Source organism: Palaemon carinicauda, chromosome 42 (genome assembly GCF_036898095.1).
Source record: "Palaemon carinicauda isolate YSFRI2023 chromosome 42, ASM3689809v2, whole genome shotgun sequence".
NCBI classification, from domain to species: domain Eukaryota; kingdom Metazoa; phylum Arthropoda; class Malacostraca; order Decapoda; family Palaemonidae; genus Palaemon; species Palaemon carinicauda.
The window spans coordinates 13085076-13229254 of NC_090766.1; the positions used below are offsets into that span (position 1 = coordinate 13085076).

The 144179-nt window shown below is 44.4% G+C and overlaps 1 protein-coding gene across 1 annotated transcript; it reads right to left on the bottom strand.

Annotated features, from left to right (window-relative positions):
* Window positions 1-20630: 20630 nt before the first annotated feature.
* On the bottom strand, window positions 20631-108736 carry LOC137633188 (uncharacterized). The gene is made up of 9 exons (XM_068365344.1): window positions 108374-108736; window positions 49604-50240; window positions 45682-45811; window positions 37859-38015; window positions 33869-34004; window positions 33155-33330; window positions 28536-28701; window positions 25243-26009; window positions 20631-24776 (listed from the first exon to the last, which is right to left on the bottom strand). The coding sequence occupies exons 2-9, from the start codon at window positions 49767-49769 to the stop codon at window positions 22629-22631; spliced, it is 3846 nt and encodes a 1281-aa protein (XP_068221445.1). The 5' UTR covers window positions 49770-50240; window positions 108374-108736; the 3' UTR covers window positions 20631-22628.
* Between the last annotated feature and the right edge of the window lie 35443 nt (window positions 108737-144179).

The window sequence follows — 144179 nt, forward strand, 5'->3', positions numbered from 1 at the left end:
ATAATTCGATACACTTCTCTTTTAGAGAAAAGAGGATACAGTAAACCCTTTTTCCCCCCTGAGCGCTGCCATCCCAGGCAGCAACCCCACCTTCCGTTATCGCCAACGAGTAGTTAACTCCGGCTTGACTTGGATAGTGTATTACCGTCGATCTTCTTTGCCGCCGAGTATCCCGGCTTTGAAGTATGACTGTAACTCGTTGTGTATAGTCTTGCAGCCGATAATGTCATCGACAGGGGAATCGTGATTCCTCTGCCGGCTATGACGTTGTTGGCAAAGGAAGCTAGGCTTCCCTAGTTTACAACCAAAAGTAGGCGGCATAATTGCCGCCACCTTTCTCCCTTATAGACTATAAGACATGTCTTATAACCGACAACGTCGCTGACAGGGGAATTCTTATTCTCCTGCCGCCCACGACGGCGTCGACACAGGAAGCCATGCTTCCTTGATTTACAGCCGAAAGCAGACAGCATACTTGCCGTCGCCTTTCTCCCCTGTAAACTATAAGACCCTTTCTCCCCCTTCTGTTCTTTAGTGTCAGCCTAGCCGTCACAAATTTCCTTTGGCCAGTATTCTACAATCATCCCCGCTTGCTGGGCTGACTGAGTTACCGACCGGGTTCCTACAAGCGCCGGATAGGTTACCGCCTCGACCAGCTCCCTAACGGAAGCGAATGCTCCGGGGAAAGGCTGAGCCGGCCCTGATGGCTGCCGGTGGGAAACCCATTATACTGTTGAGAATTCTTCAGTCCTCTCATGGACTGCCATCCACAAACCTTGCAACTTGCAGTACAGCTGGCAGCAGAATTTGTGGCTGGATGGAATCTAGAATCAAATGCATTCCTCCCCTTCCATTAGAACTCTCATTCTGGGAAGGAGGCTGTAGAAGGCAGTAGCCCCCTACACTTCCAATTATTGTACTAAACTATAATAAAACGGAATTCTCCTTTCCATTCTTTCTCTCTCCCTAGCCTAACCCCTGTAGTATACCGGTAAAACTACAGTATATGACAATACAGTAACCAGTATTCCTGCAGTATAACAATACAGCAGTTAGAAAACTACAGTATACAATGTTACAGTAGTACAAGTATTTCTAACATACTCTATGTATCCTTTCACAGTCTATTGTTGAGACCGAATAAAATGTTGAGGTGAAGTATTCCTTCAACATCCTGATGAATCCTGGATCATTGGGGGACTTATAAATCACCGATTCTGTATTAATATTCTACAAGTGGAGGAGTTAGTGTAGATATTCACTGACTCCAGCTCTAAGTAAGGGAGTTATTCCACTCTGTATTTTCCCTCATAGGGAAATTAAAATATTAATATTGACGGAGGTCACAGCAATTGCCTGGAGAGGAAACACAGATATGTGTCTTTTCTGCTTCCTTTCTAGCTTACTATCCTAAGCTATTAAATATAATAGTAAGCAATACTATTGTTAAATATATGCATTTATATCAATGATATAAATAACCCTATACTCATTTCACCTTTTCTTTCCTTACAGGAGGAGCCAACGGTGAAGTGTGCAGTCGTGTTCTGCAGCCACAAGAGTAAGGACTTTTGTGGGTATACAATGTGCAGGTCTCATGCCCCCCTGCTCCATCGTAACTGAAACCCTGAAGTATTGGGACCTGAAGGGTTGCGCCATCTGCTTGGCTCTGATGACCGAGGGATTTGGAGAAGATATCCCTGACACTACAGAGTCAAGGGATACAGCAAGAGAAACTCTTCGGGGGTGGGTAAGAGGGTTCCAGAAGAACTCTCCAGGACCTTACCTACCTAATGAAGCTATGAGGTGCCTTCTGTTCCCTAAGGCCCAATCCAACGCGGTTGTGCCCCAGGTACAGGTCAAGCCTCCCTTCATCCAACTGACGGTGAATGCAGATATTAACAAGGCACTTGAAGGCATGGACATCCATCAGGAACGGATGTCGGAGGTGTCTACCGACACCGAAAAGGACCTTCTACAAGATGACCCTGAAGATGATGTGGTTCAACCACCAGCGGAGGAAGAAGGATCCGTGTCGACGGTAACTGAGGACCCTCAGTTTTCCGTGACGGCATATCAACCTGTGCCGTCAACCTCTTCAGCCCCAACTCCCCATCCGGATCCGCTAATGGCCAGGAGCGAAGCGCTCCTAGAGTCAATTCAGCAGATGATGGCAGTGTTCCGCAAGGAACAGCAGGAGATTAAGCAAGATCTCAAAGAGACGAAGAAAGAAGTAAGAGAAGTGAAACACCCGGGCGTTCTCAGAGGCTTTCCTAAGCCTCTTAAGGTTTCTGATTTACCTCAATGCTCCGAAACCAACCCCTGGAGGTACACGGAGGCATCCTACCTTCATTGCTCCTTCCTCCAGTGCCTTCCCCTTCTTGGTGAAAGCTCTTGACTGTGTCATAAAAGCAGTCAATGCGGGCAAAACATGCCCAGTGCTAGAAGAACGCAGACCATTCTCTCTAGCCTTGCCTACCTGCGAGGAGAAGTGGAACGAGGTTCATCTAACCTTCTCCGTCTCTAAACTGGATCCGGAGATAGTAGGTCAGCAGTTCAATGAGAGCCTTCCAAAACTGCCAGAGCATCTTTTGAGAAGGGAACAGGAGACAAAAGAGAGACTAGCCACTTCTTTGTCTCTTCAGAACTGCATGGAAATGTGTGCAGGCCTTTCCAATGCCACAGACATGTACATGGTCTTAGCCAAGGCTCACATGGGTACCCTTATGAAGGACTTGTATGCCTTCGTTAGGTCCAGGAGGGCCTGTAGAGAGCATGTGTTTGCCGCAGCAATGGTCAAACATGAACCCAGGAAGCTGATCACTGAATGCATCTGGGGCAAGGACCTCTTTCCACAAGATGTAGTTCAGGAGGTCATTGCCAAAGCTGCCACGGAGAATAGGAACCTTCTCCAGAAGTGGGGCATGTCTTCCAAGAGGAAATCATCCTCAGACGGTGGTCCCCAACCTAAAAACAGGAAGACAAAGAAACCACGCAGACCTGCACAACTTCCAACCGTGACCATGGCCACAGTGCCTCAAATGGTAGCTCAGCTGCAAACCACCTTTCAGATGGTACCCCAACAGCTAGTAGCTCAATCGCCTGCATTTAATACAGGCTTTGAGAGGCACACAACTACCTTTCACCCCAAAGGTAGAGGCTCAAAAAGAGGTTCTTCAAGAAACCCCTCAAGGGGTAGAGGAGGACGCGGTCACGGAAATAGATCCTCGGGAACATCTCAGCAATGAGATGCTCCAGGTAGGAGAGAGACTCTTCGACTTTCGGGATCATTGGACCTTCAATCCCTGGGCCCACAGCCTAATCAAGAATGGACTCGGTTGGAAATGGAACAAAATTCCACCCCTTTTCCTCAATTCTTCCAACACTCCACCCCCTTATTGGAAGAATATACCTCAGAACTCTTGAACAAAAAGGTAATAAGGAAAATGAAGTCCATCAAATTCTAGGGAAGGCTGTTTTGTGTTCCCAAGAAGGACTCTGACAAACTCAGAGTCATTCTAGACTTGTCTCCACTCAACAAGTTCATCGAGAACAACAAGTTCCGAATGCTTACGTTACAACACATAAGGACCCTTCTACCAAAAGGGGCGTACACAGTCTCAATAGACCTGGCAGATGCTTAATGGCACCTACCAGTCAGCCGACCCCTCTCCTCCTACCTAGGATTCAAGCTACAGAAGACGAAATATGCCTTCACAGCCATGCCCTTTGGGCTAAACATAGCCCCAAGGATATTCACGAAACTTGCGGATACAATCATCAAACAACTACGCTTAGAAGGAATTCAGGTCGTGGCATACCTGGACAATTGGCTGGTGTGGGCAGCATCCCAGACAGCCTGTCTACAAGCAGCCACAAAGGTGATCCAGTTCCTAGAATACCCAGGCTTCAAGATCAACTGCAAGAAGTCTCGCCTTTCTCCAGCTCAGGAGTTTCAATGGTTAGGAATCCATTGGAACTTGCAGTCACACCTTTCAAATGAAATCTTCAATAAGATACCGAAAGCATGCGCTAGACTCAAACCAGCAACCCCTCCAAAGCCCATATCATGGTCATTGGACAAAGTCTTGCACTATGCTTAGAACATGAACAACGAGGATTGCACCCTAAAGGATCTAACACAGAAACTGATATTTCTGTTTGCTATAGCCTCAGGGGCTAGAGTTAGTGAAATAGTGGCCTTATCCAGAAATGAAGGCCATATTCAGTTCACAGAAGAGGGAGAACTGAACCTTTTCCCTGATCCTACTTTTCTCACCAAAAACGAGCTGCCCACCAAAAGATGGGGTCCTTGGAGAATCTGCCTTTTGAAGGAAGATCCCTCTCTATGTCCAGTATAGTGTCTTAAGGTCTATCTTCGAAAAACTTCAGACTTCAAGGAGGGACAGCTCTTCCGGGGCGAAACCTCAGGATCAAACCTATCCCTAAAACAACTGAGGGCGAAACTCGCCTACTTTATTCGCAGAGCGGATCCTGACAGTACACCCGCAGGTCACGATCCAAGAAAAGTTGCTTTTTCGTTTAACTTCTTTCAACATATGGACTTTGATAGGCTCCGCTCATATACGAGTTGGAAATCATCCAGTCTTCTATAAACATTATGCGAAGCAAGTGTACGAGATAAAACACTTTGTGGTGGCGGCAGGTATTGTCATAAAACCTGTCGTCTAGTGCTGCGATGAACAGTGGACTGTTTTGGGACTCAACAGTGTATCGGGTGAACAGGTGTTAGCACCTTCGGGTGTAATACTTTTTAGTAAAAATCACTATGGTGATTTATGGACTGTTCTATATAGGTGCAGAATCTAACCAATAACACCAGTGCCGTGTGAACATTTGTACAGTGTTGAAGCATATCCAACTCCAACCTCTAAGTGAAACCAAACAAATTAATTTCACATTATTGAGTGGCATTTAACAAATGAATTAATATATGTACTGTATATTCTTCCCTTACAGGTTAAAAAAAATATATATATATACCATGATGTTCATATATGCAGGCTAGATTCCTTCTCTTGATACATTTAATATATTTTGTTTTTGGCTATGAAAATAAAAAACAAAAGAATGTATCTGCATCTTCTTTATCCTCAGAATTAGGAATAAAGATGTCCAGAGAAAATAAAAATCTTGTCAGTAGAATTTCCAAAGAACAACCAGGTAATCTCGAAGAAGTTTCCCTCTTGTTCCTACGGAAATGCAAACTTTGAATCCTTATAGTCGAAGTCGACAATTTCCCTGCAGGGGGCAGGAAGCCCTAAGTTAGTTCCAAACTTAATGGATATGACAAATAACGGTAAGGTCATATATATATAAAGGTCTAGGAGACCATATAAGGAACTCATTCAAAGTAAAGGCACTTATACAAACCCACAGATATAGTACTTTCAAGTTAATTCTCTGGTAAGCTTCCATCAGGACGACAGGGCTGAGCCCAAAAAACCGATTTTGAGCAAAGCGAAAAATCTATTTTTGGGTGAGATAGCCATGTCGTCCTGATGGACCAACCCTTCTTTCAAAAAGAAAAACAAATAACTATGTAATGGAAAGACCCCACCCGAAACTACTCTATCTGCAGCTATTCCTGCTTAAATGCAACAAGGAATAATGCGCCGTAGTAGTACAGGGAGGGGGTCCACCGGGTACCTTAATAACGGCTCCCCTTTGTTCGCCACTCTTCCCCCTCAAAGAATAAAATCTATTCTGGGTAAGATTGCTATGTGTCGTATAAAAAAATACGTCCCCTGATATTATGCAATATCCTTAAAGATATATTAAGGATACTCGCGCCAGGAGTTAGAATTCTGGAGACCTATGGTTAATTCTCTGGGAGTATCACTTTAGCAAACTATCCCTCAGAAAGCTACCTTAAGGAACCTTCCATCAGGACGACATGGCTATCTCACCCAAAAATAGATTTTTCGCTTTGCTCAAAATCCGTTTTATCGCATTTGGGAGATGCTTCGTCCCGATCCGTGGGTGCTAACTGAAGTCGAAGTTTATCGAATTCCTCTAGCCTCTTGTCCCATGTCATAGGAATCAATTCCATGTCAAATTTATCTATCAAATACTGTAAAGGCACAATTTAGAAACAAAAAATTTAAAAGTTTCTGAAATAAAATGTGATAGATGAGGTCTTAAACTTTTCTCTGGGGTTTTACAACAGGTCATTCCAAGTCTCCAAGTATTAGGCAAGGGTTGGATGACAGTTCTAGATGTTTAAAACCTCAACAGGTTTACAGTTCTCGCAAAGTTTTACATGGAAACACGCTTGACAGTTCTGAGGCCCATAAAGAAACCAGATTGAATTTTTCAATAAACCTCTTGAGATGTATATTTTCTCATTCCCATTCTTTTCAATTCAAGGAAATACCTTCCTTTCATTATATAAAAGGTATACCAATTCATGTATTTGCGTTTCAGTCTCAGTTTGGCTCCTCAAATGTTCCCCAATATGATTGCCCCTTATTTCAAAATGGTTAAGGATTCTGGGGCTACAAGTTCTTTAATATTCGATTATTTTTGAGATTCACTAGGAGTGATTTGGGTTAAACTAGTATGGTTGCTCAGGTTACTGGAACAGTTGGGGATCCTGGTCAATTTGAAAAAAAAAGTCTCTTCAGGATCCAACCCAAGATTTTGTTTGAGTGATAATAGCGACAGTTCCTTATTGAGTTTTTCTTCTAGTGTTGAAAATCTTCAAAGAAGTTGGTTGAAGTCTGACGTTTCAAATGTGGATGAGACATCCAGGGATCGTGACTTCCTTGTTTCAAGACTGGTTGAATCTGGATCTTCATGCATTTCCACCACTTGCTATTATTCATCAGGTGATAAACAAGATTAGAATTTTTACAAAATAAAGGATGATGCTGGTACCCCTGTTTTGGCCACATGAAACAGTTCCCAGATCTGTGGCCTTTGTTGTCAGTGTGTCCGTACAGAACCAGTTTCTAAGATTCATCCAAACCTGTACGTGCTACATCTAACATCATGGAAACTATTTACCATATTCTAAAAAACAAAAGGTTTCCGTGGTCTTGTAGGTTGTCTGTCATGTTCCAAAAGACGATGAACTAATAATCTGTATCAAAGGCAGTGGAAAGTTTATTTTGATTGGCGTAAATCTAGAAATGTATCATGGCTAGAGCTAGTTTGGATAACATTGTAAAATTTTTAAGTTTTATTTTTTATGAAAAGAAACTTAACATTTCAGCTAGAAAGGGATATAGAGTCATACTTGATTCTCTAATCAAACATCTAGGATTAGGTGTATTAGTTCCAAGTATTATAGCAGATGTGTAGCTTATAATATTGAAAGATCTTTTGTAGTCGGGGCTATTTTTTTAGAGAACTTAGACATAGTTTTACTACATTTAAATAATCTTTGTAAAATATTTCAAGTGAAGATCTCACAACAAAAACTTTTACTGTTGGCTTCAGCCAATTTGTAAGTGAAGAATCTTCTAAAGTAGGCTTTGGGGAACAATTTTTATTTTTTTGCCTACATTCAGAACTAAAAATTGTTTAAAGACTAAGGTTTTCCCACAATTCTTTCAAATTCCCTCTCAGGAAAAGGTTAGTATGGCATCAGAAAATCCATTTCTTTGTCCGGTAAAAGTCGTTCAGTATTATTTCGACAAAACTACAGGTATTCCTGACCTGTTTAGTGGGATTACAGTTTCAAATCACTCTTATTTCTTGTTAAATGTTTGATAATGGAGGCTCACACAGAGTTTGATCCTGGGCTATTAAAAGATTTGAAGGTCAAGGTTCTTGATATTTGTAGTGCAGCTATAAATTTATTATTTTTGAATTAATCTTTCTTTGGAAAGGGTTTTGGCAGCAGCACAATAGCATAACAAGTTGTAGTTTTAGAATCCTGCTTTGCTTATCAAGATTGCTAGGCTCTAGGTCTTATAGTGGCTGCTGGTTATGTGGTCTAGTAATATTTTTGGGTTTTATTTTTTTCTGGTTGAACAAATTCTAGTTTGAGTTACACGGTGTTTGGGTTTATATAAATAGGTATGTAAGGGATAAGGTAATATATTTAGGAAACAATCTGGAGATCTGCATTTCAAAACTTGATTTGAGACGGTTTGTTACCCGAAAAACTAGACTACTGTACAGTCGAGTCTAAAATGTCTAAAGTAATTTTATTTGAAAACTATAAATGACCTATCTCTCTCCGTCCTTGGCAAATCACCTCCATCAGTGTGTGGTAGTCAGCGATATGAAGATCAGAGGTGGTTTAATAGAAATAATTGAAATTTTAATAAAATTCACTTCTATACTCATCTGATGTTCATATATATGCCTACTCGCCTCTCCACTCACTTGCTGTCAAGAGGATAGGGAATAGTTTTAATTTTGAGAGTATGGTTTGTCCCAGCTTGGTTGTCTCATTACTTTACTGTGCCCAAATCAGTTGGAAGGACAAGAAATGGGAAATATTAGTTTTAGGAGTAAATGTAAATAAAATCGAGTTTCCACAGGGAAGCAATATGAACATTAGGCAAGTATTAAAATAATGTTTACTAGGTCATTTTTTTTTTCAATTCTAAAGAAATAAAAATTTGGAAAAAATTTAATGTTTTTCTAGTTGCAGAGCAGCTTGAAGAGGCAAAATGCAGTTAGGATAAGTAACTTATTATTTTTTAGCACATAGCATTAAGGTATTATAACTTTCAGAGCTCACATTATAAATTTAATGTTAACTTCAAACAAATCAGTCCTTAAATATATTATAACAAAATGTTTCATCTGGTGAAAAGACATTTCGTTCTACTGGCCCTGCCCCTGCATTCACTGTGTTGCTCTCAACATTTGCAACTGCATTTCCATACATTTGTTATTTTTAAAAATCTGTTAATATTTCAACATTTAAAAGTTTACTCATGCTATAGATATGTATGCATCATAAAATTTTCTTTAGTAGTTATCATCAAAATATGAGAATGTAACTTCAGTTATCGTCCAAATATGAAAACTTAACTTAAGTGAGCTGTCTATTATCTACTAGGGAACAGATCATCCTAACCCCATCTGGTATCTAGTTACCCACAAACAATAATACCAACCCAATTTTTAAACATCAATTATTTCAATACTTACATTGAATTCTTGGGCTTTTCATTCTTTATGAAAAGCTTTGACTAAAATACAGAAAATATAAATTTAAAACAAAGATTCCCTTGTAGTAAAACCCTGGTGGAAAGAGGTACTAGTAAATAAAGCAATATTGTAAACAACATTCTCTTGCATCTGCCTCCATCTTTTGTATAAGTACCTGTGTACAATATAATAATGATAGTCATTGTAAGTGTGGAGACAGGCAAGTAATGAAATAATCAATTTGAATTATTTTTTTTTTTTCAATGAAACTTCCTGGAATTCTTATTCTGAATACCACATTGCCCTGGTAGGAGGGACAGTGATACTCATTCCAACTAAACATGTGTCAATTATTAAATTTAAACTACTCTAAATAATTTTTAATATCTAAATGAGGATAAACACTGCTGCCTAAGTATATCAAAATTAGAATAGTCGTACTGGTATCTCAAATAATGATTATCAAATAATATTGAAGTACATTGCTATTCTGCATTTAAAAATTTTCAATTACTTTAGTAGCTACTACTATAATGTTTAGATCTTTTAACTTTTCAAGTCTAGTAAAAATGTTTCAACCAACTGTTTGCAATCATTCACAGTAACATTTCTCATTCAAGTGGGCCCAAATAGAGATAGGCGTAAACACTTGCGGAGCAGTAGACTGTGAAGCACAGGGTTTTAACTTGTACACTATTTCTGAGGACAAAATGGAGGCACTTACTGAATGACGAAGAGATGGATATATTCAGTAGCAGTACAAATCCTTCAGATCCAGGGAATGAATGGGCTTTCTTTTACTGATGGTGGACAGTACTGTGTTTGCTGTCACGAAAATAAACTTGTTCTACGGAGAGGTTTGTGACCATCTCCAGCCACCAGTTGACTTCTTCACTGGGAAGAGTCAAATTTAGAAACCCAGAAAACCATCTCGGATGACTTTGAGTATGTTTTCCTCCATCACTTTCACCTCTGCTGCTATAGCCAGAGCCTTCTGCAATTTTGGAAGAAAGGTCTGGAAAGTCAACATTGTGCAAATGAAGTGGAAGTCGAGAGTTAGTGAAAGGTAGGAGGTATCTGCCTCTAAGGACTTCCCCAATCCACCTCTCTCCTTCATGTTGTCACTTAGTTGCCCATTGGCTTGACAAGTATCTGCCCCACTTGTGGCAGCTAGAGGAGAGGCATGCCAGCTTCAGGATCCCCTTCCTCCTAGTACTACACTTCCTGGACTGGCCAGGCTGGAAGAGGAAAAGGCTGAAATTACACATCAGGCTCATAAGGTCTTGGAAGGCTTCTTTATCACCGACATCAAAGGCATTATGGGGTTTGAAGTTCTCATTGCTGTTGCCTGTGAAGGGCCTCTATCCTTAAAGATAGTTGCATGTGGATAGGGCAGTCAACTCCATTGTCCTCCACACAAAAAAGGGATACTGCGCTGTGTCCTACACTACTCAAGAGATTGCACCTCTTTGTGCCCCACCTGCTTGTTAAAGTGGGAGGTGACAGCATGCCTTCTATTGAGGACACAGTTGGCCCACTGATTTGCTGACTGGTGCCCCCCGGAAGTAACAGCATCTAAAAAGACCAATTATTCTGCGTCTCGGTATTTGACAAATCCTGGATCGTGGCAAAGTAGGCCCTAACTTCATTGATCAGTTATCGACCCAGGAGGATGCTGGATATGGAAGCTGCTTCCGTATTGTAGTGCTGAGAACGAAGTGCTCTTGTGCTGAGTATCTCCACTGGGGTCCCTCAATCACTGCAGACACTGTTGGGTCCATGGAGAGAGGATTACGGGTCTGCGTTCTAGGGCATGAAGAATCAGTGTCGAGAGCGTGCAGGAAGCTGGATCCCCATAATCTGCTGGAGTAATTCTTTGGACTGGTCATCAATTTGCTGAAGCGTAGGTTATTCTTTGGACAGGAAATCTGAGAATTAACTCTATCCAGAGTCTCCCGAGCAAGATTCAACCATAGAAACTCTGGGGGTGAGCTTAGATCCTTGAGAGGAAATAGACATCATCCTTCCCTCAGCAAGAGCCATGGTTGCCTCCCCAAGGTCATTGTATTCACGGAATTAGTACAAGGACTACAATAACCAGTGACTTGAGATCTGACCATAGCAACTCTGGGGTGGGCATATATCCTCAAGAGGTGCTGAAGCACTGATAAATGGATGTCATTCCTCCCTCAGTAAGAGCCACGGCGACCTCACCAAGGTCACTGTACTCGCGAATAAGTACAAGGACTGTGGTAGGCTTAGATCCTCGAGAGGTGCATAAGCGCCAATAAATGATCATCATCCCTCAATGACCAGTCGATTGGTCTTCCTGGACTTCTTCGATGATAACTTCTATTTGTTCTTCCACTAGAAGCAGTAGCTTCTGAAGAATAACAAGGATGAAGCAGAGAAGAAGGAACTTGACATTGGCCTTCTACGGGCTGTGCAAGTCAATGAAGGAAGAATAGCTTAAAGGGGAGTTTTTAAAGCAGCATTACAAGGTCATAAGCCCTTTAGCTCCTCCCTGATTAGTCGGAAAGACATTGTAGAGGTAGAATGGCAACATCTCTCTCGTGAAATACTTCCTCTGACAGAGCACCAATTATGATTATGCCTGGCTAAATTCCTTATGGTCCTGTTGTTGCCGTCTAAGGAATGCTAAATTTCTTAGATTCACATTGTTGTATTAAGGCAAGGGATGACAATAACAGACATGCTGTCCCACAGGAGCAAGTATGATGTTACTGTCATGTTTGCACAGAAAACTGTCATTAATTTACAATTTATCTGGGAAAACCATCGCATATCCTATCTTCCTTTGATATATCCCTAAACTAGAAAACTTGCAAACTGCCAGTGAGGCAGCAGGAAGTGCGTCTGTATAATTGCAGCCAAAATATAAAGTAGGAGCTTTGCCGACGGTCGGATGGGCGGGGCTTTCCCTCCACCTACCAATAACTACAACCACCTCGTTAAAAGTTTAAACGGCGTTCCAGCTTTACTGATATTCTTTATAAAGGACGATGGTTTTATTCATGTAGGAACAAATTATATATTTACAATTTAAGTGTTGACTAATTGCCATCAATATTAGTTATAACCAAGCAGAATTGGTTTAAAGGGTCACCTTTCTACATTTAAATAACTAAAGTCTGCAGTGTGAAAAAGAGCCAAGTTAAAGGCATTCTTAGATTTTTGTTGTTTTTAATTTAAAAGGAGTTTAGTTTTTAACTTGAGAGATTACCTATCAGATTGTGTGGTATAAAGTTGAAGAAAATTATTATTATTGTTCAAAGACAAAAAAATTATCCTAAGAGTTTTATTTTACACCAAGCTTTATAAGAAGAAAATAAAAAAAAAAAAACTACACTAAGAGGGGTGAATGAACTAACCACTAACTGAATGATTGAACTAGCACAGATACACAAGCGTCTCATTTTGGAAAACAATATCTCATAATTTCAGATAAATGTACAAATGGAAACAGCTAGATGGAAGACAAATTACAAAGTCTACCAAAAATTACACTCTTATTTAAATTAGGGCATCTTAGCTTCCAAGTCAGTCTGTGTAAAGAAGTATTTTTGGCACTGGAGGTGGAAGCAATCCGAGATTGGCCATTTCATTTATCTTGCAATATTATGGTTGTTATTCCAACAATACAGTGATACAAGTTTATAGTTCAATCTGTGGCATTTGTACTTTACTTGACAAAAAATTTACGAGCAATGCCGTGTCATAGCAGAAATTTCTTGTATCACCGGAAATAGACAACTAACATCCTTGGTAAAACCTTAACTATGGCCCAAAAAGAAAACTTGATATTAGATTACACTTCTTTTACAAGTGAATCTGATATATTTTAACAATAGGTTTATAGTTGCTTACGAATGGTAAAGGCAAGGGACAGGACAATGTCCTAGAGACTGACTATAACACATGATAGTCAGGACCCCTCTCTATCAAGCTGGTCCAAGGGAGAGCTAGGCAATGCTTGCCAATTCCTCAGCAGGTAGACCTTAGACTCTCCAAAACCTCCCATCTCTTGTTCACAAAGATGGTGAGGTTGCAGATGCTTCTAAAACAGATTTCCTTGTAGGGACGTTTCCAATAGGGTACCACAAGGCAGATTATCTAAAACAAGTACATATAAGGTGGGATCCTGCTACCTTCATAAAGTGTACATTCCAAAGCGCTGACAAGCTTAACTGAAGGCAAGCAGGAATACCTGCTTGTTTCTTGAGAGACATGATGCTCACCAACAATAGAATCCGGTGAGAAGTGTGCTTCTCAAGATCGCAGAGCTCTCCGGTACCTAAAGTTTATTCTCATTTCAAGGGGGGAAAAAAAAAAAAAAAAAAAAGTGTCCATACCGGGAACAAGAGTCGTAGAGTTAAAGCCAATTTTGTCTTTTACCAAGTTGATACACACTTCAGGCCAGTTGGAGAGCATCGAGAACACGTCCGTGCAGCTCGATGGCCAAAATCAGAATGAAGGCTCTGAGCGTTGTCAGATCCAGGCCACCACTGAGTACTTGGTGGTGGTTGCAAGAAACTCTATAATTCTTCGTTAGCAATACCAGCTTTCACCAGAATCTTAGCCCTACTAAAAGACAAAGGTTTGTTTTTGCGTAGGAACAAATGTACAAACTATCCCGTGTCTACTACATGTTTTTAATATTTTTACAGGCACTCTATTGATGGCTTGGTTAAGTATAGAATAGCAAATTCTGGAGACCAAACCTATTCACCATTATGTATTTGCAGACCAAGCAGGGGACCTTCAAGATTTTATTGACAGCTGGCCACTTAAGGGTAAGAAGCCATTAGTCATGGATGATGTTTCATTCTTTCAGGGAAAAAAGGTGTGCTTCACCTAAACTATTGGGTTTCTTCTATTTTTTTTTAAATGCTTCCTAATGATTCCCTTTTTAAAATAATATTTACATAAACTTTCACTGCATTAAAAAAACCAAGATAGGTAAAATAACACTCAAAATGCATAACCACAATACTGCATAGACATTATATAAAAATTTAACTTTTGAATGTACAACCAACACGAGCAAGGGAAAAAAAAAAGTATTTTAGTGCAAGATTAAGTGCTTAATGGATGTTAGAAGAAGCACAGTAAATTCAGGTATTCCTTTCAGATGGTAATTTACTGTAAAACCAATCCTACTGCAATGAAAAAGAAATACACTTTAAATGACTTGATCACATACATAAAATGAGAAAATATTAAGCGCACTTACACATCAGTGCTCCACACGCACGGAACTAAGATATGAAGGATTAAGCAGGGAATTCCCCACTGTCATGTGAGGTCCTTGCTTAACGTTAAGAATTAGTGAGTCAGTTATTTAGATATGAGAGAGATGGTTAATTTGCTTTTAGTATATGTTCAACTAAAAGGTAAATGAAGTTTGTAATTCATATAAACACATTGGCCAGACTTATGACTAACGCAGAACTATATTAAACCTAAACTATTGATATGATTGACCTTAATATTTTCAAGTGTGGTACTTCTTATTTTACTGAAATATTGTTCAGTACACTTAATCTTTGAATGACAGGTGACTGGCATGTAAAAAATATAAAATCATTAGTAAAGACATAACATAATGGTTTTTCCTTTACCTAATCTTTCATGACAGCCATCAAGAAAAGTTTTTGGTTTCATTTACCTGGACTAGTTTTATTGATATTTTCATAATTATAAAATTTTCTTGTTGGGACATATGTAAATGAAAATTAAAGTCAAAATGAAAGCCGACTAACGTAAATTGAAATTAAAGCCAACTTATCAAAGGTTCAAGCCAACATACAGGCCTTAAATGACAAGTTGTTTGAGTACTTATAACACCGTTCAGTGTTATTTCACTAAGTGTTTTGTACTACTGCATGAGTTGGAACACACTAACTCACCACTCCAAATCACTAAACTGAATCCCCTGACATTTCTTATCTCTATAATCAGAGTAAAAAGAAAAAAAAGAAGGTTGTAGCATGTAGTTAACTCATACATACATACATATACCAAGGCACTTCCCCCAATTTTGGGGGGTAGCCGACATCAACAAATGAAACAAAACAAAAAGGGGACCTCTACTCTCTACGTTCCTCCAGCCTAACAAGGGACTCAACCGAGTTCAGCTGGTACTGCTAGGGTGCCACAGCCCACCCTCCCACATTATCCACCACAGATGAAGCTTCATAATGCTGAATCCCCTACTGCTGCTACCTCCGTGGTCATCTAAGGCATCGGAGGCAGCAGCAGGGCCTACCGGAATTGCGTCACAGTTAACTCATAACTTCATTAAACCCAGAGAAATTAATTGTAACATCAACTTGTTATTCTAGAAAGAAATCAACTGGGCATGAGCACAAATTTATTACAGAACACTGTACTGGCTATAACTTTTGCAAACCTTTCTTGAGATTCATTCAATTAATACTAAAACTATTTGCTGAAAACTATACAAACTGATTTCAGAATTAATAATAATTTCAAGCTAAGACAGCCGTACGAGTAACATGGTCTATGGATGGACAAGAATTCCTTACTCGAGTATATTATTTGTTTAGCCCACTTTGTTTCCAAATACTTAACTACAGATTGCGATACTTGTACGTCTAGTATTATTTTTATAATCTACCCTCTTTTACAATCCCTGAAAAAACTTTATCTCATAATCGTATTTTTCCACTAACAGTTATTATTTCACCTAAACCCCAATAACGAGGTCATTTGGACATCGATAATTTACATCGAGAAATAAAGTTAAGGCTTTAAAATATCAAAACCAAAAAACAACACACATGGAAAGAAAATGAGAAGTGCTTTTATGAGGATGCTGATAGAATAAAATCATGAGCAAAGTAAAATACTAAATCTAAGACTGTGAAGATGGTTTCACTGAATCATTGAATTTCCCAAAAATATGCACACAGTACTAGGATCCTTTGTAAACGGTAATGGAATTTTTCTCTTTAAATTTATTTTTCAATCATTTATATCTAAGAATCTACTATGGACTTGAATGTGTTTATGCTATACAAAGGGCTATACGGTTAATTCAAATAACAAAAAAATGGTACTGAAGTTTGTCTAATATAAAGCCTGTATGTGTTAACAACCTCCGAATAAAACTGCAGATTTGACAAATAAACATTAAAGTCATAAATTTAATGGTAGCTGTCCTATTAACTTTTTATCAAATAAAGTAATGAAAAAATCTTGTTTGGCTATTTATTCAGAAAACTATTCTTGAGACATTATTAAAATATGGCTTTACTGTCGGCAGTGTTTCCATGTAGCCTCCTGTAAGGATTCATCTGTATTACTTACAAGATTTCCTTTGTAACAATGTCGTCTGATTTTAACTTTACATATTCATCTTTCCATTTAGTGCCAAATTAAAAAACTACTTGATCCTGTTCCAGTTTATGAATATCATATGAAATCCTTTAAGGCCAAGCCTATATATATATATATATATATATATATATATATATATATATATATATATATATATATATATATATATATATATATATATATATATATATATATATATATATATATATTAATGAAACAGGCTAGTCAGCATATTTAACCTTCTTATTTACTTAACTAAAGGAGAGATAATTATAAAGTGAATCAATCTATTTTTTACGACAGCATCCATTACAAATGAAATAATTTCTGAAAATTTAAACCATCTTTTTAAGTTATTATAAAAAGGTCCTCTCTATGAATACATTCACATGTCAATAATGAGATAAGTAATGAAAGGAACAAAAGTTTCTGCAAAACCACTAAATAAGGGAAATACTAACAAATATAAAGTTTTGATCATTAATGCACAAGATAAACATAGTAAAACAGAGCAAGTAAAAACATGAAGTTGTTATAAAATTTCAAACAGACTAATATAAATCTTTGCAATACAATTTCAAAGGAATCCTTCAGTAGAAGTCTTGCCAATATCACCAATAATTACCACAAAATACATATTTTAGTAGATACAGTAATTACCGTATCTGGTTCAAGCTTGCAAGGACAGGAGAAACTAAAAGGACAGACAAAACTAATTCAAAAGATCTTTGACATCCATTCACTTGGTATAAAAAAACCATACCTCTATCAGCGTAGATGGGATGCTCATGTACAACGAGCAACGTTTCTTTGTTTAAATTGGAAAAAAGCATATTCATAGTGAAATTCTAATTGGGACCAATTTTGCAAGTGGAAAAAATAGATAATTCCATTAGAGTGCAACATAAATACAACGGTGGGTGTTTTATGCACTAAAGTTCTTTACATGCCAGAACCTTCAGACACATCGCAACATTAATCATCTTAGAAGCACAAATCAGACATCTGAAAATAGATCCATGCCAGTTAATGGTATTCTGATCTCAACTAGTGTTCTGTTCAAGAGACTTCATGCGCAATACATGGCCAACGGACAAAATATGCAGGGCAAAGACCAACCTTCAGCAGGTTGAACCACTGAATATTTGATGGACAGGGAAAAATTTCCAATCAAACCAATGATTAAGAAAGCATACTACCTACACCATATATTAAAATTAATTTATATGGTTTAGGATGAACAGCAAAGCAGGCAGACAGTAATTGCATAGAAATGGGGTACCAGTAAAATTTATTTGAAACCCTGTTCGGTATGAAGAGCAGAAAAAAGCAATTCAACAAATCTCAAAATATTGTAATGCATCTTTTGAGAGACTTCATTACCATTGATACCTCACTTTGAGTCATACCAAGAACACAACTTGACAAAGGCTTACAAGTTTTGAATTGTCTAAAAATTGAACTCTAATATTCTCTCCCTTAAAATAGTGGGAATTCCTTTTGTAATGGTACCTTGCATAAAATTTTACGGCTAACTTTTTATCATTACCTGTCAAAAGAACCAAGTCTCTTCGTTAAGTCTGAAGAACAATATTTATCTTTCACAACTGCCTAAAATGTTTACACTAAACCCATAATACGAATTATTCCTGCTCGCTTTTGCATTTAATGTCATAAATTTTCACTGATTAATCTTAAAAAATAACTTTTTCCGATGTTTTAAGTACGATTATCCTTTCCAGCCTGTAAACATCACATCTTTGTATCTGCTATCCGATCATAAATATCATTTATCCTGAGTCATACCTTTTCAGAATCTATATCTTTAGAGCCCATATCTGAAAAATATGTATCACAAGCCTATAATTATGACAACTTATCTACAAGGTACTTTTGTTCTAGAATTCCAGCAATGATCTTTACCTTTAACATGGTAAAAGAAAACTATGTTATGCTGCTTTCAAGATCTACCACTCTACCATAAAAGTGTTCCTCCATCTTTTCACTAACTGTATGTATACCAACTGGACATCAAAATTCCATAACTCCATTAGAACTTTATAAGCATGAGCATCTCGGAGATATCCTACACTTGATATGCAGCATTGCATTCAACCCCACATACATCCACATAACCACAGTCCTTCTCTCTACAATAGACATAGTGACAACTATATACTAAATATTTCAAATACTAGTTAGTTTCCATGAAATCCTTCTCTTGAGAGAAGGATTTGTTCCTAAATTAAGAGAACATTAGAGGAAGGAGCTTGAAAAAGCTGAACAACCAGGTGTGGAACCAAAGGGAAAGTGTGTAAAGTAGCATGCCGAACACACAGCAGCTGGGGATGGAAGGTTACATTTGTATTGTTTACAGTGTCCCATGCAAAGCACAATGCAAGCAATAGACCCCACTGCATGGCATATACAGTAATCTATACTATACAGTATTTCCATGTTTTTGAGAAGTTTCGTCTTAGCGAACCTGTAATTGAGATCCAGTTCTCAAAGAGTATTTACTACATTAAAAAAAAATTCATAGAAATAACAAAACTAATTCTAAAGGAAAAACAGTCATTATAAAATTTGTGTGCAATCCTGGAATCAAACCTCTTATATAGTTCAGACTATAACAAAATTAATATTATTAGATTATCTATCTAATAATAAATAATTGATGTATGCAAGACTAAAATGAAGGAAGCCATGTCCTACGTAATTGGCAAAATCATAGGACGCATGTCACAAACCGCATTAAACGATGGGCAAGACTTACGCCTAAAACTCCCATAACAGCAAGATGATAACATTTGGGACACACTAAAGTATCCTTGGCAAAAAAGATTATTTTCACAATTAAATAGTTTAACAAGACTGTCGAGTTAAACAAATAAACTTTAATGGAAAACAAATTATAGTTTATAGTTATACCTTAAAAAAAACTTGGAAATTAATCAGCTGAAAAGGAAGGAGATTCAGATAAAAAATTTTACAATTATTTTTGTTTCTGGGGAGTACTAGTGATGAGATAAAGCTGAAAAAGTCAATCATATTTTGCTCTCATTATATTGCAGGCTGTGCAATCAAGAATATTACTGTACAGTCATTTCACTAAATATAAAAATGTAGTACAACTAATACCTTATACAGGAGAAGAGGAAAATAGCTTCTTTCCAATATGCTTGGAAATGAATATAATCATCCTTGTATGGGTTTGAAATACTTCAATTTATTATCAACACACTCATAATAGGCATAGGGGAAAAAGAAAAAAATTTACATGGTACTTTGCCCCCCTATTATTCACTTCTGACCTGTGATATCATTTTATCAATGAAAGAGCTGCTTCATTTCCCACTAGAGCTACGAAACACAAAAACAGAGATGGCCTTGTGCTCGCAAAACTTTCCTGCTATAGAGGAAGAAAAATTATCCAAAATATAAAACTTAAAAGTTTTTAAAACTTTCGATGTCAAATATACATTGAAAAGTATTTATACAAAGAAGAAGAGTGAAAATCACTCAACTGCAGTCATAAATAATCAGCTTCAACCATGATGGAATTTTACAAATTATGCAATCACTCCCTCTAGAGAAGAGAAAAATATATTAGCCAAGTTCCACAAGATAACAATCCCCAAAGTGAGCATATTTCCTGAATAATAACTGTAAATTTCCAGCTGATACTGTAGCAATTTAAAGAAATATTTGTCGTTTAATAGGTAATAATAGTGACTCATACCTACTTTCAAATTTCTAAGCAGCAAACTAAAAAAATATGCTATGTAAGTTGATGATAGAAAATTTATTATAATTTTCAACTATGCATTTCTACTACAGCATTTCAAATAAACTCAAAAATATATGAAATCCTTAGCAAATTATATACTATTGCACTGACTTCCAAACCAACTATTGCTACAGATTTCTTTATAATCGTTCAAATAAGATAAATGGCTTCATGAAAAAAGAAATCCTAAACATAAGGAGCTGATTCACTCGTCAATTACTACTCCAAGCCATCTCTTCAACTGTTTTACTGCATTTTCATACACAGCACTGTACATTACAAATTATGTAAGGAATATCAGAACTCTCAAGAATCACCATAATTCATGTGCTTAACAAAATCTTTATATGTCTATGAGCTATTCACAAAATCTTTCATGATACACAGCGTGAAGCTTCAAGGGAGAAATGCTAAATACTGCTGCACAGTAATTCTATATTAACAAATTCTACTGGATTACACCATTAATGTTCTGCAAACAATGTCAGAATGCTCAACATAATTGTGAAGTGAAACAATGCTATTTCAACATTGATATAAATTTTTAAAATTTAATCAAAACTGACTCCAAATTCGGGCATTGTAATCTTATCAATAGAACCTCCAAATACACTATGACGTTTAATTCAAATTCATAATTTGAAATCACATTTTTCCCTTTCTGGTTTCAAAAAATTTTGAGTTAAGAACCAGCATTTCCTCCAAATACAAATCTGTCTTAACTTTCTCTGATTAAAAGATAAATTCAAGAAAAATTTCCTTAAACCTTTTACCCCAAAAGGACGTACTGGTACGTTTCACAAAACTCATCCCTTTACCCCCATGGATGTACCGGTACATCCTTGCAAAAAACTGCTATTTAAATTTTTTTTTGCAAATTTTTTATAATCTTTTGAGAAACCAGGCATTTTCCAAGAGAATGAGACCAACCTGACCTCTCTATGATGAAAATTAAGGCTGTTAGAGCAATTTAAAAAATATATACTGCAAAATGTGCTTGAAAAAAATAACCCATGGGGGTTAAGGGTTGGAAATTTCCAAATAGCCTGGGGGTAAAAGAGTTAACATAGTGTGAACAAGATCCCCTCCATCTCCAAAAAGGATTAGAAGCTTTTTTCAAAAGGAACATAAATTATTCTAGCTTTCAATAAGTTACTTGTTTGTACGTTAATGCAATCCTCGGAGGAAGAAAGTTTTTAGATATTTATAGAAGTAAACAATTTAGCCAAAATAAACTGCTTGTTAGCAGACATGTAAACATAAAACAAAATGGTATTCACAAAGAAATGAGGCAGTAAAACTACCATTACTCAAACATATGACATAACAAGCTTCCAATACTTCTTTTCACATGTAACAACAGTAATCATTGTTTTTGATTACTTATATAGTTTTCATAATTCCCAAATGAATCAATTTATTTAAGCAAAAATTAATAAATTAAATTGAGAATTACATCTTGAGATTTAATCTCATTTTGCCAGTTTAAATGACAGGACAGACATTGGGAATTTGTTACACATCCACTATTATCAATGAATAGTAACTTCTTTAAAGAAGTTATTTTATATTTAAATCCTTTTTAAAATTAATTATTAAGAACATCTTGAAAGAATTTATTTAATTTTATCCTTCATTATTAATAGTAACTGCTTAATTATTTCATATCCTCTGTACTACCAATATGCCCAGAATGGAGACATTCTAAAAAGCAAAAAAATTTACCAAATCTGTTCACATCTTTATACAGCAATAGATTTCAACACAAGTAATAAAAGCAAACTTTTAAAAAACACTGCTCTTATTGTACTTTAAACATCAAGACCATTAAACTACTTATCAGATGCAATTTACATTAGTCCCCTCCAAAGTAATAAGGCATTCAAAAATCAAAAACAATGCAAAACATTTCCAAAAAATATCCAAAAATGGATGCCTTACTGATACAAATCTATTTGTACAACTGAAAACCTCATTTAGCTAAAAGTCATGCTATTAACACATACTAAGGTTATTATTGAATCAAAAAATATATCCATCTCTAATAGCATAATGCCATGTCCACAGGACACAATTTTCGTAAATCTTGTATGGAAGCATTTCGGGGATAAACCTTCCAATTAATTAAATTGTTATATCCATAACTATGAATATTTGTACGTCCTATTTCAAACAAATTCAACTATAATTCATGAGCTTCGGGAAATGTTTTCTATGATTCTAATTGTTAGACAGTAACAAATTTCAAAATACTGTTTTACCAATTTCTTTGAGAACTACAGTGCAGCACTATGTCTTTTATTGTACAACGAATAAACTCTTAGAACCAATTTTCGGCTCCATACCAGTTTCTACCTCCTCTATTGGGGTTTGGGCCACGGAATCCTCTGCCTGAAGGGCTGTAAGGAGGAGCTCCACGATGTCCCCTACCCCTTCCTCGAGGAGAGTTAAACACAGGACCACCGAATCCCCAACCACCCCTAGGATTGTGTGGAGAATTGAATCTCTCCCCCCTACCCATTCCTCCAAATGGAGGCATTCCTCGACCACGATTCATAAAACGTGGGTTAGGTCCCCCTCTTGGGCCTCTGGTTTTTTGCTGATTAAATTCCCTATCTAAATTTTTCATAACATCTATCACATCAATCATATTACCCTCTGTAACGTTACGGGGAGCATTAAAATCTTTTTCTATATTTCCTCTGGAACCATTTTTGGCTATTAGAGTGGGGATATGCTCCTCATTTTTGTTACTACTACCACCACCACCACTTTGACTTTTCTCCTCTAACGACATAGAAGTGTCATTATTTGCACTATTTGTTGGTCCATTATTTGTTTCATCACTATTTTGATTCAACATTTCTGAAGATTTATCAGGATCTTCATTTTCATCTGATTCACTCCTTTCATCACAATCATCTTTAAACTGTGAATTATCATTTTCAGGATTAGTAAGAACCTTAACATTACTGCTAACCCCTAAACAACTATTAGAACCAACGACATTCTGATTTGCACTATTCAGAGACGAAGCTCTACGCATTTGTGATAATATGCTTTCCACCTCTTTTGCATTTATGGACATAACTCTTTCAGCAACATCCACATCTTCACTTGGACTTATATTTCCAGAGTTTCCAACAATAGATGTAATAGGTTTTACATCCTTTTCGTCAGTTTTTGATGGAATTGAGTTTACTCTCTCAACTTGAAGTCTATCACTTACCTTCATCTTTGGGCCACCTCCGGGTAAATCTTCATCACTATGTACATTCCTTCGTTCATCTTCTAGGTTCTTTTTTGTGTCAGCCTTGTTCCTATCCCCATCCAACTTCCTTTTTCGACTTTCCCCACCCCTGTTATTTCCATCTTCCTTCCCTGATCCATCACTGATGTCCATATTATCTTCTGACTCTGAATTACTTATATCCATATCTGAACCAGATTCTGTCCTACCCTGCTTTAAGCCTGGCTTTTTAATTCTGAGATCTTGATCCATTTCTGAAGAGAACAGTGATTTAATAGAAGGTACTGGGGCTTGTGCAGGCTTGGGCTCCTCTGAAAGACTTCGGTAATTATAGCAACGATAGTCACTGTCAACGGTATTTGGCTGAATACTGACCAAGTTGGTTCTATGATCCTCAGATGCAATCTCCCTCAAGTTACTTCTGGGGCCACAAAAACTGGGAGGTAATGGAGGAGGGGCTAGTGATCCAACAAACCCTTTCTCATAAGGTGGTGGTGACGATGGAGTGTCTGAATTTAAGGCTTCCAATTCTTCATTTCCAGGAGGTTCACCCCAGTTACGATCATCAGACTCATCATCATAATCAGACCAACTCGGACCAAAACTTCTACCACCTGTATCATAATCTGCTCCAGTTGAGGAAATTTCATTTTCTGCTAGCTCAGGAGGTGGTGGAGGTGGGGGTGGGGGTGGGATCCAAGTTGGAGCTGTCCCTGTATCAAAAGGTGGAAATGGAAGGGATTCAGTAACAGTGCCACCACTAGAAGTGGTAACAGGGGGTGGTGGTGGTGGTGGGGGAGGTGGAAGAGGTGGACAGTAAGAAGGTTTATTGGTGCTCTCTGGAGTATAAGGGGGAGGTTGATAAAGTGGTTTAGTAGGAGTATAAGGAGTTTGAGAGCCAGACCCTGAGGGAGTATAAGGAGTTTGAGAGCCTGACCCTGAGGGAGTATAAGGAGTTTGAGAGCCTGACCCTGAGGGAGTCGAAGAAAAGGGTGTTGGGGACTCTGTAGCTGGAGGATTTGAAGGTGGCAAGGGTATTGAGAGACTTGGAGGTGGACGGCTCAGATCAGGCATAGGAGGCTGCACAACTGGTGTCGTTGGAGCTTTCACAGGCTCAAATGGACTTGGAGATGTAACACTACTACCACTGTTCAGAGATTTACTGAATACTTTACCAAATGTATCTAACAGTTCTGCTGCACTCATTGGCTTCAAATCCTGAAAATGAAGGAAAGAGAGGATGAATTAAAAATCAAAATAATTCCTGAAGTTAATTAATTTCTGAATAAAAAGTAAACTCAGAAAATAAAATCTTCCCGAGTAGGCTATAATCTAATAAGACAAATACAAAGCAAACCCTAATTACCTTATGAAAATTGACTACATTCACTTATACCTTTTCACATCATCAGTCAAACCAAGTTTTGAAAATCTATAATGTAAAGACCAGAACATATTTTAAATAAAAAATATTTGATAATGATTTAAATACTCTTGCAATTTAAATATTCTTGAGCTCTTTTTTTAATTCTACTTAATATATGTATTTTATCCCAAAATAAAATATATCAAATATGATAAATTTCAAATATTACCAATAAATTGTTCATTCCAATTTCTGCCAATGAAGATTGCAGGTGACTAACAACAGCAAATACAAAATGAAAGAAAATAAATATCTAACCTTTGGTATTTGTAAAGACGTGTCATAGGAACTGTTGAGTGTGTGGGAGAAATCTCGCTCTCTGCTTTTATGAGGATAATCTCGATCTGATCCCACATGATCCCAACTGCTACTGCGGTAATTATCTCTCGACTCTCCTGCCCCTGTATCATGAGAATCCCGCGAGTCTCTGGAGCTCCTAGAGCTCCTACGTTCTCTCGAACTGTATTCCCTGTGATCGATGTCCCTCTCCCATTCCCAGTCATCCCTGATGTCTTTGCGCTCTTGACTATCCCTTCTGCTGCTGCTACTCATATCATGATTGTCTCTTCTGATATCTAAATCTTTTAGCCCTCTGTTGTCTTTTACATCCCATCTGCTAGATGATTTATGGTCACGTGACTCTCGACCTTCACTCCTCTCTCGAGACTCGTCGAAATCTTTCATTCTACCGAACTCACGAGATTCGCTGGATCTCCTTCTTTCGGAGGATTCTCTCAGCGCAGAAGCAGACTTGCGAGCAACTTCCCTTTCCATAGAGTCTCGAGCCGGAAATTCTCTCTGTGGGATTTCTACAATATCATCGTCTGACATATTCTCTTTTGAAGAGTCCACGTCTTTTATCTCCATTTCTAAGACGGCAGACATGGACATCTCTGGCATCCTCTTTAAAGGAGATTCGTCATTTCTATGAAGGGCCGAGAGGCGACTATCAAGATTTCCTGAAGAGTTAAGAGCGTCTTTGGCAAATTCAGCAAAAGCTGAGGAGTTCATGAAAGAGTTCACACCTGGAAAAGTATGATTTAACATTTAAAAAATAAAAAGATAAAGATCATCAAAATAAATAATAGTATTTCAAATACCAATTAGAAATTTCTAATATTACAATATATGCAAAAACTAAGTTAAAAAGAATACATTTATCATTTCTAGGCACTTCTACTTGCTTTCAGTCTTTAAATTTGAAAATATATTGAAATAATACTAATACAAACAGGGCAAGCATTAACAGCCGTTCTTTCTCAAATACACAGTAATAAGTTTATCCTAAATTATTACAAAATTATGTAAACACTATGACTAAACTAGTAAATTATACAATAAAAAATGGGCACACTCCATAAAAACAAAACTGCATATCCAGAATTATTCCCGATCTTTGCTGGAAGAATGTTATCCTAAAAAGTAATCAACATTCATATGACTAAGTATTGTACCAAATCTCACAAAAGCTAATTCCTTTTTCATACAAACCCATCATCTACAATTAACCCAATTTTGTTGTCAACTGAATACCAGTCACATCAATCTTTTGTTTAACTAAGGAATTGAAAGCAATAAAAAATATATAGTTCTATATAAGCATATACTGAGGCCTAAATCACCAGCAGTCATCTCAAGTGGATGAGTAGGTCTCGGCAGTCAATCCTTTCGATCTCTTACACTGCGGTATCATCACTCTTAGGAAACACTTCAGGACCACCCCGTTCCAAAGAGTGTCGCTATTCTATGAGCTCAACTGTTGGGAGAAGTGATGTACCATTGCATCCCATTTTCCTTAAGATAAACTTCGCCCATATGTTTAAAGTCTGGTGAGGGATGAAAGTGTGAGCCTTTCCTCCAGACAGCGCTAGCTTACAGAACATTACTTCATCCTAAAGATTGCTAACATCCTTAAACTCTCAAAGTTCATCACCAAAAACAATCACTGGTCAATCCACGATACCACATGGAGAGAAGACATTGAATATCCGGGAGTAAACGCATAAGGTGTAAAGACCAAGTAAATGCTAGCTCAGAGAATCAAATCCTTTACGTCTTTTTATTTGTCACTGGCCAGCAAAGTATCATATGTTTTCACAGATATTAAATTAAGGATGAAAGGCAGGAGCTCTGGTATAAGATAGACCCATGGCTATCCTTTTTTCCATTTATCCATTGCCCACTTCAGTCAAATCTAGACTCCATTTGAGAAATATAGCCCCCCTTGTCTATTACTGACATCTTTCTCAAGCATCATCTCCTCTTCAGGTCATCCTCACTCAGTTTCTCAGCTATAAAACTGGCAAGATACAAGTTTCCTCAAGAGCTCGTAGCTGTGATGAGCTTGCGGGAATGGGTTTTTGAGCCTCAGGTTAATTGCTTTCTGAGTTTTGGTGAATTTAATTATAAATTCAAAAAAGACCAGACCAGCAATGAAGGATATCTAGGACCCAAGAGTTCCTAATTTATACCCATTCTTGTCCCTAGAAGACTTGGTCCAGGCACTCTTCTCTAAACATGTGCATATGGCATGACTTGCATAGCAACCCTTTCAAGCTTACAAAAGCATCATAAGAAGTTACTAGATAAACAGAAAATGCAAGATACCAAAATCAAAAAGCAAGAAATCCGCTAGGATAAAAACACTGTCAAGGGTAGTATAGTGTGCAGCAGTGCCAATCTTAAGTAAATAAAAAGAACAGTATTTGAACATAATCCATCCATATACCAAGGCACTTCCCCCAATTTTGGGGGGTAGCCGACATCAACAAAGAAACAAAACAAAAAGGGGACTACTCTCTACGTTCCTCCAGCCTAACCAGGGACTCAGCCGAGTTCAGCTGGTACTGCTAGGGTGCCACAGCCCAACCTCCCACAATTCCACCACAGATGAAGCTTCATAATGCTGAACATAATAAAAAATTATAAAAGACCAATAGCTATACAAGAAATTATAAAGTCTGAACTTCATAACTGAAGAAAACAAATCAGACTATGAGAGAGAGAGATTCACTGAAACTTCCAAGCCTTACATCAGGCAATGGTATGTAATTCATATTAACACAGTCTTTAAACAAAATAACTATTTTGTACCAACAATTATGCCTCATTTAAATGGTAAAATTGCCTAATAGGTTTCAAAAGTTGAATAACAATTAATAAGACATCACAAAATGTTTGGTCAGTTCACCATACAATGGGTAACGATTTTATACAGTCCCTTTCCAAGTATAATAAATGACATACAAAAAATGATTGATACTATAATGACAATACTGTACAGCACAAACACAGATATAAGGCGAAATATTATAGTCAATTCTTTTTAGTGAGGCAGATTTGCACCGACTCGCAAGGGTGCCCTTTTAGCTCGGAAAAGTTTCCTGATCGCTGATTGGTTGGACAAGATAATTCTAACCAATGAGAGAGCAGGAAACTTTTCCGAGCTAAAAGGGCACCGCTCTGAGTCGGTGCAAATGCGCCTCATTAAAAAAAATTGAGTATATTTGCTCTTAGTTTACACAAAAATAAATATAAATAAGATACATTACCTGGCTGAGCAGCATCTGGTAAAGATAAGTCTTCATCATCACTATTCTCAGGCGAGGGAGCATCGGGAGTTGGCGAAGGTACGGGACTAGGATCTGGGAGCGACTTGATTTTTTCTAATAATTTTGTCTTTAATGTCTTCACACGGTTACCAAAACTTTTGTATGCCTGTGAAAAGAAACAGAATTAGTAACTTTCCTTTACAATGACCCATATACCAACAATGCTTGTCTCATTATTATCACTAAATAAATTTCTAAATTAGCACAATGTTGGAAAGAAACACCTAGAAAAGTAAACTATAAAGTCACCAGATGAAAAAAAATCAAATGACAAAACTATTTTTACAAAATAATTTTTTTTCATACAACTCTATTGATCAGACTCATCATACATTGCTTTATTTCGGAAGGCGTAGAGGAATAAAGGTCATGACTCCACCAAACTCCACACGTCTGGGCATAGGAATGCCACAGGCATTAGGTTATACCCATACCCAGAATAAATGGTAAGCAGCTCTTCTAGGAGAAGGACACTCCAAAATCAAACCATTGTTCTCAAGTCTTGGGTAGTGCCATAGCCTCTGTACCATGGTCTTTCACTGCCTTGGGTTAGAGTTTTCTTGCTTGAGGGTACACTTGGGCACACTATTCTGTCTTATTTCTCTTCTACATGTACTGTAAAAGTTTTTATAGTTTATAAAGGAAATATTTTTTTTTATGATGTTAGTTCTTAAAATATTTTATTTTTCCTTCTTTCCTTTCCATACTGGGCTATTTTCCCTGTTGGAGCACCCGGGCTTATAGCATCGTGCTTTTCCAACTAGGGTTGTAGTTTAGCAGGTAATAATAATAATAAATGGTACTAGGTCACAGGAGAGCCTATATCTTCGTACTAGATATGTCCGAATGTATCCGTAGCTAATATAAGAAATGAGTTTGAATTCATTCAATCCATCCTCCCCCTGAAAGGTTGCTCAGTTAGCTACGTTTAACATCCGGTTCGGCTCATGACGGCCAAGAGAGATTGATTGATTAGGAGTTATCTGGCATCCTGACATCTAAGGTCATTGACGCCGATATTTGTTATAAAGAAATAAATGAATGGTAATTCAATTTAAAACAATAAAAGCAAAAGTGTCCTTTTAACAGTTAAATAGCTTTCAGAAGACCTGCTTCTGAAATAAATTCAAAAATACCACTAGTATGGTACGACATATCATGTCCGAGAATCCTCACCTCGACCCTCAAATTATAGATATCTATTTCTTTTGGTACTATAATCAATAAATGTCTCACCGTCAAGGGGTACCAAACATTTATCACAATGTGGCTCGTGTCACCCGAACGTGACCAATGCGGAGATGACAGAGAGGGGTCTCTCACTTTCAGGGCATCAAGTTATACCTCCAAGGAGATATATATTTGTTATTTCTCACATCTTATTTCTATGTAGTCTACCCCAATGCCGTGGCCAATTATTATAAAACAATTTCTTAATGGTAGGTACGAAACCATTACAGAGGATGGGATACCTTCTTGGTAGCAAATTGGATGCAGCATTCTTTACCAGTAAATCTGCCTTCTCATTCCCAGACACACCTACACATGCTGGAACCCAACATAATCGAACTGTTATACCTCAGTTCAAAAATAAAACGCCATTCTAAACCTTTAAAACTAAAGGGTTACTGGAATTAAAAACTTCTAAAGCTTGAAGGACACTCCTAGAGGTTATGCTAAAAAGGCTCTTGGAGAAGATGCTTCTAGCCTCAAGAGGGAGATAAGTTGGTTACACAAACAGTTGAACAGCAACCACAAGACCAAAGGTAAAGGTATCCAAAGACTTGTGGGTATGATCCCTTAGGTAACAGAAGTTAACACTTTACCCCCAAAGGACGTACTGGTACGTTTCACAAAACTCATCCCTTTACCCCCATGGACGTACTGGTACGTCCTTGCAAAAAAAAAAAAAAATGCCATTTAAATTTTTTTTTTTTTTGCATATTTTTTATAATTTTTTGAGAAACTTCAGGCATTTTCCAAGAGAATGAGACCAACCTGACCTCTCTATGATGAAAATTAAGGCTGTTAGAGCAATTTAAAAAAAATATACTGCAAAATGTGCTTAAAAAAAATAACCCCTGGGGGTTAACGGTTGGAAATTTCAAAATAGCCTGGGGGTAAAAGGGTTAACAGTTGTCTGGTATTTTCAAACTCCTGTTTTAAATACATAGGCCACTGACAGGTTCTTCACAATTACTTGCTGGTGCTAAAGCCTTTAATGCAGAATCCTTCTAAGATAGTGCCATAGAGCCCTTAAAGAGGCAAGCCATTCTGATTCCCTCTAAATGCCTCCTGAAGAGAAGAGATGGAAAAGGCCTTGAACCTGATACTATGAACAACTGGATTTTTAGTCATGGCTACAAACTTAGGGAAAAAGTAAAAGATCTCCTACCATTCTTTGGAATGATGTGTGTCAAATCAGATGCCATGAGGTTTGCCATCTTGCTTTGCCAAAGCTAAGGCTAGCAGAAACACAGTCTTGACAGTCAGATCTCCGTTCGATTCCCATCTCAACGGTTTACATGAGGCATACATAAGACTTGAGAACACAGGTCACATCCCACTTGGAGGGCCTTAAGTCTTGGAGTGGGCAAGACTGCTTAGAGCTCTTCATGAGCACAGGCAGTTCCCGCAAAAAAAAAAATTCTAAGTCCTTCAGTCTAAAGACCAATGCTGAGTGATAGCCTTTATATTGCCAAGACTGAGAAAGGCTTCTCTTGGAGAGGAAAGACGTGAAAATCACAATTAACCCTTTTACCCCCAAAGGACGTACTGGTACGTTTCACAAAACTCATCCCTTTACCCCCATGGACGTACCGGTACGTCCTTGCAAAAAAATGCCATAAAAATTTTTGTTTTCATATTTTTGATAATTTTTTGAGAAAATTCAGGCATTTTCCAAAAGAATGAGACCAACCTGACCTCTCTATGACAAAAATTAAGGCTGTTAGAGCAATTTAAAAGAAATATACTGCAAAATGTGCTGGGGAAAAAATAACCCCTTGGGGGTTAAGGGTTGGAAATTTCCAAAGAGCCTGGGGGTAAAAGGGTTAACTGCTGGAAGGTTCAGAACGGAGAGGTATCACTTCTACAACACCAATTGCAAAAGATGTCCAGATATTCAGACATGAAGTGCAAGTGACTCTAAGGAGCCACTGGTGGTACCTCTGAAGGTAAGGCTGACAGAAAAGAGTGGGCCCTTGGGGTAGTTCTCTCATCACCTAGATAAAAAGCATCAAAAGATCTGGATACCATTTGGTGCATGGCCAGGGTCATTCTGATGCCCGATGTCACCAGCACATTGTTGATTAATTGGCAAATCAGGCAGAAAGAAGAAAGGTGTAGTGCACATCCAGATTGTCCCAAGGGTGTTGAAAAGCATCTTTGAATACAACCCTAGGATCTGGAACATGGGTGTAAAACACCAGGAAGCCACCTATCTACTTGTAGCAGCTGGAGAACAGGGACTGCTGACTTCAGTGTTCCCTTCCTCCCTTCTTATCTCTACAGGCCCTCCTGAAATAGCAAAGATGGGCATGAAAGAGTGGAGCACTGTCTGCAACTTGCCTAGAAAAAGAGGCAACTGGAAGTCGTGAACAGCCATTGGAGGCAGCGGGAAGTCTAGACTCGTTTCCCTTTAAGGGCCTGGATCTATAAAGGTAACTACATGGTGAATGAGGAGTCATGGTTAGCCTTCCTCCACTTCTCCATTGTTGCCTATGTGTCATTCTGAGGAAAGACAAACGTAGCCTCCAGGACATGGGTGTTCATTGACATCGTTGTTGTCACCTGTCCAACTTGCCTAGAGAACAAAAGGAAAAACTGCATTGCTCCTCTTCAGGACCCAGATGGTCCATTGGTTAGCTGACTGGTGTGCCATGAAGGTCACTGCTTTTGCATGGTACAGAACCAACTAGGTGGACTTCACCAATGTCTCAGGATTTGACAAAACCTGAAATAGTGGTGAAATAGGTAAAACCACAGGACATCTCATCGATCCAGGAAGCCACTTGGAGGATGACTTTGGAAACCGACTGAAAGGACTACATTACACCTTCAATTTCTCCACAGTTAATCCCACGGTTAAAGAAGAAATAGCAGGATCACTGGGGTGAGGAGACAGGCTTGTGCTATCAGGTACAAACTACATCCTTTGTCAAGTGTAGAAACCAGACTCTTACTCGACTGCCAGGATGGCAGTAAACTATCAGGCCCGGAGATCTAAGAACAGCAACTCCACTGAGGTAATTGATATTTCAGGGATGCTGAAATGGTGATCAACAACCATAGATTATTACACTGTCACAAGATTCGTTCACACCAACGGCTGAAATCAAAGTGGTTTTTCAGTCGTTTGTTGTTGACACCTCATTAATAAAGTTTCAATGGCAGTACTCCAGCTTTGCTGTTATCATTCTCCTATATAAAGAACAAAGGGTTGTACTCCTGTAGGAACAAACCAATTTACTACACTGATTCAAAATATGACGATGGAAATTAGGATCTAAAGAAATAAAAAAAGCAGAATGATCAGTAATGAAACAACAAAAACTTACATTGGCAACCATTTTTGCTTCCCCTCTTTGTGTTTCATAGAAGATTTCAGCCTGTTCAAGTAAAGTAACGACTTGCGTTCGTTCTTCTATTTCTTTCTGCACAGACGCTAAATAGCATTCAAGAGCTACAACGGCTTCTTCAAATTCTTCCATTCTTTCTCTGCTAGTCCCACGTTCTGTTAAGTGATATAAAGATTACCATGAGTAACATTTAATAAGATGATAAATGCTTATAATTAAATAAAACCCACCTACAGAGTTTTTAATCCTTTTTATCTAATAACTTTGTTGCTGTCTCAACAGGATGTAGATACAGGAGAGGGGGTTCCCAGCCCCCTCGTCCCGTCCCTTTTAGTCGCCTCTTACGACACGCAGGGATAACGTTGGCGCTATTCTAGTTTTGTTTCATTTGTTGATGTCGGCTACCCCCCAAAATTGGGGGAAGTGCCTTGGTATATGTATGTATGTATCTAATAACCTTACATAACCCTGCTTGCATTTCAGGTTAACATTATTATATGTATGTTTCTTTGCCGACATTTTCCCATTATTAAAGTTTAATCAAAACATTTTTATATTTTCCTGTATAATCTAAAAAATTAATCGAACATAGTACATATAAGCAAAGCCATGTTCATATTTTATTTTATCTCATAAACAAAAGAAAGACAAAATACATATCTAATCTATTTAATGGGTCTGCATATAGCCTACCTTTAACTGTTTGTCTAAGTTGATTGATTTCATCATCCGTAAGAGAGAAATCTTGATTTCTGAGATCATTTCGAAGTGACTCTGTAGATTTTTCTAGGGCAACAACTGTTCGTATACCCTCGACTAGCTGCACTGGCTGTGAATAGACGTTTTGATTAGAAAGATTTAGTATTGTAACATATGCTGTGAACAAAAATATTGAGACATAATGATGACTTTCCTAGTACTACAATATATTGCTAAATTAGTTTCCTACTCCTTAATCTACTAAACCTGAAAATAGAGTAAAAATAGTCCTAAAAAATAAATAGTTTTTAGTCATTTGCAATTTTCCTACATATACAAACTTCAGTACTTTAAAATAGGAAATAACTTCAGTGCAAACTGGAAGTCGTTGAAATGTTGACAAGATAGTTGATTAATGAAAAGCTGCAAAAAGAGGAATCCATACCCACAAACCTGTCACACTATAGCCTACTTCATCCTTAGGCCTAGGACTGGGAAGGATTGTTGAGATTTTAACTGTAATTTAAAGAACTCAGTTTTGTATAGCTAGGAAAAATACAAATTTCTTTAAACATGATATTTGTCCTCACACTTATATAAACCTTTTGTCCTTTGAAATAGGAAACTCACTCATTAGGGGGGGAGTCCCTAAAACTAAACTTAAAATTTCCTGTACTTGTACGGGAGTGAGAAAGGCAACTCCTCACTCCTACAACCCCCTAATAAATTATCATAGTGATGTATAAGCTTTTAGATTCTCGGCCAGTACTGGCTTAAAAGGAAGCCAGTACTAGGTCATGGAAAACCTACCTTCTAATATGGAGATAGGCAAGTTTCTTATTTTAATGAAAAAAAGGTTTAAGTGTAGGGACAAATAATATGCTTAAAGAAATTTGAATTTTTTCTAGCTATACAAAACTGAATTCTTAGATTAGACACCAACCCGTTGTCTCCCCCGCAAAGGAGAATGGAGAAATTGCCTCTTGGTAGGCACTATCTCCAAGAAAGGTGCTTTTGTGCAACTCACCAGCATCAGCCATGCGACCAGGGTGCAACAGTTACTGCCTCATTTCAGGAAGGGGGAAAAGAAAGCAGAACCAGATTTATGTCAAATCATTACCTTAGACAAGATGCATACAGTATTTTTACCCTGAGGAGCATTACACAACTACTGAGAAACCACCTCAGAGAGGCTATGGTGGTCCAAAACTTTCAGCTCCAAGTGCATAGACAGGTAAACTGGAAGGCTAAGCTTGACCCAAATTCTATCTGCAAGAAAGCAGAAGGGGCTAATAGGAAGGCTGCATCTCCCCTATTATAAATAAAGTCCTCTTCAAATAGCTCAGCAGGGCCCTCCAAAGACACCAGACAACTTGTGTCGGAGGGATTGGATCAAGAAGGTCAGAAACTTGTGTTCAAGACCAAATGGTACTGGATTTTTGCAAAAAGAAAAAAGTTTGTGTGACGATGAAGAAAACAAAATCTCCATTTCTCTTAAACATGGTGGAAGAACCTGAAAGATGCTGATGCCAAGAAGAAAGGCTTAATAGAAAGAACTCTATGATGCTTTCCTCAGGCTAGCATGAGGCATGTGTACCCATGCCCTGAGGATAAGTACTATAAACCCCCCACAGTCTATGAGCTATGTAAGGTTATAAGGACCACTCCAAACCTAGAACCTTCCCCTGGCGATTGAGCATATCCACTAGAACATTCTTCTACCACTGGATGTATTTGGCTGAAAGCTCTATAGAGTAATTCACTGCCCGATGTACATCTGCTTTGCCTTTGCAAAGAGATAGGGAAACTCTGCCTCTTTGCTTGTTGATATAAGCTATAATGGAGGTATTGTTGCTCATTAACATTACCGAGTGCTTCCTAAAACATTTTTGGAATACATGTACTTGTTTTATCTCAAAAAGGTTCACGTAATTGAATTTCTGCTAACTACAAATTTGACGCGACCAGGCGAAAGCCTCACCCCTCCTTCAATACATCTGAGAATAGCTGCACGAGGTGAGCTTTTCTTCGTACAGCCACAACATATCAAACCATATCTCCTCTCCCACAAAAGCAGGATAGAACAGGTGATCTCTGGAAGCCAACCAGTGATCCTATGACAACACTGGTGAAGATGCCCATGACTCCCCTGAGGAAAGAGCATCTCCAAGGAAAATTGGCTAAAAAGACTTGCCAACATCGAGATTGTTAGAAGTCAAACTCAATTGTTTGTCTTCATGCCATATTGGGATTGCAATAATGTGAATATTTGTTAATTAATCTTCAACAACCACAATGCTTACACCCTTTAAAAGCACTCCAAGGATAAGAAACAAAAGGTTCTTCAAACTTCTCCACTCACTGTGTTCTTCCTTGTGAAAAAATTCACCTGCAAGGAGTTTTTACTTCCTGTTGACTGTCCCTATGCCTTGGGAAGGATTTTGTCAACTTCAATTGCTTTGTCATTTATTTGTACTTTTATCCCTCATACCAGACTACCACTTTCTCCTATATCCAGAATAACTACTCCTGTGCCTTTGCCGTCTTTATATCTCCTGTAGGCTACTGATTATTCCTTTTAAGATTATTTCTATAAAAATAAACCCTTACCAGTTACAAACTTTGATACTGTGGACACTTAAGTATGATATATGAGTTAGTCATAGACTTACAAATGATACATACTTGGAATTTTGTAAAAATTCGACTTAATTTCCCATAATTTGAAATATGCACTAATTTTAGATACATTTCTGTTAAGAATTGCATCCACAGGTTTACACTCATGAGAGAATTTGTGTATTTTCATCTGCATAAGCAACCTGCCATTCCTCTATGCCAAACCACATATGCATATATTATACAGTATTTCATAAATGTACTGGGACAAGATGATAACCCCGAGAAACACAAGAGATTACTTTCCAGTCAACTACTACTTTCATCTATTAACCTACAGTCTAACATCAAGAAATGATACCCCACTCCCATCTGCCTAAGCTTGAAAAGTAGGGCTTCATGATTACTGCAATCAAAAGCAAGACTTGAGTCAAGATTATTCACAAGGGATTTATAACCAAAATTAATGTCAGTTACTGGAATATGAAATATACCAATTCAGCACATGTTTCTTACTCATTTGAACACACCATCATCATCTTCCCCTACGTCTATTGACGCACAGGGCCTCGGTTAGATTACACCAGTCGTCTCTATCTTGAGCTTTTAATTCGATACACGCCATATACTTCTATCATTAGCTTCATACATACAAATTTCTTCAAAGCCAATAATTCAATCTCTTGGGAACAAGGAATAGTTCATACTATAGAATTTCTGATCTCCAAACCACTATTTTTCATGTGTGATTACCAATTAGTAAAGTTGGATCCTTTTCTCAAGCTGTACTAAAATATACATGTTTTTCAAAGTAATGGTTTGCATTAGGAAAACAAAATATTACAAAAACTTCAAGTAAGGCTAATAATTAGTAAAAATCTCTGAGAACCAACATTTTTAATACAGAATTTAAGTAAATACGCTATGTTTATTTCCAATTACTGTACTTATTGAAAAAAACTATCATTATTGTTGTAAGAAATTATGTCCACAAAACACATGAACATTTCTGTGCAAACTAAAACTCCCCATCATCATCATCATCCTCCTGGCTTAATTTCTTATGGTCCTAATGGTTTGAGTTTTTTTATTAACTACCTATTCTATTTAACGCCTAATTTTACAAGACTGATATCTTCAATTTTTTGTCTCAATTTTTTACATAGTGCTTTTTAGGAAAGATTACTCATATACCATAGAGACTAAATGTAAAGTATCTAAACGTTTTAAAACATTTTTGTTACAACATTTTCTGGTAAAGCTGATTAGCCCCTAATAACATAATAAAAGTCTTATTATAATAAAAACATAAAAATCATAAAAATTTCTTTCAAACAAATTGAACCTGAGAGTTGTTTACTGTACCTGGAAACTTGATAGAACAATTTCATTTTCAGATGCATTAACAGTGCCAACATTCTCCACAATTTCAGTAAATTCGGCGATGAGCTTTGCATCATATATACCTCGCTCTTCCCATATGTTGAAGATACGGATAATCTTTGGACGAATCTTTTCATCTCTGCAATAAAAGGTATCCTCATTAGTAATGTGAATGCTTCTAAACCCTTTTACCCCCGGGGTATTTGGAAATTTCCAACCCTTAACCCCCAAGGGGTTATTTTTCCCCAGCATATTTTGCAGTATATTTTTTTTTTAAATTGCTCTAACAGCCTTAATTTTTGTCATAGAGAGGTCAGGTTGGTCTCATTCTCTTGGAAAATGCCTGAATTTTCTCAAAACATTATCAAAAATATGAAAAAACAATTTTTTATAGCATTTTTTTGCAAGGACGTACCGGTACGTCCATGGGGGTAAAGGGATGAGTTTTGTGAAACGTACCAGTACGTCCTTTGGGGGTAAAAGGGTTAAAATATCCCAATTCAATCAGACAGGACCTTTTAAGTTACCAGCAGTTTGATTACATGATACTAGATAGTGGTCTAGAGCAGATATAAAACAAACACCAAACCATATACAATTTATAGGTTGATATCAATAGCAATAGGAGGATAGATGTGAGCGAGGCAAGAGAGCGTGCTAGAAGTAGGAATGAATGGCGAGCGATTGTGACGCAGTTCCGGTATGCCCTGCTGCTGCCTCCGATGCCTTAGATGACCGCGGAGGTAGCAGCAGTAGGGGATTCAGCATTATGAAGCTTCATCTGTGGTGGATAATGTGGGAGGGTGGGCTGTGACACCCTAGCAGTACCAGCTGAACTCGGTTGAGTCCCTTGTTAGGCTGGGAGGAACGTAGAGAGTAGAGGTCCCCTTTTTGTTTTTGTTTCTTTGTTGATGTCGGCTACCCCCCAAAATTGGGGGAAGTGCCTTGGTATATGTATGTAACAATAGCAACATTATTCTCAATTAATTTTTCAATGCGTAATGATTTTGCTTTCATTACAATCTACTTGAATCAAGTTTAACTAAAGGATATTCAAGTGATAAAAACAAGATTGATGCACTGCATAAGATAAATTTCTTTGTCAATGATCAATCCTGATAGTTGAGATAAAAATGTTATTTTCATTAGTAAAATAAATTTTTGAATATACTTACCCGATGATCATGTAGCTGTCAACTCTGTTGCCCGACAGAAATCTACGGTCGGGATACGCCAGCGATCGCTATACAGGTGGGGGTGTACACAACAGCGCCATCTGTGAGCAGGTACTCAAGTACTTCTTGTCAACAAGAACTCAATTTTCTCCTCGGTCCACTGGTTCTCTATGGGGAGGAAGGGCGGGTCCTTAAATTCATGATCATCGGGTAAGTATATTCAAAAATTTATTTTACTAATGAAAATAACATTTTTCAATATTAATCTTACCCGATGATCATGTAGCTGATTCACACCCAGGGTGGTGGGTGGAGACCAGCATACATGTTAACAAAGAAGCTAAGTATCCCGTATCTTATTTTAGCCGTTATTCAAAATAACAAACTTAAAATAAATAAGTACCTGGTAAGGAAGTCGACTTGAACCATTACTCTGCCTTTTTAAGTACGTCTTCCTTACTGAGCCTAGCGATCCTCTTAGGATGCTGAGCGACTCCTAGGTGCTGAAGTATTAAGGGCTGCAACCCATACTAAAGGACCTCATCACAACCTCTAATCTAGGCGCTTCTCAAGAAAGAATTTGACCACCCGCCAAATCAACCAGGATGCGGAAGGCTTCTTAGCCTTCCGGACAACCCAAAAATATTTCAAGAGAAAGATTAAAAAGGTTCTGGAATTAGGGAATTGTAGTGGTGGAGCCCCCACCACTACAGTACTGCACTCGTTGCTACGAATGGTCCCAGAGTGTAGCAGTTCTCGTAAAGAGACTGGACATTCTTAAGATAAAAGACGCGAACACTGATTAGCTTTTCCAAAAGGTTGCGTCGAAAATATTTTGCAGAGATCTATTTTATTAAAAGGTCACGGAAGTTGTGATAGCTCTAACTTCGTGTGTCCTTACCTTCAGCCAAGCTTGGTCTTCCTCATTCAGAAGGGAATGAGCTTCTCGTATTAACAGTCTGAAAATAATAGGATAAAGAATTCTCTGACATAGGCAAAGATGAATTCTTAACTGAACACCATAAAGCTTCAGACGGGCCTCATAAAGGTTTTTAAAAAAGAACTTAAGAGCTCTACAGGACATAATACTCTTTCTAGTTCCTTTCCAACCATATCGATAAGTTTGGAATAACGAACGATATTGGTCAAGGCCGAGAAGGCAGCTCGTGTTTGGCTAGAAAACTAAGATGTAGAACATGTAGCCGTTTCGGATGAAAATCCGATGTTCTTGCTGAAGGCATGAATCTCACTGACTCTTTTAGCTGGTAAAACATATCAGGAAAAGAGTCTTAAAGGTGAGATCTTTCAGGGAGGCTGATTGAAGTGGTTCGAACCTGTCTAACATAAGGAATCTTAGAACCACGTCTAAATTCCAACCAGGTGTAACCAAACGACGCTCCTTCGTGGTCTCAAAAGACTTAAGGAGGTCCTGTAGATCTTTATTGTTAAAAAGATCTAAGCCTCTGTGACGGAAGACTGATGCCAACATGCTTCTGTAACCCTTGAAAGTGGGAGCTGAAAGAGATCGCTCTTTTCTCAGATATAAGAGGAAGTCAGCTATTGAGTTACAGAGGTACTGGTCGAGGATACGGATACTGACTTGCACCAGTTTAGGAAGATTCCCCACTTCGATTGGTAGACTCTAAGGGTGGATGTTCTCCTTGCTCTAACAATCGCTCTGGTTGCCTCCTTCGAAAAACCTCTAGTTCTCGAGAGTCTTTCGATACTCTGAAGGCAGTGAGACGAAGAGCGTGGAGGCCTTGGAGTACCTCCTTACGCGTGGCAGACGTAGCAGGTCCACCCTTAGGGGAAGAGTTCTGGGAACGTCTACTAGCCATCGAAGTACCTCGGTAAGTTATTCTCTCGCGGGCCAGAGGGAAGCAACTAGTGTCAACTTTGTCCCAGCGTGAGAGGCGAACTTCTGCAGTACCTTGTTGACAAACTAGAACGGAGGGAATGCATATAGATCTAGATGAGACTAATCTAGTAGAAAGGCATCTAAAAGAACCACTGCTGGGTCTGTTGAGAGCCTCTTGGACATCGAGGTTGCGAAGAGATCTATGGTTGGATGGCCCCAGGTGACCCAAAGTCTCTTGCATACATCTCTGTGGAGGGTCCAATATGTTGGAATTATTGTCCCTTCCTACTGAGACAAACTGCTAAGACATTCAAGTTGCCTTGGAAGAAATTTGTTACTAGTGAAAAGTCTAGACCTGTTGAACAGGAGAGGAGGTCACTAGCGAACTCGCACCATGTCAGAGAGTAGGTCCCTCCTTGCTAGGAGATGAACATCAAAGCAGGGAGTTGTCCGTGTTGACCTCCATTACTTTGTCTTGAAGGAGAGACCTGAAGCTTTTCCAGGTCAGACTTACTGCCAGAAGCTTCTTGCAGTTAAAATGCATTGTCCTTTGACGCGAGTTCCATAATCCCGAGCATTCCCTACCGCCTAAGGTCGCACCCCAGCCTACGTCCGATGCGTCTGAGAAGAGAACGTGGTTGGGAGTCTGAACAGTCAGGGGAAGACCCTATAAAAGGTTGATAAAGTCCTTTCCTCAGGTTAGACCAGACTTATCTTCCGGAAACCGGGATCGAGACCGCTTCTAGCGTCTTGTCCTTTTCCAGTGAAGAGCTAGATGAAACCGAAGAGGACGGAGGTGTAGTCTTCCAAGTGACACCAAATGCACCACGGATGACAGTGTCCTAACCAGACTCATCCACAGCCTGACAGGGCCGTATTCCTTCTTCAGCATCTTCTGGATGGATAGCAGGGCTGGGGATTGATCTTCTTGTTCAGCCATGTCCTCATCAGAGGGTTCCTCATCCGAAACTGATGAGGAAACGGCAACGGAGTGGGCAACGTCTGACTCGCTGAATCCGGTCGCACTGGTGGATGCGTGACGGAGCCGGACACAAGATCATGGTACTGCTGCACAGTCTGTGAACTGTCAACCATGGGGAAGCGAGGAAGTACAGCGACAACCCGAAACTGTCTAGACTGTCTGGGTAGTACAGACAACCCCTTATCGGGTTGCTGAGGTTGCCGCACTGCGTCACAACAAGTCACCTCTGCTGGTTGTTGAACGTCTTCCCAGTGACACACTGAACGTCCACAACCACCTCCGAGAGTAGCATAACATCAACGTGCGACTGGCAACCCACACTGGGTCGCACCGGAGGAGGAACCATCTCAACTGGCGGACGTGAGTAGGATACCTCAGCGTCAACAGGGCGTACAACCAACCGGTAGGAAGGTCGTTGGCAAGAAGGGTCTTCTCCGTAAAAAATCCTCTATCAAGGACTAAGCTTGGACTGCATGTCTTGCAACAAAGCCCAAGGTCTATGGGAGCAGGTGTGGCAACAGACGGGGTTAGCGACTGAAGCGGAACCATTTACCCTCCCTGGAAGCATGTTATGCTTAAATAAAAGTCCATAGGAGGCTAAGCAGCTTAAGGCTCCTCTCCAAATGACAGAGTCCTCAAGGGAATATCAGAAGGAGGGAGAACAGCACTTTCTCATCTACAGGAACCATATCCGAGAAAAGCTAGGTTCTCTCAGTGAGGGTTTCACTGGTGCAAAAGCAGCAGACCAGAAGGCAACGTTATGAAACTACTTGACAGTCTGTGAACTGTCAAAAACTGAACTGTCAACCACAACAGGAGCGTGAGGACATACAGCACTGGTGTATAAGTAGCAGACCAGAAGGCAACGTCATGTAACTGTATGACAGTTTGTGAGTTGGCAACAACCAAAGTTGTGTGGGGAAGCCTCAACTCCTGACTGACTAGTTTGCTGCTGGCGAGTGGCGGTAACCACAGTGTGTTGCGGAGGCTGACACACCGTGTCAAAACACGGCAGCTTGTGGTAGCTCACGCACGGCAACGGAGTGCTCTGTGTGTGGGAGTCATCATACATCTGGCAGGGTTGACTGTGCATGGGTGGAGGAGCTCTCACAACAAGAGTGTGAGAGCAGGAAGCCATGCCGGGCGCACAACCGTGGGAGGTGTAGGCCCACGGGTGCATCGTCAACCTTCTCCGCAGTCGGAGTGTGGGAGCTGGCAACAACAAAAGCAGAGTGCTGGTGCGTGGGAGGGGCTGCGGTGTGTTGAGGAGCATGCGGTATGGTATGCGGAGCATGCTGTAAGGTATGCGGCTCATGCTGCATGGTATGCGGAGCATGCTGTAAGGTATGCAGAGCATGCTGCATGGGCTGCGGAGAATGCCGCATAGTGCTGGAACCCGGCAGCTCTACAGAACCTTCCCACTGCTGATGCGGTAGCTCACGCATGTTAGCAGATGGTGCAGCAAGAACATGCGTCTGGCAGGGTGGACTGCGCATCGGTAGTGGAGCTCTCACAGGTGGAGGGTGGGAGCAGGCAGCCGCAGTATCTGCTGAGCGCACAACCTCGGCGGGTTGTAGGTTAACAGGTGCTTTGTCAACCTTCCAGCATGATACTCCTGCATGAAGGAGCAAGCTGAGACTGTATAGTCTGCAGCATGGACCACTAGGGTCTATGAAAGACAACAACAAACGGAGCTACTGTCCGTTGTGACTGAGGGTCTAAAACAGCTGGTGCGGCAACAGACGGAGTTACTGCCTGTTGCGGTACCACCTTGCCTCTCTTGGGAGGTGTGCAGTTGTCGTACTGCAGCGAGTCCGAACTGACCCAGTGGCTACACCTAGGCCGTTGGACTTGCGCGGAAGGGACCGACTTGCACTTAAAAGCTGCAAGATTTGGTCCATGGTTTCTGCGAGAAACCTCTTCCGCAGACGAGGAATAAATGGGCTCTCTCGTCTTTGTGTGGGTGGGGTGATCACGTCGGCAACGTGTGTAGATACACCCGAAACCACGGAGGGAAACGTCTGTTCGTCGATCAAGGCCTGTGGAACCCATAAGTCCTTCGACATTACTTCTCCCCTGGGCTTGGGAGCTTGTAAGAGGTATCGGACTAGGTGAACAACTGGCACGAACAGACGAACCCTCGAACGCAACACTGTAACACTTTGCGCATATCACTTTATCACTTTTGATTTTCTGTTTGCACTTATTTCACTGAACTCGAAACTTTAAGTGGTTTGTACCTGAAACACGCAATCCTATCCTTCATTAAAAGGTAGTAATTGCGAAAACAGTATTACAATGTAACAGAAAAACATAATGAAAGATAAAGAATTCAGTGGCTGGAAAAGAGACTAAACACTAGATCAAATAAACTACGTTTAAAATCTCCCACCGCAAAAGCCTGGGAACAAGAATAAAACTCTAGAAACGTTTTACCTTCTTCCCCTATAGCGACTAGGGAGAAGAGCAAAAAACGAGAACAACGTTACCCGCTTGAACGAAACGTTTATCCTCCTCTCTCTCCCTCCGTCTCTATCTCTCTCTCTCTCTCTCTTGACTTAGAACCTGAGAGATGAGCCCAATCATATATATCGTTAAAACATATTATTTGTTAAAGGAAAAACACTGAAAGGTTTCCCAAATAAAAAGTTCCTTTATTAGAATTAAAACCATTTAAGCTAAGAAAGAATGAACGAAACGCTAGAATCGGTTTATTCTTACTGCAACGTGAAACCGTGAAATACTCTCTCTCTATCGTAACGATAGAGAGCAAGTTGAACGTTCTGAACGTCAACAACTGCGGAGACAAAACAAAACGTTAGTTCAACTTTGAAAACAGTACGAGACTATCAAAGAAATTCTTTCAAAAACATTAAAATTAAAATAGCATAAATTCTTAACAGGAAAAACGATATGACGGGCTCAATGTTAATTAACTTCGGTTCCAAGTAAGGACCGCCTACTATTAGGAAAGGTCGCATATAAACAAACATAAAAATTAATTTTTATAAGTTTATAATAAATGGAAAGTTAATCGAAGAGGCCTATAAATGGCGGAGAGATATAAAATAAATCTATACTTTGTTATGAAAGAGAGTCTATACTCTCTTCAACACCAACACTTCCGTCTAAGGGAAGGGTCGGCCATTTAAAAGTGAAAGAGAGTCCATACTCTCTTCGTCACCATAATTAAATCAAATTAATTCCAAAAGCTTGCTAAGCTAATGATAAAGCTTCCTGAATAGCGAAGGCTAAACTCTAGAGCAAATACATCACCAAATCGTGAACAATAACTCCAGAATCAACAGCGTATCCAAGTAGGTCTAGCCGGTGGCACGACAGAGGAAAAATTGAGTTCTTGTTGACAAGAAGTACTTGAGTACCTGCTCACAGATGGCGCTGTTGTGTATACCCCCACCTGTATAGCGATCGCTGGCGTATCCCGACCGTAGATTTCTGTCGGGCAACAGAGTTGACAGCTACATGATCATCGGGTAAGATTAATATTGAAAAATTAATGCTGACTTTAACCAAATATAATTAGTTTAGGTATATTATGCCAAGAAAAATTTTCAAAGAGACCTTAAAATTAGTAAATATACTAAAAAATGGAAGATCTTTGTTGGGAAACCAGAAGATAAAATGAAAGTACTGAACATACACCATGAGACAGAGGGAAAAGTTACATAGTGGATGCAAAAACACTTAAATACGGTGAAGTTTATTTTATAACAACCACAATAGACATACTTAAACTACCTTAAACAAAAAGACTAAAACACATACTAACCTCACAAGAGGAGCAGCTTCTTTGATAGCAGTAGCAAAATGCTGAACCATGTCAGGAATTTTCTTACGTCGGGCATTTTGTACAATATCGTTGCATATGTAAAATAGTGTCAGCCGGTGAGGTACTTTAGCTGTAAATAAAAAAATCAAACACATTTGAAATACAGTATTTAGTATCAAAATAGTTACAGCTCAGATAAAACGACATCATGAATTATTCTGAAGGGAAAACAAAAATGCCTATCTATAATTTCTACTTTCCTAAATAAAAGAAGTTAAAGTAAAAATATCTGAGAACCAACATTTTTAATACATAATTTAAGTAAATACGCTATGTTTATTTCCAATTACTGTACTTATTGAAAAAAAAAAACCTATCATTATTGTTGTTAGAAATTATGTCCACAAAACACATGAACATTTCTGTGCAAACTAAAAAGGCTTTCAAAGATGTGTTCTTTTTAATGGGAATGTAACGTAGAGCAAGGTACCTTACAATGCTGGACGCTCATGTCTTTTTAATGGGAATGTAACGTAGAGCAAGGTAACTTACAATGCTGGACGCTCATGTGAGATCTCAAAGGAAATGGATGAAAAGCTAAGGACAAAACAACACGTCACTAAGCAACGCCTATGTAGATAAACCTGTTATATGCTTAGATTCATTGACATTAAAATATTAGATACTGCTAAATGTTTTTACTTTTAATATACCTTTCAGCGTGAGTTACAGTTTAGTAGCATACATTGTTCCTTACATGATAAGATCTATTAAATTTAGGAAAACAAATTCTATTCTAAATAGGCCACAATGACAAGGAATTTTACTCATACTCTAAAGAGTGAGAGGAGAGCCAGTGTGAGCTTCTCCTGGGCCTTACGAACAACAAATGTCATTCATTCACTCATGAAAGAGGGAATGTCATTCATCCATTCATGAAAGAGCAATGGATGACATTCATACATTAAAGGGTGAAAGGGTAGGCAGGGAATGTCATTCAAGCAAGAATGAGTGAGTAGTAGTGCAATAGGGTACCTCCTCTTGCCCATGAAAACTGATGTCGTTCATACCTAAAAAAGTATATCAAAGTATAACAAAGAATATCATTCATACGTGCATGAGTGAGAGGGAGTGAGTGCTTCCATTCCTACATGATAAAAAAAAAAAAGAAATTTTATATATGCAAGAATGTACCGTAAGTGAATAAATGCCTCTTCTTGGCCATGATGAAAAGTTATGCCATTCCTATGCATGAGTAAGTAAGCAAAGGGGTGCCTCCTCTTGGCTGTGATACAAAATTTCAGTCACATATGAAAGAGTAAAAGGTGGTAGAAGTGAGTGGGTGCCTCCTCTTGGCTAAAATAATAAAGAATGTCATTCATACATGAAAGAGTGACAGTATTTGGATTCCTCCTCTTGGCTTCAATGACAAAGAATGGCATCCATACATGAAAGAATGAGAGTAATCGGATTCCTCCTCTTGGCTTGACTGACAAAGAATGTCATCCATACATGAAAGATTGAGAGTAATTAGATTCCTCCTCTTGGCTTGACTGACAAAGAATGGCATCCATACATGAAAGATTGAGAGTAATTGGATTCCTCCTCTTGGCTTGACTGACAAAGAATGGCATCCATACATGAAAGATTGAGAGTAATTGGATTCCTCCTCTTGGCTTGACTGACAAAGAATATCATCCATACATGAAAGAACGAGAGTAATTGCATTCCTCCTCTTGGCTTCAATGACAAAGAATGGCATTCATACATGAAAGAACGAGAGTAATTGCATTCCTCCTCTTGGCTTCAATGACAAAGAATGGCATTCATACATGAAAGAATGAGAGTAATTGCATTCCTCCTCTTGGCTTCAATGACAAAGAATGGCATCCATACATGAAAGAACGAGAGTAATTGCATTCCTCCTCTTGGCTTCAATGACAAAGAATGGCATCCATACATGAAAGAACGAGAGTAATTGCATTCCTCCTCTTGGCTTCAATGACAAAGAATGGCATTCATACATGAAAGAATGAGAGTAATTGCATTCCTCCTCTTGGCTTCAATGACAAAGAATGGCATTCATACATGAAAGAACGAGAGTAATTGCATTCCTCCTCTTGGCTTCAATGACAAAGAATGGCATCCATACATGAAAGAATGAGAGTAATTGCATTCCTCCTCTTGGCTTCAATGACAAAGAATGGCATCCATACATGAAAGAATGAGAGTAATTGCATTCCTCCTCTTGGCTTCAATGACAAAGAATGGCATCCATACATGAAAGAATGAGAGTAATTGCATTCCTCCTCTTGGCTTCAATGACAAAGAATGGCATCCATACATGAAAGAATGAGAGTAATTGCATTCCTCCTCTTGGCTTCAATGACAAAGAATGGCATCCATACATGAAAGAATGAGAGTGGATTCCTCTTGGCTTGAATGACAAAGAATATCATCCATACATGAAAGAATGAGAGTAATTGCATTCCTCCTCTTGGCTTCAATGACAAAGAATGGCATCCATACATGAAAGAATGAGAGTAATTGCATTCCTCCTCTTGGCTTCAATGACAAAGAATGGCATCCATACATGAAAGAATGAGAGTGGATTCCTCTTGGCTTGAATGACAAAGAATATCATCCATACATGAAAGAATGAGAGTAATTGCATTCCTCCTCTTGGCTTGAATGACAAAGAATGGCATCCATACATGAAAGAATGAGAGTAATTGCATTCCTCCTCTTGGCTTCAATGACAAAGAATGGCATCCATACATGAAAGAATGAGAGTAATTGCATTCCTCCTCTTGGCTTCAATGACAAAGAATGGCATCCATACATGAAAGAATGAGAGTAATTGCATTCCTCCTCTTGGCTTCAATGACAAAGAATGGCATCCATACATGAAAGAACGAGAGTAATTGGATTCCTCCTCTTGGCTTGACTGACAAAGAATGTCATCCATACATGAAAGAATGAGAGTAATTGAATTCCTCCTCTTGGCTTGACTGACAAAGAATGTCATCCATACATGAAAGAATGAGAGTAATTGGATTCCTCCTCTTGACTTGACTGACAAAGAATGTCATCCATACATGAAAGAATGGAAGTAATTGGATTCCTCCTCTTGGCTTTAAAGACAAGGAATAGCATCCATACATGAAAAAGGAGTGAGTGGGTTCCCTCATCTAGCCATAACCAAGAATGCCATTCTTACATGAAAGACAAACTCTATTCTTACATTAAAAGTGAGTGGATGGGTGCTGCACCTTAACCATAATAACAAAGAAATCACTCTTACATGAAAGAGAGAGGCAGAGTAGGGGAGCATCAACTCCTTGCAAGACTGCAAAACAATGTTGTTCATGCAAGAAAGGGTGAGAGGGAAGAGAAGTGAGATAAGAGGGGATTGGTAATAACTTTTGACCATACAGACAACGAATCTCTATTAAATATTTTACATTAATCTTCTAACATCTATGACACATTAGAAATTTAAAAAAAAAAAAAAATCAGAATCTCAATGTTTCTCAGGAAACCTTAAGAGTTACATAAACTGAAACCAATTCCAAAGGATGTCAAAACATTATGACAATACTCTTGGCTCCTTTAAAATATGGATTATTATATCTTTTATTTAAATATTTTCCATAAATATGTTTGCATAAAAGACTCATTCCTTTCTTTTGGGATCTAAGTTTTACTTTTCTTTAAATTAAAAAAAGTATAACTACACGTTACCTGGAATTTAACGCAAGTTTATTTCTGAAGGAATGCACAAATTACAAGTAACGGGATAATGAGGAGTATTTAGCAAACTCATTATACCATTAAGTACTTTTTATGTGAGCAACTTGGTTAAATAAATAATATAGAAAATTGAAAAAGAAAATAATAAAAGAAGTGCAATATTCCTCACCTTTCCTTAATGATCGAGACCAAGCTTGGATGATTGAATGATGGTGGTTTTTGTGCTGTAAACACCATCTGGATAACGTCTGTATCTCCTCTGAAGTTTCCCGCACTGAAGAGAGCCGTTTTTCTAAGGATCTCGAATCCATCTTGCTTTCTTTCAACTTGCTCATTTTGAGAGATACAAAATAAGCTTTGCTATGCACTAAAGTTCAACATTCCTTTCTAACCACTGAGCACTTAATTCTCAGTCTTGCAATTGAGAGTGGATCCTACATTCTATCTAACATGACGAACCATGTTAACGAGGTGGCATAAACCACAGCACAGAACACATTACACTTCACAGCCCCATCTTAAAGATTACATACTATACACAGGATCATAGAGCTGCACTGTAGCTTACATAAAAATCTGTGACCAATCTAGGCCTTTTTTTCATTCTTATTCATATCAACAGGGGAAATTTACATCTTTAAAATAATTTTTTACATGTACCCTTTAACATTATCATCACTGTATACTTTACCTATATTTACTGCTTGTTGGAAAACCAAACATACCAACCAGATGTTATTAATCGAAATTTCAACTAGATTTCACTCCATAGATGGCTTCCAATGATGTCTTCAAGATGAACACTCCTGGAATAAAAGTAAAATCTTATTAGGACAGAAAAATAGATAGATAAAAAACTTCTGTAGGTATGATTCCACTGTTAAATCATTATCAGATTATACTAGTAATCTGCTTTCAGATCATTACTAAACAATATACAGTACAATAAACCCTAATGAAAATTTAAAAATTTTGAAATTTGTATTTTCCCTAATATACAAACCTTGAGCTCTTTACAGTAGATATTATTTCAGCAAATTCTGGAAACTAGCCAAAAGACTTTTTGAGGAATAACTACCCACTACTAGTTAGCACGGGGTAGACCAACCACCCCGCTCATACACGCACACCAATGAAATGCCTTCAGTTTTTAATTGCAGGCAGGACTTTCTCGGGGGTTAGGTGATGGTGAGGCGGGTATGTGTAAAGAGCTTAAGGTATGTATAGTTAAGAAAAATACAAATTTCCAAATTTTTCCTCGTTCCGAAACAAATACATACCCATTCACCCTTTACAGTGGAGACTAGTCCTAGGGTGGGTGGAAGTCCTAAACCAACTGGCTGATTTCTGACACGGGATGTGATTCTGTTCTTTGCAAAAGCTTAAGACACCCTGACACCTCACTAACTCTCAATGTGCAAGAGCTAATAGCCTGGGCAATTGGTGTAATTGTGTGAACTAAGCAATGTGACTTGACCAAGTAAGGCAATGTTTGGTATTGAACTCCACACTTAACCTGGCCAATGCCCGACTGCCCCCTCCGCAAGGAGGAAGGAGACGTAAAAAATACATACAGTACCATGTTTTAGGCTACACAAAGGATATGGGTTTTACCTGCAGATGGAGGTTAACTTGTAGAGTTCCATGGGTGCTGTGCCCCAAAGGGGAAGATGAAAGGAGAAAGTCCAGTCACTCTACCGTTCATCCCAGACTGATCCCAGGAAACGTATGCTCTCGACCAACAGCTACTTGCCCTGCAAGGGAGGTGAGGTATCTTAATCAACATGTTGTGCTGCCACCACTGGACATAGGTATCCAGGTTCCTTTGGGTTATGTCTTGCAGTTTGTGGCTGTGAAGGTATCGTAAAGCTTTCACACACCAGTTTGAAAAGCATGACACAGAGCAGTTCTTTTTAAATGCTAGAGTCATACTATGCCCCTAACATTATGAGCTCTGGGTCTAAGAACCTTTAGAGAAGAGTCTGAGTTCAGGGACCAATCTATATCCTGTCGGATCCAAGAAGACATAGTATTCTTGGTGACTCTCTTCTTGACCCAGCCCTGTTCATGGAAACTTGTTCACGTCCGGGTAAGCACCACAGATCAAATACGATGACGCATCTGCGCTCTTATAGTACATAGTAACAAATGATCCGAGTTAAGGGATAAGGTAAGGAGACATTCAATCCCAAAGGGCCTGAATCTCTGGATAGCTACTGCTGGAGTCAGAGGGTTGGAAACAGACTCAGGGATGAAGTCAAGTGTTACTAGACCTCCATCCCCTGGCTGAAATACGTCGTAGAAGAGACCATGTCCTTTGCTGGCACTCATCCCTGAGGCCAAAGCAAGAAGGATAATACCAACTTGACTCTCAAGTCATGTTCTGAGGACTGACTAGCAACATGAGGTATTCCTTTCCGAGAGCGTGGTACGGTATAAGAACTACACTCAGAGGAGGTGGTCTAACTTCTGCTTTGGGAACCAGTAAGCTTGACACTGAAAGGGAAGTGACAGTTCTGTCGAGGAAAAGCTGACTGTTCACAACGGAAGACGAGGCTCAACACCGAGTGGCATCCTGTCACGGTCGAGACCAAGCAGCTCTTCCCTCCCTGAGGTACAGCAAGCTTCGTTGTCCCAGGGAGAGAGATATCGAATAGCGCGAAGCCTCTATCCACAATCTTAGCGGATAGACCACTTCTCCTGATGGAAGCGACCGACGACCTACTGGGGTATCCAGCCATCCTTCTTGTTATTGCTTGCAAAAATCCTCTCTGAAAGAGGTGATGTTGAATACCCTCCAGGTGAGGGGGTCCTAAGGAAACAACTGACAGTGTTACAAGGAGCTCCAGAAAGGAAAGAACTGATCTCTCGATATCTCTATTTGCAGGAATAAAGAATCTGGGTGCTATTCTACTTACTGCCACTGTGGAACTATCAGGGTCGATCCCTCTGTCGATGTCCTTCTATGAAAGTCTCCTCCTCAGACAGAAAGAGTAGGAAGCACGTAAGCATTCCACAGATATCAGATGGCCTCTATTAGAGGTGCCAGATTCCCCCTTATTGGTTAACCATACATTGGAAACTTCCGGACAAGAGGCGTCCTGGTCTGACATCTCGTCCAAAATTCCTGCCAGAGACTTAGAAGACTAACCAAGGAAAAGAAAGATCCCTCAAAGCCCAACATCTGAGTCTGCCTCGTCAGAACTACTAAGAAGTTACCTTGTCTGTGGAGGTCGACTGACACTGAAATGGGTTGCCAAAGGTATCGAGTTGTCTCCCATCTGACTCAATCTTCTAACAGCTAGACGGACCGTAGTCATGCAAAAAATAACTTTGACCGAGTGTTCTATGCTGTGCCTAAAATACCTTATCTGAGTATTCTACCACCTTCGTGCCCTGATGAAGATATTATGGTGTAACATGACAAATTCATGGATAATTTGTATTTTTCCTAACTATACAAACCTTAGCTATTTAATAGGGGTATTACTTTCGGCGTAGCTGAAATGACGATCCATTAGAATTCTAACGAAGGTTTACTACCCCACCGCTAGTTAGCGGGGGGGTAGGGGAGGGTAGCTTGCTAAACCCCCCCCCCCAATCACACACCTGTGCTTGAGCTCACTTTGCTTGGAGGTAGGACTTCAAGGGGGATAGGGCTGGTGGGCAAGTTTGATTAAATAGCTAAGGTTTGTATGGTTAGGAAAAATACAAATTATCTGCGAATTTGTCATTTGTTCCATAACTGACATACAAACCACGCTATTTAATAGGGGTGACTCACCCAATAGGAAGGGTGGAACGTCCCAGCCAGTACTGGCTTTTGGCGTTGCCCGGGGGCTCATTATTTGAGTGTGTCAGCACTCAGCAATAAGGAGTCCCTGCACCTCGCTAGAACCTTGCTACGCAAGGACTGCGGCCTACGCAAGCTGTGTGTGTGAAGGTCTAATAAAGTGTGACTCGTCCTAGGAAGTTGACCTGTAGTCCTTTAGATGGAAACTTTAGGCTAGGACTCTCCCAATACCACCTCGTCAGGGTATGGGGACATAACAGTATTAGCTTTATACTAGGAACACAAGGAAACATGGTTTACCTGCAGTGGTTTGAGGTCAGCTGTGCAGAGAACCCAGGATGCTGCTTTCCCCAAGAGAGGGGAAGATGAAGAAAAGAATAAGGGCCACACAAACCTTTTCATTCATGCAGACTAAGACCGGGTAACAATGCCCTCAACCTTCTGCTACTTGTCCAATAAGGAGCCTGAGGTTTTTAAACCAGCTGTTGTGCAGCCACCACAGGGCCGATAGAGAACGTATCGAGCCTCCTATGGGTCAAGTCTTGCAGGTAGTGGACTGTGAAGGTCGTCTGACGCTTCCACACCCCAGCTTGAAGAACCTGCGTCACTGAGAAATTCTTCTTGAAGGCCAGGGACGTAGCTACTCCCCTGACATCATGTGCTCTAGGGCGACATGACGGAGAAGGGTCTGGATTCAGGGACAGATGGATCACCCTACGAATCCATGCCGAGATGGTGTTCTTGGTGACCCTCCTCTTAGTCCTCCCAGTGCTAACGAACAATGCTTGCACCTGAGGACGGACTGCAGCCGTTCTTTTGAGATACAGCCTCAAGCTCCTTACTGGGCACAGTAGATGGTCTGGGTTATCAGTTACAGAACGGAGACTCGAAATCTGGAAAGAGTCCACCCGAGGGTCCGCCACCCCCGGATTCTGAGTCTTAGCAATAAACTCAGGGACGAATTTGAACGTTACCTCCCCCCATCACCTTGAATGGGCAATATCATACGAGAGACCATGAAGTTCACTGACTCCCTTGGCCAAAGCCAAAGCTAGTAGGAACATCGTCTTCCAAGTTAGGTGGCGATCTGAAGCCTGGTGTAATGGTTCATAGGGAGGTCTCTTAAGAGACCTGAGAACTCGAACCACATTCCATGGAGGAGGTCTCACTTCCGACTGAGGGCAGGTAAGTTCATAATTTCGTATGAGCAGGGAAAGTTCCAGCGAGGAAGAAATGTCCATTCCTTTGAGCCTGAAGGCTAGGCCTAAGGCTAAGCGATAGCCTTTCACCGCCGAGACTGAAATGCGCATTTCTTCCCGCAAATACACGAGGAACTCTGCTATTGCTGGAATAGTGGCATCGAGTGGAGAGAAACCCCTTCCACGACACCAACCACAGAAGACTTTCCACTTTGCCTGGTAGACAGATGCAGATGATTTTCACAGATGTCCAGACAAAGTTGCGAAAATCCTCTCTCAGCGAGTAGATGCTGGATAGTCTCCAGGCGTGAAGTCGTAGCGAAGCTACGGCTTTGTGGAAGATGTTGGCATGTGGTTGTTTGAGTAGATCGTGTCATGGAGGGAGTTCTCTCGGAAGTTCCGTTAGGAGTTGCAGAAGGTCAGGAAACCATTCCGCGTGATGCCATAGCGGAGCTATGAGGGTCATTGAGAGATTGACCGATATTCTGGTCTTGTTGAGCACCCTCCTCATCAGACAGAACGGGGGAAAGGCGTACACATCGATGTCGTCCCACCGTTGTTGGAAGGCATCTTGCCAGAGTGCCTTGGGATCCGGGACTGGGGAGCAGTATACTGGGAGCTTGAAATTCAACGCTGTCGCGAACAGATCCACAGTCGGGGAACCCCACAAAGTCAGGACTTTGTTGGCTACTAGATGATCCAAAGACCACTCGGTACTCACTATCTGAGACGCTCTGCTCAGATTGTCGGCGAGCACATTCCTCTTGCCTGGAATGAAACGTGCCGATAGCGGAATCGAGTGGACTTCGGTCCATCTCAGTATCTCTACTGCAAGATGGGATAGCTGCTTCGAAAAGGTACCTCCTTGCTTGTTGATGTAAGCCACTTCTGTGGTGTTGTCACTCATCACCACCACAGAGTGACCCGCCAGGTATTGTTGGAACTGTTGAAGGGCCAAGAAAACGGCCTTCATCTCTAGAAGATTTATATGGAGGCACTTTTCTGATTCTGACCACAGGCCTGAGGTCCTGTGGTGTAGAACGTGGGCCCCCCACCTCTTCTTTGAGGCGTCCGAAAACAGCATCAAATCCGGAGGGAGGACGAAAAGATCCACTCCTCTTCGTGGGTTCTCGTCTGTCACCCACCACTGGAGGTCCGTCCGTTCCGCAGGTAACAAGGGGATCATGACGTCTGGGGAATCGTAACCTTGATTCCACCGGGACTTGAGTCGCCACTGGAGGGATCTCATCCTGTGGCAACCGTTGGGAACTAGACGAGCCAAAGATGAGAGATGACCGAGGAGACGTAACCACGATTGGGCTGGAAGCTCTTCTCGTCTCAGAAAAGGGCTCGCGACCTTCCTCAGCCTTGCTATCCTGTCGTCTGATGGGAAGGATTTGTGGAGATTGGTGTCTATAATCATGCCTAGGTATACCAGCCTTTGAGTGGGAAGCAGAGAGGACTTCTCGAGATTTACCATGATCCCCAGAACCTGGCAAAGTCCCAGAAGTTTGTCTCGGTGTTGAAGAAGGGATGACTCCGAGTCTGCTAGGATCAGCCAGTCGTCCAGATAACGGAGGAGACGGATGCCGATCCTGTATGCCCACGACGATATTAGGGTGAACACTCTGGTGAAATCCTGTGGTGCTGTGGAGAGACCAAAACACAACACCTTGAACTGCTACTCCTTGTTGTCTAGGCTGAATCTCAAGTACTTCCTCGAAGACGGATGGACTGGGATCTGGAAGTACGCGTCCTTCAGGTCCAGTGTACACATGAAGTCTTGCGGTCTCACTGCGAGTCTGACCACGTCTGCGGTCTCCATGCTGAACGGAGTTTGTTTGACAAACTTGTTCTGAGCCGAGAGGTCGATGACTGGTCTCCAGCCTCCAAACGCATTCTTTACAAGAAAGAGTCGACTGAAGAAGCCTGGGGACCCGTCGACGACCTCTTGGAGAGCGCCCTTCTTCAACATGGTCTGGACTTCTGCCCTAAGGGCCTGCCCCCTTGCTGATCCCATGGCAAGGGAGCTCAATGACACTGGATTCGTCGTCAGGGGAGGTAGAGATGTGAACAGGACGCGATATCCCTGACTAATTACGGAAATCGTCCAGGAATCAGCCCCGAGTTACTGCCACCTGTCTGCGCAACTTTGTAGGCATCACCCCACTGGTGGACATGCAGGGGGACTGACAATCCTAGCGTTTGTGGCCTCGGCTGCTCCCTCTAAGATTTTTCCCTCCCCTGGAGGACTTCTTGCCTTTCCTGTCCTTGACAGGAAAGGGCTTAGACACCACTGTATTTGCTGCCATTGTCGGTTTTGTGGTCTTGATAGGACAGGGCTGCTGGGGTGCTGGAGGCTTATAGGGCTTGGATGTCAAAGCCCTATGTAGGAGGGAGTCTTGGTGGAACTTCCTCCACCTTTCAGCAGCATGCTCCACATCTTTAGGCTCAAACAGATTCGTTCCCTCCACGGAAGAATGTCTGAGCCTGCTTATCTCGGTGCTAGGGACCTTCTGATGGAACCTCTCAGCCACCGCATCCCGACATTTCAGGATGGAGTTTGCCCACAAGTTCGAGACTTGGTGGGCCAGAAACTAGATCGTGCGAGTGCCTGATAGTAGGAAGGTCTCCATAGTTTTCCTGGTACATTCTTTGGAGAAATCCTCCGAACGTATGAGGATACCTAAGGTCCCTAACCAGATGTCAAGCCACGAAGTGGCCTGCATAGCACACTTAGCAACCTTCTCCTGATTAAGGATCTCAGTCGCCAAGAATGAGACCTGCAGGTTGGAGTCTCTCTCAAGAGGGACTCCCCTGGTGAGCTCTTCCAAAGAATGGTGAAGGGGAAGAGCTAAACAAGGCTCCTCTAAGATCTCGAAGTACCTCCTCTGCTGAACGCGAGGAGGTGGGAGAAGCTTGTTGCTGGCACTGGATCGGCTGGAGGAGGCTAGCTCAGAGAGCTGAACCGCGATCTTGTCCCTAGTACTCTTAACCCCCTGAGACCAGGGCAGCGCCGCACTGGCCTTAGAGGGTTTTTGAGTCCCAAATACTCGGTCCAAGACCATGTCTTTGCCCTCTCGAGGGGGAATCTCTGGGTCAGCAAACCCATTGAGAGTCCTCATAAGGGTCAGAACTTGCCAAAATGCATGTTCTGACTCCTGTAGCTCTCCTCCGGATGGACTCGCAACGAAGTCTCCTGTCCCCAAAGGCTCTTCTTGGGGAGAATTGCGAACGTTCTCAGAGTGACTGGCTGGCTCCGTTCCAAGTCTTCGCGAGGATTTCGGTACTGTTTTAGAGTCCTTTGACTCCCTCCTGGGAGGGATGCAGGACTCCAACAACGACGGAGGTAGGCTCTTCTCCGCCCCTACCCGAGAAGACTTTCCAGCGCGAGGTGGGGTTTCCCCCATTGGTGCGATGGGGGAACGTCTCACCTCACGTGACTCCCCTGAGGACGGGAAGTCCTCGTCCGACAGGGAGGGAGAAAAAGTCTGGGGGGGAGGGGGTCTGCCTCGAAGGTTTACAAGGAGACAGCTTAGTCCTCGGAGAAGTCACCACGTCCGAAACTCCTCTTTTTCTCTTCAGGGGGGTAGATGCAGCCAAGGATTTGTGGCCCAATTCAGAGAGAACAGGCTTGAAGGCCTGCGTAACCGCTCTGACTAGTGCCCCAAACCAAGGCTGCTGGCTGACAGCAGCGCTGTCAGAGACTCCCACTGGAGGGACAGGGATCAACCGATCCCTGGGAGTAGTTTCCATAGGGGGGTTCGCCTGTAAAGAAAAGGAAGAAGAAGTGTCCCTGGACCTTTCTGGCACCTTCCCCCCCACCGGCGAGCGCGCTGTTCTGCGCTTGCGAGGGGGGGGGGGCGATGGCGACCTTGCCGTGCGTTGTCCTGCAGCCTCACGCGCGGGAGGGTATTGACAGGCGGGCGGGGGAGCGCACTGGCGCTCACGCGATGGAGAATACCCGGGGTCGCGCGCGGGAGACTGATGGGGCTTGCGCGTGGGGGACTGCTGATACGCGCCAGGGCGATTGCGAGGGCGATTGCGAGCGCATAGAAGCGTGCGCAGGAGGCTGATTGTACACTCGCGTGTGCGAGGGTGAATGTTCTCACGCGCGCAGGATCAGGATGAAGGGCCCGTGGGCGTGCGGGTGAGAGATCGTGCGCCCCAGAAGATCTTGTATTGCGCGCGCGTGCAGGAGAGATATCCCTTGCGCCCAGACGCGGTCGGAACCTGTGTTCGTTGGCACGCCTCTTGTGGGCGCATGTCAGGCTGGAGGTGTGTCGCTGCTGTAGGGGATGGGCGTGGGCGTGCGCAGGTGAATGCGCGCGATTCCGCGCTGGCGAGCGTTGGCGAGCGCTGATGAGTAGGAGAAGTCTTAGACTTCCCTACCACACCCAGATCCAAAAATCATGGGCGCGCAGGAGATCGTTTCCGCGTTTGAGAGCGCTGGCAGACAGGAGAGCGCTGGCGCGCAGAAGGTCGAAGGCGCGCAGTAGCGCGCTGGCGAGCAGGTGAGCACTGGCGCGCTATCTCAGGAACAGCAGCAGGTGAGCGTCTGTGCGCTATCTCAGGAACCTCAGCAGGTGAGCGCCTGTGCGCTATCTCAGTGAGGTCAAGTGATCGTTGGCGCGCATGCTTAGCATGGCGCGTAAGGGATGTGTGCGCGTAATGGCGTGTACGCCCTTGTTGCCCCGAAGGGACCGGTGCCTGACTATGAAAGACAGGTTTAGTTGGCGCATAAAGCGCATCAGCTGCCAGGAACGGCGACGGAAGGTCAGCAGGTCTGTCGGGTGGAAGGTCGACGTGTTCTTTGAAAGGACGACCTTCCACAGAAGGGGATCACGAACAATCCGCAGAGAGGTCCAGGGTCGTAGCAAGAACAGTCAGTGATAGATGACGAGGCTCCTCTGCGGCAGACTGCAACGACGATGATGAACCGAATAGGCGCCTCCTCACCATCTTATAAGGAGAAGGAAGGCCTCTCCGGCGAAGAGGAATGCGAGCGATAGTCGTGCAATGAATACCTTTGACCAGGTATTCTATACCATGCCCAGAATACCTTTGTCTGGGTATTCTACCACCATTGTGCTTTGATAAAAACACTACAAAAAGGGAGTTAACTAGAAGAGATAAGAGCCAGCAACCTTGCACTCTAATCCAGGTCATAACAGGTGAGGCCCCCCTCCTTTTCTTTTGATGCCTCCCACAAGAGCATCTACTATGGGGAAGGAGAGAGAAGGTCTACTCCCCTGAAAGGGTTGATGATCTCTATCTCCTAACTTAGGTCTCTCTTTGATTCTGATCCTATGACTTGTAAGTCCGTAGAATCCCTGCTTACACCAAAAGGACCAGTTGCCACTGGAGGGGACTTAGCTATGACTTTTGCCGAAGCCAAAGAACTCTCGAGTTCAGATACCCCAGCAGGCACAGCCATCGGTACACCTGAAAGAAGTCTCGCTTGAGGAAGGGACATTCCACTCTCTTGATTCCTTCTCCCTGATTGGACGTTTATTTGTCTTTCTAAATATACCAGTTCTCATGGAGGTTTCCAGGATGAATTCTAACGGTTTTCGGTTTTATCTCGAGACGAGGTAAAAACCCTCAAAAGGTTGACTTGGTGTCAGAGAAATATCCACTGAATCTGCTGAAATTTAACCACTCGTCTAAAGGACAAAGAGGGCAGTCTGCATTGGTATTGTCCCTGGTTGCAAGTAGAGTTAACACTCTTGTGAACACTTGAGAAGTTGATCATAGGCCGGAGCCTCGCACCCTGTACTAGCCAATTAAATCTGAAAAGACAACTCTAGGTATGTCCTTGGAGGATAACCTTCAGTGATGACCAGTGGTCAAAGTCACTGATGCAGAGTCAACGGAAGGGGAAAAGAAGAGGGACGTGTCACCTTAACCGGAGGATCAGACGCTGGGATTTTCTATCATCCCCACTTCTGTGCCATAATCCCCGCGCAAGACAGATGAGAGAGATGCCCTGCCGTTGACTTCCCTCCCTGGAGTGCAATCCAGCATGCCCTAGCTCGTATCATGACTCGAAGAAAAAGGGAGACAGGTTATATAAACAACCCTTCCTAAAAACTTAATTCTTCCTTTCTGATTCCATTGGAAAATGGGACAGACTCTGAGTTACTTGGTTAGCTAACTACCCAGTAAGGCAGTCAGCTTAGCCCAGGGATTGTGTCTATTGATAAACCCCTAAGGGTAAAATGGTTCAATTAAGAGGAACCCAGATCATTTGACTTTCAAGAGAAAGGTCAATTCTCATCTGAGTGCCTGGGGCACCGAGAGCTTGGTTAACAAATAAACCTTTCAGGTCAATCACTGTCGTGCCATGCGATCAATTGCAAACAACTGTCTCTGCCAAGGGGTGATGAATCTTGTCTACCAACTGCCTTTGCTATAATGGGAATTGGTAGTGAATGCCCGCTTATAGACTAGTAAACTCCGGAGTAGCCCAGTTATCTATAGAAGATAACGGCATTACAGCGAACTTCCAAAGTTGATTGCTGCCAAGCAAACTCTTAGTCACTAACAATTAGTTGCAAGCAACTACTTCCAAAGGACAGAATTGAGAAGTATCTTCAGTCACAATTGTCAGCCGGGTAGTTGTATGAATGAGTCTGGTTACAGACCATTAACAGACAGGAAAAAAAAATAAATCCTATATACAGGTATACGGAAAGTTTCCTCCGATCTCATCGCAGGAGTTCCTGTGACAGGTACCCCAGGGCAGATCGAAGGTCCGCATGCGGCAAAGGTTCATTGCGCCCAATACTCGATTGGAAAACATTGATAAATGTTCGCAAATGAGACCTCTTCCTTCCTGATGACAGTTATCTCTTATGACGGGGATGGAGGAGGATCCCACTCGAGGGCAAACTGCTGTACCTATGCCAAGGTAGGAGCCCTTGCTACTCCTCACGAGCGTGCATTCGGCCGCGAAGGTAATGCATGCAACTTGTGAAGCAAACAGCCTTTGTCAGTTGTACTAGCTTGGTTGCCCACATGCGGGTGTGTCAAAACATAACTTCCCTGCTCCGGGTAAGTGCTTGTACACGAGCTTGAGCATCATGAACATGTCTTTGTGTTGTGATCATCCCTAAGGTAGCTCATGAAGTTGCTTTCAGAAACACTGTGCGACGAAGCGCAACATCATTGCTCAAAATAACAAATTTGGAAATAATTTGTATTTTTCCTAACATACAAACCTGGAGCTATTTATAGGGTATTACTTTCGGCAACGCTGAAAACCAGCCAAGACAATTTTAGTGAGGGATAATTACTCCATCCGCTAGTTAGCAGGAGAGGGTTGGGGTAGACTAGCTACCCCACTCACTCACACCTGTCGGTTGAGTAACCACTTTTGCTTTCTGGCAGGACTTCTAGGGGGGCAGGGTGACAGGCCAATTTGTATAAATAGCTCCAGGATTGTATGTTAGGAAAAATACAAATTACAGTGAACCCTCGCTACTTCGCGGTTCGACCATCGCGGATTCACCACTTCGCGGATTTTTTTCCATAACACATATATATACAGTAACATATATACATATATATGTATGCATGTATTTATGCATATATGTATGTATGTATATATGTAGGTATGTATATGTGTATACATATAAATATATATATATATATATATATATATATATACACACACACACACATATATATATATATATATATATATATATATATATATATATCTAAAGTAGGAAGATGTGATGTAGTTCTAAGGGAATAGTATGGGAAATATGTCTGGGTAATAAGCAAAGCTCTACCTCCAGTTTGTTTCTTCATTATGATCAGAGATAAATGTAAACAAAACATTGGTTGCCATTTTTTAACGTGCTTTTTAGCGTGTTTAGGAAACGCATGATATAAAATTGCCTTTAATATTTGTGCCTGTTTTAGTTTAGGGTACTGTAGTACATGCATTAAGTGTTCTGTACATTAAAGGGTAGTTTGTTAACAGTACAGTACTACGTACAAGGGAAGGTTTTAAAAGTCTGAATATACATGTTGAATAAATAGGTAAATATGGTGTCACTACTTCGCGGATTTTCACCTATCGCGGCCGCGTCTGGAACCTATCTACCGCGATAAACGAGGGTTCACTGTATTTCCAAATTTGTTATTTGTTCCGACACAGATACAAACCTTTGCTATTTATAGGGTAACTTACTCTTAAGAGGGAGGAAGTTCTACCAACTGGCCTTGGTCATGACCTGGGGTTCCTTCTAATTGATCTCTGATCTAATTAGTAGGAACCCTACCCTCACTAAAATCAAAGTAGTTACAAGGTAACTCAATGATAGCGGCCTGCAGAAGCTTGTGTGAGAGAGACTCATGGCTTGTCTTTACGTAGGGACTCGAGGATAAGCATGAGTTCTAAGACATATCCAATACCCTCCCTCATGAGGTATTGGTGACGTAACAAAGTATTCATTCATACTCAGGATGCACAAGGGAAATGAATCTTACCTGCAGAGGGGTGAGGTCAGCTATGCTTCGGTCTTGCGGAGCTGTTTCTCCAGGGGGCGAGAAGGAGAAAGAAAGAAGGAAGCCAGACATTCTTTTCATTCACCCCAGACTAACCTGGGTAACCTCAGCCCTCAACCCTCTGCTACTTGTCCATCAAGGAGCCTGAGGCATTAGATCACTTGTTGTGCGGCCACCACATGACCAATGGAGAAGGTTTTCATGCTCCTGTGGGTTAAGTCTTTCAGGTAGTGGGCTGTGAAGGTCGTCTAATGCTTCCACACGCCCGCTTGCAATACCTGTGCCACAGAAAAATTCTTCTTGAACGCCAGAGACATTGCAATACCTCTGACGTCATGAGCTCTGGGTCGGTTGGACAGAGGAGGATCTAGATATAGAGCGTATTCGATTACTTCCCTTATCCAGGAGGAAATAGTATTCCTCGTGACCCTCCTCTTGACCTTCCCCCTTGCTGACAAAAAGTGCTCGTACACGGGGGCGAGCTTTTGCTGTTCTTCTTAAGTAACACCTCAGACTCCTTACTGGACATAGTAACAGTTGGTCTGGATCTTCGGTTACAGAACGAAGACACTCTATCCGAAATGGGCCGAACCTGGAGTCCGGCACACCCGGATTTTGAGTCTTAGCTACAAGGACGTAGTTGAGGATTACTTCCCCCTATCTCCTAGAGTGGGAGACATCAGCAGATAGACCATGAAGTTCGCTGACTCTCTAGGCCGAAGCCAGAGCGAGCAGGAACACCGTCTTTCACGTGAGGTGGTTATCTGAGGCCTGGCATAGTGGTTCATAGGGGAAGCCCTTCAGAGACCTGAGGACCCAAACTACGTTCCAAGGGGGAGGTCTCAGCTCTGCCTGGGGACAAGTAAGCTCGTAACTGCGTATGAGCAAAGAAAGTTCCAACGAGGAGGAAATATCGACTTCTTTCAGTCTAAGGGCGAGACTCAAGGCTGAGCGGTAGCCTTTGACTGCCAAGATCGAGGGAAGCATTTCTTCCCGAAGGTATACAAGAAACTCCGCTATACAGTGAACCCTCGTTTATCGCGGTAGATAGGTTCCAGACGCGGCCGCGATAGGTGAAATTCCGCGAAGTAGTGACATCATATTTACCTATTTATTTAACATGTATATTCGGACTTTTAAAACCTTCCCTTGTACGTAGTACTGTTAACAAACCACCCTTTAATGTACAGAACACTTAATGCATGTACTACAGCACCCTAAACTAAAACAGGCACAAATATTAAAGGCGATTTTATATCATGCGTTTCCTAAACACCTAAAAAGCACGATAAAAAATGGCAACCAATGTTTTGTTTACGTTCATCTCTGATCATAATGAAGAAACAAACTCATTTAGTGTACACATATATGTATAGGTTAGTTTTTGCATCGATTATATTGATTATACAGTATGTTGATTTTTTTATTACCAATGTTTTACTTTATTTTTCTTAGGACTTCCAAATGAAATGTTTTTCTTTATGACGCCGCCTGAAACGACGGCGTCATAAAGTACTGTACGCTCAGTAAACAACCACGCTCAGAACAAACAAGGCATTTAACGCGCATGATGATAGTGATAAATAATGATACAGTACAGTATTTACAGTAAAAGCATTTACAAAATATGTTACCTTACAAATATAATTTACCGTATCTATATAAAATCATACAGTACTGTACAGTACATATTGTACGTAGCAAAGCAGGAAAACAATTTACGAGAGAGAGAGAGAGAGAGAGAGAGAGAGAGAGAGAGAGAGAGAGAGAGAGAGAGAGAGAGAGAGAGAGAGAGAGATTGTTTTACGTACGTACTGTAAATGTAAATTTTAAACAAAAAAAATCAATTTACGAGAGAGAGAGAGAGAGAGAGAGAGAGAGAGAGAGAGAGAGAGAGAGAGAGAGAGAGAGAGAGAGAGAGAGAGATTGTTTTACGTACGTAAATGTAAATTTTAAACAAAAAAAATATGATAGGTTACAACATGTAGACTTTTAAAACCTTCCCTTTAACTTAATGCATACAGTACGTACAGTACTAAACTATAAAACAGGCACAAATACAGTTTTAGAATGTGAGAATATTAAAGTAAAAAATAAAGATTGTTACTGAACTCACCACGAAAGAAGTTCAAGAAAAACTTGAATGATGATGGCGATGAATTTGCTGCACAGTAGAAATGATGATGATGAAGCTGATGATGTGTTCTACTGTGCAGCCAGGTAGTATTTTACGTCTCTTCAGACGGAGGTGTCTTTTCCTGGGACACCTCTTCAACTTCTTCCTGGGAAACTTCTTCAATTTCTTCCGAAGGCGTACTAGCAGGAGGAACTGGCTCTTTTTTGCGAGGCTGGAAGAACATTGTGATCGGAAGTTGTTGCCGCTGCTTCTTTTTTCGATCTAAGAGCATCTTGTAGGGAGTCATTATGTCATCAACCTTGTTGCAGAATTGCATCGACCGAACCATATCCTCGTCCCACTCTTGCAACATTTCTTTCAACTCCTTCGCATGGTTCCTTCGCTTGCCGATTTCGTCAGGTCTTCGAGGTCTGCGTCAGTTAGGGGCTGGGAATGGCAGTCCAACAACTCGTCGACGTCTTCAGTCGTCATGTCGCCAAACCCGTCACCTCCAATTATGGCAGCCAACTGCACAGATTTGCGTATTGCAGAGTGTTGGATTTCAGCAGGTGTAAATCCCTCGTCGTCGTAAACAATCTGGGGCCACAACTTCTTCCAGCTCGCATTCACAGTTGCAGGTTTCATCTCTTGAAGTGCCTTCTGAATATTCTGCAGGCACGTGGCTATGGTGTACTGCCGCCAGTACGCCTTCAAGTTAAAATCTTCATCCTCATTATCTTGGGCAGCATCCACACACGCAACGAGGTCCGCCAAGGTGTTCTTCGTGTAGAGGGCCTTGAACGCCCTGATAACCCCCTGGTCCATCGGTTGAATTAATGACATGGTGTTGGGTGGCAGGAACTCAACCTGAATGCCCTCATGCGACAGGTCAATTGCGTGTCCACCAGCGTTATCCATAAGGAGAAGGATCTTGAATGGCAAGCCCTTCTCTAAGAGATATTTGCTGACTTGCGGGATAAAACACTGATGGAACCAGTTGGAGGTCAGCATCTTCGTAATCCATGCTTTTTGATTATGCATCCAGTACACGGGAAGGAGATTCTTATTTTTATTTTTCAAAGCGCGAGGATTTTTCGACTTATAAATAAGCCCCGGCTTTAGCAAAAATCCAGCAGCATTGCCACACATCACGAGGGTAACGCGATCCTTGAATGCTTTAAAGCCAGAGGCTTTGGCTTCCTCTTTGAACAGGAAAGTTCGCGACGGCATTCTCTTCCAAAACAAGCCGGTCTCATTCATATTAAAGACTTGTTCCGGCTTGTATCCACCTTCGGCGATAATATTCTTGAATGTCTGGTTCGCGTAAGTTTCAGCAGCGGCAGTGTCAGCCGAAGCAGCCTCGCCATGCAGGGAAACGCTTTTCAGAGCGAAGCGTTTCTGAAACTTCGCGAACCATCCTTTGCTGGCGGAAAAACGTTGTTTCTGAGGCTGGGAATCAGTGGATGTCCCTCGTTGAGGATCATCTGCATCATCATCTTCTTCAGCATGGTTGCCGTCGTCGTCTTGAGGTTCCTTTGCAGCAAAATTCTCATACAAGCTCAAAGCCTTTGTTCAGATGGTGTTCGTATCCAAGGCCATGTTCTTCTTCCGGCAGTCGGCAATCCACACAGCTAAAGCACCTTCCATGCGTACGATCGTTTTATTACGCGTTGTAACGACTCGCTTCGCTGATCTGCTAAAGGTGATTGCAGCCGTCTTTCTAATGTTCGCCTCGTCCTTCTTGATATAGCGAACAGTAGATTCGTTGATCCCAAAATGGCGCGCAGCGGACGCGTAACTTCTACCATCTTTTAACATATCGAGAAGCGTAACCTTCTCAGCAATCGTCATCATCCTTCGGTGGCGTTTAGGCTCACTACCAGCCTTAGTAGAAGCAGAACGCTTGGGAGCCATTGTACAGTAGGATTTGACAAAAAGTTCAACTTAAAAAGGTCGCACACAGCACAGATTAAACTTCACAAACTTAAGAACGTCTACTCAGCGATACGCGGGAACAGAGAGTGGACGACCCGGGCCCGCGAGAACCTAGATGCTGGAAGCTGGAGATGATGGCAAAACACCAATCACAGGCTAGATAACAAAACTTGAGTTCTGATTCGTCATCTATCAGCGCTTGAACCAATCACAACCCGTCTTACAGTATATGATGCGTAGGTTACCAACTCATACAAGATACCCCGCGCATACCGTACGTACGTATTAATAATAATAATAATAAATAATGATAATAATACAGTACAGTACTGTAATAATAATAATAATAATAATGATAATAATAATAACAATCATAATTTTATTAACAACAACAACAATAATAATAACAATAATAATAATAGCTTTACGTATGCTACAGTATTTTATTCTTTTGTAGGATGTGTGTGTGTCTCTCTCTCTCTCTCTCTCTCTCTCTCTCTCTCTCTCTCTCTCTCTCTCTCTCTCTCTCTCTCTCTCGTACGCTTATTCGAAATGTGATTTTTGCAACAAAGAATATTATTGGATGCAGTACTGTACTACGTACGTATACATACAAAAGATTCATGGAAAAGAAGCACATCCATTACATTTGTAGTACGTACAGTAGTAGCCATCAGCAGCCTTACACCATTCTAATATTGTATGACTGCATCTGATTTGCGTTTCATGTTCGATTTAATTTTACTACGTACTGTATACAGTACTGAATTATCGTATGATAATAATACAGTAATAATAACAATAATAATTTTATTAACAACAACAACAATAATAATAATAATAACAATAATAATACACGTTATAGCTTTACTTATGCTATTTTATTCTTTTGTAGGATGTGTCTCTCTCTCTCTCTCTCTCTCTCTCTCTCTCTCTCTCTCTCTCTCTCTCTCTCTCTCTCTCTCTCTCGTACGCTTATTCGAAATGTGATTTTTGCAACAAAGAATATTATTGGATGCAGTACTACGTACGTATACTGTACATACAAAAGAATCATGGAAAAGATGCACATCCATTACATTTGTAGTATAGTAGCCATCAGCAGCCTTACACCATTCTAATATGGTATGACTGCATCTGATTTGCGTTTCATGTTCGATTTAATTTTACTACGTACTGTATATAGTACTGTATTATCGTATGATCACATTCTCTTTTCGAGTTTTATTTCTTTCTGTGCTGAATTATATATCATATGTAATGCAATGAACAATCAGTAAGAGCAGATATTACTAATTACAGTATTAATGGAATTACAGGTAACAAAATATCGTATTTGGGGGTCTTCAGATTTCGCGGCATTTTCGAATTTTGCGGAAAATCCGCGATATGTATATATATATGGGTTATGGAAAAAACCCGCGAAGTGGTGAATCCGCGATGGTCGAACCGCGAAGTAGCGAGGGTTCACTGTAGTTGGAACAGGCATCGAGGGGAGAGATACCCCTTCCACGACACCAACCACAGAAAACTGACCACTTCGCCTGGTAGACTGCCTCTGTGGATCTCCTGAGGTGTCCAGCCATTCTTTTCGCAACCAGTTGCGAAAAGCCTCTGTGTGAGGAGGTGCTGGATAGTCTCCAGGCGTGAAGTCAAAGCGAAGCTACAGCTTGGTGGAAGATGTTGGCATGTGGTTGTTTGAGGAGGTCGTGCTGTGGAGGAAGCTCCCTCGGGATCTCCGTGAAGAGATGCAGAAGGTCCGGGAACTATTCTGCGTGATGCCATAGCGGAGTTATGAGGGTCATTTGCAAGTTGTTGCTTGCTCGTACCTGGTTGAGGATTTTTCTCATCAGACAGAACGGGAGAAACTCATAAGCGTCCAAGTTTATCCACCGTTGTTGGAAAGCATCTTGCCAAAGAGGTTGGGGATTCGGGACTGGGGAGCAGTACAACGGGAGCCTGAAATTCAGGGCCGTTGCGAACAGATCCACAGTCGGGGAACCCCACAAAGTCAAGACTTTGTTGGCTATCAGAGGATTCAAAGACCACTCGGTGCCAACTATCTGAGTCACTCTGCTCAGCTTGTCTGCTAGCACATTCCGCTTGCCTGGAATGAAGCGAGCTGATAAGAGTCACCGAGTAGTCCTCTGCCCATCTGAGTATCTCTACTGCAACATGGCACAGCTGCTGCGAAAAGGTACCACCCTGTTTGCTTAGATAAGCTACTACCGTGGTGTTGTCGCTCATCAACACCCCGGGGTGCCCCGCCAGGACCTGGTGGAACTTTTTGAGGGCCAGAAAGGCTGCCCTCATCTCCAAGAGATTTATGTGCTGGTACCTTTCTGATTCGGACCATTGGCTGGAGATATAATGGTGCAGCACGTGAACCCCCCACCCTTCTTTTGATGCATCAGAAAAAAAGCATCAATTCTGGGGGAGACAAGAAGATCAACCCCTTTGCAGAGGTTCAGCTCCGCCAGCCACCACCTGAGGTCCGACTGTTCCTCTAGCCCTTTGCGGACTAGGTGATCCTGGGAATCGGAGTGTTGGTTCCACTGGGATTTTAGTCGCCACTGGAGGGATCTCATCCTGAGGCGACTGTTGGGGACCAGTCGGGTCAGGGAAGAGAGGTGACCGAGAAGGCGAAGCCAATACTGCGCCATGAGCTCTTCCCGACTGAGGAAGACCTGTGCTATCTCCCTGTCTCTGGATCCTTTCGTCTGATGGAAACGCTTTGTGCCTTAGGGTGTCTAATCGTATGCCTAGGTATACCAGTTCTTGAGAGGGGAGCAGTTGAGACTTCTCGAGGTTTACCACGATCCCCAGATCCTAGCAAAACCTTAGAAGCTCGTCTCGGTGGCGGAGAAGGGCCGCCTCCGAGTCTGCCAGAATCAGCCAGTCGTCCAAGTATCTTAGGAGACGGATGCCGACTCTGTGAGCCCAAGATGATACTAGGGCGAATACTCTCGTGAATACCTGGGGTGCTGTGGAAAGACCGAAACACAGTACAGTACCCTGAACTGGTAATGCTTCCAATTGAACATGAACCTCAGATACTTCCTGGAAGATGGGTGAATTGGGATCTGGAAGTATGCGTCTTCAGATCTAGAGTGCACATGAAGTCCTGCGGTCTTATCACTTGTCGGACTGTGTCGACCGTCTCCATCCTGAAAGGTGTCTGTTCGACAAACCTGTTCAGGGCCGAGAGGTGGATGACTGGTCTCCAGCCTCCAGATGCCTTTTTCACAAGAAAGAGTCAACTGTAGAAGCCTGGGGACCAGTTGAGGACCTCCTGGAGAGCGTCCTTCTCCAACATGGACTGGACTTATGCCCTGAGGGCAAACTCCTGTGCGGATCCCTTCGCACAGGAGTTCAATGGAATCGGCACAGGAGTTCAATGGAATCGGCACTCGAGTCAGTGGAGGGAGAGAGAGCGTGAACGAGATACGATACCCTGAACGAATCACCTCGACTGTCCAGGGTTCGGCCCCGTGGTGAAGCCACCTCTGTCAGCGACTTTGCAGGCATCCCCCCACAGGTGGGCAAATGGGAGGATTGCCTGTCTTATTGGGACTGGCCTCGGCCAGATCCCTTCTTACCCTTTCCTCCACGAAAGGACTTTTTGCTGTGAAAGGCCAGCTTTGCACCCTTTTTACCCTGCTGTTTTGGGTCTCTAGCCCTTTTCGGTTGCGGGTTTTGCTGTGCTTTCCGCTGTGGCTGAGAGGGGTAAGGTCTAGCCGTTGAGACCTTCTGGATGAGGGAGTCCTGACTGGACTTCCTCCACTTCTCTGTCACCCGCTCGACATCCTCGGGATAGAACAAAGAATTCCCCTCGAAAAGAGCATTTCTCAGTCTCGCTACTTCGGCCTGAGGGAGATGTCTATGGAATTTGCCTATGACGGCATCTATCCTCTTCAGGATAGTGTTGGCCCAAAGGTTCACTACCTGATGGGAGAGGAACTCGATGGCCCGAGTGCCAGACAATAGGAAAGTCTCCAAAGACTTCCTGGAGGACTGCCGAGACAGGTCTTTAAACCGCATCAGTTGTCCTAAGGATCCTAACCAGAAATCCAGCCACGAAGTAGCCTGCATAGCGTACTTCGCCACCTTCTCCTAGTTTAGGATTTCAGAGGCCAAAAAGGAGACTGGAAGTCCCGTAAGTTTCTCGAAGGGGGTGGCCTTCAAGAGTGCCTCTATAGTGGTCAAGAGGCAACGTTGGAAGAGATTCCCCGAGGATCTCGTAGTACCTCCTCTGAAACACATACGGAGGAGGTAGGAGCTTGGAGGACGAGTTGGAGCGGAGAGAAGAGGTGGACCCAGTTGCCTGGGACACTGCCTTCTGTTTGCCACTCTTCAACCCCTTTGACCAGGGCAAAGCTGCACTGGTCCTATGAGGTTTCTGAGTGCCATAGAACTGGTCAAGGACCGTTTCTTTTCCATCTAGAGGGGCTGACGATGGATCTGGAAGTCCATTGATGGAACGGATGCAGGCTAGGACCTGCCAGAAGGCGTGTTCCGACTCCTTCCTCTCATCCTCCGTAAGCTTAGGGCTAGCGGCTGCTGGCAGAGCGTCGTCCTCGAGATCGCTCTGCCCTTCTACGTCTGAGCTCTCATCCATAGGAGCCCGGAGTGGGTCAAAGTCGTCAACTGGATAGACTGGGGATAGGGAGACTGCCGAGGAGGTGCTCGCTTCCGGCTGCCTGGGAGTCATTTAGGAAGGAAGCCTGGCCGAGGATTTGGGGATGGTGAACAAATCCTTCGGTTCCCTCCCACGAGACCGGAGGTCCTCTATCCCCAAGGGCCTAGAGGACTCCGTCGGCTTACAGGTGGAATGTAAGTCCATTGCCATACGGGGTGAGTCCCGTCCGGTCGCAGGTCGTGCCTCCTTAGACACTATCTCGACCGATAAAGGACGGAAGGAGTCTCCATAAGAAGTAACCCTATCCTCCTTAGGGGGCGAAGGACGAATCCTTTTCCTTTTCCCCTTTGGCCTGGCCTGTGGCGTCTTGAACTGCAGGGGGCTATCCTGAGGTTCATGCCTAATCTCCTTCAGAGGTCTTTTGCGAGGGGATGACCCTCTCCCCTTGCCAGAAGGACCCGCCTATGCGGGATCTCCCGAACTCCTCCTAGTATCGGAGGGAGGAGAGGACCCTGGGAAGAGAGGAGGCAATAAGGGGATCCTAGGTGTGTCACCTAAGGACAGGGAGCGGGGAACGACTCCTTTCAAGGCTTGGGGCTTTACATTGAATAAGGTTCTAAGTCACGGGGGGTCACGGGCTCCTGAGGAACTAAGGGGGAGGTCCTTAGGAAAGAACTGCACCCTGGGTTTAGGAACCTGGGCAGGTTTCCTAACCCTCTTGTCTGATGGAGGCTTCCCTACAGGCAAGATCGGCACAGGCCTACCCTTAGGGATAGGGTCTGGGATCGGTCGCGCAGGCGACTGTTGTCTCTCTTGAGGCCTAAGGGGCTTGAGAGAATGATTGTGAGCGCCAAGATGGTCGTGCGCTGTTGCGCCGAACTGTTGGTAGGCGTAAGGGTACTCGTGCGCGCGCCCTTCCCAATTGTGCATACCTTTACGCACTCGTGACGCGCATGAGGTTGTTCGCGCACCAGGCGCGCATAAGGTTGCTCGCGCGCATAAGGTTGCTCGCGCGCAGTGTGTTGTTCGCGCGCATGGCGAGCAATAGGATGTTTGCGCATATGGCACGCCATAGGATGAACCCGCGCGCCATGTTCGCCATTTTGTTTGCGCGCCAAGTCGGTCGTGCGCGCCAATTTAGCCTTGCGCTCCAACTTGGTCGTGCGCGCGAGAGATCTCAGGTTGGTGAGAGAACTCATTGCTACACTCACCCGAAGGTTCACGATAGCTTGTGTTGTGTGAACGCGAACGATCAACACAACGAGAGTTTGAAAACGCTGTCATAAAAAAAAAACTCTGGTCACAAGAACCCGAAAGTTCAGCGTGAACTGTGTTGCGCGAACCCGAAGGATCAACGCAACGAGAAACCGAAGTTTCTCTGTCACGATACACCGAAGTGTTAGCGCGACTTAAGTTACGAGAGCCCAAGGGTTCAGCGTAACTCAGGTTACGAGACCCGGAAGGGTCAACGTAACGAGGAACAGAGGTTCCTCTGTCACGAGATCCCGAAGGATCAACGTGACTGACGGTACGAGAACCCGGAGGTTCAACGTTACTGTCGTTACGAGAGCCCAAGGGTTCAGCGTAACAGAAACCCAAAGGTTTCTAGTCGCGAGAGCCCAAAGGTTAAGCGCGATGGAGATCCAAAGGACTCCTGCTGTCATGAGAACCTGCAGGATCAACATGACGAGAGCCCGAAGGCTCACGATCAGGCCAGCCCAAAGGGTGATCGTCACGAGACCCTGAAGGGTCAAAGTGAGGAGAACCACCAGGTTCAAAAAGACGTCTCCTCACAGCCCGAGGAGGAAAACGTCCGGGGTGGAGAGGGGTTACCCACCCCTCCACTCTACTAACCTCCGGAGAGGAATGTTCAACAGACTCCGCCCGAGGGGGAGACTGATTAAGGTCTACAAATAATTCCTCCGCAGGGGAGGAGAGTTCACCCGAAGGAGAACTACGCTTATAACAAGGTTTTCTTTCCACCCCTGGAGGAGAACCTAACACGTAAGGAGATTGCCGATGCACAGAGGCAATCTTCTCTCGCGAACGAGAGATATGGTCCCCCGAAGGGGAAGCTTGCCTTGGAGAGAGCCCTGCCGCCACCCCTGGTGGGCTAGCTAACTCTTCGGCGTCGGAACCAGACTCTTGGCCTGACCGGCGGGCAACAGCGCCTGCGCCCAGAAGAGGAGGATCGACCTCCGCAGAGGAAGGAGATGACCGCCTTCTCTCTGCTCCCCTTTAGAGGAGTTAGAGGAGAACTTCCTTCGTAGGGGGACCATCGACGCTCAACGAGTGCCATAAAGACACAAGGTCTGGAAAAGAACAGGCGCTCCCTGAGGGAAGAGATGGAGCTGACTCACTAGGGGAGCTGCCACTTTCGTCTATCTCACAGGGTTGACCTAGAGTCACAAGCCCTGCGCTATTGCTTGACCGTGCCCCGGAAGTGCCTGGTCGAGGATTAGCTTTGGGCAGAGATTTGGGCGTAGAGGAAACAGAAGGCCGCGATTTCTTCGATTTCGAGGAAGACCCTGAAAGCGAAGGTTCGCGTTAAGACTTCTTCTTCTTACGCGCAAACCTCTCCCACTGGGAGGCAGGCCCCTCCCTACACTAGGAACAGGTGTTGTCCCCCTAACACTGAGTTCCCCAGCAAGCCGGGAATAAAGGGTGTGGGTCCGTCTCCACGGACGACATGAAGGTGCTGCAGTGGCGGCCTTCAATTTCTGGACATGTCCGCATAGCGGGACAATAACCAAACACACACTGATACACACAAAAGAAAAAGGAAAAGTAATAAAGTCGAGGCAGTTTGTTTAACAGGAGAGAGAGACGGCACGTTCGCACTCTACCGAGCCAAAAGCAAAAGTGGTTACTCAACCAACAGGTGTGAGTGAGGGGGGTAGCTAGTCTACCCCAACCCCTCCCGCTGTGTCGGAACAGAGAAATATTATCGTTCAATAGCCCAAGCATTGTGAACATGTTCATGGACATGCATACGCCTATGAGGAGCACATGCAGCTAGCAAAGTGACCAGAGTTCAAACCTTTGTAGGTAGTAGGAACTTGCCCGTCTACCTCGAGGGCGGGACAAAAGTACCTGTAAGCTAGCGAATACTGGTTTTCAATAGTTAGTGAATGTAGGCATGAACTGATTTCATACCAACGGAAAGAGATGCTTAAGGGAAAAACCTCAGAGGGTTATGTCTCACAAGACCGTTGTGCCCTGACGGGGTGAGGCAGACATCAGAGGGGGGCACCATATGAGAGTTCCGAGGAGTTCTCTATCCTGTAGGGAGGAGAGGTTAGAGATTGAGTCTAACAAGACTCGTGCCCACAATGGTGACCTGCAGCGGCCACAAGTGGTCAGCAAGCATCCGCATTTGCGGCAATAATACGAGGGTTTTGTCTCACGAGACTCGTTTACAGTCCCAGGTTCCTACCTCCCTGACGAGGTCTGGCGGTCTCAAAAGCGAAAAGGCTTGCGCAACCAAAGCAGCTCATGTTATCCTCTTACTATAGTGTGTTATCGGGCACCTTTAGTTGCGCAGAGATCATCAGAGAGTGGAACTTGCCCATGCACCGAGTTAACAATTAGTGTCATGTGGGCACTCTCTAATGTCAACAATGGAAGGCATTCCTATAATGTAATTACACATATGACCCAGAGGTAGTTGTCAAAAGAGTATCCACTTCTAAATAATATAAGGTCTGTTAGTTTAGTGAACGAACAGTATTTTATCGGGATGCTGTAAATGCATAATGCATATTCATGTTATAAATTCAAGAAGCGAAAATAGTTTCAAATACATGAAAAATAGCTTCAAATTGTGGCAGTTTCCAGGGGCTTATAGCGCCCCTCGAGCCCCAAGCTGCTTTGGTTACATTTTCTGACCCCCCCCTTTTTTAACTTGCTGGATCTGCATTTGTAATGGTAGAAGAGACTCTTTAGCTATGGTAAGCAGCTCTTCTAAGAGAAGGACAGTCAAAAATCAAACCATTGTTCTCTAGTCTTAGGTAGTGCCATAGCCTCTGTACCATGATCTTCCACTGTCTTGGTTTAGAGTTCTCTTGCTTGAGGGTACACTTAGGCACACTATCTTATTTCTCTTCCTCTTTTCTACGAAGTTTTCAGTTTAGATATGAAAGATGACAAATTCGGAGATAATTTGTATTTTTCCTAACCATACAAACCTTAGCTATTTACATGGGGTATTACTTTCGGCGTAGCTGAAATGACGAGCCATTAGATTTTTAACGAGGGTTAACTACCCTCTCGCTACTTAGCGAGGGGGTAGGGGAGGGGTAACTAGCTACCCCTCCCCACTCACACACCGGTGAACTGATTCACTTCGCTTAGAGGTAGGACTTCACGGGGGACAGGGCTGGCGGGCAAATATGTGTAAATAGCTAAGGTTTGTATGGTTAGGAAAAATGATATTTTGATTATAAAATAAATTTTTGAATATACTTACCCGGTGAATATATAATAGCTGACGTCTCCGACGGCTCGACAGAATCCAAAAACTCGCGAGCGATCGCCATGAAGGTAGCGGGTGTGCCCACCAGCGCCGACTATCGGCCAGATACCGCATATACATGTAAACAGCTCCAGTTCTTCTCATCCCGCTGGGTCTCTATCGGGGAGGAAGGGGGGGCCTTTAATTTATATATTCACCGGGTAAGTATATTCAAAAATGACAAATTCGAAGATAATTTGTATTTTTCCTAACCATACAAACCTTAGCTATTTACAAAGGGTTATTACTTTTAGCGTAGCTGAAATGGCGAGCCATTAGAATTTAACGAGGGTGTATTACCCCCGCGCTAGTTAGCGGGGGGGTAGGGGAGTGGTAGCTAGCTACCCCTCCTCCCCCTCACACACAGGTGAATACTCACTTTCACTTAGAGGTAGGACTTGTCTTGGGGGACAGGGCTGGCGGGCAAATATGTGTAAATAGCTAAGGTTTGTATGGTTAGGAAAAATACAAATTATCTTCGAATTTGTCATTTGTTCCGTAACCGAAATACAAACCACGCTATTTACAAAGGGTGACTTATCCCTTAGGAAGGGTGGAAAGTCCCCAGCCATACTGGCTTTGGCTTTACCCGGGGACTCAGAATCCGAGTGAGTCGCACTCGAGAAAAGGAGTCCCTGCACCTCACAAGTTCCTTGCACCGCAAGGAACCATGTGGCCTACGTAAGCTTGTGTGTGAAGGAAGAAGTGTGACCCGTCTTAGGCAGTTGACCTGGAGTTCCAGAAGGAACTCTGGGTTAGGACGTTCCCAATACCACCTCGTCAGGGTATGGGGGACGCGACAGTATTGACTCAATACTCGGAACACAAGGAAGCATGGTTTACCTGCAGAGGTTCGAGGTCAGCTATGCAGAGACCAGGATGCTGCTTCCCCGTAGAGGGGATGATGAAGAAAGAAGTAAGGGCCAGACATACTTCTTTCGTTCATGCAGACTAAAACCTGATAACAATGCCCTCAACCTTCTGCTACCTGTCCAAAAAGGAGCCTGAGGTTAGACCAGCTGTTGTGTAGCCACCACAGAGCGATAGAAAACGTATCGAGACTCCTGTGGGTCACGCCCTGCAGGAAGCGGGCTGCGAAGGTCATCAGACGCTTCCAGACTCCAGCTTGTAGCACCTGCGTCACAGAGTAGTATTACTCGAAGGCGAGGGACGTTGCGATGTATCCAACATCGTGCTGTAGGGCGACGTGACGGGGGAGGGTCTGAAGACAGGTCGAGATGAATGTCCTTGAGTCCGGGCTGAAGAGGTATACTGGTGACTCTCCCCCCATGTCCTCCTTGTGTTCCCAAATCGGCTGCAACTGAGGCCAAACTGCAGCTGTTCCCAGCACTAACCTCTCGATTCCTGTACTGGCAAGAAAGAGAAGGTCTTGGGACATCAGACACAGAATGGAGACTCAAAATCTTGAATGAATCGGACCGAAGGGTCGGGACCCTCAGATTCTGAGTCTAGCCAACAACTCAGGAGCGAGCCTGAATGTTGCCTTCCCCTCTTCCTTAGAAAGGGGGGGAGTAGTAAGAGACCAAGAAGATTGCTTACACACTGGCCGTGGCCAGAGTGAGCAGAAGACCCAGGGCGGAATACAATCCGAGGCCTGTCGTAAAAGGGTCTTGAGAAGATCTCTTAAAGGACTAAAAGTCCGAGCCATGCTCCAAGTTGGAGGTCTTCCTCCGACTAGGGCAGGGACGATCGTAGCTTCGCATGAGCGAGGATAGATCCAGCGGGCAGGAAAAAGTTATTCCTTTAAGCCTGAAGGTCAGGGAAAGGCTGAGCGACAGGCTTCATTGCCAAGAGCGGAAAGGAGTTTCCTCCCGCCGAAAGGCAATAAGACCGTTATTGCTGGAGAAGAGGCCTCACGGGAAGAGGTATATCTCCCACGGCACCAACCACCTTAGACTCTTCACTTTGCCTGGGAGACCCCTGTGGATGACTATCGCAGATGACGCGACCTCCGTACCGCGACTGTAGCGGGTTGTCTCTTCTAGAGGAGGAAGCGTAGTGTCTCCAGGCATGAAGCCGAAGCGACGCCCCGGTTCGGGAGAGATGTCGCAGTGTGGTTGCTTGAGTAGTCTGCGCCGTGGGAGAAGCTCTCCCGGGAGTTCCGTCAGGGGAAGCAGAGGGTCCAGAAACCGTTCTGCGCATAGTCCCAGTGGAGCTCTCCCATTGAAAGGTTGACAGACAACCTGGTTTTGTTGAGACCCATTGTCCGCAGACAAAAAGGAGGGAAGACGCAGGCGTCGAAGTTGTCCCACCATCACCGGAATGCATCTTGCCAGAGTCTCGGGGTCTGAGACTGGGGGGAAAACTAGCGGAAGCTTGAGGTTCCAAGCTGTCGCGATCAGGTCCCCCAGACCAGCACTTGCTGGTTACCCAAGGTCAAAGACCCCTAGGTACACTCTCTCTATGAGGCTCTGCTCGGATAGTCTGAGAGAAACATTCCCCTGCCTGGAATGAGAGAGCCGATGGTGGAATTGAGAGAATCTCAATCATCCCGGTATCTCTACTGCAAGATGTGAAGGTGTGAAAATGCGTCCCCTGCAGGTTAGCATGAAGTCGACACGCAACGGGGCGACTTGGCAGGAGCGGTAGGATCTGAAGAGGGGCCAGACTAAGGCCCTTAAGCCTGCCTGAATGATGGAGAGGTATCCTTCAGGTCTTGACCATAGGCCTGGACCGGAACATGCCCCCCCCCCCCCCCTTTCCTTTGACGAGTCCGAGAACCGCATCAAGAATGTGGGGAAAGGACGAGAATATCCACTACCATCAAGAGGCTCCATAGGTCAACACCCATTGCAGGTTTAATAGTTCCGCTGGTCCCATAGGGCCAGGGAGTCCGGTTAAACATTGCCTGAAGCCACCGGAACTTGGATCGCCCCACATGGAACTTATCCTGAGGCGACCGTTCGGACTATAAACGGGTCAATGAGGAAAGAAGAACTAGGAAACGTTCCAAGGTAGGGCTGAAAACTCTGCTTGACTGAGAACAGGTACTGCGACTCTCCTCAGTCTTGCCACGGTCAACCGAAAGGAAGGCTCGGAGGATGTGGTAACAGAATCTGGCGTCCCCAGGTGGTCACCCATCCAAGTACCGACGTTGCTTAACCTCGCTGGACGGACGAGAAGCGGGGTTTCCAACGTGGTAAGGCGGTTGACTCAATATCATGGCCAGATACTCCAGATGTTGAGGCAGAGGAAGAGAAGGCTCCAAGCAAAATACCATGAGCCCACACTCATGGTCAGCATTCGGAAGCTTTTCCCGGCGCTGAAGAAGGTCGAAACCCGAGCCTACCGGAGTTGACCAGCCCTCCAAACAGCAGAGGAGGCGGAAGTCTGCACCTGAGCGGCCAAGAGGAAGGCAGGGAGAGTTCTCTGGGGAAACAAACCTGCTATGCCACGGCGGGATAGCCACACTGCATCATAAGCAGGAATACTTGCAGTTTAGGCTGAATTCGACGAGCACCCTGGAAGATGGATGGAATGGAAACTGAAAGTACCCGTCCTTCCGATCCAGGGTTAAAGGAGTCCTGTCGCCTCGTTACCAGTCTGATCGATTCTGCTGGTCTACGCTGGCCGAAGTTTGTTCGACAAACTTGATCAGGGCTGAGAGGTCGACTATGGACATCCCCTCTCAGATCCTTCCTTACAAGAAAGGATCGACTGAGGGGGCCGGGGGTGAAGCCGTCGATGATCCTAAGGAAGACCTTCGCCTAAGGTATGGATCATTCTGCCCAACCGGGCAACTCTGCTGATGCTATGGCATAGAGGTTCAGAGACACTGAATTCGCTGACAGAGACGGCAGGCGCGATATCCTTGGCTACTCACAGAGATTGTGCGGGAATGGGCATCGGGAAGCTGTCATTCGGATGAGTAACCTTAAGCATCCTCCCAGCGAAAAAACCTGCAATCCTAGAGTTCGTGAACTCCTTTTAGGACTATGCCCCCCCGGGGGAGTCCCCCGTGCCATCTGTTCCTGAGAGGAGGAAACTGCAATTGGACACCTTGTCCCAGTTGTCGTAGCCGATAACTTAGGCCGACGTGGTTGAAAGAAAAGGGAGCTGGAGCCCTGCAGAGTCTGGAAGAAAGCGCCTTGGAGGAGTGAAACCGGAAGTCGATTTACTCCGCACAGCAGATGTTTAAGTCTCTGTCCTTGGGCAAAGACAAAACTCTTCTCAAGGATGGAAGGGTGTCTGAGGTCGTTGACCTCCACAGATGAGACACCCGAAGGAAGCCTTCAGTCAGTGCGTCCAGATGGTACAACATCGAGCTTGTCCGCAAGTAGATACTTAACGACGAAAGGCCAAGGTGCCTGAGCTCGAGAGGAGGAAAGTACCCTTGATCTTCCTGTAGCTTCCTTGAACCAAACCTCGGGCCGTAACCGAGGAGGGAAAGAACCTGGTAAGCTCCCAGAGGAAGAGGTAAGCAGTCACCCCTTGTCCGATGGAGAAATCTTCAACGGAAAGCCCCCCCGCCAAAAATCCTTCCAGGGTGGGAGAAGGAGAGAGTACTCGTGCAGGAGAGGGGACCCTCGAGACCGACCTCTTGGGAACCAACTTCGCCCTGGGGGAAGTCACCACGAAGTCCACTCCTCTCTTTCTCTTCAGCGTAGGAGAGACAGCCGCTGGTTTGTTACCCTGGCCGGTGAGTGCTGGTTTCATAACCCTCATTAACGCCCGTGCCAGCAGATCAAACCATGTCTGCTGCTCCAAGGACACAGAGTCCGAAATCCTCGCTAAGGTGAAAGGGATCGGGCGATCCTTTGGAGAGGACACGACGGTTCCTGCCTGAAAAGAAGGTGGGAAGAATGCTGTACTGACCTGTCTTCGTCCTGCACTACCAACCTGTGCTTGGATGGAGGTGATCCCGAGTGCCGCCTAGGAGCACGCGTCCCTGCTGCTACCACCGGCTGTGGAATTCGCCGCGAACTATGGTCGCGCGAGGGCGGACGGTCGCGCAAAGGCGAATGGTCGCGCGGGCGCGCAGGCGAGCGGTCGCGAGGGCGCGCAGGCGAGCGGTCGCGCGGGGCGCGCAGGCGAGCGATCGCGCGGGCGCGCAGGCGAGCGATCGCGCGGGCGCGCAGGCGAATGGGCGTGACGGCGAGGGATCGTGCTGCCGCGTAGGTGAAGAAGATCGCTGGCGGTAAGCGATGGCGAGCAGCATGTGTAGGTGAATGATCGCGTGATAGGGTGCGATGGTGATCAGCATCCGCAAGAGGGCGAGCGTTCAGGGTTGTGCGATGAGGAGCAGCATGCGTAAGCGGGCAATCGTGCAGGGTTGTGCGATGGCGAGCAGCATGCGCAGGTGAATGATCGCGTGAAAGGGTGCGATGGTGATCAGCATCCGCAAGAGGGCGATCGTTCAGGGTGGTGCGATGAGGAGCAGCATGCGTAAGCGGGGGCAATCGTTCAGGGTTGTGCGATGGCGAGCAGCATGCGCAGGTGAATGATCGCGTGAAAGGGTGCGATGGTGATCAGCATCCGCAAGAGGGCGATCGTTCAGGGTTGTGCGATGAGGAGCAGCATGCGTAAGCGGTCAATCGTTCAGGGTTGTGCGATGGCGAGCAGCATGCGCAGGTGAATGATCGCGTGAAAGGGTGCGATGGTGATCAGCATCTGCAGGAGGGCGATCGTCCGCAGTTGAGGGTCGCGCGATGGCGATCAGCATCTGCAGTTGAGGGTCGCGTGATGGCGATCAGCATCCGCAGTTGAGGGTCGCGCGATGGCGATCAGCATCTGCAGTTGAGGGTCGCGCGATGGCGATCAGCATCCGCAGTTGAGCTAGTAGCTGGCGAACCATGTTCCTTCAGAAGTGTTGGAGAACGTTGGCGTGCCAGCTGTAACACACGTGGGCGATCCGGAGATCGCTGGCGAGCTGATGATCGCTGACGAGCTGACGATCGCTGGCGAGCTGATGATCGCTGACGAGCTGATGATCGCTGACGAGCTGATGATCGCTGACGAGCAGAAGGCTACGCGTGGAAGCCTGCGCAAAGAAGAAGAGTCCTTGTCCCCGACCTGAACCGAAGTTCTAGATCGCGAGGGCGAACGTGGGCGCACAGGGCACGTAACAGGAACCGCAGGGAAGATCATCTTGAAAGCGCTGACGAACAGGAGAGCGCTGACGAACAGAAGGGCGCGCAGGGAAACCCTGACACGCAAGGGAAGAACCCCCGTGGGGGCAACCCTTTGCCCCGAAGGGATCGTTGTCCGCCGGGAGACTGATGTCCGTCGGAAGACCGCTGTCCGCCGGGAAGACCGTTGTCCGTCGGGAAGACCGTTGCCCGTCGGAAGACGAGATTAGACTGCTGTCCATCTGCACCAAGACGGAAGATCGAGAAAAAGAAGTTGTAGGCTGCAAACGGAGATTCAAAAAGGCGCCTCAAGCACCCTTATAGGGAGATGAGAGGCCCTTACGACGAGGCGGACGGAGGGCCTTACGGCGAGGGAGGCCAACAGCAACAGCAACAGAAGAAACCTCCGAAGAGGAGTCTCTATGAGTGTACTCTCTCGCGAACGAAAGAGAAACACTTCGTGGAAGAGACTGGTCAGCCAGTGACCTAAAAGGGGCAATCCTCCGAAGAGGAGCTCCTGCAGTTGCCCAGCCCCTTGAGCGAAACTGCAGGTGCGACCGCTCAGCACCAAGAGCATAGTCGCACGAAAAAAAGGCAAGAGAAGAACCCCCCAAAAGAGGAAAAGCTCAAGCCTGGACAGGAAAAAAACTTCCCTCGGAAGGAAAGTTATCCGCCCAAGGAGGCAAGCCTCCTGACTGTTCTAAAATGAACTGGAGAGCTGTCCGTCGACACGGGAGTACTACCAGTAGAAGGAGACACGCCCCTGACGACAATACAAGGGGGGAGGCAGCAACAGCCGAATCCCCAGGACTCAACCAGACAGCTCACACCGTTGCTATATTACAGAAACGAACTAGATCGGTAACTGTAAAAAAATAAAACAAATAATATTAGTACACATTCATTCCCCCGGGAAGGCTCCGAAGAGGAATCCCGAGGAAAAGGAACAAGAATTACACAACAGGCACGTGCCCTCACAACCACTTACACTCGCGGAAGGAGAGCTGTAACCAAAACAGAATTATAACAATTATAATTATGTAACTATGTAATTATGTAATTTAAAAATGAATGAACACTAAAGAAAAAACGAAAACCCCGAAAGGAATCGTTCTACAAGCTGAAAAATTAACAACTACAATTAGATTCATAAACTAATTGAGACAAAATGTACGGCGTAGCAACCCCACCCACACGGGAAGGAAGCTACAAGGGCGTAGTAAAACATAGTAAAAGGGTGAACGACCTCAAGAGAGAGAGAGAGAGAAAGACCGAAGTCAAACTCGATCGCAACCCATAAAATTAGGCCGTGGTGGCCTAACTGCCGAGGCCTCCACGTAGATATCGTACACTACACACACACATCTGAAAAGGAAACTTACTTATTTCTATACTCAAATATATATACAAACATGAAAACATGTTTACATATATATTGAGTAAAAGAAAAGTAAGCGATTAAGTAAAGACAAAACAGACAATGGCTGCCAAGCGAGGACCAAGACAGAGACGTCTGTCACAGTCCGAGCCAAAAGTGAAAGTGAGTATTCACCTGTGTGTGAGGGGGAGGAGGGGTAGCTAGCTACCACTCCCCTACCCCCCCGCTAACTAGCGCGGGGGTAATACACCCTCGTTAAATTCTAATGGCTCGCCATTTCAGCTACGCTAAAAGTAATAACCCTTTGTAAATAGCGTGGTTTGTATTTCGGTTACGGAACAAATTTATTTTATAATCAAAATATCATTTCTAAATATTAAACTTAGCCGGTGAATATATAATAGCTGATTCACACCCATGGTGGTGGGTAGAGACCAGTATTAATACAGTTTACGGCGTATATGCTTAGAGTTTTTGACAGTTATATCATAACAAAACCCAAATAAATATAGGTACCTGGTAAGGAAGCTGACTCTAACGATTACTCTGCCTTGTTAGTCCGCTTTCCTCACGAAGCCCAGCCATCCTCTTAGGATGCTGAAAGACTCCCAGGAGCTGAAGTATCTAGGGCGACAACCCATACAACAGGACCTCATCAAAACCCTTAATCTGGGCGCTCTCAAGAAATGACATTTGACCACCCGCCAAATCAAAAAGGATGCGAAAGGCTTCTTAGCCTTCCGTACAACCCAATTAAAAACATTTCAAGAGAAGATTAAAAGGATATTGGAATTAAGGGAATGTAGTGGTAGAACCCTTACCCACTACTGCACTCGCTGCAACGAATGGACCCAGTGTGTAGCAGTCCTCATAAAGAGTCTGGACATCTTTTAAGTAAAATGACGCGAATACCGACTTGCTTCTCCAAAAGGTCGCGTCCATAATACTTCGCAGAGATCTGTTTTGCTTAAAGGCCACGGAAGTTGCTATAGCTCTTACTTCGTGCGTCTTAACCTTAAGCAAGCAACGATCTTTTTCACTCAAGTGAAAATGAGCCTCTCGGATTAAAAATCTAATAAAATATGACAAAGCATTCTTTGACATAGGCAATGAAGGCTTCTTAACTGAGCACCACAAGGCCTCAGATCCACCTCGTAAGGATTTAGTCCGAGCTAAATAAAACTTCAGAGCTCTAACTGGACACAGCACTCTTTCAAGCTCGTTGCCTACGATCTCTGACAGGCAAGGTATATCAAATGACTTAGGCCAAGGACGAGAAGGCAGTTCATTTTTGGCCAAGAAAACCAAGCTGAAGTGAACATGTGGCTTTATCTGTAGAAAAGCCGATGTTCCTACTGAAGGCATGGATCTCACTGACCCTTTTAGCCGAAGCCAAGCACACTAAGAAAAGCGTCTTGAGGGTGAGATCCTTCAGGGAGGCTGAATGTAATGGCTCAAACCTGTCGGACATTAGGAACCTTAGGACCACGTCTAAGTTCCATCCAGGAGTTGCCATAAGACGCTCCTTAGAGGTCTCGAAGGACTTAAGGAGATCTTGGAGATCTTTATTATTGGACAGATCTAAGCCTCTATGTCTGAACACAGATGCCAACATGCTCCTGTAGCCCTTAATAGTGGGCGCTGAGAGGGAGCAAACATTTCTCAGATGTAGGAGAAAGTCTGCAATTTGGGCTACAGAGGTACTGGAAGAGGAAATGGATGATGACTTGCACCAGTCTCTAAAGACTTCCCACTTCGACTGGTAGACCTTGATGGTAGATGCTCTCCTAGCTCTCGCAATCGCTCTGGCTGCCTCCTTCGAAAATCCTCGAGCTCTTGAGAGTCTTTCGATAGTCTGAAGGCAGTCAGACGAAGCGCGGGGAGGCTTTGATGAAGACTCCTTACGTGGGGCTGCCGTAAGAGATCCATCCTTAAAGGTAGACTCCTTGGAACGTCTACCAGCCATTGAAGTACCTCTGTGAACCACTCTCTCGCGGGCCAGAGTGGAGCAACCAATGTCAACCTGGTCCCTTCGTGAGAGGTGAACTTCTGCAGCACCTTGTCTAGGATCTTGAAAGGTGGAAAGGCATAAACGTCCAGGTGAGACCAGTCCAGCAGGAAAGCGTCTATGTGGGCTGCCTCTGGATCTGGAACTGGAAAACAGTAAGTCGAGAGCCTCTTTGTCAGAGAGAGTCGCAAAAAGATCTATGGTGGGTTGACCCCATGTCATCCATAGCTTCTCGCACACAGTCTTATGCAACGTCCACTCCATGGAGATGACTTGTCCTCTTCTGCTGAGGCCGTCCGCCAAGACATTCATTTCCTTGCGCAAATCTCGCCAAAGGAGAGATGTTACTCCCTTAAATGGAGTTCCTTCTTATCCGTGGATCAAAGACCCGAGCCTTCCAGACTGTCCAGTTGAGCTCCCTAACCCAAATCCAATGCATCTGAAAACAACACATGGTTTGGGTTCTTGATCGCAAGAGAAAGACCTTCTCGAAGTCTGATGTTGCTGTCCCACCAAGTCAGACCTGTCTAGACTGAGTTGGAGATTGGGAAAGAGATACTCACTAAGCCCTTCTCCTTGTTCCAATGTTTTAGGTGAAATCGGAAAGGGCATAGGTTGAGTCTCCCCAGAGAGATAAACTACTCCAGCGATGAAAGAGTTCCCACGAGGCTAGTTCAAACTCTTACAGAGCAACTGTTTTTCTCTTGCTAGTGAAGGACTTTTAACAGAGCTTGTTCCATTCTTGCGGGAGACGAAAAGGGCCGAAAAATCAGACAATGTATCTCCATTCCCAAAAAAAGAATAGTCTGGGATGGGGTACTGTAAGTTACGACTTCTCTACGTTCACTATGAGACCTAGCTCCTTGGTTAGGTCTAATGTCCATTAGAGGCTCTCCAGACAGCGATATAATGACGACGCCCTGATTAGCCAGTCGTCAAAATAAATGGAGGCTCTGAATCCTCAAAAAATGTAGAAAGCTTGCTACATTTTGCAAGGGCCTTGTAAAAACAAGAGGAGCAGGAATGAGGTCGGAGTACAATGCTCGACAGTGGTACATTACTTTCCCGTCCACAAACCTCAGATGTAGTTGAAAGTTTGGATGAATCGGGATGTGGAAGTATGCATCCTGAAGGTCGAGAGAGACCATCCAGTCGCCTTCCCTTAATGCTGTCAAGACAGCTTTGGTAGTCTTCATCGTGAAGTTTGTCTTGACAATGAACACATTGAGCGCACTTACATCTTAAGTACTCCTGCAGTGAACGTGGCTGCCAGATCATTGGAGCCATCCCTGATAGTCTTGTTCCTGCAGAGAACGTGGCTGTCAGATGATTGGAGCCATCCCTGATAGCCTTGTTCATGCATGACATAATTGTACAGCAAAACTTCAAACGCTCGAAAAACTCCTAACAGGAGATGGTCTAGCTCTGAAGCCGACCATAAAATCTTGGAGCGTCTCATGGCCAGGCACCGGGGAGAGTCTATGAGGCTTGAGAAGTCTCTCTGGGCAGAGGCAGGAACTCCCAAGCCAAGAACTTCTCCCATGTCATACCAGACGCTCGCTCTATAAGCCAGTTTAAAAGGAGGGAAAGCAAAGGCTGCCTCCCCCAAACTCCTCCTGGTGATCAACCAGTCGCCTAGCAAACGTAAAGCTCTCTTAGAAGAGCGAGAGAGCACTAGCTTAGAAAACAACGGTTTCGAAGTAGCTAGGCCTAGTGTAAACTCTGACGTTTAGGCGAACGAAGAGCAGCAGTTACAAAATGGTCCGGACAAAGATCCTTAAAAATCAGCATGATTTATTTAAAGTGCATAGAGGGCTGAGCAGCTTTAGGCTCCTCTCCGTCTGACAAAGTCCCCAAGGGAATATCAGTAGGAGGGGGATCAGCAACTTCCTCATCTGAAGGAACCTCGTCCGACAATTGCCGAGTCTCAAGCAAGGGAGAGACCTGCCGTGGTGGCAATGCTTGACAAGCAGAGTCCACACGCAAAGGAGCATCAGTAGCAGTCAAGGATGCTACGTCATGTAACTGCTTAAAGGACTGACCAGCAACAACAACAGGAGCGGGAGGACGCTCGACGTCAAGTCGAGACTGCCTTGACTGCCTAGATTGAGCAGTTAAAACAACTCTTGACTGCGGTGCTTGACGCTCAACGTCAAAACAAGGCAACTGAGCTGGTTGGCGAACGTCCTGAACGTCAACACGAGACTGCGGTAGCGGCTGAACGTCAACACGAGGCTGCGGCAGCGGCTGAAAGTCAACACGGGACTGCAGCGAGTGAGGATCCAAGTCACGTGACTGACGTGACAAACTACCGACATCACGTTTCATAACGTCAAAAGGACGAGTAAATGCTCGTTTGGGCGGCTGACGGCCAGAGTCTCGTTTAGCGTAACGGCGACTCGAAAGCGAAGGTTCATCGTGAACCTGCTCAACGTCATACTTCCCCATAAGGGAGGCAAGCTTAGTCTGCATGTCCTGCAAGACAACCCATTTAGGATCAACGGGAGTCGGAACGGGCCGAGACGACGGTAACGTCTGTGTTGGCAAAACATTGCCTTTACCGCGACCCTCGGACCCCGTGTTACGCTTGCGTTTAATAGGCGAACCGTCTTCCGACGACTGCACAGGGTCAGAGCTGTCCCCATGGCTACAGCCAGGACGCTGGACCTGTCCTGAAGGGACTGACTTCTGCTTTAAGGGTCTAGAAACTTTGCTCCAAGGTTTCTTTTGCGAGAAGCCTTCGGATGACGAGGAGAAAACAGCCTCGCTCGTCTTATGGTAGGGGCGATCTTGCGAGACACGCCCGATACCATAGAGGGAACGTCTGTTCGTTAGTTAAAGCCTCTCGTCCCCATAAGTCCTACGACATTACTTCTCCCTGGAGCATGGGAGCCTGAAAGAGGTCTCGGACTAGGTGAACGACAAGCACGAACAGACGAACCCTCGGTCGCAACACTAAAAAACACTTTACGCAATTATCACTTTATCACTACGATTTTCTGTTTTTGCACTTCACTGATATCGTATTTTTCAATAATTTCACATTAGGCATGAATAAAACTGATTTCTACCTGAAGCATGCAATTCTCCCTTACATCAAAAGGTTATAATTGCGAAATGAGTCGTATAATGTAAGCACATTAGTACAAGCAAAAATCAGTAAACATATATATCGAATAAAATGGAAATATATAAAGATAAAAAGGATCAGTGACTGGGGAGGAGACTAAACACTAGTTCATTAAAGACTACGTTTTCAATCTCTCACCGTACAGTGCCTTGGGACGAGAATAAAAACTAAAAAAGTTTTATCCTTTCTCCCCGTACAGAGACTTGGGACGAGAGTAAAAAACTGAATCGAGAACAACGTTACTCGCTCCCAAACTCCTTACTTGGGACGAGAATAAAGATCGGATCGTTCTCTCTTCCTCTCTCTCTCTCTCTCTCTCTCTCTCTCTCTTGATTTCACACAGAAGAGAAATGCCTACTCACCCTTCGTCAATAAACAGGTTATTTGACCAAAGGATAAAACTGAAAGGACTAAGAAATTGAAAATTAACAAGTTCCTTTAAATTAGTATTTAAAACACTTCAGTTTGAAAGAAGAATGAACAAAACGTCAAAATCGATTTACTCTTTCTGCAAAGTGAAACCGTGATTCTCTCTTTCTCTATCGTAACAATAGAGCGCAAACTGCGTAGCATAAATAAACCAAACGTTAGTTCATCTTTGAAACAGCACGAAGACTATTCAAAGAAAATCTTTCATAAAATATCTACTAAAAAATATTCATTTCATAACTCTTACAGAGCAAATGATTTAAACTTAACGAAAATAAAAGTTGAATGGGCTCAACGTTGTTTAACTTCGGTTTCCAAGTTAGGACCGATTACTCTCGGACTAGGGGAGGAATAGGTAAGGCCGCATATAAACAAAACATAAAATTTATCTTGATGTTTAGTATAAATGGAAAGCTAATCGAAGAGGCCTAATAAAGGCGGGTGAGATATAAAATATATAGAGGAAAATCTATAATTAACAACAACCATTTATAACGTGATAAGATAATTGCTAAAAGCCTAAAACACACTTCCGTACACTAAGGGAAGGGTCGGCCATCTTTACTCTATGGAAAAAACCAGAGATAAAAGAGCAAGGGCAAAACACTTTTACTCTCCTTTCAAAAGCATTTCTTTTGAGGATAGTATTGAATAATCCAACACGGCGAAAGCAATAAAACCAAAACCAAGTACTTCACCAATTCGGTAGAAAACTCGAGGTCATAATAGCGAGTGGAATCGACTTGTCGATGAAACCGACAGAGAAGAACTGGAGCTGTTTACATGTATATGCGGTATCTTGCCGATAGTCGGCGCTGGTGGGCACACCCGCTACCTTCATGGCGATCGCTCGCGAGTTTTTGGATTCTGTCGAGCTGTCGGAGACGTCAGCTATTATATATTCACCGGCTAAGTTTAATATTTAAAAATACAAATTATTTCCGAATTTGTCATTTGTTCCGTAACCGAAATACAAACCACGCTATTCACATGGAATGACTTAACCCTTAGGTAGGGTGGAAAGTCCCAGCCTTACTGGCTTTGGCTTTGCCCGGGGACTCAGAATCTAAGTGAGCAGCACTCGAGGAAAAGAGTCCCTGCACCTCGCAAATTCCTTGCTCCGCAAGGAACGTGCGGCCTACATAAGCTTGTGTGTGAAGGAAAGAAGTGTGACTCGTCCTAGGAAATTGACCTGAAGTCCTTTAGATGGAAATCTAGGTTAGGACGTTCCCAATACCACCTCGTCAGGGTATGAGGGACGCGACAGTATTAAACTAATATGATATTTTCATTATAAAATAAATTTTTGAATATACTTACCCGGTGAATATATAAATAGCTGACGTCTCCGACGGACCGACAGATTCCAAAAAACTCGCGAGCGATCGCCATGAAGGTTGCGGGTGTGCCCACCAGCGCCGACTATCGGCCAAATACCGCATATACTTCTTAACCAAACCAGTTCTTCTCAGTCCGTAGGGTCTCTATCGGGGAGGAAGGGAGGGCCTTTAATATTATATATTCACCGGGTAAGTATATTAAAAAATTTATTTTATAATGAAAATATCATTTTTAAATATTAAACTTAGCCGGTGAATATATAAATAGCTGATTCACACCCATGGTGGTGGGTAGAGACCAGTATTATAACAATAAAGGCGTATATGCTCAAGAGTTTTTGACAAATATTTCATAAAAACAAACTTAAGTATAGGTACCTGGTAAGGAAGCTGACTCTGATGATTACTCTGCCTCATTAGTCCGCTTTCCTCACGAAGCCCAGCCATCCTCTCAGGATGCTGAAAGGCTCCCAGGAGCTGCTATATCCAGGGCGAACACCCCTATAACAGGACCTCATCAATACCCTTAATCTGGGCGCTCTCAAGAAACAACATTTTGACCACCCGCCAAATCAAAAAGATTGCGAAAGACTTCTTAGTCTTCCGTACAACCCAAAACAAGATTAAAAATTTCAAGAGAAGATTAAAAGGATATTGGGATTAAGGGAATGTAGTGGTAGAGCCTTCACCCACTACTGCACTCGCTGCAACGAATGGACCCAGTGTGTAGCAGTCCTCATAAAGAGTCTGGACGTCTTTCAAGTAAAATGAAGCGAACACCGACTTGCTCCTCCAAAAGGTCGCGTCCATAATACTTTGAAGGGATCTATTTTGCTTAAATGCCACCGAAGTCGCTATCGCTCTAACTTCGTGAGCCTTGACCTTAAGCAAACTACGATCCTTCTCACTTAAATGAGAATGTGCCTCCCGGATTAAAAGTCTAATAAAGTAAGATAACGCATTCTTAGACATGGGCAAAGAGGGCTTTTTAACGGAGCACCATAAAGCCTCTGAACAACCTCGTATCGGTTTAGTTCTAGATAAGTAAAACTTAAGAGCTCTAACGGGGCACAGCACTCTTTCAACTTCATTACCTACGATCTCAGAAAGACTAGGTATTTCAAAAGATTTAGGCCAAGGACGAGACGAAAGTTCATTCTTGGCCAGAAAACCAAGTTGAAGAGAACATATTGCTTTATTTGTTGAGAAGCCGATGTTCTTACTAAAAGCATGGATCTCACTGACCCTTTTAGCCGAAGCCAAGCTCACCAAAAAAAGTGTCTTGAGGGTAAGATCCTTCAGGGAGGCTGAATTTAAAGGCTCAAACCTGTCTGACATTAGGAACTGTAGGACCACGTCCAAGTTCCAAGCAGGAGTTGAAATACGACGCTCCTTAGAGGTCTCGAAAGACTTAAGGAGGTCTTGGAGATCTTTGTTATTCGAAAGATCCAAGCCTCTATGCCTGAAAACAGAAGCTAACATGCTTCTATAGCCTTTAATGGTGGATGCAGAGAGGGAGCGACCGTTTCTCAGATATAGCAGAAAATCCGCAATCTGCGCTACAGAGGTACTGGAGGAGGAAATAGAGGAGGACTTGCACCAATCTCTAAATACCTCCCACTTCGACTGGTAGATCTTGATGGTAGAGGATCTTCTAGCCCTCGCGATCGCTCTAGCTGCCTCCTTCGAAAATCCTCGAGCTCTTGAGAGTCTTTCGATAGTCTGAAGGCAGTCAGACGAAGCGCGGGGAGGCTTTGATGAAGTCTCTTTACGTGAGGCTGTCGTAAGAGATCCATCCGCAAAGGCAGACTCCTTGGAACGTCTACCAGCCATAGAAGTACCTCTGTGAACCACTCTCTCGCGGGCCAGAGGGGAACAACCAACGTCAACCTGGTCCCTTCGTGAGAGGCGAACTTCTGCAACACCTTGTTGCGGATCTTGAAAGGTGGAAAGGCGTAAACGTCCAGGTGAGACCAGTCCAACAGAAAGGCATCTATGTGGGCCGCCTCTGGATCTGGGACTGGAGAGCAATAAGTCGGGAGCCTTTTTGTCAGCGAGGTCGCAAAGAGATCGATGGTGGGTTGACCCCAAGTCATCCAAAGACTCTTGCACACATCCTTGTGGAGCGTCCACTCCGTAGGAATCACCTGACCTCTTCGACTAAGACAGTCCGCCAAGACGTTCAACTTCCCTTGGACGAACCTCGTCAAAAGCGAGATGTTTCGATCTTTTGACCAAATGAGGAGGTCCCTTGCGATGACGAAAAGAGCGTGGGAGTGAGTGCGTCCTTGCTTCGAGATGTAAGCCAAGGCCGTGGTATTGTCTGCATTCACTTCTACCACCTTGTTTCGAAGCAGACTCTCGAAACTCCTCAGTGCTAAATGGACTGCTAACAGCTCCTTGCAGTTGATGTGAAGGCTCCTCTGGTCTGCGGCCCAAAGACCCGAGCATTCCAGACTGTCCAGAGTCGCCCCCCAACCCAAATCCGATGCGTCTGAAAATAACACATGGTTTGGGTTCTTGACTGCCAGAGACAGACCTTCTCGAAGTCTTATATTGCTGTCCCACCAGGCCAAGCAAGTCTTGACTGGATCGGAAATCGGAATCGAGACCGCCTCCAAAGTTTTCTCCTTGTTCTAATGGGAGTCTAGGTGGAACTGGAGAGGGCGTAGGTGAAGTCTCCCTAGAGAGATAAACTGTTCCAGGGATGAAAGCGTCCCTAGGAGGCTCATCCAGCTTCTCACAGAGCAACGGTTTTTCTCTAGCACGAGACGGACTTTGAGCAAAGCCTGCTCGATCCTGTTGGCAGACGGAAAAGCCCGAAAAGCTAGACTCTGTATCTCCATCCCCAAATAGAGAATCGTTTGGGAGGGAGTCAGCTGTGACTTCTCCATGTTCACCAAGAGGCCCAACTCCTTCGCAAGATCCAAAGTCCACTGTAGGTCCTGCAGACAGCGATGACGGGACGACGCTCTGAGTAACCAGTCGTCCAAGTACAGGGAGGCTCTGATCCCCGACAAATGTAGGAACTTTGCTACATTTCTCATGAGCCTCGTAAAAACAAGAGGAGCAGGGCCGAGGCCGAAGCACAGTGCTCGGAACTGATACACCACATTCCTGTACACAAACCTCAGATAAGGTTGAGAGTCTGGATGTATCGGAATGTGGAAGTACGCATCCTGCAAGTCGAGAGAGACCATCCAGTCGCCCTCTCTGACTGCTGCCAAAACGGATTTGGTGGTCTCCATCGTAAACTTTGTTTTTACAACAAATACGTTGAGAGCACTGGCCTCCAACCTCCTGTGTTCTTTGGAACCAGGAAGAGACGGTTGTAAAAACCTGGGGATTGAAGGTCCGAGACTTTCACCACCGCCCCCTTCTCTAACAACAGAGACACCTGAAGATGTAATGCCTGTCTCTTCGTCTCCTCTCGATACCTGGGAGAGAGGTCTATCGGATCTTTTACTAGAGGAGGTCTTCGTACAAAAGGGATTTTGTAACCCTCCTTCAGCAACAAAACAGACTCCCGGTCTGCACCCCTCTTCTCCCAGGCCTGCCAGAAGTTGGTCAATCTGGCACCTACTGCTGTCTGAGGACGTGGGCAGTCAGACTCTGCCACGGGAGGATTTAGATCCTCTCTTCTTGCCCCGCTTACTATCGGCACGAGAGCCTCCCTTACTGGGAGCTCTGCCACGAAAAGGCGGGATAAACCTTGTCGCTGGAGTTTCAAATTTAGGTCTGTTGACATAAGAGGATGAAGGTACAGCCTTACGAGCAGACGTGGCCATCAAATCATGAGTGTCCTTCTGTACAAGAGACGCTGCAATATCTCTAATAAGCTGCTGCGGGAACAAGGCAGAAGACAATGGCGCAAAGAGAAGTTCTGACCTTTGACAAGGAGTGACACCTGCAGACAGAAAAGAACAAAGAGTCTCTCTCTTCTTAAGAACCCCTGCTGTGAAAGTAGCAGCAAGTTCATTAGAGCCATCTCTAATAGCCTTGTCCATGCACGACATAATCTGAACAGAGACATCACGGTCTGCTGACGAGACCTTCATACTCAAGGCTCCCAGAGACCAATCCAAAAAATTGAAAACCTCAAAAGCACGATAAATTCCTTTGAGGAGATGATCTAGATCTGAAGAGGACCAGCAAACTTTCGAGCGTCTCATGGCCAGACGACGAGGAGAGTCTACGAGGCTTGAGAAGTCTCCCTGGGCAGAGGCAGGCACCCCCAAGCCGAGAACTTCTCCCGTGTCATACCAGACGCTCGCACGAGAAGCCAATTTGAAAGGAGGAAAAGCAAAAGCGGACTTCCCCAAATTCCTCCTGGTCATTAACTAGTCGCCCAACAAACGCAAAGCTCTCTTAGAAGAGCGAGAGAGCACTAACTTCGTGAACGACGGAGTCGAAGAAGCTAGGCCCAGCGTGAACTCAGATGGAGGCGAACGAGGAGCAGCAGAAACAAAATGATCAGGAAACAGGTCCTTAAAAATAAGCATGATCTTCTTAAAATCAAGGGAGGGCTGAGCAACCCTAGGCTCCTCTCCATCCAAAAGAGTCCCCAAAGGAACATCAGCTGGAAGGGGATCAACGACTTCCTCATCCGAAGGAACTTCATCCGACAACGGCAAAGTCTCGCGATACGGAGAGACATGCCGAGGAGGCAACGCTTGACAGGCTATGTCAACATGCGACGGAGCCGCAGCAACAGCTGAGGTAACGACGTCACGCCGAGGCTGCAAAGACTGAAAGTCTTGAGACTGACAAACAACAACAGACTGTGTCGACTGACGTTCGACATCACGTCGGGACTGCATTGACTGCAGGGTTTGGGTTTGAAAAATAACACCCGACTGCGGTGACTGACGTTCAACGTCACGTCGGGGCAACGGAGTCGGCCGACGAACGTCACTTCGAGACTGCGGCAACAGTTGCTGAACGTCACCTTGAGTCTGCGGCAAAAGGGGTTCCACGTCACGTAACTGACGTGAATGACGAGGAACACGATCAGAGTCGCGTTTAACAGCACCGATAACGTTAGCGCTAACATCATAATGACGAGACAAAACTCACTTAGGCGGTTGAAGACCAGAGTCACGCTTGTCGGACTGGCGAACCGCAAGCAAAGGATCTTTACGAACCTGTTCATGCTCATAAACCTCCATTAAAGATGAAAGTTTCAACTGCATGTCCTGTAGGACACTCCACTTCGGGTCAACGGAAGTCGGAACGGGCCGTGACGTCGGCAACGTCTGTGCATGCAAATCATCGCACCGAACGAGACCCTCGGACTCCGTGTCACGCTTTCGCTTAACAGGCGAACAGCCATCCGATGACTGAAAATGGTCAGAGCTGCCCCAATGGCTACAGCCAGGACGCTGGACCTGTCCTGAAGGGACTGATTTCGCTTTAAGGGTCTAGAAACCTTACGCCAAGGTTTCTTATGCGGCAAATCGTCGGAAGACGAGGAGAACTTAGTCTCCCCCGTCTTATGGTAAGGACGTTCTTGATGAGAAACGTCTGATACCAAAGAGGGAACGTCTGTACGTCGGTTTACACCTCTCACTCCCTTAAGTCCTACGACATTCCTTCTCCCTGGTGCAGGGGAGCCTGAAAGAGGTCTCGGACTAGGGGAGCGACAAGCACGAACAGACGAACCCTCGGTCGCAACACTAAACACATTTTGCGCACTTTCCACTTTACCACTTTGACTTTCCACTTTGACTCTTTAACAGCTTAACATCGGACATAAGCTGGTTCCTGTCCGAGGCTAAGGTTTCAACCTTCTCACCCAACGCTTGAATAGCTAAAAACATATCGCGCATTGAAGGTTCATGAGTGCCAATAGGGGGTTCAGAAACTACCACTACAGGGGAAGGATTAGGTTCAGGGGCATGGGAGGAGGAAAATTCTAAAGATCTAGACGAGCTTCTCCTCACCCTATTTCTTTCGAGTTTCCGAGTATATTTTTCATACTCTAACCACTCGAACTCCGATAAAACCACACACTCCTCACACCGATCTTCTAATTGGCAGGATTTACCCCAGCAATTAGCACAAACAGTATGAGGGTCGATAGAAGCTTTCGGAAGACGTTTGTTACAATCTTTCGCACATTTGTGATATATACAGGAGAAGGGTCAGCCATTATGAAAATCCAGAGAAAATCCAAAGGAAAGCCAAGTTCATCAACAAAAAACAAAAAAGGGTTTCAAGAGTTTTATTGAAGGAACAAACCAACACAGCGAAAGCCAATAAAACCAAAACAAAGAACTTCACCAATTCGGTAGAAAACTCGAGGTCTAGAGCGAGCGGACCCAATGTTGTCGGTGACACCGACAGAGAAGAACTGGTTTGGTTGAGAAGTATATGCGGTATCTGGCCGATAGTCGGCGCTGGTGGGCACACCCGCAACCTTCATGGCGATCGCTCGCGAGTTTTTTGGAATCTGTCGGGCCGTCGGAGACGTCAGCTATTTATATATTCACCGGCTAAGTTTAATATTTAAAAACTAGGAGAACAAGGAAGCATGGTTTACCTGCAGTGGTTTGAGGTAGGCTATGCAGAGAACCCAGGATGCTGCTTTCCTTAAGAGAGGGGAGGATAAAGAAAAGAGTAAGGGCCAGACATACTTTTTCATTCATGCAGTCTAAAACCAGGTAACAATGCCCTCAACCTTCTGCTACCTGTCCATTAAGGAGCCTGAGGCTAGACCAGCTGTTGTGCAGCCAACACAGGGCCGATAGAGAACGTATCGAGGCTCCTGTGGGTCACGTCCTGCAGGTAGTGGGCTGTGAAGGTCGTTTGACGCTTCCAGACCCCAGCTTGTAGCACCTGCGTCACAGAGAGGTTTCTCTTGAATGCCAGGGACGTTGCGATGCCTCTGACATCATGCGCTCTAGGGCGACGTGACGGAGGAGGGTCTGGATTCAGGGAATGATGGATGACCCTTCGAATCCAAGCTGAAATGGTATTCTTGGTGACCCTCCTCTTCGTCCTTCCCGTGCTCACAAACAGGGCTTGCACGCGAGGACGGACTGCAGCTGTTCTTTTAAGATAAAGCCTCAAACTCCTTACTGGGCATAGTAGGAGATGGTCTGGGTCATCTTTTACAGAACGAAGACTCAAAATCCTGAATGAGTCGAACCGTGGGGCCAGAACCCCAGGGTTTTGAGTCTTGGCAACAAACTCAGGGACGAACCTGAACGTTACCTCCCCCATCCCCTTGAATGGGCGACGTCGTACGAGAGACCATGAAGTTCATTGACACGCTTGGCAGAAGCTAGAGCGAGCAGGAACACTGTCTTCCAAGTCAGGTGACGATCAGAAGCCTGGCGTAATGGTTCGAACGGAGGTCTCTTAAGAGCCCTGAGAACCCGAACCACGTTCCATGGAGGAGGTCTCACTTCCGACTGAGGGCAGGTAAGTTCGTAGCTTCGTAAGAGCAAGGAAAGTTCCAGCGAGGAAGAAATGTCCAATCCTTTCAGCCTGAAGGCCAGGCTTAAGGCTGAGCGATAGCCTTTCACCGCCGAGACCGAAAGGCGCATTTCCTCCCGGAAATATACAAGAAACTCCGCTATTGCTGGTATAGTGGCATCGAGGGGAGAGATACCGCTCCCACGACACCAACCACAGAAGACTCCACTTCGCCTGGTAGACCCCTGCAGATGACTTTCGCAGGTGTCGAGACATCCTCTCCGCAACTTGTTGCGAAAAGCCTCTCTCTGTGAGGAGATGCTGGATAGTCTCCAGGCGTGAAGCCGAAGCTACGGCTTTGTGAAAGATGTTGCAGTGTGGTTGCTTGAGTAGCTCGTGTCGTGGAGGGAGTTCTCTCGGGAGTTCCGTCAGGAGCTGCAGAAGGTCCGGGAACCACTCTGCATGATGCCTTAGCGGAGCTATCAAGGTCATCGACAGGTTGACCGATAGTCTGGTCTTGTTGAGCACCCTTCTCATCAGACAGAACGGTGGGAAGGCGTACACGTCGATGTTGTCCCACCGTTGTTGGAAGGCATCTTGTCAGAGTGCCTTGGGGTCCGGGACTGCGGAGCAATACAGCGGCAGCTTGAAATTCAAGGCTGTCGCGAACAAGTCCACTGTCGGGGAACCCCACAAAGTCAGGACTTTGTTGGCTACTAGAGGATCCAAAGACCACTCGGTACTCACTATCTGCGATGCTCTGCTCAGACTGTCGGCGAGCACATTCCTTTTGCCCGGAATGAAGCGAGCTGATAGTGGTATCGAGTATACTTCGACCCATCTCAGAATCTCTTCTGCAAGATGGGATAGCTGTTGTGAAAAGGTACCTCCCTGCTTGTTGATATAAGCCACTACTGTGGTGTTGTCGCTCATCACCACCACAGAGTGACCCGCCAAGGTCTGTTGGAACTGTTGAAGGGCCAGAAATACGGCCTTCATCTCTAGCAGATTGATGTGGAGGTACTTTTCTGATTCTGACCACCGGCCTGAGATCCTGTGGTTCAGAACGTGGGCCCCCACCCTTCTTTTGACGCATCCGAGAACAGCATCAAATCCAGGGGGAGGACGAGAAGATCCACTCCCTTTTGAAGGTTTCCGTCGGTCAACCACCACTGCAGGTCCGTCCGTTCCGCAGGCCCTATGGGGACCAGAAAGTACGGGGAATCATGGCCTTGATTCCACCGGGACTTGAGCCGCCATTACAGGGATCTCATCCTGAGGCGGCCGTTTGGAACCAGACGGGCCAGGGAGGACAGGTGACCTAGAAGACGTAACCAAGATTGGGCTGCAAGCTCTTCCCGTCTGAGGAAAGGCGCTGCGACCCTCCTCAGCCTTGCTATCCTGTCGTCTGATGGAAACGCTTTGTGGAGATTGGTGTCCAATATCATGCCTAGATATACCAGTCGTTGAGATGGAAGCAGAGAAGACTTCTCGAGATTTACCATGATCCCTAAATCTTGGCAAAGTCCCAGAAGCTTGTCTCGGTGTCGAAGAAGGGTCGATTCCGAGTACAGTGAACCCTCGTTTATCGCGGTAGATAGGTTCCAGTCGCGGCCGCGATAGGTGAAAATCCGCGAAGTAGTGACACCATATTTACCTATTTATTCAACATGTATATTCAGACTTTTAAAACCTTCCCTTGTACGTAGTTCTGTTAACAAACTACCCTTTAATGTACAGAACACTTAATGCATGTACTACAGTACCCTAAACTAAAACAGGCACAAATATTAAAGGTGATTTTATATCATGGATTTCCTAAACACGCTAAAAAGCACGATAAAAAATGGCAACCAATGTTTTGTTTACATTTATCTCTGATCATAATGAAGAAACAAACTGGAGGTAGAGCTTTGCTTATTACCCAGACATATTTCCCATACTTTTCCCTTAGAACTACATCACATCTTCCTACTTTAGATATATATATATATATATATATATATATATATATATATATATATATATATATATGTGTGTGTGTGTGTGTGTGTGTGTGTGTATATATATATATATATATATATATATATATATATATATATATATATATATATATATATATATATATATATATATATATATATATATATATATATATATATATATATATATATATATGTATACACATATACATACCTACATATATACATAAATACATGCATACATATATATATATATATTACTGTATATATATGGGTTATGGAAAAAATCCGCGAAGTGGTGAATCCGCGATGGTCGAACCGCGAAGTAGCGAGGGTTCACTGTATGCCAGGATCAGTCAGTCGTCCAGATAGCGAAGGAGACAGAAGCCGATCCTGTGTGCCCAAGAAGATATCAGGGTGAACACTCTGGTGAATAACTGCGGTGCTATGGAGAGACCGAAACACAGCACCTTGAACTGGTAGATCTTGTTGTCTAGGCTGAATCTCAAGTACTTCCTGGAAGACGGATGGATTGGGATCTGGAAGTACGCGTCCTCTAGATCCAATGTGCACATGAAGTCTTGCGGTCTCACTGCAAGTCTGACCGTCTCTGCTGTCTCCATGCTGAACGGAGTTTGTTTGACAAACTTGTTCAGTGCCGAGAGGTCGATGACGGGTCTCCAGCCTCCAGACGCCTTCTTTACAAGAAAGAGTCGACTGAAGATACCTGGGGAGCCGTCGACGACCTCTTGGAGAGCATCCTTCTTGAGCATGGTCTCGACTTCTGCCCGAAGGGCTAGCCCCTTTGCCGATCCTATGGCATAGGAGCTCAACGACACTGGATTCGCTGTCAGGGGAGGAAGAGATGTCGTGAACGGGACGCGATATCCTTGGTTGATCACAGAGATCGTCCAGGAATCGGCCCCGAGTTGCTGCAACCTGAACGCGCAACTCTGCAGGCATCCCCCCACTGGTGGACACGCAGGAGGATTGCCAATCCTAGCATTTGCGGCCTCGGCCGCTCCCTCTAGGATTCTTGCCTCCCCTGGAGGACTTCCCACCCTTCCTGTCCTTGATGGGAAAGGGCTGCTGTTTGGACACCTTTGCCTTTGCTACCGGAGCCGGTTTCGATGTCCTAGACTGACGAGGCTGTTGTTGTTGAGGTGCTGGAAGCTTGTAGGGTCTGGCTGTAAGAGCCCTTTGGAGGAGAGAATCGTGATTCGACTTCCTCCACCTCTCAGCTGTCCGTTCCACATCCTTGGGCTCAAACAGGCTCTTTCCAAGGATGGAAGTGTGTCTGAGCTTGCAGACATCCACGGCTGGGACCTTCGCATGGAACCTCTCGGTCACCGCATCACGACGCTTCAAGATCGAGTTTGCCCACAAGTTCGAAACTTGGTGAGCCAGAAACTCGATGGTGCGCGTGCCCGAGAGGAGAAAAGTCTCCATGGCCTTCCTGGTGCTCTCCTTGGACAAGTCCTCGGATCGCAACAGGATGCCCAGAGACCCCAGCCAGACATCCAGCCACGAAGTGGCCTGAATGGTACACTTTGCGACCTTCTCCTGGCTCAAAATCTCTGTAGCCGAGAATGTCACCTGCCGGGCAGAGAGTTTCTCAAGAGAAATTCCCCTGGAGAGCTCTTCCACAGAATAGTGGAGAGGAAGAGCTAAACAAGACTCCCCATGATCTCGAAGTACCTCCTTTGCTGCACGCGAGGAGGTGGGAGGAGTTTGTTACCGGCAGGGAAACGGCTGGAGGAGGAGAGATCAGAGAGCTGGCTCTCAACCTTGTCTCTGGCGCTCTTAACCCCCTGGGACCAGGGCAGAGCCGCACTGGCCTTCGGAGGTTTTTGAGTGCCGTAGACTTGGTCCAGAACCGTATCCTTGCCTTCGCGAGGGGCGGTCTCTGGGTCCTCGTACCTGTTGAGTTGCCTCATCAGACTCAGGACCTGCCAGAAGGCATGCTCCGACTCATGCAGCTCTCCTCCTTGTGGACTGGCAGCAAAGTCTCCTGTCCCCAGCTGCTCTACTTGGGGGGACACGCGGACGTTCTCCTGGGGTCTTGCTGGCTCTGGTCGAATTCGGGATGAAGACTTAGGGACGGTCTTCGAGTCCTTGGGCTCCCTCCTAGGAGAGATACAGGACTCCAGTAAAGAAGTCTGAGGGCTCCTTGCTGCTCCCACACGAGACGATTCTCCTACTCGAGGTGGGGTTCCTCCCATTGGTGCCGTGGGAGAATGTCCCACCTCGCTGGACTCTCCTGAGGACGGAAAGGCTTCGTCCACAGGGGAAGGAGAAAACATCTGAGGGGGGGAAGGGGCCTTCCTGACGGACTTCTTAGGAGCCAGTTTGACCCTAGGAGAAGTCACCACAAAGTCCACTCCTCTCCTTCTCTTCAGCCGGGACGAGGCTGCCATTGGTTTGAGGCCTAGATCAGCAAGGGCCGGCTTAACAGCCTGGACAACCGCTTTGATCAGAGACCCGAACCAAGGCTGACGGCTGACAGACTCGGTGTCAGCGACTCCCGCTGGAGGTAAGGGGATCGGGCGATCTTTAGGAGTGGATACCACAGGGCCTGCCTGAAAAGAAGAAGAGTGTTACCTAGACCTCTCTGAAGAATCTTCCTCCTCCTGCAAGTGCGCTGCTCTGCGCTTACGGGGTGGAGATCGTGACGACGATGATCAGGAAGTACGCGCTGCTCCCGAGGACTCGAAAGGTTGCCTGTGCTGCGAAACCCGGCGGGAATCGCGGTCGCGCTGGCACTCGCGCAATGGTAAAATCGCGGGTTCGCGCGCGGGCGAACGTTGGCGCGAATGCGCGGATGAAAGCGCGGGTGCGCGCGGGCGAGAGAGCGCGTGGGCACGCTGGCGAGTGGACGCATGGGCGCACAGGCGAGTGAGCGCGAAGGTGAGGGTGCGCGCGGTTGTAAGGGAGAGCGCTGGCGGCCGGGAGAACGACGGCGTGCAGGGGAGCGATGGCGCGTAGGCCAAGAAGGCGATCGGCTGCGCACAGGCGAGTTAGCGCGTGGGCACGCAGGAGACCTTCGGCGATCCGATGTGAGGGCGCATGGGCGCGTTGGAGAGCGCTTGCGCGCAGGTGAAGGATCGCGCGGGCGCATGGTAGATCGCTGGCGCGTTGGAGATCGCTGACGCGTAGTGGCGTGGTCGGGAGCTATCATTTGGGCTGCAGGACCAGAAGGTGAAGTTGCACGTAAAGGCGAACGCTCGCGGGCTTGCACCGGAGACTTCTCGTGGGCGCGCAGAGACTCGACCAGGTCTAGGAGAGCGCACAGGAGAGTGCGCGCGATGGCGCACAGGCAAAGGCTGGCGCATGGGCGGGGTCTGCGGGCGCGTATGAGATCGACGGCAGGGGGACAAAGGAACAGCATCCTTGCCTGCACCCAGATCCGGAGATCGTGGGCGCGCATCAGGACCAGGGCACGCAGATGTGCGCTGGCGAGCAGGTGATCGTGGGCGCTCAGGAGTACGTGGGCGCGCAGCAGGAACAGGGCGCGCAGATGTGCGCTGGCGAGCAGGTGAGAGCTGGCGCACAGGAGATCCCTGACGAGCAGGAGAGCGCCGACGCGTAGAAGCGCGCAGGTGAGCACTGGCGGGCAGGAGATCTACAGCGAGAAGATGTGGGGCGCGAAGAGTCTGAAGGGTCCACAGCAGGAGAGCGCTTGCGCGCTACAGCGCGCGAGCGTGCAGGAGAACGTGGGCGTGCAGGTAACACATGGCGCTTAAGGGACTTAGTCTCAATGGGAGAAAAGCCCTTATGCCCCGAAGGGACCGGTGCCCGTTGGAAAACGGGGTGCGTAGGCGCCCACAGCGCATCTGCGTCCGCAAACGGAGAAAGAAGGCTAGCAGGTATGGCAGGCATCAGAGATCGCGAACGATCAGCTGAGAGGTCTAGCGATGCGGCTGTAACGGTCTGCTCAGGTCGAGGAGGCTCCTCTGCGGGGGACGTCGAAGGTGAAGAACCAAAGAGGCACCTCCTAAACCCCTTGTAAGAGGAAGGAAGGCCTCTACGGCGAAGAGGAGGACAAGCCTTACAGCGAAGACGACCTCGAGGGGCAGCAACACCATCGTCGGTCCTCCGAAGAGGAGTTTCCGTCAGTGAACTCCCCCGGGGGGGGGGGGGGGGGGGAATCACCCGCAGGAGAGACCGTTGGACTCAGCTCCTCCCTCGAAGGATGTTCGGAGGGGGGAACTGAGCCTTCAGCAACATCCGCAACAACAGCAGGGGATTGGCCCGACCCGTCGGAAGCCTCTGCCACAACAACGTCGACAATAGACAGGGGATCTACCTCTGCTATTACCGGCGACTGTTTGACAGATGCAACCAACTGGATCAGGTCAAACAGGGCTTCCCTGGAGGGCGAGCCCTTAAGCCCCAAGGAAGCCCAAAGCTGCAAAAGATCATTGTTAGACACAATCATCAACATCAAAATCCTCCCCCAGAGGTGGAGGAGCTGCCTCGCTTAGGGAGGCAACTCCCTCTCCCGAACCCCGAGGTTGGTCAACAACAGAAAGGCCTACGCTACCACTCGACGGCCCCTCGCGAGAGACCGATCGAGTGGGAGCTTCGGAGGAGGTTCGGGCAACGGTAGAAGTGTCTTTGGAACCTTCCTTCTTCAAGGCAGCCCTTGAAGGAGAAAGGTCACGCTTAGACTTCTTCTTACGTCGCCGGGAAAACCACTCCCAGCACTCGCTACAAGTTTTATCCCTTTCACACCGTTGACCTCGGCAGTATGGACATAAGGAGTGAGGGTCGGTCTCGACCGCCGACATGAACGTTCCACAAGGGCGGTCGGGAAGTCCAAGGCACTTCCGCATGATGGATGGAGGCCAACTTCCAAGCACACAAGCTGTAAGAAAAAGCAAACAAATTAAGGCTGTCAAAAATGCGAGGGTGAGACAGACAGGTCTGATCATCACCCGAGCCAAAAGTGAAGTGAATCAGTTCACCAGTGTGTGAGGGGGGAGGGGTAGCTAGCTACCCCTCCCCTACCCGCTCGCTAACTATTGAGAGGGTAGTTAACCCTCATTAAAAATCTAATGGCTCGTCATTTCAGCTACGCCGAAAGTAATACCCCATGTAAATAGCGTGGTTTGTATTTCAGTTACGGAACAAATTTAATTTAATGTTGTTACTGTTCTTGAAATATTTCAATTGTTCATTACTTCTCGTGGTTTATTTATTTCATTGTTTCATTTCCTCACTGGGTTATTTTTCCCTGTTGGAGCCCTTGGGCTTATAGCATCCTGCTTTTCTTACTAGGGTTGTAGATTAGCTAGTACAGTAATAATAAAAAATAATAATAAAGAAAGTTTTGTATAAATATAGGAACAATTGGCAATTAGCTCAAGCTACTCAAGAAATGCCATCTCCAATGTGATATGGTATACAGTTTTCTAAGAAATTTTTATGTGATTCCAACAAATTTGACATTCACCTCCTTAAAAATTTTTATTCAACTAATTTCACTACACTTAATATATGTACTTTAATTTCTAGCAAAACTGGAATTTTCTATAAGACATGGACAAATGCTGGATATCTTGGCATTTTTACCTATATGACTCACTAATGGGGCCGAGGCATTATAATTTGCGCATTGCTTGACTAAAATGTAAATACAATTTCATTGTATACTTTTGGTAGATTGAATGTGGGTTACAGCACATGTGTTGTTTCCATTCACTTTTGGCAGCTGTTCATTGTTTGTATGACATAATTATTGGTTTTAGAACTAAACTAAGAGTTTCCAAATACCTATGCTCAAGTTCCCAGGTGTTATTTTACAACATCCATCCCCCCCATTTCTCTTCAGAAGCGTGACTTCACTCCACTTACATAAACTATACTGTATATTTTCCAACCGCTTATCTCGTGTTTATTCGAGTATTTCTTTCCCCACCCAAAACCCTCCCCGCTGGGTTCCCCATATTTGTTATTATATAGGATATGATAGGATTATAAAATCTAAATTTCAAGCCAAGTACTGTAACATCAAAGACAATTCTGCACTATTTATTATACTGTATAGGATGTTATTACTGTATACAGGACAGGATTATAAAATTTAGGCTTCAAGCCAAGTACTGTAACAACAAAGACCATTCCTCGCTCTTTATTATATGGGGGGGGGGGCTACAAAAATTCATGAATAGGTAGTTTGCCTCAATATTCGTGGTCAGAAATGGATAAAACACAAGATAACAAGTAGGAAAATCATATGATTCGCGATTATTATAATTGAGAAAAGGAACGGAGATAAACAAGCTGAATATATGGTTCATGAATTTGGATAAAAATTAAAGAATAACATATTGATCTTTCCCGAATCTTTATACCTAATAATTAGGGAGACCTTGTTAGGAAGCCAGGCTCTTCATGTCTCTGGGCATAAAGCCAGGTTTGGTTGTGTTAGTTATGGAGAATAAAGTAACGAAGAGATCTTTATCCAAATCTTTGCCTTAATTAAACATTTATATCATACTTGAGGGAGGGTCTGCGAGGAAAACAAAAAACCACCCACAGGTGTTGCTGTGGCCTGATTGGGAACGTCTCTGCCTGGTGTTTGCCAAACGGGGGTTCGAGTCCCGGTCACACTCGTTGGTGCCTTTAGTGTCTCCAACCTTACCATCCTTGTGAGCTAAGGTTGGGGGGTTTGGGGGAGCCTAAAGTTCTATCTGCTGAGTCATCAACAGCCATTGCCTGGCCCTGCCTTATCCTAGCTTGGGTGGAGAGGGAGCTTGGGTGCTTATCATATAATATATGGTCAATCTCTAGGGCATTGTCCTGCTTGCTAGGGCAATGTCCCTGTCCCTTGCCTCTGCCATTCATGAGCGACCTTTAAACCTTTAAACTATAGGATATGGCTTCCTACATTAGGTTAGGTTAATACATCAAAATAAAAGGTCGAGAGAGAGAGAACTAACTGAGGAAGAATGTCGCACTCTATTTTGTTCCTGCCCAGTCAAACGGTTTGGTCACTAAATTTCTGATGGGAAAAAGGGTTGGGGTAACTAGTAAATAAGACCATTCCCGTAAATATTTACCTGTGCACAGGTATGGAGCCTTTGGAGTTCATTGTGGCAGATTGTAAAATCGTATTTCACAAGGTTAAACAGACACAAGAACACACCTAACCTAAGGTTTCCCACCTAACCTAGGAGCTGTATCCTTACCTACTTATTTACTAGGGGGCTACGCCCCCTGCAACCTCCCCTTACACTACCGTATTTGTAGCTTACTCTGATTAAACTAACTACGATCACCACTAAAAAGGACTTCGTCCTGCATCCCCACGAACTTAAACTGACCTGAACTACAAACTTTCTTAGAATGGTGCACAGGTAAGGTTATAAAAAAATTTCAATAGAAATTAAATGTCGAATAACATCAAAATCATGTCGGATTGTACATATGATAGCGGCCATCTGTATGTATGATGACGGGTGACTAAGATTACAGCAGTGTAAGAGGGGGGTGGGTCGCAGGGGGGCGTTGCCCCTGTTTGATAGGTAGGTAAGGAAACAACTAGTAGGTTAGGCAAGGAGGAAAGTTTAGTCTAGTTGATGTCCATATTTTATGCTCGTTTGAGGAACTGGCCGCTAATATACAAAGGCTCCATCATGTCAAAACCAATCAGAAGCAATATAATTTACATTTTCATTCATCATCTCCATCTCCTACGCCTATTGACGCAAACGAACTCGGTTAGATTTCGCCAGTCGTCTCTCTCTTGAGCTTCTAATTCAGTACTTCTCCATTCATCATCTCCTACTTCGCGCTTTATAGTCCTAAGCCATGTAGGTCTGGGTCTTCCAATTCTTCTAGAGCCTTGTGGAGCCCAGTTAAACATTTACATTTTCATTAATCATAAAATTTCAAGTAAACTTCATACACACAGAAGGTAGCTTGTTGGGACAGGCGATATCTTTATTACTTGCCAAATCATTTAAATGGTGGATCTTTGAAATGTTCTTTCAATGTTTAATATAGTTATATTAATCAGGAGTTACGTTAACCTAAGCTACTGTAGGCTACGCCAGTAACATTGTTACAGTCATGTCCTGTGGTAGGTTTAGGCTAAAATTCGAGTATTTTCAAGCCTATGAATATAAACTGTCTCGACAAGATAAAATTGAGGTGGTTCCCTTATTTAGGCCTCTTACAGGAGGCTAAACTGACCTACTACAGGTAAGAAAAGGCAATTTGGTTACGGCAGTAACCTACCAAGGCATCCTACTGATCCCTAGGCCTAGCTTTCGGGCTTACCAATCAACTCCTTCGATTGACTAAATTAATTAAATCTTGTGAATGACAGAGACCACACATATCCTACCCTATCTAATCTAGCTATATATACATATTTAATCCCATATTACCTTCATAAAACATATAAATATACAAGTAAATATTGGGCGCCAATGACACTTACCTAAACAAACGCAATTTCCTCCATACGTTTACAAACCACAATTGTAATTTTTCACATACATTTGTCACATGTATCACCAAACCCCGTGATGTCACATTTAAACACTGGCAAGGCACATTTCCCCATTAATCACACTACTTATGTGACCTGATGCGTCGGCCTCACTACATTTGAGCAAAACGCAAACAAACATGGTGGAGGAGCCACGAGCTTAGATATGTTTTTAACAATTTATTTCTGCTTTCTGGAAAGATATTTTGGTTTCTCTTCAACTCCTGGGCCTTAAAGACGTCGGTTTGACTTCCGGGAAGAATATATTTCTTTCGTTTCATAAGGTTAGTATGCCTACATAAACAATATCACTTTAATAGATTAGAGAAAACATCCAACTTTGTTTACACAGAAAATGGAATAATATTTCATTGGTGACTCATGTAAATCTGAATTTTCTATTTTTTTTCTTATTTTTATCATATAATTCTAATTATCATGTCTATCTACACTCTTATTTATTCTCATGAAATCCTATGTTTATTTCATGAGAGGATAATTTTATTATTAAATTAGTTTTTTTATATTTTTATCACATAATTTTCATTATCGTGTTCATCTACACTCTTATTTATTCTCATTGAATACTATGTTTATTTCATTAGAGTATAATTTTACTAATAAATTAGCTTTTTATGATTTTATCATTTTTATTGATTATATAAAACTATCAACGTTGGCGTTATGGAGAAAAATTGTTAAAATCATGAAAAAAAATATTATATTTACCCTCTCAAAGAAAACTGCTTTTTTCAATATTTTCTTTTTGCTGATATATAATAAGTCTCCAAGTTCCATAGAAATATTTAGTAATTAAGTATACCCACCGTAATCTAATATGTGACATGATCAAAATTAGTGCAAATATAGATTTATATTTTCATTCTATGCTGAAAAATTTGTCGCCTGAACGTTTTGTCAACGCCATGTTTTCATCAGAATATCAAGTGGTTCCTCCATTAAGTTGTGTGACATATTGTTTCATATCAAATTTGTTTTGTTATAGCCAGCGTAAATCAAGTTAATGATAAATTTGGTTTACTGGTTAGTGTAAGATACTTCTATTGTTGTAGGATAGGCATCATGAGGGGTACTTAATTACTTACTTTAAGGACTGCTTTTCAGGTCCTATACTGCAAGAGAATCCTACTTTTTATATGGCATTTCGTAATTCATTGTATTGTATAAATTCCAAGGCACTCAGCATTTCACACGACATATTGCAGGGGGCTGATCAGTTAAACCCATTGGAGTGTCGGGCGGCCCAACATAAGCTGGCGGTGATGACAGAGGATGGAGTACAGTATTAAAGACTAAAGGTCCTCTACCAATTTTTTTTTTTTTTTCGTGATCGCTGTATTGATGGTGCCGCTAATTCATATTGGTAAAGGAATTTCGTGTTTCTGAAAGTGAAACTCCCCAAACCATCAACACAAAAAATATGGTCGAATTTTCTCACTTCATATCATTATTATTACTTACTTGTTACTTTTTTTTGGGTTTAAATCCAACCCTCCACTGAAGTCGAGTGAACTACTTCTCGGGTGGGTCCATATTAATCATCTAACGAAACATTTTCATTATAACTTATAACTTATTATTATTATTATTATTATTATTACTTACTAAGCTACAACCCTAGTTGGAAAAGCAGGATGCTATAAGCACAGGGGCTCCAACGGGGAAAATAACCCAGTTAGGAAAGGAAAAACCGAAAAATTAAATAAAAAAAGTAACAATATTAAAATAAACATTTCCTATATAAATTATAAAAACTTTAACAAAACAAGAGGAAGAAAAATAAGATAGAATGGTGTGTCCGAGTGTACCCTCAAGTAAGAGAACTCTAACCCAAGATAATGGAAGACCATGGTAGGCTACAGAGGCTATGGCAACCCAACACTAGAGAACAATGGTTTTGTTTTGGAGTGTCTTTCTCCTAGAAGAGCTGCTTACCATAGCTAAAGATTCTTTTCTACCCTTACCAAGAGGAAAGTAGCCACTGAACAATTACAGCGCAGTAGTAAACTCCTTGGGTGAAGAAGAATTGTTTGGTAATCTCAGTGTTGTCAGGTGTATAGAGGAAAATCTATAAAGAATAGGCTAGAGTATTCGGTGTATGTGTAGGCAAAAGGAAAATTAACCGTAATCAGAGAGAAGGATTTCGACCCAAATTCTTGTCTTGTTCCATTTGTTTGGCTGTGGGCCTGACTGATTCTGTAAATTTTTCTGATAGGCATTTAGTGTGTTCAATAAATCTCCCAGCCATCATCCTGTGTATATATCCGAGTGTTCCTCCTTAGCTTTGAGCCATTGTCTCACACCGTGTGGGTTAAGGTCATATGGGGATGATATCTTTTATCACCCAACCATGGAGGCACATCGCAGAAAAGATTCATCTCTGGGTCAGGGATGTTGCAGTATTACAAAAAACATACTGCAGGGCGTTTGTATCAAGTTTAGCACATAGACCTATGCTACTGTTGATAACGTTGGACATCATCTTAGATTTTTTTTTTCTTTTTGTAAAGAAGTATCTGGATGAGCATTATATAAAGAAACTTGTGATAAACTGTGTTATTACCAGGACTGACTACTGCAACTACATCTACTACAATCTACCTGAAATGCAACTTAAGAAATTACAAATATATATATATATATATATATATATATATATATATATATATATATATATATATATATATATATATATATATATATATATATATATATATATGTTTATATATAAGTATATAATAATAATAATGATAATAATAATAATAATAATAATAATAATAAACAGAGGATCAAGACTGATAAAAGGTGTCCCACCCCTAGAAAGAAATACTCTTATACTGATTGAATTAAAATGGCTACCTATTAAATCTAGAATATAGTTTAAGATTTATGCAATAACGCATGAAGCTATCAGAAACGGACGTCCCCAATATAATTGTGTAAACACGAAAATAGTTACGGGTGCGGTTTCAAGTTAATGGATCCAAGATGTATGTCTACTATAGATCTTAGACCTTTCAAATATGCGACCCCAAGACTATACAATAAGCTCTGATTAGACACCTGAAAGACTTAAGATATTAATGCTTTCATTGAGAAACTGAAGACTTTCTTGTTTTCTAATTACTTCGATCATGTGGATTTGACAATTAACACGTAATAAGCTGAGTTATGCTCTAAATACCTTAGAATGTATATGACAATAGATCTTGTAGGGTGCAGTGATCTCCTGTGTGATAGGACCAGGAAAACATCACTTAAAGTAAAGTGTTTGAGAGTTTTTAAACCCATTTCTGCTTATCAACAGAACTGAGATAATGGTAGACACCTCCAGCCTTGCAGCAATGACTTTGTAGATACTGCTGTGAGTTGTGGTCCTCCATCACTGACTAGTTCATCTGATATGCCAAGGAGTTGATGCTTGGCTGGAAACGGAAGGATTCTGTCCTGGACATAATTGACATGACTCCCTGATATATTGTAGGACCTGGAGTACTGCATCGAACAGTCATGCGTGAATGACAACTCATTCATTATAAATAACAACACCATTTACATTGTATCGATCATAAAAAATGGTGATAATCTTGGAGGTCTGTCGGCTTGTTCAAATTACAGTTCATTTAATAGTAAGAACATGTTTATCAATTCACCGCTTGCAGTTGCTTTGGATAGTTTTCCCACGTGACAGCTACATATCGAAGGCCATCATCAGCGTCACCATTATGACCCTGGTGTCTGTCATTCAAAATCAAATTATCTCCAGAATTGATGGCTCAATCCATGGTGGGGAGGTTGAGATGGATGTGATATCATCCAAAAGTCACAATTTGTCTGGAATTTGAGAGCCTCTGGGAAATTTTGACACAAAACCATCTATATTGATCTTTACACAAGGAATGTGGACCTTTTGGAACATTTATTTATTTCCCCTCTTGAGATTACATAGATGTGCATTAAGTTTGTCTTTTAGAGATTGAACACCAAAATCTTTCAGTGGGGGTTTATGATCAATTGCAATAAGTTTCTTGCAGCCCAGCACATAAATACCATTATCGTCCTCTACGACAGCTAAGGTTTCTCCTGTCGGTGCATATCTGGGTTCTATCTGGTGAATAAAGCAGCTAATGTTGAAAAGTGATTTTCCAATTTTTTTTTTTAACTGCAGAAATGTTCATCTCTGGAATGGTGACAGTGTTTCTTCCAACACTGTGAGAAACACCATTTTGGACCAATTTGTTGCAAGACAAGTGGGTTTGTTTAAAGGAAAAAAAAAACTCATACACTTGGCTGTCAGCCACAATTAGCAGCCATCAATTCTTTAAACAGTAGGCTACATTAAATTTTGCGTCCAAAACTCTCTGAGATACTACCGCTAGAGAGTTTTGGAGTTTTTTGACTGGCCAGACAGTACTACATTGGATCCTTCTCTTTGGTTATGGTTCACTTCCCCTTTCCCTACATACACACCGAATAGTCTGGCCCATTCTTAACAGATTCTCCTCTGTCCTCATACACCTGATAACACTGAGATTACCAAACAATTCTTCTTCATCCAAGGGGTTAACTACTGCACTGTATTTGTTCAGTGGCTACTTTCCCCTTGGTAAGTGTAGAAGAGACTCTTTAGCTATGGTAACCAGCTCTTCTAGGAGAAAAACACTCCAAAATGAAATCATTGTTCTCTAGTCTTGGGTAGTGCCATAACCTCTGTACCATGGTCTTCAACTGTCTTGGGTTAGAGTTCTCTCGCTTGAAGGTACACTCAGGCACACTATTCTATCTATTTTCTGTTCCTCTTGTTTTGTTAAAGTTTGTATAGTTTATATAGGAAAAATTTATTTTAATGTTGTTACTGTTATTAAATCATTTTATTTTTCATTGTTTCCTTTCCTCACTGGGCTATTTTCCCTGTTGTGGCCCCCGGGCTTATAGCATCCTGCTTTTCCAACTAGGGTTGTAGCTTAGCAAATAATGATAATAATAACATCGTCCATCGAGGTGTTGAGAGTTTGAGTAGTTCAAGAGAGGGTACATTCAGCCTGTCATACTTAATGCATAGCTGATCTCATAAACTACATCAAACCAAGCATATAGATCTGTATTTTGTAAATCTTATTAGTACAACTGTATATGAGGTTCAACCTGTCACATATGCTAGAAAATGCAGTGATCTTAGAATGGACATACAAGGGAAGTGGTTAGAAATTTATTGTTTTATGAGTCTAACAAGGGAAGGGAATTTAAGTTCTATTCTATACCATGGCCTAACGCTGCCTTGGATTAGAGTTCTCTTGCTTGAAGGTACACTCGGTCACACTATTCTATCTTGTTTTACTTCCACTAGTTACTTCAAGTTTTTATAGGTTATATATGAAAGATCTATTTTAGATCTATATTTGTTCTTAAACTTCTCATAGTTTTTCCTTATTTACTTTCTTTACTGGGCTATATTCCCTGCTGGAGCCTTTGGGCTTATAACATCCTGCTTTCCCAACAAGGGTTGTAGCTTAGCAAGTGATAATAATAATAATAATAATAATAATAATAATAATAATAATAATAATAATAATAATAATAATAATAATAATAATAATAATAATAATAATAATAATAAACTTGCAGAATTGAGTTGCCGTTGTAAAGGAAATATAACACCTGTCAAACAGACCTGTAGACTTTTAAGTGTGACTTCACTTTATTCTTAGTCATTGTTTAATGTTAATGTATATAAAGATACTTTATTAGTGTATCTACAAGTGAAGCTTAAAGATTTTAGTGTAGCCCACTAGAACAAAGATAATGTATCCACAAGTAAAGCCTTTGATGTAGCCGACTATAACAGAGGTGATGTATCAATAAGTTAGGCTTAAAGCTTTTGATGTGGCCGATCAGAACAAAGTGCTGACTAGGGACACACCAGGGACAGGTAAGTTTCAATTTTTTTTTTTTTAATTTGTTCACATTCCTCGTAACTTTGGGTAAAAACCGTAGGCCTACTTGTGCTTATAAGTATCCTAGCAATCTATGCTAAGCTTAATGACCAACCTCAGGAAGTAAAAAGAAAAAAAAAACTGTATTATGATTAAGGTAGGTTAGGCTATCACAAATAATAGGTTAGTTTAGAAACCCTCCCCCCCCCAAACAAGTCATAACTGTTGGTATGTTGCAAAATCCTTACAGGGATCTGGTTGTATATATAAATAGGGTAATGCTCACGAATACAATTGGTAGCCAAAACTGACGATAACAAGATAGGCCTATTATCCAAAATGATTTAAAGGTAGAATGGTATAAAAGTAAAGATTAAGAATTTAATCAAGAAAGTTGTTTGTGGTACATCTAAAAAAAAACTTAATTACAGGGTTAATGTCTAGGAGAGGGCCGCATGAAGATATCACTGATATTCAATTTATTTTTACTAGAATATGTAGGAATGTATGTATATAATGGTATACCAGTGAGATAATTTAGTGAAAATCAATAATAGTCGAAATATCGACGATCAAACTCACGTTACTCTTGTCTTCCTCCCAGATTTTTCTAAGTCTGTTGTTATTGTTAACTGTGTCTTATTTTTGCTCAAATGAGCCCTGTAACCACTATAATCCGCAGACAAACTAGTCCACTATGACATCATCACGTTTGGCCAATCACAGTGCGACAATACATTTTCTTTCCCAATGACGTCTTCACGTTTGGCCAATCACAGTGCGACAATACATTTTCTTACCCATCACAGTGCGACAATACATTTTCTTACTCAGCCATTTTATTTCGTTCCTAGACATCGAGGCCGTAGCAAGCAAGTCATCTGATATTGCACAAGAAGTTGAAATTCCATCTTCTTGTCCTGACTGTTTCCTAAGTTACAATGAATTTGTTCTTACTTATTCGGGGTTATATTGAAAAACTAGTGGATTTGTGCCAGAGACACAATTTAATTTTACAAAATAAAAATTGTCCTGCATGTCAGGGAACCTTCGCAACGGCTTCACGTTTTCCTCAAAGCAGCAGCACATCTTTATCAACCAACAGGTTAAGGTAAGCTTCATTAATTTATGGAGTATATTATAATGGTGATAGTATAACGATGTATACAGCAGTACCATCACTTTGGATTTGGTTTGATGGATGTGTTAGGTAGTGTCCTTAAGGGGGGGGGTCGCAGGGGGGGCGGAGGCCCCCCCCCCCCCGGTAGGGGTACAGGGCTATTAGGCTAGGTTAGGTGGGTGTATTAGGTTCGGTGGTGCCCTGAAAATCACTGTGGCCTTAAGGGGGGGTCGCAGGGGGGGCAAAGCCCCCCCGGTAGGCCTAGGTAGGGGTACAGGCCCCCCAGGGTAGGTTAGTTAGTTGTATTAGGTTTGGTAGTGCCCCGAAAATTCTCATCCTCCCCCCACCCAAAAACCCCGCTTCCCACTGGGGTCCCCCATAATTGTAGTAGTAGGTTTATGCTTACATTTTGTGTGTAAGAGTTAAGTCTTAGTTTCTTTTTTATTAATTTCCTCATGTTTCTATGCACTGTGCAACAATAATCTGGTTGTTTTTTGCCGTTTTTCGTCGTTAATACTTGAAAAACGGGTGCGGCCTTTTCCTAGGCATTTACCAATTACAGTAATAAGTATAAGCTTAGAAGCTTTGCATATATTTTTTTTATGGATAGATTGCTGCAAACGCAGAGTGAGCAGTTGGGAACTAGGAACCACATATTTAAACTGACCCAGGACACCTTGCTCATCGAATATCTTTGGTAGAATCTGAATGGAACACTGATGAATTAATAATGTATTTTTTTTGTGGTTAATTTATGACACATTAATTCTAGGGAAGCTGGAATTCGTTTTGAGATATGGACAAGTGGTGGATATTTTGGCTTTTTTCCTGTATGACTATTAGGACTGAGGCATAATAACTTGCATATTTATCGATCAAAGTATGAACACCATTTCATTATCTAAGTACATTGTTTAATTATTGTTGTTATTGTTATTATTATTTTTATTATTCTTATTATTATTATTATTTTTATTATTATTATTTTTATTCTTTTTATTATTATTATTATTATTTATATTTATTATTTATTATTTGTATATTATTTATTATTTAATATTTATTTATATGTTATTTGTTTTTATTATTATTATTATTATTATTATTATTATTATTATTATTATTATTGGCATGCGCAGCTCATTCATATACCTCTTGCCAGAACAGAGGCACCCCTGGACATCTTCCTGGTTGTTGTTGACAAACCATTGATTGCTATGAGGGCCTGTCGGTTGTGGAACCCTCTACCATGGAGAAGAAGCTTCTTAGCTCCCCGTCGCCTGCTTCGTCTGTTTCCACATCTTCTTTCCCTGTAGAGGGCGTGCTTGCCACCAGGAAGAAGAGGGGGAGATTACTGAAACACAGGACAACCGATCTGAAGTCTCTTGAGACATCTTTAAGTTCCTCTGCATGGTTTCGTGGGAGAAGTAACATTGCATCGAAACCTTTCCCCAGGGAAAGTGTTGAGGTGAGAGGTTTAAGGGCCCAAGGCCCTTGCTTCAAGTAATAATTCTTGCAAGGGAGTTTTTACAGGTACTACTGGTCAGGATGACAAATTGAGCTCTAGTCCCTCTCCTGCCTAGGGACACTCCCGGGATGCTTTGGTATCTCCTCGTGTTATAACGCCAAGATGAGCAAAGGAACGTGCTCCCTAGGACCCCTTGATGCTGATTGTTATTTGGATGAGTTATGTAGCACCATCATCTTCCTTACGTTTAAAGAAGGATTGTTAGAGACGTGCTTCGTCCTTGAAAGAGTCACTACTATGTGTAGAGAGAGCACGTAAGGACAGGAAGGATGAGCATGAACACAGAAGCGTCAGAGGCCTCCGGAGAACCAAGGAAGCTGTTCCACAATCATTTCACAAGTCTGGGAAGGGATCGGATCATCAGTCCAGAGGCGCACGAACATCTAGTGTGTTGCCAATGACATTCGTTACACGCACACCCTGGTCTTCACGAGGATTCCCTTCCAAGCTTTCTCTGAAATTCCACAGACTTGAGAAAAGTTCTTGGAAGGCAATGCCCTCTCCTCCGATGAGGACATGCGCTCATTCTCTATTGACAAGGTTTCGCCTTGACCAAGATCACCACGCTCAAAGTTGTCATTAACTTTGTTAAGTTTATGAGTACAGTATGATCGTGGACAAACTTTTCCGCACGCAAGAGACAGTGATACTTTTATGACAGACGGTATGATCACGATCGTCTCCACACGCATGAGAACTGGCACGAACAGGATCATCGACACAATCGAGAACTTAGCAGTTAAGTCCACGAGTATGATCGTTGACGCACAAGAGCCGGCACAAACACAACCGGCTCCCACTAGCAGGAAATTCCATGTGCGCGAATTTTAATGATCAAGAAAAGTTCGCGAACTTCAATGCACAGGAATTTCACATGCAAGGTAATCTAAGCAACCATGTCATTGTGTGCGATTGTCTATGCTCATGATCACCCCTCTCGCTTTTCTGGGTGCTTGAGTCCAGCACACTAAGTTCCAGTTTACCTACGGTCTTCAACTCTCGCTCAGCTGAATGACAACGACACCATTGACCAATCTCTCTCTGATTGCGTTGTAGTGGTTTTCGGACTGTGGCCAGATGTAGCACGCAGACTGCCTAGTGTCCACATGCCGACCACACTCCAACGTTCACTACATAAAAAGATAAAACAGTGGAATACCCAGGAATCTTGGCAAAAGGTAAACAGTCAAGAGAACTGGGCACTGGGCATCACCCCTTGATTTTTTATACTGAGCAAGGGGACCCAGCTAGAACCTCAAATTTCCCTATTATCTTCTCTTGCCTTGAGCTTGCTGAATAAACAGGTAGTATGACCGTTGATTTATTTCTGGAAAAATTAGCAGAAATCATAAATAGCTCTATCTTCTTTGGGTAAGATCTCTTTTTCTTTACTTGAGTTTGCCAAAAAAAGCAGATAGTATGATTGATGGTATAATTCTGGGGAAAACCAACAGTATATAGGCCTACATGATATAATAGATAGCTTGAATCTCGGCTGAGATTTTAGAAAGGAAGCAAATAATACAAAAAATCTAATTGTTCCGTAACTGGAATACAAACCACACTAGGCCTACAGTATTTATAGGGGTATACTTTCGGCGAGAGCTGCAACGACAAGCCATTAAAATTTAGCGAAGGTTAACTAACCATCCCGCTAGTTAGTGGGGGTAGGGGGTTAGCCTGCTACCCCTCCCACTCACACACCTGTGATTGCAATCTCTTTACTTTTGGCTCAGATGGAGTGCTGTTGCCACTGACCTTCATACTCTCCAATTTTGGACTGCCATTAATCTGTTTTCGTTTTTTCTTTTCAGTGTATGAGTGTGTGTGCTGTGTTTATCTACTGCCATGCGGACTTGTACGGAAACTGAAGGTTGCACCTGCCGGAGGTTCATGCCTGCTATGGAAACAGATCCCCACAGCCTTTGCCCTGTCTGCTGAGGACAACTCTGTGATATTGATAACAAGTGTGTTAGTGTCGGGAGTGGTCTTCCTCCCAGTGGGAAAGTTATGGGCGTAGGCAGAAGAAGAAGTCTTATTATTATTATTATTATTATTATTATTATTATTATTATTACTAGCCAAGCTACAACCCTAGTTGGAAAAGCAAGATGCTATAAGCCCAAGGACTCCGATAGGGAAAAATAGCCCAGTGAGGAAAGGAAATAAGGAAATAAATAAATGATGAGAATAAATTAACAATAAATCATTCTAAAAACATTAACAGCGTCAAAACAGATATGTCCTATATAAACTATTAACAATGTAAAAAACAGATATGTCATATATAAACTATTAAAAGACTCATGTCAGCCTGGTCAACATAAAAACATTTGCTCCAACTTTGAACTTTTGAAGTTCTAGTGATTCAACTACCCGATTAGGAAGATCATTCCACAACTTGGTAAAAGCTGGAATAAAACTTCTAGAATACTGTGTAGTATTGAGCCTGATGATGGAGAAGGCCTGGCTATTAGAATTAATTGCTTGCCTAGTATTACAAACAGGATAGAATTGTCCAGGGAGATCTGAATGTAAAGGATGGTCAGAGTTATGAAGGATTCTTCCCCTTCAAAGTGTTGCTTCGAAGCAGAAGAAACCCAATGCTTCTTCCTCTGTCTCCCGACCTTCCTCTGAAGCTCCTACTTGGACGGCTTCCTCCGGGGAGCCGACGAGTAGTAGCGCAAGCCATTTAACTCCCGGCCAACCTCGGTCCTCGAGAGACGGTGCAACCTCCCCTATGGGGGTTGCCCCGGCTCTCCCCCCCAAGTGAAGCTGCGTCTCTTTCTCTTCTTTTACAGCTGTGGCCATCATTGGGTTTGCCTGGTGATCCTTCTAAGGAGTTGTTGCTGCAGTTTTTGCACCAGGGTGCCGAGTTATCTTTGGACATCGACCCTTTGTCTGTTGTCGACGTTGTGGTGTTGGAGAGCTCATCAGCTGTTCCACCTGCTGCTCCTGCGAATGCGTCTGCTTCACCATCTTCCGCTGCCTAGTTCTTCTCTCCTTCCCTTGACGAACATCCTTCAGGGGGAGAGAAAAGTCCGAGGCATGTCTCTCCGACAAGTGTTTCCCTTCATAGTAAAGGGTCTCACATAGAGACTCATATTTGGAGGCCTTCTGTCGATCAGCCTGCTGATCCCATGCTCCTTCATCGTTGCATCGGCGGCAGGTGACCTCGCTGTGTCCGTCCTCCTCTCCGCCTTCAGGGTGGTCCTGCTCCCTCGGCCAAGAGGCGTCTCTTCGCCTCCACTCCTCCTCAGTCTTCTTCTTCGGAAGAGATTGTTCGACCTTTTCCTCCATCTCCAACCTCCTCTCGTGTCTCTACATCTCGCCAGGCTCTTGCCCTACTCGACGGTCTCTCCATCGTCCAGCTGAGCGTGAATTGCCTAAATGTTCACCTTGTAAATCGCCTGACCATCGTCATCATACTTGTGCTCCATCTGACTATCGTCAACGAGCAATTTCTCGTGTACCACCGGTATGGTTGGTTACCCGTGAATTGTCTTCTACGGCGCTTTCAACTCGTTGAAGGAATACGCCCCTAATGTTTACAAAAACTACTCTGTGACGCAGGCCTTGCCAGTGGCTGTGTGAAAGTGCTAATGACCTTCAGTGCTCACTTCCTGCAAGACGTGACTCCCAAGAAAATAGAGGCATTCTCCATTGTCCCTGTGGTGGCTAAACAATAAATGGTTTATAACACCTCAAACTCCTTGATAGACAAGTAGCAGATGGTAGAGGTCAGAGTTTAACCATGGCTAAGCCTGGGATAGATAACAAAGATTGACTGGCACTTTCTTTATTTTATCTTCCCCCCTATTATTATTATTATTATTATTGAACTAAGGAACCTCCGTAATGAGGCTATAATATTGACAATCAAAAGCCACAGTAGTGTTAAAATATATTGTACAATGGTAAAAAAATATACAAGGAGAGACTTTCGGATACTGCTCCGTATCCCTCTTCAGTCCTACTGACGGTTAAACAATGGAGGGATCGTTACAACAGTGAAAAAAAAAATAATAACTGGTTCAAGGCGGAGGGATCTAAGTGTTGGTCAGGTAATCCCTGTTCGGTTGTTTCTGATAGCGAGACGGCTGGAACGGCGAAGTGGTCGTTCAGGTGAATCCAGCTGAGCAGCCACTCCATCGGTGCCATGGCTTGAAGCTGTAGTAACCTTATTCATCTGGGATAAAAGAGAGGTGGGAGCAACATCAGGGGTCTCACAATCACCAGACATATGAGTCCTAAAATCGTGGACAAAGTGGTCAATTATTAAAGTATTGGTAAAACTATCTTCATCAGTGAAGGTTTTGTTCCCTTCAAAAGCACACCCCTTTCTAATAACAGCTCCTTCCACTAAGCGGCGAACACCAACATCGCCACTCTTAAAAATGACAGAGGCACCATTCCAATTGATGTTGTGTCCTGAAACGAATGAATGGGAAACAAGAGCATTATTCATTGTATGAAGTTCATAGACCCTACGATGTTCAGAAAGTCTTACATCCAAACCCCGCCCACTTTCTCCAAAGTATTTCTGAGGGCAATTGGCACAAGGAATTTGATAAACACCGGGCGTTTTCCTAATACCATTGTTATTATTGCACACTAACCGATTTCTGATAGTATTTTTAAAATTGAAAGCAATTTGAATTTCTTTTTGCTTACTATTTGCAAGATAGCAGGTATTTTCCAGTTTCGGATTGTAAGCTATGGATAAATACTTCTTATTTTTGACCACATTAGGATTACATGCTACACTCATACCGTAATATATTCGTTTTGCTTTAGGGACAGCTCTTTCTAGAATGTGAGTGGGATATTTCAGATATTTTTAGAGAGAGGTAGAGTTAGGAGAAGTTCTTCTCACTCTTCTATGTTTTCCTCACCTCATGATCCCCTACCTTTTCCTACCCCTGTAGTGGCTACCCCCGAACCTACTGTGTGCCCTCCGCCTGATATGTCAACTGTTTTGCGTGCTATTCAGGCTTTAGGAGATAAAGTAGAATCAGTGGTAAGTGACCATAAGTCTCTGATGGCCGAGGTTAAAGAACTGAAGGTCAAGAGTGCAGTGGGTGGAAATAGTGCCAGTGCTGTGACGAGTGCTAGTGTCGGTGCAGTGCCAAGTGCTAGTGGTGCCAGTGTGGTGCGTGAGGATTTTTCTGTGCGAGCCAGTCGTCCTCCCAGTCCGGGACCTCTTGCAAGCTCCCATGCCCAGGGGAGAAGCAATGTCGAAGGGCTTAAGGGTTCGACAGGCCTTGTTAGGCGCACAGAATTATCCTCGGTGGTTGCGGGCGTGTCTTCCTTAGACCGTCACTCCCACCTGCAGACGATTGAGCCCGTCTTCTCGTCCGCTGATCAACATGCAGGGAAGAAACGTTGGTCTCAGGTCTCGAGACCGCTTAAACGGAGAGTTCAGTCAGCGAGTGCTCAGCCAGGTTGTAGTCATTGGCTCAGCTCCGACTCGCCTCAGTCATCGGTCGACTGTACTCCGCCCAAGAGGAGTAAGGTTCTGCCTATACAGAGCCCGACTGTGACTTTACCTCAGTCTGTTATCGTTTCTGCCGACCCCAAGTGGACCCTGCTTCAGTCCATGCAAGCTCAGCTTTCGGACTTGATGCGTGAGTGTCGGGCTGAGAGTGTTGCACCTCCTCCTCCGCCTACACTCCCTCCACCTGTTCTCGCTCCGCCTGTGCTCGCCCAGCCTGCACCTGCTCCGCCTGGTCGCAGCACCATCTGCCAGGCGTACGATGTTGAGCCACTTTCGGAGTTTGCTGTTCCCAGTGTTGTTCAGCCTCAGCCTTCTTTAAGGCAACCCTTGCTTTGGGATCAGGAGAGTTATTCCACTCTTCCTCCTCCTCCCCTTGCTGCTCCACCAGTGGTGCAACTCTCGGTTGGGGTACAACAACCTCTCCCCTCCGTGAGTCTGTCTGCTCAACCATCGCTGCAGCGAGCTCAACCCTCCTCTAGGCAAGCTCCTCTACACCCTGGACTTGCGCCTCAGGAGCCTCAGCTTGCGAGAACTTTACCTTGTTCTGCGCAGCCTCAACCTCTTCATGCTCCACTCATCTCACAGGAACAGGAACGGACTACTCCGCCTCCGTCCTCCGCTCAGCTTGTGCAATCCTTGGGTTCAACTCTTGCTAGGAGTCAACCTCCTTCACCCATGCGCCTGCCTTCTGCTTTGTCTGTTGTTCAGCCTATGCAGTCTGAGCCTCAGGTTTTCCCTCAAGATGAGGAAACCTCTGTTATTGTTCCTACCCGTTCTGACTCTGCGGTTCAGCATTCTGGTCCTATCGCTTCGCTACCCTCTGCTGATGAAGTGTCGGATGATGAGGAGGCACACCTTGATCCCTCATCAGACGTGGAGGAGTCTAAGCTTTCTCCATTGTCTATTGATTTTCGAAAGGTCTTGGCTCTACTCAGGGAGATTTACCCAGACCACTTCGTCTCTGCTATTCCCCGCTCTCCTCCATCTGAGTTTTCGCTGGGCGTACAACAAGCTAAGTCCAACTATACTAAGCTTGTCCTAGCTAGATCCTCCAAGAGGGCTTTAAGGATCTTAGGGGAGTGGCTTCAGTCTAAACAACACCTTGGCAAGACTTCCTTCATGTTCCCTCCAACGAAGCTCGCTTCGAAAGGTTGCGTTTGGTATGCCACAGGGGAAGCACCAGGCTTGGGAGTACCTGCCTCTGCCCAGGCTGACTTCTCAAGTCTGGTGGACTCGCCTCGGAGGACTGCGATGAGACGCTCGAAGGTTTGTTGGACCTTCTCAGACCTGGATCATCTTCTGAAAGGGTTGTTCAGAGCTTTCGAAATGTTCAACTTTCTCGACTGGTGCCTGGGAGCCCTCAGCAAGAAAACCTCTCCTGCGGACAAAGATTCTGCCATGCTAATTATGTCCTGCATGGATAAGGCCATCAGAGATGGATCGGGTGAGCTAGCGTCGTTATTTGTATCAGGGGTGTTGAAGAAAAGGGAACAACTGTGTACCTTCCTCTCCGCCAGCATTACACCGTGCCAACGGTCACAACTCCTTTTTGCTCCACTCTCAAAGTTCCTCTTTCCCGAGGAGCTAGTTAAGGACTTGTCGGCTGCCCTGATACAGAAGGACACGCACGATCTTCTTGCCTCATCGGCTCGTAAGTCTAAGGTTACCACCTCTGTCCCCAAGACTTATCGCTCCCCAGTGGCTGATACCCCGGCTACGAGGTTCATACCGCCCTTTCGTGGTAGAGCCCCCAGCCGAGGAAGCTCCCGTCCAGACTCTCACAGGAGCAAGTCTAGGAAAGGACCCAGGACATCTAAGGGAAAGAACTGACTCTCAGATTCTCCAGACAACAGTAGGAGCCAGACTCAAGATCTTCTGGCGAGCCTGGGAGAAGAGAGGTGCAGACGCACAGTCTGTCAGTTGGCTGAGGTACGGTTACAGGATTCCATTCTGCCTCAAACCGCCTCTGACCACATCGCCCATCAACCTCTCTCCCAACTACAAAGAAGAGGACAAGAGGCTAGCATTGCAACAGGAGGTGTCGCTACTTGTGCAGAAGAAGGCAGTGGTTATAGTCCGGGACCATCAATCCCCGGGCTTCTACAACCGTCTCTTTCTTGTGGCCAAGAAGACAGGAGGTTGGAGACCGGTGCTGGACGTCAGCTCTCTCAACGAGTATGTCACCAAGCAGACGTTCACAATGGAGACGACCAAGTCGGTCTTAGCAGCGGTCAGACAGGAGGACTGGATGGTCTCGTTGGACTTGAAAGATGCATACTTTCACGTTCCCATTCATCCAGACTCCCAACCTTTCCTGATATTCGTTTTCGGAAAGGTTGTCTATCAGTTCCAAGCCCTGTGTTTTGGCCTAAGCACAGCTCCTATGGTCTTTACTCATCTGATGAGGAATGTAGCGAAATTCCTGCACTTATCGAACATCAGAGCCTCCCTCTACCTAGACGACTGGCTGTTGAGAGCCTCCACGAGTCGTCGTTGTCTGGAGAACCTCTCTTGGACTTTAGATCTAATCAGAGACCTAGGTCTATTAGTCAATATAGAGAAATCTCAACTCATTCCCTCCCAATCCATTGTGTACCTGGGAATGGAGATTCAGAGTCGGGATTTTCGGGCTTTTCCATCGGCCCCCAGGATAAACCAAGCCCTAGAGTGCATCATGAGCATGCTGAAGAGGAGCAATTGCTCAGTGAGACAGTGGATGAGTCTCACAGGGACCCTCTCATCACTGGCCCTGTTTGTCGAGCTAGGGAGACTCCACCTCCGCCCTCTTCAATTCCATCTTGCGGCTCATTGGGACAAGGGCTCGACTCTAGAAGCAGTCTCTATCCCTATCAACCAAGAGATGAAGACCACTCTCCTGTGGTGGAAGCACAATCTCCTTCTCAAGGAGGGTCTATCATTGGCCATCCAGACCCCCCATCTTCATCTCTTCTCGGATGCATCGGACTCGGGCTGGGGTGCGACCTTGGACGGACGGGAATGCTCAGGAGTATGGAACAAGGAACAAGGATTACTCCACATCAACTGCAAGGAACTGTTAGCAGTTCATCTTGCCCTGTTGAACTTCAAGTCCCTCCTGCTAGGCAAAGTGGTGGAGGTGAATTCAGACAACACCACAGCCTTGGCTTACATCTCCAAGCAAGGAGGGACCCATTCGAGGAGCCTTTACGAGATCGCAAGGGACCTCCTCATTTGGTCAAGAGGTCTAAACCTCACACTGGTCACGAGGTTCATCCAGGGCGATATGAATGTTTCAGCGGATCGCCTCAGCAGAAGGAATCAGGTCATTCCCACGGAATGGACCCTCCACAAGAGTGTGTGCAACAGACTTTGGACCTTGTGGGGTCAACCTACCATAGATCTGTTTGCCACCTCCATCACCAAGAGACTTCCGCTTTATTGTTCCCCTGTTCCAGACCCTGCAGCGGTTCATGTGGATGCTTTTCTTCTGAACTGGTCCCATCTCGACCTGTACGCATTCCCTCCGTTCAAGATAATAAACAAAGTTCTGCAGAAATTCGTCTCGCACGAAGGGACACGGCTGACGCTGGTTGCTCCCCTTTGGCCTGCAAGAGAATGGTACACAGAGGTACTTCAATGGCTAGTCGACTTCCCCAGGACTCTACCTCTAAGAGTGGACCTTCTACGTCAACCACACGTAGACAGGTTGCACCCAAACCTCCACGCTCTTAGACTGTCTGCCTTCAGACTGTCGAAAGATTCGCTAGAGCTAGAGGCTTTTCGAAGGAGGCAGCCAGTGCGATTGCCAGAGCTAGAAGAATTTCCACTCGTAGAGTCTACCAGTCTAAGTGGGAGGTCTTCCGAAGCTGGTGTAGAGCCAATTCAATATCCTCTACCAATACCTCTGTGATCCAAATAGCTGACTTCCTTCTTCATCTTAGGAATGAGAGATCCCTTTCAACACCTACGATTAAAGGATATAGGAGCATGTTGGCCTCAGTTCTCCGCCACAGGGGTTTGGACCTGTCTTCCAACAAGGACCTTCAAGACATTCTCAAGTCTTTTGAGACGTCTAAAGAACGTCGTCTTTCCACTCCAGGCTGGAATCTAGACGTAGTCTTAAGGTTCCTTATGACATCTAGGTTCGAACCTCTCCAGTCAGCTTCCTTCAAGGATCTTACCCTCAAGACTGCTTTTCTCGTTTGCCTTGCAACAGCTAAGAGAGTCAGTGAGGTTCATGCCTTCAGCAAGAACATTGGTTTCACAACCGAATCTGCAACATGTTCTTTTCAGCTTGGATTCCTAGCAAAGAATGAGCTTCCTTCACGTCCTTGGCCTAGATCGTTCGAAATACCTAGCCTCTCCAACATGGTAGGTAACGAACTAGAGAGAGTTCTTTGCCCTGTCAGAGCTCTCAAATATTATCTGAAGAGGTCTAAACCTATTCGAGGACAGTCAGAAGCCTTATGGTGTGCCATCAAGAAACCCTCGAGACCCATGTCCAAGAATGGGCTTTCGTACTATATAAGGCTTCTGATCAGAGAAGCACATTCTCACTTAAAGGAGGAAGACCTTGCATTGCTGAAGGTAAGGACCCACGAAGTAAGAGCTGTAGCTACTTCGTTGGCCTTTAATAAAAACCGTTCTCTGCAGAGCATTATGGATGCAACCTATTGGAGGAGCAAGTCAGTGTTTGCATCATTTTATCTGAAAGATGTCCAGTCTCTTTACGAGAACTGCTACACCCTGGGACCATTCGTAGCAGCGAGTGCAGTAGTAGGTGAGGGCTCAGCCACTACATTCCCTTAATCCCATAACCTTTTTAACCTTTCTCTTGAATACTTTTATTGTTGTTTTTATGGTTGTTACGGTAGGCTAAGAAGCCTTCCGCATCCTTGGATTTGGCGGGTGGTCTATTCATTCTTGAGAAGCGCCTGGGTTAAAGGTTTGGTAGAGGTCCTTTAGTAGGGTTGCAACCCCTTGTACTTTGGCACCTTTGGGTTGATTCAGCCTCCAAGAGGAACGCTGCGCTCAGTAAGGAAGACGAACTTTAAATAAAAGGCAGAGTAACGGTTCTATTCGACTTCCTTACCAGGTACTTATTATTTCATTGTTATTTGAGATAACTGTTATATGAAATATGGGATACTTAGCTATCCTTTAATCATGTACACTGGTTTTCACCCACCTCCCTGGGTGTGAATCAGCTACATGATTATCGGGTAAGTTTAATATTGAAAAATGTTATTTTTATTAATAAAATAAATTTTTGAATATACTTACCCGATAATCATGATTTAATCGACCCTCCCTTTCCTCCCCAGAGAGAACCAGTGGACCGAGGAATAATTGAGGAGGTGTCAACAACAAATGATTGAGTACCTGGCCACAGGTGGCGCTGGTAAGTACACCCCCTTCTAGTATTGTGATAGCTGGCGTATCCCTCCATAGAATTCTGTCGGGCAACGGAGTTGACAGCTACATGATTATCGGGTAAGTATATTCAAAAATTTATTTTATTAATAAAAATAACATTTCTAGTGTCACCAGGGTGACACTTAATAAAAGGCATTACACTGCAAGGTGTTAACACCTTTTCACCCAAACTGAAACAGTCCCAAACAGTTCACTGTTCATCGCGGCACTAGACGACAGGTTTCACAACACTACCTGCCGCCACCACAAAGTGCTTTAAGTTGTGCACTTGCTTCGCATAATGTTTATAGAAGACACTAGAGGATTTCCAACCAGTGTATGAGCGGAGTCTCTCAAAGTCCATATACTGTACTGAAAAAAGTTCAGCGAGGAAGCAATCTTTCTCGGATCATGACCTGCGGGTGCACTATTAGCTTCCGCTCTGCGAATGAAGTAGGCGAGCTTCGCCCTCAGTTGTTTCAGGGATAAGTTTGATCCTGAGGTTTTGCCTTTGAAGAGCTGTCCTCCCCTGAAGTCTGAAGTTCTTTGAAGATAGACCTTTAGACACTCTACTGGACATAGAGAGACATCTTCCTTCAGAGGACAGATTCTCCAGGGACCCCACCTTTTGGTGGGTAGCCCATTTTTGGTGAGAAAGGTAGGATCAGTATAGAGATTCAGTTCTCCCACTTATGTGAACTGAATATGGCCGTCGTCTCTTGATAGGGCTACTATTTCACTAACTCTAACCCCTGAGGCTATAGCGAACAAAAATATAATTGTTCCGTAACCGAAATACAAACCACGCTATTTACAAAGGGTATTACTTTTAGCGTAGCTGAAATGGCGAGCCATTAGAATTCAACGAGGGTGTATTACCCCCGCGCTAGTTAGCGGGGGGGGTAGGGGAGTGGTAGCTAGCTACCCCTCCTCCCCCTCACACACAGGTGAATACTCACTTTCACTTTTGGCTCGGACTGTGACAGACGTCTCTGTCTTGGTCCTCTCTTGGCAGCCATTGTTTGTTTTGTCTTTACTTAATCGCTTACTTTTCTTTTACTCTATATATATGTAAACATGTTTTCATGTTTGTATATATATTTGAGTATAGAAATAAGTAAGTTTCCTTTTCAGCTTTGTGTGTGTAGTGTACGATATCTACGTGGAGGCCTCGGCAGTTAGGCCACCACGGCGTAATTTTATGGGTGGCGATCGAGTTTGACTTATGTCTTTCTCTCTCTCTCTCTTGAGGTCGTTCACCCTTTTACTACGTGTTACTACGGCCTTGTAGCTTCCTTTCCGTGTGGGGGGGGTTTGGTACGCCGTACGTTTGTCTCAATTAGTTATGAATCTAATTGTAGTTGTTTTTTGTTTTTCAGCTTGTAGAACGATTCCTTTCGGGGTTTTCGTTCTTTCTTTAGTGTTCATTCATTTTTAAATTACATAATTACATAGTTACATAATTATAATTGTTAAAATTCTGTTTTGGTTACAGCTCTCCTTCCGCGAGTGTAAGTGGTTGTGAGGGCACGTGCCTGTTGTGTAATTCTTGTTCCTTTCCCTCGGGATTCCTCTTCGGAGCCTTCCCGGGGGAATGAATGTGTACTAATATTATTTTTTTTTATTTTTTTTTACAGTTACTGATCTAGTTCGTTTCTGTAATATGGCAACGATGTGAGCTGTCTGGTTGAGTCCTGGGGATTCGGCTGTTGCTGCCTCCCCCCTTGTATTTTCGTCAGGGGCGTGTCTCCTTCTACTGGAAGTACTCCCGTGACGACGGACAGCTCTCCAGTTCATTTTAGAACTCTCAGGAGGCTTGCCTCCTTGGGCGGGTAACTTTCCTTCCGAGGGAAGTTTTTCCTGTCCAGGCTTGAGTTTTTCCCCTTTTGGGGGGTTCTTCTCTTGCCTTTTTTTTTCGTGCGACTATGCTCTTGGTGCTGAGCGGTCGCACCTGCAGTTTCGCTCAAGGGGCTGGGCAACTGCAGGAGCTCCTCTTCGGAGGATTGCTCCTTTTAGGTTACTGGCTGACCAGTCTCTTCCACGAAGTGTTTCTCTTTCGTTCGCGAGAGAGTACACTCATAGAGACTCCTCTTCGGAGGTTTCTTCTGTTGCTGTTGCTGTTGGCCTCCCTCGCCGTAAGGCCCACCGTCCGCCTCGTCGTAAGGGCCTCTCATCTCCCTATAAGGGTGCTTGAGGCGCCTTTTTGGATCTCCGTTTGCAGCCTACAACTCCTTTTTCTCGATCTTCCGCCTTGTTGCAGATGGACAGCAGTCTGATCTCGTCTTCCGACGGGCAACGGTCTTCCCGACGGACAACGGTCTTCCCGACGGACAGCGGTCTTCCGACGGACATCAGTCTTCCGGCGGACAACGATCCCTTCGGGGCAAAGGGTTGCCCCCACGGGGTTCTTCCCTTGCGTGTCAGGGTTTCCCTGCGCGCCCTTCTGCTGTGTTCTCTCCTGCTCCTGCTCAGTGTTAGCACACAGGCGCTCTTCTGCTCATCAGCGCTCTCCTGTTCGTCAGCGCTTTCAAGATGATCATCCCTGCGGTTCCTGTTGGTTCCTGTTACGCACCCTGTGCGCCCACGTTCGCCCTCGCGATCTTGAACTTCGGTTCAGGTCGGGGTCAAGGACTCTTCTTTGCGCAGGCTTCCACGCGTAGCCTTCTGCTTGTCAGCGATCATCAGCTCGCCAGCGATCATCAGCTCACCAGCGATCATCAGCTCGCCAGCGATCATCAGCTCGCCAGCAATCACCTGTCTCTCGGCGATCTCCGGATCGCCCACGTGTGTTACAGCCGGCACGCCAACGTTCTCCAACACTTCTGAAGGAACATGGTTCGCCAGCTACTAGCTCACCTGCGCATGCTGATCGCCATCGCGCGACCCTCAAACTGTGGATGCTGATCGCCATCGCGCGACCCTCAAACTGTGGATGCTGATCGCCATCGCGCGACCCTCAACTGCGGATGCTGATCGCCATCGCGCGACCCTCAACTGCGGATGCTGATCGCCATCGCGCGACCCTCAACTGCGGATGCTGATCGCCATCGCGCGACCCTCAACTGCGGATGCTGATCGCCATCGGGCGACCGCACACCTGCGGATGCTGATCGCCATCGCGCGACCCTCAACTGCGGATGCTGATCGCCATCGCGCGACCCTCAACTGCGGATGCTGATCGCCATCGCGCGACCCTCAACTGCGGATGCTGATCGCCATCGCGCGACCGCACACCTGCGGATGCTGATCACCATCGCTCGACCCTGCGCATGCTGATCACCATCGCGCCACCCTTAACTGCGTATGCTGTTCGCCATCGTGCGATCGCCCACCTGCAGATGCTGCTCGCCATCGCGCGACCGCCGACCTGCGCATGCTGATCGCCATCACGCGACCCTGGCATGCTGATCACCATCGCGCGACCCTGCGCATACTGATCACCATCGCGCGACCCGGCGCATGCTGATCACCATCGCGCGATCGCCCTCCTGCACAGGCTGCTCGCGATCACTCACCTTCGCAAACTGCTCGACCATCGCGTCGGCATAACACAACGCGCCATCGCCAACCTGCACATTAGCGCTCACCAGCTCACCACCGATCGCTTGTTCATCCATATCGCCAGCGGTCTTCCTCGCCCACGCGGCAGCGCGTTTCCTCGCCATCGCGCTAACGCTTGCGTTCGCCGCCTCGGACTCTCTCTCATCCACCTGCCCACCCTCACGGCGACCGCTCGCCCGCGCGACCGCTCGCACGCTCGGCCGCGCGACCGCTCGCCCGTGAGCCCGCGCGACCACTCGCCTGTGCGCCCACACTCCCACGTGCCTGCACGTCTACGCTCATGCTCTCCAATGTTCGCCCACGCGCGAACCAACGGTTTTTCCATCGCGCGGACGGATGGTGTTCCGTCGCGCGAACCTACAGTGTTTCTTCGCACAAATGTCGGCTTATTTCTTGCAGTATTCATTGCTCGTCTATGGGTTATCGCTCTTCGACCACCAGCTCTCGCCCTTCTTACCACGCTCGCCCTCCTTCTGCGCTCCTTCGCTCACCTTCGTTTGCGTTACCGCGCATGAGCGCTTCCACGTTCGCCCACGCGAATATCTTTGAATTTCCGTCGTGCGAGCTCCAGGGCGATTGCGACCACGATTCCCAATGGGGTTTTCGCAGCATGACCAGCCTGGCGAGTTCTTCTGGAGCGTATTTCCAGAACACGGCCTCACCCCGTAAACGCAGAGCATGGCACTTGCAAGAATAGGAGAAACTTAAGGGAGATCTGAGCAACACTCCTCTTTCCTGAACCTGGGTTAGCCCTTCCCCGTCATTACCCGGAAGGATTTTTGGCGGGGGGGGGGGGGGGGGGGGGGGCTTTCCGTTCGAGTTTTCTCCATCGGACGAGGGGTGACTGCTTACCTCTTCCTCTGGGAGCTTACCAGGTTCTTTCCCTCCTCGGTTACGGCCCGAGGTTTGGTTCAAGGAAGCTACAGGAAGATCAAGGGTACTTTCCTCCTCTCGAGCTCAGGCACCTTGGCCTTTCGTCGTTAAGTATCTAACTTGCGGACAAGCTCGATGTTGTACCATCTGGACGCGCTGACTGAGGGCTTCCTTCGGGTGTCTCATCTGTGGAGGTCGACGACCTCAGACACCCTTCCATCCTTGAGAAGAGTTTGTTTGTGCCCAAGGACAGAGACTTAGACAGCTGCTGTGTGGAGGAAATCGACTTCCGGTTTCACTCCTCCAAGGCGCTTTCTTCCAGACTCTGCAGGGCTCCAGCGCCCTTTTCTTTCAACCACGTCGGCCTAAGTTATCGGCTACGACAACTGGGACAAGGTGTCCAATTGCAGTTTCCTCCTGTCAGGAACAGATGGCACGGGAGACTCCCCCGGGGGGGCATAGTCCTAAAAGGAGTTCACGAACTCTAGGATTGCAGGTTTTTCGCTGGGAGGATGCTTAAGGTTACTCATCCGAATGACAGCTTCCCGATGCCCATTCCCGCACAATATCTGTGATTAGCCAAGGATTTCGCGCCTGGCGTCTCTCAGCGAATTCAGTGTCTCTGAACCTCTTGCCATAGCGTCAGCAGAGTTGCCCGGTTGGGCAGAATGATCCATACCTTAGGCGAAGGTCTTCCTTAGGATCATCGACGGCTTCACCCCCGGCCCCCTCAGTCGATCCTTTCTTGTAAGGAAGGATCTGAGAGGGGATGTCCGTAGTCGACCTCTCAGCCCTGATCAAGTTTGTCGAACAAACTTCGGCCAGCGTAGACCAGCAGAATCGATCAGACTGGTAACGAGGCGACAGGACTCCTTAAACCCTGGATCGGAAGGACGGGTACTTTCAGTTTCCATTCCATCCATCTTCCAGGGTGCTCGTCGAATTCAGCCTAGACTGCAAGTATTCCTGCTTATGATGCAGTGTGGCTATCCCGCCGTGGCATAGCAGGTTTGTTTCCCCAGAGAACTCTCCCTGCCTTCCTCTTGGCCGCTCAGGTGCAGGCTTCCGCCTCCTCTGCTGTTTGGAGGGCTGGTCAACTCCGGTAGGCTCGGGTTCGACCTTCTTCAGCGCCGGGACAAGCTTCCGGATGCTTACCATGAGTGTGGGCTCATGGTATTTTGCTTGGAGCCTTCTCTTCCTCTGCCTCAACATCTGGAGTATCTAGCCATGATATTGAGTCAACGGCCTTACCACGTTGGAAACCCTGCTTCTCGTCCATCCAGCGAGGTTAAGCAACGTCGGTACTTGGATGGGTGACCACCTGGGGACGCCAGATTCTGTTACCACATCCTCCGAGCCTTCCTTTCGGTTGACTGTGGCAAGACTGAGGAGAGTCGCAGTACCTGTTCTCAGTCAAGCAGAGCTTTCAGCCCTACCTTGGAACGTTTCCTAGTTCTCCTTTCCTCATTGACCCGTCTATAGTCCGAACGGTCGCCTCAGGATAAGTTCCATGTGGGGCGATCCAAGTTCCGGTGGCTTCAGGCAATGTTTAACCGGACTCCCTGGCCCTAGGGGACCAGCGGAACTATTAGATCTGCAATGGGTGTTGACCTATGGAGCCTCTTGATGGTAGTGGATATTCTCGTCCTTTCCCCACATTCTTGATGCGGTTCTCGGACTCGTCAAAGGAAAGGGGGGGGGGGGGGGGCATGTTCCGGTCCAGGCCTATGGTCAAGACCTGAAGGATACCTCTCCATCATTCAGGCAGGCTTAGGGGCCTTAGTCTGGCCCCTCTTCAGATCCTACAGCTCCTGCCGAGTCGCCCCGTTGCGCGTCGACTTCATTCTAACCATCAGGGGATGCATTTTCACACCTTCACATCTTGCAGTAGAGATACCGGGATGATTGAGATTCTCTCAATACCACCATCGGCTCTCTCATTCCAGGCAGGGGAATGTTTCTCTCAGACTATCCAAGCAGAGCCTCGTAGAGAGAGTGTACCTGGGGGTCTTTGACCTTGGGTAACCAGCAAGTGCTGGTCTGGGGGACCTGATCGCGACAGCTTGGAACCTCAAGCTTTTGCTATTCTTCCCCCCAGTCTCAGACCCCGAGACTCTGGCAAGATGCATTCCGGTGATGGTGGGACAACTTCGACGCCTGCGTCTTCCCTCCTTTTTGTCTGTGGACAATGGGTCTCAACAAGACCAGGTTGTCTGTCAACCTTTCAATGGGAGAGCTCCACTGGGACTATGCGCAGAACGGTTTCTGGACCCTCTGCTTCCCCTGACGGAACTCCCGGGAGAGCTTCTCCCACGGCGCAGACTACTCAAGCAACCACACTGCGACATCTCTCCCGAACCGGGGCGTCGCTTCGGCTTCATGCCTGGAGACACTACGCTTCTTCCTCAAGAAGAGACAACCCGCTACAGTCGCGGTACGGAGGTCGCGTCTTCGGCGATATTCATCCACAGGGGTCTCCCAGGCAAAGTGAAGAGTCTAAGGTGGTTGGTGCCGTGGGAGATATACCTCTTCCCTTGAGGCCTCTTCTCCAGCAATAACGGTCTTATTGCCTTTCGGCGGGAGGAAACTCCTTTCCGCTCTCGGCAATGAAGCCTGTCGCTCAGCCTTTCCCTGACCTTCAGGCTTAAAGGAATAACTTTTTCCGGCCCGCTGGATTTGTCCTCGCTCATGCGAAGCTACGATCGTCCCTGCCCTAGTCGGAGGAAGACCTCCAACTTGGAGCATGGCTCGGACTTTTAGTCCTTTAAGAGATCTTCTCTAGACCCATTACGACAGGCCTCGGATTGTATTCCGCCTTGGGTCTTCTGCTCACTCTGGCCACGGCCAGTGTGTAAGCAATCTTCTTGGTCTCTTACTACTCCCCCCTTTCTAGGAAGAGGGGAAGGCAACATTCAGGCTCGCTCCTGAGTTGTTGGCTAGACTCAGAATCTGAGGGTCCCGGCCCTTCGGTCCGATTCATTCAAGATTTCAAGTCTCCATTCTGTATCTGATGTCCCAAGACCTGACCTTCTCTTTCTTGCCAGTAAAGGAATCGAGAGGTTAGCGCTGGGAACAGCTGCAGTTTGTCCTCAGTTGCAGCCGATTTGGGAGCACAAGGAGGACATGGGGGGAGAGTCACCAGTATACCTCTTCAGCCTGGACTCAAGGACATTCATCTCGACCTGTCTCCAGACCCTCCCCCGTCACGTCGCCCTACAGCACGATGTTGGATACATCGCAACGTCCCTCGCCTTCGAGTAATACTACTCTGTGACGCAGGTGCTACAAGCTGGAGTCTGGAAGCGTCTAATGACCTTCGCAGCCCGCTTCCTGCAGGGCGTGACCCACAGGAGTCTCGATACGTTTTCTATCGCTCTGTGGTGGCTACACAACAGCTGGTCTAACCTCAGGCTCCTTTTTGGACAGGTAGCAGAAGGTTGAGGGCATTGTTATCAGGTTTTAGTCTGCATGAACGAAAGAAGTATGTCTGGCCCTTACTTCTTTCTTCATCATCCCCTCTACGGGGAAGCAGCATCCTGGTCTCTGCATAGCTGACCTCGAACCTCTGCAGGTAAACCATGCTTCCTTGTGTTCCGAGTATTGAGTCAATACTGTCGCGTCCCCCATACCCTGACGAGGTGGTATTGGGAACGTCCTAACCCAGAGTTCCTTCTGGAACTCCAGGTCAACTGCCTAGGACGGGTCACACTTCTTCCTTCACACACAAGCTTACGTAGGCCACATGGTTCCTTGCGGAGCAAGGAACTTGTGAGGTGCAGGGACTCCTTTTCTCGAGTGCGACTCACTCGGATTCTGAGTCCCCGGGTAAAGCCAAAGCCAGTATGGCTGGGGACTTTCCACCCTTCCTAAGGGATAAGTCACCCTTTGTAAATAGCGTGGTTTGTATTTCGGTTACGGAACAAATGACAAATTCGAAGATAATTTGTATTTTTCCTAACCATACAAACCTTAGCTATTTACACATATTTGCCCGCCAGCCCTGTCCCCCAAGACAAGTCCTACCTCTAAGTGAAAGTGAGTATTCACCTGTGTGAGAGGGGAAGGAGGGGTAGCTAGCTACCACTCCCCTACCCCCCCGCTAACTAGCGCGGGGGTAATACACCCTCGTTAAATTCTAATGGCTCGCCATTTCAGCTACGCTAAAAGTAATACCCTTTGTAAATAGCTAAGGTTTGTATGGTTAGGAAAAATACAAATTATCTTCGAATTTGTCATCTTTTTGTGTTAGATCCTTTAGAGAGCAATCTTCATTGTTCAAGGTCGAGGCATAGTGTAAGACTTTGTCCAGAGACCATGAAATGGGCTTCGGAGGGGCTGCTGGTTTAAGTCTAGCGCATGCCTTCGGAATCTTGTTGAAGATTTCATTCGCCAGGTCCACCTGGAAGGCGTATAGAAGAGGTCTAGTCAAAGCTGACTTACATGTAGTTATCGTGGTGGCAGCCAAGCCTTGCTCGTGAAGGTGGATGAAAAAGGAAAGGCAGAAGTCTATTGAGATTTCCGTCTGCTTTTTTGCTTTTACAAAAGCAACCCACTTCTTCCAAGACGATTCATATTGTCTTCTGGTTGACTTTGACTTGTATTCTTCTAGAAAGTCTATATTGTACTGTCTTTCAAGATCCAAATCTTTTCTTGACTGCTAAGGCGAGAAAATCATGAGATGAAGGTTTTGGGTTCTCTGTGATGAAGCGAAGACAGTCGACTTCTGAACCAATTTGGATAGAGCTGGGTTCAGTAGAAGGAACAGCCTCAACTTCAGTTCTTATCACCAGAGGGAGCCAATTGCTCTTGGGCCACTTGGGGGCCACTACTGCTGCAGTTCCCTTGAAGGATCTCAGCTTCTTGAGGATCTTCAGCAGGAGATTTGCTGGAGGGAACAGGTAGATATGGGTCCATCTGTTCCAATCAAGGACATGGCGTCCGTCGCCTCTGCCAGAGAGTCCTCGTGTGGGGCTACATATTGAGGTAGTTTCTTGTTGTCGCTCGTTGCGAAGAGGTCGATCTGCAGTTCTGGGACTTTTTCCAAGATGAAGGAGAATGAGTCTGCGTCTAGGGACCATTCTGACTCTATCGGCTTTAGCCTGGATAGAGCGTCCAACGTCACATTGCGGAACCCTTGTAGGTGAACTGCCGATAAGTGCCTTCTCTTCTTTCTTGCTAAACGAAAGATGGCTAGCATCAGGCGATTGATGTAGGGCAATCTCGAGCCTTGTCAGTTCAGACATCTCACTATCACTTCACTGTCCAAGACCAGCCTGATGTGGGCTGATCTGTGAGGAGATAGCTGCTTCAACGTCAGGAGGACTGCCATAGCCTCCAGAATATTGATGTGAAAGGTCTTGAACAGGGATGACCAGGTCCCTTGAGCTTTCCTTTGATGGGAGTGACCTCCCCATCCTTCCGTCGAGGCATCCGTGTGGATGGTCACCGATGGGGGAGGTGGTTGTAAGGGAACAGTCCTTGCTAGGCTCTTGACCTTCGACCACGGCTTGAGAAGCGATCTTAGTAAGGTCGGTACTGGTCTCTGTAGATCTCTTTGAGCGTTTGATGCATATCTTCTCCAGACTCCTGACGCATCTTTCAGCTGTGCTCTTAGCACTGGGTCTGTTACTGCTACAAACTGGAGAGAGCCCAGTACTCTTTCCTGTTGGCGTCTTGAGATCCTGTCGGACTTCAGTAGTCTCTTGACAGAACCCGCGATCTCTCTCCTCTTCTTTGGTGGAATGGAGAGACGGTGTGACTGCAAGTTCCAATGGATTCCCAGCCATTGAAACTCCTGAGCTGGAGAGAGGTGAGACTTCTTGTGGTTGATCTTGAATCCCAGATGTTCCAGGAACTGGATCACTTTCTTGGGTGCCTGCAGACAAGCAGTCTTGGATTCTGCCCACACCAGCCAGTCGTCCAGGTATGTGACTACCTGAACGCCTTCTAGGCGTAGTTGTTGTACAACTGCGTCCGCAAGTTTCGTGAAGATCCTTGGGGCTATATTTAGTCCGAAGGGCATGGCTCTGAAGACATACTTTGTCTTCTGTAACTTGAATCCTAGATAGGAGGAGAGGGGGCGACTGACTGGAAGGTGCCAGTAAGCATCTGCCAGGTCTATTGAGACTGTTTACGCCCCTTTCGGTAATAGGGTCCTTATGTGTTGAAGGGTTAGCATCCTGAACTTGTTGTTCTCGATGAATTTTGTTGAATGGCGACAAGTCTAGAATGACTCAGTTTGTCCGAGACCTTCTTGGGAACACAGAACAGCCTTTCCTGGAATTTGATGGACTTTGCTTTCCTTATAACCCTCTTGTTCAAGAGTTCTAAGGTATTTTCTTCCAGTAAGGGGGTGGAGTGTTGGAAGAACTGAGGAAATGAAGGTGGAGATCTGTTTCATTTCCATCCTAGTCCATTCTTGATTAGGCTGTGGGCCCAGGGATCGAAGGTCCAATGATCCTGAAAGTGGTGGAGTAGCCCTCCTACCTGGAGCATCTCATTGCTTAGATGGTCCTGAGGGTTTTCCACCCTGACCACGTCCTCCCCTGCCTTGTGAGGGGTTTCTTGAGGAGTCCCGTCGAGATCCTCTTCCTCTCGGGCGAAAGGTAGTGGTGTGCCTCTCAAAACCTGGGTTGAAGTCTGGTGACTGGGCTACCAGCTGTTGAGGCACCACTTGGAAGGTGGTCTGTGGTTGACCGACCACTTGGGGCATCGTGGTCATGGTGACCGTGGGATGTTGCTGTTCAGGCCGAGAAGGTAGTTTTGGCTTCTTCGTCTTCTTCTTAGGTTGGGGACCAGCATCAGGGGAAGATTTTCTCTTTGAAGAAATGCCCCACTTTTGGAGAAGGTTCCTATTCTCTGTGGCGGCTTTCTCGACTACTTTTTGGACCACTTCCTTTGGGAAGAGGTCCTTGCCCCTGATACAGGAAGTAATCAGCTTCCTGGGTTCGTGTTTGACCATTGCATTGGCAAACACAAACTCCCTACAGGCCCTCCTGGCCTTCACGAAAGCGTACAGGTCCTTGACGAGGGTGGCCATGTGCATCTTGGCTAGGACCGTGTACATATCTGGGGTGCTGGCAATGCCTGCACACATCTCCATGCAGTTCTGGAGGGAAAGAGAAGCGGCTAACCTCTCCTCTGTCTCCTGTTCTCTTCGCAAGAGAAAGTCCGATAGCTTCGGTAGGTTCTCGCTGAACTGCTGCCCTGCGATGTCTGCATCAAGTTTTGAAACTGAGAAGGTTAGGTAGACCTCCTTCCATTCCTTCTCATCTGTGGGCAAGGCCAGAGACAAAAGCCTACACTCTTCTAGTGTAGGGCATGGTTTGCCTGCATCAATAGCCTTTAGCACACTTCGAAGAGCCTTCGACGAGAAGGGGAAGGCTCTTGAAGAAGGAGCAAGAAAAGTAGGGTGTTTCTTGCTCAGTGCAGAAACTCTCGAGTTAGTATACCCTGCCTTCTTCAGGCTACTCGTCAAGAGAGCCTGTGCCTTGTCGTGGTCGAAGACCATGTCCTCCTTTAGTTCCGTCTCTTCTTTAGACGCTGGTTCACTCTTCAGCTGGGTGAAACACTCCGGGTAAGCCGCAAAGTTTGGCCAAAATTCGATGTCGTCCAAGTGGACAGCTCCCATCTTCTCCGAAATGTAGAGTTTGCTTTTGGTAATCGGCATAAACTCTGCATACCTCCAGGGATTGGTCTCGGAGCAGGGTGGCAGATCCTTCACTCTGGGTCGCTTGTAAGACCATCGGGAGGTGACGATCCGAGTTGCTTCATGGAACTCCTTCGTCATCTTTTCTTTCATGTCTACGTTTTCTTTACGTAGAGCGTCCATTAGCATAGTAGAGTGGGCCATAACTGCTTGACCCAGCGAGTCTAATGGAGGGGTAGGAGCCCAAGACGTAGACAGTGTCGGCTGGAATGCCGACACAGGCAGAGGGGGTTCCTCCGTTGCTGTCGAGTCGAGATCCTCGTCTCCTCCGGGTGGTAGGGCCACCTCTTCCTCAGGATCCTCTTGAAGGAGATAATTTTCTGTGTCCGTAGACACTTCAGATATACTCTCCTCCTGATGGATGTCCATGCCTTGCAAAGCTTCACTGACATCGGCCTCAACTGCAATCTGGACGCAAGGAGGCCCGGGTCGTGCCTGGGGTATGACGGCATCAGAATCGTTGGGAAGGTACGGTCCGGGAGAGTTCTTCTGGAACCCTTGTACCCATTTCCAAAGCTTTTCCCTCGCAGCATCCCTCGACTCCGTCGACTTGGGATCGCCGAAATCCTCGGTCACCAAGGCCGAGCAAACGTTGCAGTCCTTGGGGTCCCAATACCTCAAGGTTTCGGTTGTGACTGCGCAGGCAGCATGGGACCTGCACATAGTGTCACCACAAAAGTTCCTACTTTTGTGGTTACAGTACATCACCTCGCATTTCACCTTTGGCTCCTCCTGTAAAGAAAGGAAACTGAAATGAGTATGCGATAATTTGTCACACTTGATAAATTTATTTATATACTGTATATATATAAACATGCATAAAATGGTATTACCATTTCCATTATAGCTTAGGATAGTAAGCTAGAAAGGAAATAGGAAAGACACATACTTGTGCCTCCTGTCCAGCCAATTGCTGTGACCACCCTCAGTATTGATATTTAGAATTTCCTTATTTAAGGAAAACTAGAGTGGAGGGGCTCTAATCTTTAGAGTTAAAATTAGTGTATACTAGCACTAACCCTTCTCCATCCATCCATATACCAAGGCACTTCCCCCAATTTTGAGGGGTAGCCGACATCAACAAATGAAACAAAAACAAAATGGGGACCTCTACTCTCTACGTTCCTCCCAGCCTGACAAGGGACTCAACAGAGTTCAGCTGGTACTGCTAGGGGGCCACAGCCCACCCTCCCCCGTTATCCACCATAGATGAAGCTTCACAATGCTGAATCCCCTACTGCTGCTACCTCCGTGGTCATCTAAGGCACCAGAGGAAGCAGCAGGGCCTACTGGAACTGCGTCACAATCGCTCGCCATTCATTCCTATTTCTAGCACGCTCTCTTGCCTCTCTCACATCTATCCTCCTATCACCCAGAGCTTTCTCCACTCCATCCACCCACCCAAACCTTGGGCTTCCTCTTGTACTTCTCCCATCAACTCTTGCATTCATCACCTTCTTTAGCAGACAGCCATTTTCCATTCTCTTAACATGGCCAAACCACCTCAACACATTCATATCCACTCTAACTGCTAACTCATTTCTTACACCCGTTCTCACCCTCACCACTTCGTTCCTAACCCTATCTACTCGAGATACACCAGCTATACTCCTTAGACACTTCATCTCAAACACATTCAATTTTTGTCTCTCTATCACTTTCATTCCCCACAACTCCGATCCATACATCAGAGTTGGTACAATCACTTTCTCATATAGAACTCTCTTTACATTCATGCCCAACCCTCTATTTTTTACTACTCCCTTAACTACCCCCAACACTTTGCAACCTTCATTCACTCCCTGACGTACATCTACTTCCACTCCACCATTTGCTGCAACAACAGACCCTAAGTACTTAAATTGATCCACCTCCTCAAGTAACTCTCCATTCAACTGATCCACCTCCTCAAGTAACTCTTCATTCAACATGCCATTCAACCTTGCACCACCTTCCCTTCTCGTACATCTCATAACCTTACTCTTACCCACATTAACTCTCAACTTCCTTCTCTCACACACCCTTCCAAATTCTGTCACTAATCGGCCAAGCTTCTTTTCTGTGTCTGCAACCAGTACAGTATCATCCGCAAACAACAACTGATTTACCTCCCATTCATGGTCATTCTCGTCTACCAGTTTTAATCCTCGTCCAAGCACTCGAGCATTCACCTCTCTCACCACTCTATCAACATACAAGTTGAACAACCTCGGCGACATCACACATCCCTGTCTTAGCCCCACTCTCGCCGGAAACCAATCACTCACTTTATTTCCTATCCTAACACATGCTTTACTACCTTTGTAGAAACTTTTCACTGCTTGCAACAACTTTCCACCAACTCCGTATAACCTCATCACATTCCACATTGCTTCCCTATCAACTCTATCATACGCTTTCTCCAGATCCATAAACGCAACATACACCTCCTTACCTTTTGCTAAATATTTCTTGCATATCTGCCTAACTGTAAAAATCTGATTCATACAACCCCTACCTCTTCTAAAACCACCCTGTACTTCTAAGATTGCATTCTCTGTTTTATCCTTAATCCTATTAATCATTACTCTACCATACACTTTTCCAACTACACTCAAACTAATACCTCTTGAATTACAACACTCATGCACATCTCCCTTACCCTTATATAGTGGTACAATACATGCACAAACTCAATCTACTGGTACCATTGACAACACAAAACACATATTAAACAATCTCACCAACCATTCAAGTACAGTCACACCCCCCTCCTTCAACATCTCAGCTCTCCCACCATCCATACCAGATGCTTTTCCTACTCTCGTTTCTTCTAGTGCTCTCCTCACTTCCTCTATTGTAATCTCTCTCTCATTCTCATCTCCCATCACCGGCACCTCAACACCTGCAAAAGCAATTATATCTGCCTCCCTATTATCCTCAACATACAGTAAACTTTCAAAATATTCCGCCCACCTTTTCCTTGCCTCCTCTCCTTTTAACAACCTTTCATTTCCATCTTTCACTGTCTCTTCAATTCTTGAGCCAGCCTTCCTTACTCTCTTCACTTCTTTCCAAAACTTCTTATTCTCTTCATATGAGTGACCCAATCCCTGACCCCACCTCAGGTCAGCTGCCCTCTTTGCCTCACGTACCTTGCGCTTTACTTCCAAATTTTTCTCTCTATATTTTTCATACTTCTCTATACTATTACTCTGCAGCCATTCTTCGAAAGCCCTCTTTTTCTATTCCACTTTTACCTTCACTCCTTCATTCCACCATTCACTACCCTTCCTCATGCTGCCTCCAACAACCTTCTTGCCACACACATCAGTTGCAATCCCAACAAAAGTTTCTTTTACTGACTTCCACTCCTCTTGTGAATTACCAGTTTCTCTTACTTTCACTTTGTCATATGCCATTTTTAACCTTTCCTGATATTTACTTTTTACCCCTGGTTTTATTAGCTCTTCAACCCTCACTAGCTCCCTTTTACATCCACCTACTCTATTCCCCCACTCTTTTGCTACAACTAACTTTCCTTCCACCAAAAAATGATCAGACATACCGTTAGCCATACCCCTAAACACGTGCACGTCTTTCAATCTTCCAAACATTCTTTTAGTTATCAACACATAATCCATTAATGCCCTTTCTACTACTCTTCCATTTGCCACTCTTACCCATGTACTGTATACTTATTTTTATCTTTCTTTTTGAAAAAGCTAGAACTTATCACCATCTCTTGCTCAACACACATATCTACCAGTCTTTCACCACTCTCATTTTCACCTGGTACGCCATACTTCCCAATGACACCTTCTACCTCTCCAGCGCCCACTCTAGCATTTAAGTCACCCATGACAACTACATAATTCCTTCTACCCAGTCCTTCTACACACCTAGTTAATTCATTCCAGAACTCATTCTGCTCTTCTTCACTTTTCTCACTACCTGGCCCATACGTACTGACAAACGCCCAACATTCCCTACCCGACCTAACCCTTACCCACATTAACCTAGATGATATCTCCTTCCATTCCACTACTTTACCTGTCATCCATTCACTCAGCAATAAAACCACACCCTCTCTCGCTTTTCCCCTTTCAATCCCAGACACTCTACCAGACATTTCACCAAA

Coding starts and splice junctions, on each gene's coding strand:
- LOC137633188 (XM_068365344.1), bottom strand. CDS start 49,769: ATGAGCAAGTTGAAAGAAAGCAAGATGGATTCGAGATCCTTAGAAAAA. Junction 33,331..33,868: donor ACTTAGACAAACAGTTAAAG/GTAGGCTATATG, acceptor ATCACTTAACAG/AACGTGGGACTAGCAGAGAA. Junction 28,702..33,154: donor AAGCAAAAATGGTTGCCAAT/GTAAGTTTTTGT, acceptor TTCTTTTCACAG/GCATACAAAAGTTTTGGTAA.